The sequence below is a fragment of the Oncorhynchus gorbuscha genome, linkage group LG17 (genome assembly GCF_021184085.1).
Source record: "Oncorhynchus gorbuscha isolate QuinsamMale2020 ecotype Even-year linkage group LG17, OgorEven_v1.0, whole genome shotgun sequence".
NCBI lineage: Eukaryota > Metazoa > Chordata > Actinopteri > Salmoniformes > Salmonidae > Oncorhynchus > Oncorhynchus gorbuscha.
The window spans coordinates 18,380,887-18,525,065 of NC_060189.1; the positions used below are offsets into that span (position 1 = coordinate 18,380,887).

At 44.3% G+C, this 144,179-nt stretch overlaps 3 protein-coding genes across 9 annotated transcripts in view; 1 reads left to right on the plus strand and 2 right to left on the minus strand.

The window, feature by feature from the left end:
- The first annotated feature begins 9,515 nt into the window (after positions 1-9,515).
- LOC124001794 (galectin-8-like) lies at positions 9,516-17,979 on the plus strand. 2 transcript variants are annotated; one of them, XR_006832856.1, is made up of 9 exons: positions 9,516-11,608; positions 11,982-12,070; positions 13,768-13,978; positions 14,179-14,298; positions 14,396-14,422; positions 14,534-14,622; positions 14,971-15,136; positions 15,267-17,510; positions 17,844-17,979. XR_006832856.1 is itself a non-coding variant. In XM_046308875.1 (8 exons), exons 1-8 carry the CDS (start codon positions 11,570-11,572, stop codon positions 15,414-15,416), a joined length of 891 nt encoding a protein of 296 aa, XP_046164831.1. In that variant the 5' UTR covers positions 9,516-11,569; the 3' UTR covers positions 15,417-17,979. The 2 variants fall into 2 exon arrangements, 1 of the variants encoding a protein (XP_046164831.1); XM_046308875.1 differs by having other exon boundaries at positions 15,267-17,979.
- Positions 17,980-18,638: 659 nt separating this feature from the next.
- Positions 18,639-115,613, minus strand: LOC124001792 (palmitoyltransferase ZDHHC14-like). Of its 6 annotated transcripts, XM_046308871.1 has the most exons (11): positions 115,315-115,443; positions 114,968-115,033; positions 113,827-114,130; positions 80,648-80,808; positions 41,326-41,481; positions 36,168-36,305; positions 34,823-34,871; positions 32,543-32,645; positions 31,259-31,368; positions 26,436-26,538; positions 18,639-19,741 (listed from the first exon to the last, which is right to left on the minus strand). In XM_046308871.1, exons 3-11 carry the CDS (start codon positions 114,069-114,071, stop codon positions 19,307-19,309), a joined length of 1,500 nt encoding a protein of 499 aa, XP_046164827.1. In that variant the 5' UTR covers positions 114,072-114,130; positions 114,968-115,033; positions 115,315-115,443; the 3' UTR covers positions 18,639-19,306. The 6 variants fall into 6 exon arrangements, with proteins under 6 accessions (XP_046164827.1, XP_046164829.1, XP_046164830.1 ...); XM_046308873.1 differs by lacking the exons at positions 114,968-115,033; positions 115,315-115,443 and adding an exon at positions 115,462-115,613; XM_046308874.1 differs by having other exon boundaries at positions 18,639-19,696; positions 114,968-115,455.
- Positions 115,614-125,524: 9,911 nt separating this feature from the next.
- Positions 125,525-144,179, minus strand: part of LOC124001207 (AT-rich interactive domain-containing protein 1B-like) — a 350,643-nt gene continuing 331,988 nt past the window's right edge. The window contains 10 exon segments of the mRNA XM_046307830.1: positions 125,525-128,917; positions 129,350-129,469; positions 129,683-129,813; positions 129,947-130,898; positions 131,046-131,121; positions 131,218-131,337; positions 131,415-131,541; positions 132,305-132,483; positions 134,184-134,221; positions 134,223-134,326. Of these exon segments, the coding sequence (XP_046163786.1) occupies positions 127,325-128,917; positions 129,350-129,469; positions 129,683-129,813; positions 129,947-130,898; positions 131,046-131,121; positions 131,218-131,337; positions 131,415-131,541; positions 132,305-132,483; positions 134,184-134,221; positions 134,223-134,326 (3,440 nt within the window). The 3' untranslated portion in view covers positions 125,525-127,324.

Sequence of the window (144,179 nt, forward strand, 5' to 3'; positions counted from 1 at the left end):
CTGTAGGTTTGGTCGAAGCGTTAGGCCTCACATTTGCCAAAGACAAAATAGTCTGGTTTGATACGATATTTGGGTGATGATATCGAAGATCAAAAACACTCTTATGATCTCTCTAACATCCACACGCAACACTAGTATTAGCAACAATGAATCAATGTTGCTGTGAAAACAAGGGCACCACACTCACTGCTACTTTGGTATTTTATTAGGATCCCCATTAGCTGTTGCAAAAGCAGCAGTTACTCTTCCTGGGGTTCACACAGAACATGACACATAATACAGAATGACATAATACAGAACATCAATAGACAAGAACAGCTGAAGGACAGAACTACACATAAAACATTTTTTAAAGGCACACGTAGCTACTCTGTTCTTTAACATTCTTCGGAGAAGTGAGGAGTCATTTCTCGTATGCAGGCCAGGGGAATTTGCCATAGTCCTACCGATAATGAAAATGCTATTATGTTGTCATCTCCCACAAGTATTTGATGAGCCAGCCAGAAAGACTGTGACCGTCATACACAGTATGTAATTCCAGATGCTGTTGAACTGTCTCTCAAGTACTTGACTATTTCAGTAGAATTTCCGATGATGAAGACGTTTGCGCGTATTAGATGATGTATATCTCCTTTGGTGTGTAGCTTGTCCCTTTTTATAATGCATTTAATCATCTCGTCCACACAGCAATTAGTCGGAAGAATATTTTGCATCAACTTCAGCTCAGTGTTCATCTGTTCTGTTAAAATATGCCTAATCCCTTTTACATTTGCAATATTGGAAATGGGTCCAATAGCACTCCATCTCCTTGCGCTTTCTTAGGAATTTGACATTTGTTTGCTTTTAGCAATAATACACCAATTGGGAGTTTTGTTAATACGTTGGATTGATTCAGTGGAATTTATTTGGTGAACAAAATGCTACTACTACTTCTGGTAACAGTATCCTTGAGAGGCTGTTGTAACTGTGATGACTGAGTAGATGTGGACTTATTCGTCTGGTATTTTGCTGGCTGCCGTCAGTGTGTAGTGAAGCTTTTACGGACTGTTGGTTTTGGATGATGAATGCTTGAAAGTACAGTGTTGGTTGAAGGCTTTCTTACTGCTAATTAGCATATTAAATAACAGCTAACAAACTAGCTGTTGGATGATGTATTTGAGTCAAAACTAAGTGCTGCAAATAAAATATTTAGCGTTTGAAAAAAGTTTCAGTATCATTTTCTATAGTGTGTTTTGCAGTATGGATGGAGAGGTCCTTATCACTGACAAATTATTATCCTTATAATAATGAGATTTTCTTGGTACAGAAGCGCCAACTACTGGACAATGATTGTAAGTAACACTGTCACAATGCCCTGTGCTTGTCATTTCTCTCTTGAATGAAAACAGATGAATTGACGAATAATATCAGCCATAACTGAGTTCTGTATTAATACATTATTGTATTTGCTCCCCTTAGTGAAAAGATACATTTCTTCTCTCCTATACAGTGCTGAGGCAGAACGTTGGTGGTGTTGAAGCTACTAAAGCTGGGTGACTTCAGCAGGTCATGCTGTCTCGGCATCATCTCCACTGTACACCTCAGGTCTACTGTCAACAATCTCTGGACTTCGAAACGTAGTCTTAGAGAAGTAATTCACGTATGTGGACACTGTTGGCTCCTCCTATTTGACAATTGATATTGAAATATTATGAGTAAATGTACATTATATCATTAGGACTAGTAGTTTTTCCTGACCATAACCTTTTTCTTGGTTGAGTCACGTGGTCAGGAAAAACTGGCACCATCAATAATGAAACAAAATATGTTGTTAGATAGATTCCTAACCCTCATACGGAAGAACTACAGGTACCAGTGTGCTACCTCAGAGAAAGGAGGCAGGATATGAGAAAGGAGGCAGGATATCTGCCCACTGCATGATTTCCTGTGTGGAGCGGTCAATGGTGACGTTCATGATGCTCTTACATGTCTGTCTAGTTGAGCGCTTGGCCAGGGGGATGAAGGTCAGAACAAAACAGGCTGCCACGTTCAATGCCCCCGCAACCACAAAGCCCAGGTTGTAGCTTCCTGTCATGTCATTCATCCTACCTGACCGGGACAACAACAAATGTATGACTGAGTTTTCAAACAACAAGGGTATGACTGAGACTTCAAACAACAAGGGTATGACTGAGACTTCAAACGACAAGGGTATGACTGAGACTTCAAACAACAAGGGTATGACTGAGACTTCAAACAACAAGGGTATGACTGAGACTTCAAACAACAAGGGTATGACTGAGACTTCAAACAACAAGGGTATGACTGAGACTTCAAACAACAAAGACTGAGACTTCAAACAACAAGGGTATGACTGAGACTTCAAACAACAAGGGTATGACTGAGACTTCAAACAACAAGGGTATGACTGAGACTTCAAACAACAAGGGTATGACAACTGTGACTTCAAACAACAAGGGTATGACTGAGACTTCAAACAACAAGGGTATGACAACTGTGACTTCAAACAACAAGGGTATGACTGAGACTTCAAAAAACAAGGGTATGACTGAGTTTTCAAACAACAAGGGTATGACTGAGACTTTTATCATCACCACATTTTATGATTCTCTTTCATGCAAAGACAGTGATGCAACCTCTCTGTCTGCACGTCTGCCAAAAAGATGGCTTTGACATTTTGATCCAATTCAGTCATTCTTTGGTTGTACTGACATGGCTAATACTCCTCCAACTTAAGAATACCTGTTCTCCCAGGACTGCGTGGCCGCACATGACTCCAATACCATCATTACGTTTGCCGATGATACAACGGTGGTAGGCCTGATCACCGGCGACGATGAGGCAGCCTATGGGGAGGAGGTCAGAGACCTGGCAGTATAGTGCCAGGACAACAACCTCTCCCTCAATGTCAGTAAGACAAAGGAGCTGAACGTGGACTACAGGAAATTAGGTCCGAGAACACCCTCATACACATCGACAGGACTGTAGTGGAGCGGGTCAGGAGCTTAAGGTCCTCGGTGTTCACATCATTAAGTATCTATCATGGTTGAAACACCAACACAGTCGTGAAGAGGGCACGACAACGCCTCTCTCCCCCCCAGGAGGCTGAAAATGTTTCTCATGTGACATCAGATCCTCCAAAGGTTCTACAGCTGCAACATTGAGAGCATCTTGACTGTCTTTTTCACCGCTTGGCATGGCAACTGCTTGGCATTCGACCGCAGAGTGCAACAGTGTTGGTGCGGACGGCCCAGTACATCACTGGGGTCAAGCTCCCTGCCATCCAGGACCTCTATACCAGGCGGTATCAGAAGGTGGCCCTAAAAATGGTCAAACACTCCATTCCTCCGAAACCATAATACTGCTAAATAGTTAGTTAAATAGTTAACCAATAAGCTATCTGCATTGACCCTTTTTGCACAAACTTTTTTGACTCATTACATATGCTGCTGCTACTGTTTAATTATCTGTCACTTTATTCCTAGTTATACAGTGACTTCGGAAAGTATTCAGACCCCTTGACTTTTCCCACATTTTGTTACGTTACAACCTTATTCTAAAATTGATTAAATAATTGTTTTTCTTCAGCAATCTACACACAATACCCCATAATGACAAAGCAAAAAACGGTTTTTAGAAATGTTTGCAAATGTATTAAACATAAAAAAACAACTTAATTTGCAAGTCGCTCTGGATAAGAGCGTCTGCTAAATGACTTAAATGTAAATGTAAATGTTAATTACATAATATTCAGACCCTTCCCTATGAGACTCGAAATTGAGCTCAGGTGCATCCTGTTTCCATTGATCATCCTTGAAATGTTTCAACAACTTGATTGGAGTGCACCAGTGGTAAATTCAATTGATTGGACATGATTTGGAAAGGCACACACCTGTCTATATTAAGTTCCTGTTGATGGAATTTATAGCTTTAAAGGAATGATTAGAATACTCCACTCAGAAACCATATAATTGTAAAAATGGACTAGAATCATAAAGTTATAATTAATGATGTGTGTAGTTTTAGTCAGTAAAACAATATGTATATTATAGTGTCTTGAGCACAGACTGTCTGAGCAATATTCGGTGCCGAATTGACTAGAGATTTGGGAGAGAACGGGACGTCTCAAGGACAAGGTCTCCCTAATCTCTGTCGGCTGGGTAGTGAGACAGTATGTGCGTCGGATACCTTCTGTTTTGTGTGGAAGTATGTTTGTGTAAATGTGTGTGCGTATGTTTGTGTGAAGGTGTGCGTGAGAAGCCAGTATAAAATGAATTGTTTTGTACAACAGACCAGCGCTCTCGTAAATACATTTTCTGACTATTGTAACTGGGCCTCCGTCTGATTCATTTCAACCAGTTTCTTACAAATTCTGGCTTTCAGGCTGAGTAATTATATAAGAGCGTCTGCTAAATGACTTAAATGTAAATGTAATTAATTCAATTGGGTTGATGAACATTGAGAACATAATTCTCGTGACAATTTGGTCCTTCGAGCAGGATTTCAATACCTGCCTCTGTCGTCCCAAGGAACTGCTGAAAACCGTGCACGGGCGGATCCAGGATCCGTAAGACAAAGACCTGACCTCTGAATTGAGGGTTTATTTCAGGCCAGTGGTGAACTGGTCCACGACAGAGTTGGTGACGAGATCCAACCTACATTGCTTTTCCCAGTCTTCAAGACAAGGTCAGTAATCTTTATTCACGAATTTGGGGGAATGATTTAAGATCTCACCAGGCGTCACCTTGTGTACATCGATAGTTAACTAAATGTGCACTACCATGAAATAAAACTAGCTTAATAGATCTGGCCACATTTGTGACGGCCTGCAAGGTTTGTTAAAGCCGGATTTAAATAGGTGTTGTGAGATAGGACAGGGATTTCTGTACAAATAGGATAACTTAAATGGTTAATTAACATGTAATATTAGCCATAGATCAAATTCAAAAGACATACCTAAATAAAGTCCTCATGAAAACTGGTTGATATACGGCGAGGATATAAACTGGGTTTTGTCTTTGTGAAATAGACGGTAATTCTATGCGAACAGGATAACCCAACCAATTCAATAACCAATACTGAAATAGATTCTATAAATTGCAGGGAAGCCTAATATAGCGGAGTGAGTTACGAGATATTAACTTTAAAAGTCATTTGACACAACAGAAAATAGGTTGTGAACTGGGACTTTACGACCCATGGGAAATAGCTTGTAGTTGTACGGGTAAGATTTAATGTCCAATAACTGCACCTCTATAGATAAGGATGCCAGAAAGGAGAAACACACATCAAGATAGCAAAATACCCATAGATTGTGAGCATAAGAGATTAAAGAGACACATACATAGTCAGGCAGCAGAGCAACTATAGTAACTAGGTAACGGTAAACGGCACATACATAGATCTTTGATATCCATACACCTAGAGTGAGAGAATATACTGTAGAACAACTATAGTGATTGGATAACGGTAAAAAGAGCATATACATAGATCATAGAAATATATACACATAGTTTGTGAGAATATCATAGTAACTACAATGTTTTACTAAACATGGGTAGTAAATCCTCAAAGGAGGTCCCGGAATTAACGGGAGGCGAGAAATATATGCAGGGAAAAGATAAGAGGAACACCTATTTTGGCCAGATATGGAGGAGTAAGTACAAATTTTGACGGACGTTTAAATATAGAAAAACTGGAATCAATGATTAAACAAATAAATAGGGTTTGTGGAGACAAGGCAGATAAACAACGGGCAGATGGGTTAGACACCGCGAGGGTATGGTTAGCCGAGACGAGGAAGAGAGTTGAGGGAGAAAAGAAAAAGGACATCAAATGTTTTAATTGTAAGAAATACGGACATTTTGCTAATGAATGTGAGGTCCCATGTAAACATTGCGATAAGAAGGGACATAATCACCGAGATTGCAAACAGGATAAAAAGGGAAAGAGCAGGAAAGATTTTAAACTGAAGGGGGGAAAACAGAGAAACGCGATTACAGATACAGAGAGAAGCGTTTTTTCAATTGCAATGAGACAGGACATTTCGCCCGGGAGGGTAAGGCTCCCTGTAAAACTTGTGACCAGGTAGGACACAACCACCAACATTTGTAATTCAACTAAGGGGAAGGACAGGCGTGACAATCGGGAGAGAAAGAGTGATGCAGAGACGAGGAGAGCGAGATTAATGTGAATCGTCGATGGGGAAACGCTTGGACCTTTAATTTTATTTATTTTTTATTTTAAATTTATTTATTTTTATTTATTTTCTGGGAATGGTCTCGGTAGTGCGTGCCGGAGTTTGCGACTACAGACAAATATAATAATAGGGTTTTCTGCGGGGAGACTCTCCGTCATTCCAATAGTGACGGTGGTTCAGAGGTAAAATTTGTGTCTGCCACTCGGGTTTGTCTCTCAGCCTTGGCACCGATAGACTTCATTCTGATTGTAATTCAAATACTGATATGTTTTGCCGGGAGAGATACGGTTAGTTAGTGTTTGTTTAAGATATAAACTGAACGTTGCAATGCTTGTTTAGGTTACATTGAAAGACCCATCTATTCTAAATAATAGCGGGCCGATTTCGATGGAATACGTTGTCTTGCTTAAATAGTCCGCTGGAATAACGTATTGGGAATGGAGTCGTATTTAAAATGCGGAATCATAGAAGAGACAGTTACCTAAATCTAATGACTTCTAAATGATAACAGAGAGATAATTACGATGGAGTTGTGCCCATCGAAATGTTTTTATTCTTATGGATTGACTGACATACATTATAAACTAAGCGAAGTACATGGTACCTTTACATTTTGGAGTAGAGAAAGTTGGAAAGTTTGGTTTTACTCTTAGGATAGAATTAAAGCAGTACTCAGTTTGAGTAGGGGGTATATGCCTAGAGGCAGGAATAAGAGAGTTGATTGCAGTGTTGCTGTCACGATCGTCGTTGGAATAAGGTGAGGACCAAAGCGCAGCGTGGTAAGTGTTTATCATATATTTATTAAACCGAGAACACTAAGCAAAATAGCAAAGGAGAAACGAAACCAAAAGCAAAACACAACATAGAAAAAAAGAACATAGACAACCCACCTAACTCACACCCTGTCCATACTAAAACAAAGACATAACAAAAAGAACTAAGGTCAGAACGTGACAGTTGCCTACTAATTTTCAAGGTAAATTGCTGGAGGCAGGTTGATTTGTTGCAAAATTATGTTGTGATATCATTGCGTGATAACGTAAAACTGCTTCATTACGTAGAATACACAATAACGTTACTCAAATTGATTTGACAGTTGTTCAGGTACAGACTCACACTCTTTTCTGTACTTCTGGCAGTACAATTTTGATTGAGAGATGTTGATTGATGTTGTAAGTTCTGTTCAAGACTAAACATTCGTGACCAACTATATTCATTGGGTTTGGCTTGTCGAACCCGTACTACTGGGTAGTCTGAAAAGAAGCTTATTAAACTAGCAACAAAATTGCTAGGTGGACATCACTGTTGGTGGCGCTCACTGGGCTATATTTGGCTGTAAGAGAGGTCTGAATAGTTTAATCGTAAAAGTTTTGTGATAGTTTCCGGTTATTGATTCTTGGTTTGATTGTTTAGGTAACACCAGTGAATTTGAACAGAAAGTTAATGTATTCTAAACATTATAATCTGTTTCCATTACTTGGAACCATGCCAGGTCGGTAAATGTAATGTTATGTTTGTTTCTAGCCTTTGGGTTTGAGGAGATTTTCCTAGAGACGATATCTTAAAGGGGTACACACATATGGAATATTAGAAGTTTTATTTTCTGAGTTTTAATTAAACATTATTTTGATAAAGGGAATGTACTGGGAACCTGGGATACCTGGGATACAACATGTAGAAAATGTTTGAGGGGTTTTCTTTAATTTGTCTAATATAGTATGGAACCCGACTGTAAAAGGGTGGCACAAAGCCAAGACAATGCAGGATTGGCTTTGGGACAAGTCTCTGAATGTCCTTGAGTGGCCCAGCCAGAGACCGGACTTGAACCAGATCGAACATCTCTGGAGAGACCTGGAAATAGCTGTTCAGCAATGCTCCTTGTCGTGTCATACCCAAGAACTCAAGGCTGTAATCACTGCCAAAGGTGCTTCAACAAAGTACAGAGTAAAGGGTCTGAATACCTATGTAAATGTGATATTTCAGTTTTTTATTTTGTATAGATTATCTTTTATTTTATTTTAAACGCTGTCATTATGAGATATTGTTTGTAGATTGATGAGGGAAAAAAACAATTGAATATATTTTAGAATAAGGTTGTAATGTAACAAAATGTGAAAAAAGTCAAGGTGTCTGATTAACTCGTACCCCTGCACATCGACTAGGTACTAGTATATAGCCATGTTATAGTTACTTATTGTGTAGATATTATTACTCTCTGCATTGTTGGGAAGGAAAAGTAAGTAAGCATTTCACTGTTAGTCCCCACACTAAGCATGTGGACGAATAACATTTGATTTGGTTTGGTACAATAACATCAGCTGCAGTGAACCTACCAGCGAAGGGCGGCCCCAAGCAGCTGACAGCGTTCACCGTGAGCATGAACCCCCGCGCCATGGGCATTTTCTTGGCTCCATCAGGTCAAAGGTCAGGACAGGGAGTAGGATGTAGTTGCCAGCATCAGCAATCCCCAGGAACAAGCCAAATCAACCAGAGAGCCGTAGGATTTGAGAAGTGGGATCAACATTTACAGCAGACCTGGCACAGCAGGAGGAGACAGGTCTCACGTTGTGTACGGTCTGCAGCATTCACCTTGTACATTTGACTGCAGCACAGTTGTGACAATAAACGCCATAACACACACTCTCTTGTGTCGTATTGCCTTACTAACGGTCACAGTGACTGAGGTATAGGAGTAAGGGCAACCCACCAACACCAAAGACAGAGGCCTGGTTGAAGTACAGCCTGTTGATTCTCTCTGAGTCACAGATCCTGCCAAAGATGATCCGGCTGACCATGCTAGTCAAGCCCAGGAACAGTATGATGTTAGTGGTACTGTGGACTGGGATGCCCAGCTGAACAGCATGCTTCACCTAGAGCAGGACACACAAGCACACACACAAACATGTTTGTTTTACTATCCAAATAATTGATTTCCATTCAAAATCCTATATTGCGTAACCCTAACTTCTAACCCTAACCTTAAACCTACCCCTCTAAATGTCCCTGAATTCTCCTTGTTTTACTATCCTTGTGAGGACTTCTCGTCCCCAGTAAAACCAAAAACACACACATACAGGTATCTATCTATTTACTATATGTATCCTGTACAGGTAGTACTAAGGGTATTTGTTATCAGATTATTACATTTCAATAGCATTTCTTCCCTAAAAGAATAAGTCAAATTACATAATGTTTCCAAACTATAACGTCGTACCGTTGCAGCTGAGCCTTCCGTTGTTTACATCAGTATGTAACTTACCAAGTGGACATATGGAATGAAGAATCCCAATTGACACAGTCCATTGGCTGCAACCCAGATAAGAAAGACTTTGTCTTACCAAGGACCACAAACTTCAAGGGAGAGTTCTTTAAATTATCCACCACACTTCTAGTAACCCCTTGCAAAGACATTTGAAATTGAAATCCCTCATAGCCCATCAGAAACACATACTGTAGCTTTTGAATATATCACATTTCTGCTTGAAAGGGTACACAAGGGTGTCCTCAGTCATGATGGGGTAAATGGTCCCATTACTGTATGCTCAATAAATGAAAACTGTTATGGGTTTGAATACCCTGCAGTACCTTTGGGGTTGAGTGGCAGATAGGTGAAGCCAGTGATGACAGATAATCACGAGGCTTGAGAACACTCGGAGACTCTGCCTCCAGCCCAGGGTGTCATTTAGGTACAGATGGAGCCGGGTCTGGACCAGGGCCCCTGCTGCTCTCCCTGACATCACTATCCCTGTGGCCAGGGAACGCTTGGAGTTGAAGTACTGGCTCACCATGATCATACCTGCTCCACAGGAGGGGGGTGGGAGATGGAGGTGAGATAATGTGTTAGCTGTCGTGGCCTTGAGAATACAACAATGTAGCTTACCCTCTAACAAGATACAATATGAATTAGAAAAGTTATGGATGGAAGTGTCAGTGAATCCATAGTGTAATTAACTGCTAGCTAATTTCCTCCCTCCCCTGTACCAACCTAGGGTGAAGGCAAAGCTGGAGCCCACTCTACTGAGGAAGCCATGTGTGAAGAACAGCGTTCCTAGATTGGGTGCATATGACGAGCATACTATGGAGATCATGATGATGAGGGATCCTAGAATGGAGAACTCTCTGGCCCCGTACCGTCAGCTTCCCAGACAGGGCCACACAGATCATGATGAAGCCGTAGCCGATGGAGCCAACCCATGCTACAGGCCAGCAGAGAGTGGGTCTTAAGGTTAGGTAGCTAGCAGGGTTCCATGTATAACATGTAGGTACAGCAGCAGGTCATTTGTGCAGTTTGGTAACTACTTGTTAATTACAGGTGTATCACCATTTACACATGATCTCACAATCCCTTTTGAAATACAAAATAGTTGTTGTAATGTGAAGTTACAACAGTTGAGTTTACAGTGTAATGTGAAATTGTTTCAGTCTGATGACAAACGTTATGTTATTAACGGTATGCGAGCTTAGTGTTCCGGTTCGAAGAGACCTCAGGGGGCTAAATAAAGGTGGATAGGCCTACATGCCTAGGAACATTTATGTTCTTCGCTGCATGCAAGTTTCACCCAGTTCTGTCTGACATCACAATTGCCATAAAGGTGTTTCCCAGGTAACTGGCGTGCTAAAGGCCACTGGTTCATTCATTCTACATTTCTAATTCTATGCCATTTCTAATTCTATGCCATAGAGATAATTCTATGTTCTTTGCACTGGCCAGTACCCAGTCAACTTTTGTTTGAACTTAATATCCATTGACTAAAATACCAATAGGAAGCACTGTAATACATTTGGATATGATTAGGAAATTATTTCATTTTTTAAAATCAATTGCAAATGTTGTTTTTTTATAAATATTTTCCAGACATAGAAGCTGTTTAGTTTCAATTTTATTTTAGCGATTTGTATTTTATTGTAGTTTTTTTTTTAACGCTTATTGCTGTACAGATGATGATGATCCAAACTGTATCACATTCGGCGGTGATTGGGAGATCCATAGGGCGGCGCACAATTGGCCCAGCGTGGACAAGGTTTGTTCGGGTAGGCCGTCATAGTTAAGAACCTATTCTTATTTACAGACTTACCTAGTTAAATAAAGGTTACATAAAAAAATGTGTGTTCAGGAATGTATTTGTTCTTCAGTCCCTTTAACCTGACGCTATTTTGAATACAGTAGCGGCAGATGTCGTCGCGCATAGGCTGGATCACATGGTACGCAAATGTGTGACGTAGTAGGTTATTGGATAGAAGAGGAAGAGAAGATGTCTACTGCCATCCTAATATAGCAGAAAATAAAAACATCGACCCAATTCATTCTACACTCATCATTTAGCGGTCGAGGCTACAACCACTGCATGGTATTGTTGCATAACGGTCTCAATGGCTGTGGCACATGCGAAACAAACGGTCCTAAATCCGGTAAGAGGCTTTTTACTAGACTACCTCCAGTATACTCATATTTACAGCGAGACTAACGTAATCTCCCTTTCTCTACTAATGTAGGAATAAAAACATAGTATACCGCATGCATGTTGTTGTCTTCAATAGATCTATGTGCAGCTATGGCCTTTAACGTCTGTTGTTTTGCAGTCATTTCATTGTATAATTGTTGGGCCGAAAAGCTGTTGGCATGTTTAACGATTTTATATGATTTGGTGTTTCAACAATGGGATGGAAGATATTGATAAATAATGCTATAGGCCACACACACACACACACACAGCGAATATGATTTGATTATGTTTGCCAAGATGGTTTGTCTTTATTAAGCCCATCTGACCCCTCCATCTAGGTGATTCCATTCACTGGGGCCATACCTGGGGGACTACACCCCGGGGAGATAGTCCTTATCCAGGGCACTGTTCACAATGATGCTGACAGGTATGTAGTAATGTTATTGTTGTTTTTAACCCTAACTTAATGTCCACATCCCAATTTAATCCTAACTCTCAACCAAACCTAACCCTAGCTTAATGTCCACATCTCAGTTCAAACCTAACCCTAGCTTAATGTCCACATCTCAGTTCAAACCTAACCCTAGCTTAATGTCCACATCTCAGTTCAAACCTAGCCTTAGCTTAATGTCCACATCTCAGTTCAAACCTAACCCTAGCTTAATGTCCACATCTCAGTTCAAACCTAACCCTAGCTTAATGTCCACATCTCAGTTCAAACCTAACCCTAGCTTAATGTCCACATCTCAGTTCAAACCTAACCCTAGCTTAATGTCCACATCTCAGTTCAAACCTAACCCTAGCTTAATGTCCACATCTCAGTTCAAACCTAACCCTAGCTTAATGTCCACATCTCAGTTCAAACCTAACCCTAGCTTAATGTCCACATCTCAGTTCAAACCTAACCCTAGCTTAATGTCCACATCCCGGCTCAACCCTAACCTTAGCTTAATGTCCACATCCCGGCTCAACCCTAACCTTAGCTTAATGTCCACATCCCGGCTCAACCCTAACCCTAGCTTAATGTCCACATCCCGGCTCAACCCTAACCCTAGCTTAATGTCCACATCCCGGCTCAACCCAACCCTAGCTTAATGTCCACATCCCGGCTCAACCCTAACCCTAGCTTAATGTCCACATCCCGGCTCAAGCCCTCAACCTAACCCTAGCTTAATGTCCACATCCCGGCTCAACCCTAACCCTAACCCTTAATGTCCACATCCCGGCTCAACCCTAACCCTAGCTTAATGTCCACATCCCGGCTCAACCCTAACCCTAGCTTAATGTCCACATCCCGGCTCAACCCTAACCCTAGCTTAATGTCCACATCCCGGCTCAACCCTAACCCTAGCTTAATGTCCACATCCCGGCTCAACCCTAACCCTAGCTTAATGTCCACATCCCGGCTCAACCCTAACCCTAGCTTAATGTCCATATCCCGGCTCAACCCTAACCCTAGCTTAATGTCCACATCCCGGCTCAACCCTAACCCTAGCTTAATGTCCACATCCCGGCTCAACCCTAACCCTAGCTTAATGTCCACATCCCGGCTCAAGCCTAACCCTAGCTTAATGTCCACATCCCGGCTCAACCCTAACCCTAGCTTAATGTCCACATCCCGGTTCAACCCTAACCCTAGCTTAATGTCCACATCCCGGTTCAACCCTAACCCTAGCTTAATGTCCACATCCCGGTTCAAGCCTAACCCTAGCTTAATGTCCACATCCCGGTTCAAGCCTAACCCTAGCTTAATGTCCACATCCCGGTTCAACCCTAACCCTAGCTTAATGTCCACATCCCGGTTCAAGCCTAACCCTAGCTTAATGTCCACATCCCGGCTCAACCCTAACCCTAGCTTAATGTCCACATCCCGGTTCAAGCCTAACCCTCAACCCTAGCTTCATATAAGAATATGCTTAACTAGAAATAAAACGTTTAGGTAACAAACAAAAAAATACATCAGTTCAACCCACTGAAATAATCATTTTACCCAGCATTGTTTAGCTAACAAAAAATACAAGTTCATCAAAAAACATTTTTAGTGAGTCCCTGACTAAAGTCCCAGCCTCAGCTTTAAGACATTCAGAAACTCTTCTCTAATACGTACCAATGTGGTAACTGCAGGTTCCAGATGGACCTATCCTGTGGCACCAGCACTAAACCTCGTGCGGACATCGCCCTCCACTTCAACCCCCGTTTTAAGGGCTCCCCGTGCGTGGTGTGTAACTCCCTGGTGCAGGAGAGTTGGGGCTGGGAGGAGACCCTTCAGCAGCTGCCCTACAGACAGGGAGCAGCCTTCGAGACGATCATCCTGGTCCACGATGATGTCTTTAAGGCAAGTGGACCAATGTCTGGGACTTTACTTGCGGTTAACAAGGTGTCTTTAATTAGGCTACATACAGGAAAAACTCACTAACCTACATTTGCTTTCACATTCACTACTGTTAAGTCAAAAGAAGCTAGTATAGTCATGCAAATACAGTGGATGGATTTTTGTGATCCCTGTGTGAATGCTGTTCACCTTTGTACCTGCAGGTGGCAGTAAATGGTTCTCATTTGTTAGAATACAAGCACAGAATCTCACTGGACAGGATTGACACATTTTCTATATCTGGGAAAGTCAAGTTGCGCGCCATTGGCTTTATACCAAGCTCAGTAAGTACCCCCTCCAATACTCTTTTTATAGGTCAATAGAATAGATGTTTTCAACTAGCTCTATAATGAATGTCTTCATTATTATTTTCTCCTGTAGGCAATATACTCAATCTCAGGTGACCTGGTGAGTTGTGTGTTATATTTTCCATAAAGTATAGATCTATATTAGGCAACATGACCAATTGCATCAATATGTTAAGTGTACAGACATGGCCTATATCTTCTGCATTTCCAGAGTCTCCCTTACAAAGGCAGTCTACTGAAAGGGGTGAGTCCAGGACAGCACATCACAATCAAGGGACATGTCAGCATGTACCCACACAGGTAAGCAATAGGACACCACTGAGTATTTAAACCATGTTCTAACAAAATAGACAGTGTATCTTTTGCGGGAGTGTATAATGGCAAGATAGGGACTGCCCACTATCCATGAAGGATAGATCACAGGAGGCAGCTGAGGGGAGGACAGCTCATAAATGACTGGAAAGGAGCAAATGGAATCGCATCAAACACATGGAAACCATGTTTGATGTATTTGATACCATTCCACAAATTTGTTCCAGTCATTACCATGAGCCTGTCCTTCCCAATTAAGGTGCAACCAACCTCCTGTGCGTGACAATGTAGGTTATTCTACATCACTGTTTTTCTGATGAACCTCGTGTCTGGCAGCTTCACTGTGAACCTCCGCAACAACGGCAGTGAGAACATCGCTCTGCACCTGAACCCCCGGATGAAGTCGGCCATGTTCATCAGGAACTCCTACCTGAGTGAGTCCTGGGGACCAGAGGAGAGGGAGCTTCCCGTCTTCCCCTTCTCGCCTGGGGAGTACTTTGAGGTATGCTCTCTGACTATCAGTATGAATTATTTTCTTTGTTCACGTGGATGCTGTTTCTAAATGAGCAGTTGTTACTTGTATTATTGGAATTCTTACTAGTCTTTTTCACTATAAGTACTCTCTGCCCCAGATGCTGATCCTCTGCCAGCCCCACCAGTTCAAGCTGGCGGTGAATGGCTCTCACCTGCTGGAATACAGGCACCGGGTGCAGGACCTGAGCACCATCAACCAGCTGGAGATCATGGGAGACCTGGAGCTGATGGACATCAAGCTGTGGTGACCTATGACAGAGGCAAGCTAGGCCACAATGGGCTAAGCCCTATTCTGGACGACAGGCCCGTTCACAACTCCCCCACCCTGGGCAGTGAGCAGTGCTTGAGCCAGCCTGATTATGGGTTCCAATGTCTGAGCCATGAGGTTTACAGCTGAGGTAGCCTTGGATCTGTTTGAGTGGGTCTACAGGATTTGACAGTAATACTTGTATGCACTATCTGGTGCAAGGGAGGCTGGAATAATGTGTAATGACAGGAGTATTATAGAAACAGCCCCATTTACACCTTGCGCTAACCTGTGGGTTTTGTGATCTGATCAAGGTTTGTTGCGTCTCTACATAGTATTAAAATGTATCTTATCCATCCGCATTGACTGGATTTTCTAGTCCCTCCCTTACATTTGAAATAATTATTAATTTATTTAAGACAATTATTAATGCCACCTGTCAATGATTTAGAGGCTGGTATGATGATGATTTAAATGGTTTGACCCTCCAGATCTGTTTACAATGGCTTGTCTACCTCTGGAGGTGGTCAGGAAGATATGACTACAATGTATTTTAATCCACTACACCGGTCTAAAAATATGGTCACAATCAAGACAGAGGTCGCTTGTTAGCACCAGGTATAAACTCATTGGAAGGCCAGAATGTCCATTTACATTGACAGGGACCGTGATTTGGAAGGGCTCGACTAAAATATCTCTTGGAGCTGCACTGTTTCATCATTCTAAAATTAAATACTTAACCCTAATCACTAAAATAATACACTCATTCATCCATCTCAGGTTCTTCAGTGCTGAAACAAATTATAGGATGGTTACAGGTGCTGCTTGACAACTCCGATTATGAAAATCCTGAATATATATAATGTTCTGTACCTGAGGGAACATGTGGCTATTTATTTACCCTCTGTAGGATATGTTCTTTAAATATAATCCAATAGCTGTTTAAGTTCATACATTAAAGGCAACATGGCCTGAAAAGGTTGTCACAAGGTCAAACTCTTTCATGTGAAATGGCCAAATCTAGTTGACTAAGCTCACCGACCAAATGACCTAGGGCTGGGTTCAATCCGTATCGCCTGAAGACCAGCATTATAGCTTGATTGAAATGTAAAGGCAACATGCGGAGACTGCATTGGAAATTACCTTCGCATTTTAACGCGTCTCTTCCGCGATAGGGGTTAAACCCAACCCCTAGTCTAGTGCACTTCAATTCAAGCACAACTACAATACAGGGTCAAACCAATTGCACTGGGTGGTGATGGTCCAATGAAAACAAGGGCTGGATTAAATCCGTATTGCAGAAAGATCTGCGTTAAAATGTAAAGGTAAATTCCGATTGAGCTGACATATGCAGCGTTTACCGTGAATATTGCCTTTAAAATGTCAAATCCAGCTATACCGTGGATCGAATGTATGACTGCATGGCCACTATTTTCATACTTGGCCAAAAGTCCAGCGCTATAGCACGCTCAAAATTTAAAGGTAATTTCCAATTGAGCAGACATGCGTTTACCGTGAATGTAGTCTCCGCAAACGTAGGAACATTGCAAGTTCTTTCAGTCACCCATTTTCAGCCTTATTATTTATTTAATCAATTCTGTTGATGTCATGTTTCCTTCTGCTGTAACATACATAATATGAAGAATCTACTGTATGTAATGTCTTATCATTAGCCTGCTTTTAAATCATTATGATTGGGGTCATTTTTAAATGTTCTAATCCATCCAGCAGGTCCTCAGTTACCTGTGATATCTATGCACATTTATCACCGCTACAGAGGTGCATTTCTCCTCTGTACCTGTGATATCTATGCACATTTCTCCTCTGTACCTGTGATATCTATGCACATTTATCACCGCTACAGAGGTGCATTTCTCCTCTGTACCTGTGATATCTATGCACATTTCTCCTCTGTACCTGTGATATCTATGCACATTTATCACCGCTACAGAGGTGCATTTCTCCTCTGTACCTGTGATATCTATGCACATTTCTCCTCTGTACCTGTGATATCTATGCACATTTATCACTGCTACAGAGGTGCATTTCTCCTCTGTACCTGTGATATCTATGCACATTTATCACCGCTACAGAGGTGCATTTCTCCTCAATTACCTGTGATATCTATGCACATTTATTACCGATACAGAGGTGCATTTCCCCTCTGTACCTGTGATATCTATGCACATTTATCACTGCTACAGAGGTGCATTTCTCCTCTGTACCTGTGATATCTATGCACATTTATCACCGCTACAGAGGTGCATTTCTCCTCAATTACCTGTGATATCTATGCACATTTATCACCGCTACAGAGGTGCATTTCTCCTCAATTACCTGTGATATCTATGCACATTTATCACTGCTACAGAGGTGCATTTCTCCTCTGTACCTGTGATATCTATGCACATTTATCACCGCTACAGAGGTGCATTTCTCCCCAATTACCTGTGATATCTATGCACATTTATCACCGCTACAGAGGTGCATTTCTCCCCAATTACCTGTGATATCTATGCACATTTATTACCGCTACAGAGGTGCATTTCTCCTCTTCAACCAGCCAGATGGGGCTATAAGTTAAGCGGTACAAACAGCGGTCGACTGGCCCATTTTTCTAAATCAAAACATGCAGCGGAAAAGGCCCTACTATAAACAGAGGCCGAAGCAAGAAATATCACTCCTTTCTCATCCAAAAGACGGCACCCTACACAGGAAAATATAATCAAGGTTTGAAATGATTGTTTTTGTTAAATATATCTGTTTAGGCTTCTTAAGGTCAAATTATATTTGTATTATCTTCCGACCATCCAATCAAGGAGAAATTGGTGTAAGATGATGGTTTCCTATGGTTTTTGCTACATTAAAAAATAGAGCATCCATCTGGCTTGAGGAAATGAAATTCCATTTGAAGTAAGCCTAGCCCATACAAGTCTGTTCTTGACTGTCTCCTGGTGACAGAGGGCCCTTGTTTTCCACACTGATGCTGGAGGTCCCGAGGCCTTAGACCCCTGATGAATGGACCATTACAGGAGCCTAGAGCAGGACTTACCCTCAGTACATGATGTAGAATGATTTTAAACTGTTGAATGGTTTGTGTTATTCTCATTTAGCTACACTTATCAAAGGCACTCGTCACAAGGCGACCATTAAATACCTACTGAAGGATGTGTGACGTCACATGACTTTCAACAGGTCACCTTGAGGCTTGGCGTCAACAGAATCTAGTTCCTTAAAAATGTGATTTTATTAATATATCCACAGGAAAAAACTCGAGGAAAAGAAATGACCTTGGTATGGCACAATACAGAATCTTAACATGTAACTTAAACATGTATGAATTAAATGATATACATCATGATGACATCAACTCTTGTTTGGTGATTGACTGTAAACCAGAATCAGATAGAAAGGCAAAGACACTGTCCATCAGATCAACAAGTAGGCCATAGTCCGTTGTACAAAAAAATAAATGGCAGACCTGTGATTCACGACAGAAATAAAGCAGCTTTTCTTTAACATGTTTAGGAATAGCTGACAGACAGCCCTCTTTTGTCTGTCCCCCTCCCAGGACAGTGGACTACGCTTCAGTAGAAGAGAGGAGCACAGGACAAGCACAAGTCCCCTGGGCCCTTCACCAGCAACAACCCCCTGTATGATGCAGAGGTTTGGCAAGTTGTTGGCTTAGGAGGGAAGGTCCTAGTTCAATTCTGCTCTCAGTAGCCAAATAGTATCACAGTCTTTTAGAGAAGTCCTGTGATTTTAGAGGACGTAGATGATATTGGTTACAGGCATTCAGGGTTGGGAAGACCCACTGTTTGGCACAGGTGTGGATGGAGAGCCTGGGGGGAGTGTTTTAGGGGATGGACAGATATTTGAGTGAACCCCCTGTCAGACAGAGCTGAGTTTGACCAGGCCTCTGACAGAGTCCTCATGTAGAGAGTCCTGGCTGGCTGGGTTGTAGAAGCCCTGAATGGTGTGGCTGTGTCCCAGGGGGCTGCCGCAGGGGAGCATGCCCGGTGGCGAGGGAGCTTCCTCAGGCGTGAGGAAGTGGTGGTGGACCCCGTCCGTGTGGTGGTGGTGGTGCGCTTCGCTGTGGTCGTTCCAGGTGGGCAGCATGCCATTGTCACAGCTGAGGTTGGGGGTGGAGGTGGGGGGTGTAGGCTGGCCCCCTAGCGGCAGGGCTCCAGAGCAGGGACCGCCTAATGACATCCTGCCCGGTAGAGAGGCCTCGTCTGTGAGGATGACCGGCTCACTGTGCATCAGGGGCGTGGCGGCAGCCTGCAAAACGAATTTGGTGCTCTGAATGCACTGGTCTTGAACACACTGAGACAGGAGAAATGGAGAAGGGTAGGAAAGGAGAGATAGGGAGAGTAATAAGACATGTTGAGACAGAGGGAAATGTGGGGATAGAAGGAGGAGTGTAGAGAATGAATGAAGATAGATGAGGTTAACATGTGTAGTGAATGAATGAAGAGATGAGAAAAAAGAGAAAAGATTTTGTTAGTAACCTTGTTAGAATGCACAGTAAACCACCAGAGAAAAACAGAAAAACTGTTGGTTGACAGATGTCTTTCGTGGAGCAGTAGTAACAGAACTTTTCAGTCAGAAATGGCTGTAATTATGTTTCAGCTTCAGCAATACGGGTAAACACTGTTGATGTTCTAAGGTGGTCGCTGCAGCAGACAAGAGAGGCAAAGGTTGCTAGTCACACAGGCACTCGTTCTGAGCCCGGCCCGGCACAATCAAATCAACTGCGGTCGGACTCACTCTAGAGTCACTTGTGTCTTGATTATTTCATCAAACAGTGTGCTTAGCTTAAAGCATCAGACAAGCTCAGTACATATAAATGTTTTTATTAAAACACATAGGCCAGGGTTCCCCAACTATATTGTTGAATATAACACCAGTAAATCGTCTTCAAGTATTCCCACGCATAATAGAGAGATCATATACAAGGTCTGAATAATATATAAATATTATATCTGTTTGGGCTTGTGGTAAATTTGCAGTCTAACATGCCCGTCTGTATATGGAAAAATACACGTTAAAACATTTAGACCAATCGATTGGTCGAAGAACAGATGACTCTCGGTCGACCAAGATTTGTTGTTGTTGTCGGGGACAGCCCTAAAATACACAGTATTCAATGTGACTCAAATGCATAGTGAAGTCAATACATGGAGTTGAAACAGCATTAAGCCAGATAATAATTTAGCTCTGTATCTCTGTAACCTAAATAGTGTCCATGTAAATCAAACATCTAAATGGACTGGGAATGAGCCAGCAGTGCACTGTTTTAGCCTTTGAACTAAATGAGTCCTTGTCTAGCCTATTTAATAATAAGCTAAGGACTCCCTCTGCAACTGGATCCAGGACTTCCTGACGGGCCGCCCCCCAGGTGGTAAGGGAAGGCAACAAAACGCATCTCATCAATACTCGGGCCGACTCTCTTCTCTGTATACATCAATGATGTCGCTCTTGCTGCTGTTGATTCTCTGATACACCTCTACGCAGACGACACCATTCTGTATACTTCTGGCCCCTCTTTGGACACTGTGTTAACTAACCTCCAGAGGAGCTTCAATGCCATACAACTCTCCTTCCGTGGCCTCCAACTGCTCTTAAATGCAAGTAAAACAAAAATACATGCTATTCAACCGATCACTGCCCGCACCTGCTCGCCCGTCCAGCATCACTACTCTGGACAGTTCTGACTACAACTAAATACCTAGGTGTCTGGTTAGACTGTAAACTCTCATTAACCATCTCCAATCCAAAATTAAATCTAGAATCGGCTTCCTATATCACAACAAAGCATCCTTCACTCATGCTGCCAAACATACCCTCGTAAAACTGACGATCCTAGACTTCGGTAATGTCATCTATAAAATAGCCTCCAACACTCTACTCAACAAACTCGATGTAGTCTATCACAGTGCCATCCGTTTTGTCACCAAAGCCCCATACACTACCCACCATTGCGACTTATACGCTCTCGTTGGTTGGCCCTCGCTTCATACTCGTTGCCTAACCCACTGGCTACAGGTTATCTACAAGTCTCTGCTAGGTAAAGCCCCGCCTTATCTCAGCTCACTGGTCACCATAGCAGCACCCACTCGTAGCACGCGCTCCAGGAGGTATATCTCACTGGTCACCACCAAAGCCAATTCCTCCTTTGGGCATCTTTCCTTCCAGTTCTCTGCTGCCAATGACTGGAACGAACTGCATAAATCTCTGAAGCTGGAGACTCATATCTCCCTCACTAGCTTTAAGAACCAGCTGTCAGAGCAGCTCACAGATCACTGCACCTGTACATAGTCCATCTGTAAACAGCCAATCCATCTACCTACCTCATCCCCATACTGTATTTATCTTGCTCCTTTGCACCCCAGTATCTCTACATGCACATTCATCTTCTGCACATCTACCATTCCAGTGTTTAATTGCTATGTTGTAATTACTTTGCCACCATGGCCTATTTATTGCCTTAACTCCCTTATTTGACCTTATTTGCACTCACTGTATAGCCATTTTGTTTTCTTTTGTTCTACTGTATTATTGACTATGTATTGTTTATTCCATGTGTAACTCTGTTGTTGTATGTGTCCAATTGCTATGCTTTATCTTGGCCAGGTCGCAGTTGCAAATGAGAACTTGTTCTCAACTAGCCTACATGGTTAAATAAAGGTTAAATCATTTATTTATGCATTTATAAAAATATAAAAAATCTGCCACACTAATCCTCAACACGGGGGACCTCAGGGGTGCGTGTTTAGTCCCCTCCTGTACTCCCTGTTCACCCACGACTGCGTGGCCAGGCAAGACGCCAACATCATCATTAAGTTTGCCAACACAACAGTGGCAGGCTTGATCACCGACAACAAGGAGACAGCCTATAGGTCTTTCATCATGATTAGTTTAGCCCCAATGTCAGCTAGTCAAGATCGAAAGCTTCTCTTTGACAGGTGCGCTCCACAATCCCGTCACATCTCCAAATCTAATAATAAGGGCCAGCTTTGGCAAAGTTGCACTCCTTAGGTTACTTTATAAATGCTTTTCAAATGTTTTAGCTCCATACTGTCCTTTGGAAAAATAGGCATTATTTACTAATGAGCTTTGACTATCTCCTTGGCTGTAATTCCTTTAGAGGCTGGGGAGGGTGAGTTGCTGGTTGGGTCTGGGACTGCTGTCCCCTGTTCTTCCCAGGGGGAGAAGATACAGATATTTTCCAAAGCACTGGCTGTCATTACCCATGTTGGCGTGCTGCTCTGTGCTAGGAGCCTGTGAGGTAGTGAAGTTGAGTTCCGATAAGTTTAGCCCTGGTCATAAACCGGCCATCAGCCCAGCAAACTACAGGAAGAGCAGCTGGCACAGAGCTAGGGAGAGAAGGAATTACAACTAACCGTACCTGGTCTAGCCTAGCCTGAACAAAACCATGTCTGCTCTTGATCGGTCTGCCTGCCCGGCTGACTGCATGACGATCTGCCTGCCCGGCTGACTGCATGACGATCTGACTGCATGCCGATCTGCCTGCCCGGCTGACTGCATGCCGATCTGCCTGCCCGGCTGACTGCATGCCGATCTGCCTGCCCGGCTGACTGCATGCCGATCTGCCTGCCCGGCTGACTGCATGCCGATCTGCCTGCCCGGCTGACTGCATGCCGATCTGCCTGCCCGGCTGACTGCATGCCGATCTGCCTGCCCGGCTGACTGCATGCCGATCTGCCTGCCCGGCTGACTGCATGCCGATCTGCCTGCCCGGCTGACTGCATGCCGATCTGCCTGCCCGGCTGACTGCATGCCGATCTGCCTGCCCGGCTGACTGCATGACGATCTGCCTGCCCGGCTGACTGCATGACGATCTGCCTGCCCGGCTGACTGCATGACGATCTGCCTGCCCGGCTGACTGCATGACGATCTGCCTGCCCGGCTGACTGCATGACGATCTGCCTGCCCGGCTGACTGCATGACGATCTGCCTGCCCGGCTGACTGCATGACGATCTGCCTGCCCGGCTGACTGCATGACGATCTGCCTGCCTGGCTGACTGCCTGCCTGGCTGACTGCATGACGATCCGCCTGCATGACGATCCGCCTGCCTGGCTGACTGCCTGCCTGCCTGACGATCTGCCTGCCTGGCTGACTGACTGCATGATGATCTGATGCACATTCAAATGATGACAGCTGTCTAAACATTGGTTCATTCTAGGGTTGTTCAAGCTAGATTATTAGTTTGACATAGTTGAGAAGCATTCTATTAGTCATTTGTCTAATGAATTAACAAATCACACGTCAGGTAGACACCACAAAGATACTGAGAGTCTAAAATGAGTTGTGTGGCTCATCATCCAGTACTCAAGTTGAAACAGGAGTCCATCAAATTCCGGAGTCTACATGTGTCCCGCTCTGCCATCTAAAAATAGCTGCCAGCTACAACAGAAAATTACAAAAAACAAAAGCTGATTGTGTTTTAACTAGAGGCCATGGCCACTGTTCTAGATGTCACGTCGCCCACACATACTGTCCTTCCACGGTTCTCTCTGTCACTTCCTGACTGGGGCCTAATGTAACGGATGGTGTAATGACATGACGGCGTCCTTGTCATCTGTTGCCATGGTGACACAGCTTCTCTAGATCAGCCTACAATGGCTTTACAAAACAGATGCATGGAAAAAACAGCAATAGTCTACTCCAAACTTGACGATTATTAGTTACCAATTTGCCTTTCGTACATTGATAGACTGCCTTTCACTATTACAAATCAAAGTGTATTGGTCACGTACACAGTTTAGCAGATGTTATAATAGCGGGAGCAGTGTAATGCTTGTGTTACTAGCTCAGTGCAGTAACGAATCCAATTAACACCATCAGTATTCCAAATGAACTCTATGCATATATACACCAAAAAGTTCAAGTGAGAATGATATGTACAGCAGTATATATTACAGTGATTTCTCAAGAATCCAGTATATAAATACGCTGTGTGCAGTGTAACAGTAATGCAATGTAGAGTAGTAGATATATTAGAATGAGCGATGTTGAGAATACAGTATGTGGAAAAACTGTATGAAAGAAACATGAAGTGTCCATTGTTTATTGTCTCTATATACATGGGACAGCAGAGTTGGCTGTGTGTGAATGTATTTGTGAGTACAGGAGTCTTGAGTGTGTATGAGGTGTATGTTTTGTCTCGTACTGCAGGACACTTGTGTGATGGCTGTTCAGCAGTCTGATGGCCCGGAGACAGAAGCTGTTTTTCAGTCTTTCCGTATTTACATGACGACCAGCTATGATTCAACGGTGCTATATTTCAATGGAAATTCTTTCTCTTGTTAAGTCAAACAGATGCCACATTCTCTTAAGTTGGTGACTAAATATATATTTCGTTAGTGGCGACATTTCAAATGGTTCCCTGTGAAAAGTAATAAATGTAGTATGTTACTCCTAACAATAACAACTGGTCCTAACAGACTACATGTGATAAAGCGATGGAATGCCAAACCCGTCTCCCAGCCAGCACAACTGTTCCAGATGGCCATGACCCACTCAATAAGACCAGAGCTGCCATCCAGGACACTGGATTATTCTAACAGCCTATTGGATTCAAGTTCAGAGGAGTATAACAAGTAGTGACCGTTCATTAGAATGTAGGAGAAGGGAAACAACGGCTTGTTCACTAAGGGCCACCAGATGCCGTCCTCTTTCTTTCATTCCCTGCAGGACTGGTGGGGTGAGGTTGACATTTACAGTTCCTCTCCCTTTGTTCTGAAACACTCCAACACCAATTACACTCTCTGCTGACAGTGCCTTGTTAAGTCAGACTCACTCCACCTGGGTACTGTAGGACCTTTCTCTAAAACACCATTTATTCTCATTTCCTCTCCCTATGTCTGTTATTGTCTGTCATCCCTTTCTTGCCATCTATATCTGTTTTTGCCATGCCAAAACCTCCCAGCACAGTTAGATTGTCCAGTCAGTCTGCATGATAAGGTTGTGGGAAGCAGAGGGGGAGAGAGTGTGCACTGCACATGAGCACAACACATGTCCCTCCCTAGGGATGTCAGAGAGGGGGAGAGTGTGATGAGGGGGGGAGCCAAGGAGTCACACAGCACGAGCACTGTCCATAATGACATTGCCTGTCGCTCGCACACACGCACTGACCTATTTCCCAGCCATAATGCCAGATCACTGAGCATCATGGGTAAAATCTGTGTGAATATTAACAGAAACAATCCACTATTTGGAATCCCAGCAGTTGATTTGTTCCAATCTGTTGACCAGATATGGAACTGAGATTGGCAAAATATTTGGCTATTTGGATTTGGCTTTCTAGATTTGGATTGAGAGGAGCTGGAGGGAAAGAGGGAGAGAGGTGAGATCAACAGCCTTGTCAGTTGGCTTGCTAGCGTGGTATGAGGGGAGCAGCGGTATTTATTCATCAATCCTGAGGGAGGGAGGGAGGGACGCTCTAACCCTACTCTGCCCTTGACCCCCATCGCGTGGAAACAGGGCCCTGGTCCAACTCTAAACCAATTACCAATGCTGATGATTGCAATAATACACAATGATGCCGCTGGTCATCATAATTCCCGGGAGATTGATTGGGATAGTTTATCTATCTAGATGGCAAGGCGGACAGTAGAGCCATTGTTTACAGATAAAAAACAAGCAGGATATAAGACAACAGCTGGACAATCAGGCTACTATGAGAGCTGAAGAAGCTGGCACTGCCACGCAATCAGGGCCTGGCACAGCAACAGCTGCCATTCGTTTTCCAGGTTGAGTCAGCCAATGATGGGTCACTGTGCGGCCACCCTCCATTCAAGGCCCGGAATGGCTGAATCAATGATATCACTGTTCACCATGCTTGACCTTTTATAAAGGAACCTATAGCTAACTAATCTTCAAGAGGCCAGTTGACATATGGTAAGCCATATTAAGATGGCAAGGGTGTGGTTTGGTTTGCACTGATGGCCACAAGTAAGTTTGGAAAAGACACAGAGTGGAGAATGGCTCACCATGTGGCTCTGTGATTGGGTGGATCCATACATGGTGATGCCATTGGTTGGCGGGGTGGGCTGTGGCGTGTCTGATTGGACAAAGCCTCTTCTGTCGATGAGACTGAGGAGAGAAAGAGAAATATCTGAGAAAACCATTCAATTATATCATATTTTAGATCCCTTCCTTGACAAGTGAATAAGGCAAGTCCCAAGTCTATTTCAATACCGTACTTTGAGGCAAGGCTGACACTGTACATTTATTTTGCATTTGTGAATGAAATGCTTTACTTTCTTTGAATACTTAATTTCAATCGTTGGCAGATATCCTTACACAATGTAAATCGATGTTAAGAGGATACAGAATGCAGATGAAATGAGATGACTGAGAGTTAACACTGTGAAAGAATAAGAGGGCCAGAAGAAGCACATAGAGAAACCCACTAAAGGAGCGTTGTATTTAATGTTTCATTCCGTATGCAGGCTCTCCTCTTAGTATTCAGTCAATGAGATCATACGACGATCAGTGGAGTGAATCATTATCGCTGTTCTATCATTACCATTGCTGGGCTGACACATGGCTGAGTAGACAGGAACCTACTGAGGTTAAGCAACATGATTGAATTATAGTGTGTGTCTTTGTTTTGTGTGTGTGTGAGTGCTTGCATGTGTGTCTGTATAAAGGGGGTGTGTGAGTATGTGTAAGTGCATAGAGAGACTAAGTCATGGGCTAACCAACATCCATTCACCACCATGGAGGGGCTGTGTGTTGATATGAAACAGTGACACAGGTCAGCTCTAACGGAATGTGTGCGTGCACAGGGTAATCAGTAACAGAGAGACTGTTGACACAGAGCTAGCTAGTCTCTTACAGGAATTCACCAGACAGGCAGGCGGAGGTGGACTTGTGAAAACTGAAGACATATAGAATGTACACACACACACACACACACCCTTCCTTCTTGCCCACCACCTGCCCAGTGAGTCCTGTCCCTTGCTACCCAGTAGAGTTATTACCAGTGAGTAATGATGTGGGCAGTGGAGGCTGGGTTGGGACCGTTACACAGAGTGCAGCCAAACACACTGAAAGGCCCAGAGCTAAAAGCATTTTAAATTTCTCTCCCGTTTATTCACCGGTTCCCCCCTGGCCCTGTACGTGTGTTTTACCTCACTGTTAATAACATGCTACTGTTGCACTGTAGCATGCCTTTATACATGTCCCAAATGGCACCCTATTCGCTATAGAGCCCTGGTCAAAAGTAGTGCACTACAGTACATAGGGAATAGGATGCTATTTGGCACTGAGCTTAGAGTTAAACCACAGAAGAGGTGCTGCGTCTCCAGTTGTCTCGTCAGCGAGGGAAACCTGGGCTGTAAAGACAAGAGAAGATAGAGGCTATCTAGGCTGAGTGAGTGTGAAGAACCAGAGCTTTCACCACAGAGTGTGTGTAGAATGTGAGGGGAGGCACATAGGGTGTTGGGAGAGAGACAGGAGGCCATAGGTCATAACAGTCCTGGAACCGTAAAAGCCCTGGTTTCATGCATGTTAACATTAGAAGCCTCCTCCTTAAATGTGTTTTATTCACTGCTTTAGCACACTCCGCCAACCCTGATGTCCTAACCGTGTCTGAATCCTGGCTTAGGAAGGCCACCAAAAATGTAGAAATTTCCATCCCTAACTACAACATTTTCTGTCAAGATAGAACTGCCAAAGGGGGCGGAGTTGAAATCTACTGCAGAGATAGCCTGCAGTGTTCTCTCATACTATCCAGGTCTGTTCCCAAACAGTTTGAGCTTCTACTTCTAAAAATCCACCTTTCCAGAAATTAGACTCTCACTGTTGCCGCTTGTTATAGACCCCCTCAGCTGTGCCCTGGACACCATATGTGAATTGATTGCCCCCCATCTATCTTCAGAGTTCGTACTGTTAGGTGACTTAAACTGGGATATGCTTAGCACCCCGGCCGTCCTACAATCTAAACTAGATGCCCTCAATCTCACACAAATTATCAAGGAACCTACCAGGTACAACCCTAAATCCGTAAACATGGGTACCCTCAGATATCATCCTGACCAACTTGCCCTCCAAATACACCTCTGCTATCTTCAACCAGAATCTCAGTGATCACTGCCTCATTGCATTCATCCGGAATGGGCCCGCGGTCAAACGACCACCCCTCATCACTGTCAAACGCTCCTTAAAATACTTCAGCAAGCAGGCCTTTCTAATCGACCTGGCACGGGTATCCTGGAAGGTTATTGACCTCATCCCGTCAGTAGAGGATGCCTGGTTGTTCTTTAAAAGTGCTTTCCTCACCATCTTAAATAAGCATGCCCCATTCAAAAAAAATTGAAGTAAGAACAGATATAGCCCTTGGTTACCTCCAGGCTTGACTGCCCTTGACCAGCACAAAAACATCCTGTGGCATACTGCATTAGGATCAAAATGCCCCCATGATATGCAACTTTTCAGGGAAGTCAGGAACCAATATACACAGTCAGTTAGGAAAGCTAAGGCTAGCTTTTTCAAACAGAAATTTGCATCCTGAAGCACTAATTCTAAAAAGTTTTGGGGCACCGTAAAGTCCATGGAGAATAAGAGCAGCTCCTCCCAGCTGCCCACTGCTCTGAGGCTAGGAAACACTGTCACCACAATAAATCTAAGATAATCGAGAATTTCAATAAGCATTTATCTACGGCCGGCCATGCTTTCCACCTGGCTTGCCATACCCCGGCCAACAGCCGGGGTAAAATCTGAGGAGGTGCAAAATCTGGATCCCTACAAATCAGCTGGGCTAGACAATCTGGACCCTCTCTTTCTTATCCCCTATTACTAGCCTGTTCAACCTCTCTTTTGTATCGTCTAAGAACCGTAAAGATCGGAATGCTGCCGCGGCCATCCCACTCTTCAAAAGGGGAGATACTCTAGACCCAAACTGTTACAGACCTATATCCATCCTGCCCTGCCTCTCTAAAGTCTTTGAAAGCCAAGATCACAAACAGATCACAGACCATCTCGAATCCCACCGTACCTCCTCCACTATGCAATCTGGTTTCCGAGCTGGTCATGGGTGCACCTCAGCCACGCTAAAAAACAGTACTGTGCAGCCGTTTTCATCGACCTGGCCAAGGCTTTCGACTCTGTCAATCACTGCATTCGTATCGGCAGACTCAACAGCCTTGGTTTCTCAAATGACTGCCTCGCCTGGTTCTCCAACTACTTCTCAGATAGAGTTCAGTGTGTCAAATCAGAGGGCCTGTTGACAGGACCTCTGGCAGTCTCTATGGGGGTGCCACAGGGTTCAATTTGCTGGCAGACTCTTCTCTGTATACATCAATGATGACGCTCTTGCTGCTGGTGATTCCCTGATCCACCTCTACGCAAACTACACGATTCTGTATACATCTGGCCCTTCCTTGGACACTGTTAACAAACCTCCAAACGAGCTTCAATGCCATACAACACTCCTTCCGTGGCCTCCAACTGCTCTTAAATGCTAGTAAAACTAAATGCATGCTCTTTAACCGATTGCTGCCCGCCCGCCTAGCATCACTACTCTGGACGGTTCAGACTTAGAATATGTGGACAACTACAAATACCTAGGTGTCTGGTTAGACTGTAAACTCTCCTTCCAGAGTCACATTAAGTATCTCCAATCCAAAATGAAATCTAGAATCGGCATACTATTTCACAAAGCCTCCTTCACTCATGCTGCCAAACATACCCTCGTAAAACTGACTATCCTACGATCCTTGACTTCGGCGATGTCATTTACAAAATAGCCTCCAACACTCCACTTAGCAAATTGGATGTAGTCTATCACAGTTCCATCCATTTTGTCACCAAAGCCCCATATATTACTCATCACTGCGACCTGTACGCTCTCGTTGGCTGGCCCTTGCTACATATTCATCGCCAAATCCACTATCTATAAGTCTTTGCTAGGTAAAGCCCCGCCTTATCTTAGCTCACTGGTCACCATAGCAACACCCACCCGTAGCTCCAGCAGGTATATTTCACTGTTCATCCCCATTTCTTTTCTTGCACTCCAGTATCTCTACCTGCACATCATCTTCTGCACATCACTCCAGTGTTAATGCTAAATTGTAATTATTTTGCCTCTATGGCCTATTTATTGCTTTACCTCCCTACTCTTCTACATTTGCACACACTGTACATACATTTTTCTATTGTCTTATTGACTGTACGTTTGTTTATTCCATGTGTAACTCTGCTGTTGTTTTTGTCGCACTGCTTTCCTTTATCTTGTCCAGGTCGCAGTTGTAAATGAGAACTTGTTCTCAACTGGCCTACCTGGTTAAATAAAGGTGAAATAAATAATGGGGTTTCAACTATGAGTTATACACAGTGAGGCAATCCAAATGAAAGGGTTATATTGTTGATGTGTCTGAATGCAAATTCTGTAGAGAAGTGTTGGATAAGACAAGTTAATAAGCAATCAATGGCTATGAGTCTATAGATACAATGACTACTACATCTAGCACTTCTATGTGCATAGTTTGATCTCACTGGGAGGTGCTGGAATCCGTTGTACTATCAGAGGTCTGAATGAGGAATAGCTGCAGGCAGAAGATTTCACAGCAGCAGCTCTCTAGCGAGATCAAGATGAGCTCTGTGTGACGGACCTATTTTAGCTTTCTGACAATGTAGGAAATTACAGTGACAGGAAAAACTGATTTCTCCTAGAATGAGAAGAACTATTGGATTTGAGATTTCTCTAAGACAGAGGATGATAGTGTGCCATATGTTACATTCTGGGTAAATCCAAATATACAGAGCCAGATAGTGTCAGATCCGCACGCAAACACAGAACTGTCCTTACCTGGGTGGCAGGGGTCCACACAGTGCTGCACAGCAGTTGGTGAATATGTTTCCGTGGCTGTAAGGGTTATAATTGTCTTTCCCTCTTTTAGACGACCACGACCCTTTGATCTGAAACAGAAAAAGCCACAATCAGAGCAATAAACCAGGGGTTAAAAACGTAGTTGTATTTTTTTTTTAAAAAGGGAAGATCAATTTCCTCAGACTTTTGCCCGGAACTTTCAGTTCCTCCTGTATGTGTGTGTCTATAATGTCCCAGGCAGCTCTACAGTGGTGAGCGATGAGGCAAACTCAGATCTGGTTGTCTTCCCCCAAAGTCAACCATCCACTAGAGGAAAAAACAAACTGCTGCCTGGGTTTAGTAGTGTCTGTAATCAGGTGGGAGACAGGAGGAGGGAGTTTAGTAGTGTCTGTAATCAGGTAGGAGACAGGAGGAGGGGGTTTAGTAGTGTCTGTAATCAGGTGGGAGACAGGAGGAGGGGGTTTAGTAGTGTCTGTAATCAGGTAGGAGACAGGAGGAGGGGGTTTAGTAGTGTCTGTGAAATCAGGTAGGAGACAGGAGAAGAAAGGGGGTTTAGTAGTGTCTGTGTAATCTGGTAGGAGACAGGAGATGGCTGGGGGTTTAGTAGTGTCTGTGTAATCTGGTAGGAGACAGGAGATGGCTGGGGGTTTAGTAGTGTCTGTGTAATCTGGTAGGAGACAGGAGATGGCTGGGGGTTTAGTAGTGTCTGTGTAATCTGGTAGGAGACAGGAGATGGCTGGGGGTTTAGTAGTGTCTGTGTAAACTGGTAGGAGACAGGAGATGGCTGGGGGTTTAGCAGTGTCTGGGTAATCTGGTAGGAGACAGGAGATGGCTGGGGGTTTAGTAGTGTCTGTGTAATCTGGTAGGAGACAGGAGATGGCTGGGGGTTTAGTAGTGTCTGGGTAATATGGTAGGAGACAGGAGATGGCTGGGGGTTTAGTAGTGTCTGTGTAATCTGGTAGGAGACAGGAGATGGCTGGGGGTTTAGTAGTGTCTGTGTAATCTGGTAGGAGACAGGAGATGGCTGGGGGTTTAGTAGTGTCTGGGTAATCTGGTAGGAGACAGGAGATGGCTGGGGGTTTAGTAGTGTCTGGGTAATCTGGTAGGAGACAGGAGATGGCTGGGGGTATGGATGAACCCTGAAGGTACTGAGGTTTTACACATGAGAAATTCAGCAATTTAAGAGAAATCCAGTTAAACACTTACCAATCCTCTTAACTTGTGAAGCAGAGAGAGAGTGAGTGAGTGTGTACATGTACTCACATCTTCATTTGTGGTCTGGTTGGAGCTGATCAGGTATGTGTGGAATCCAGACAGCCCCACTATGGACCAGACAGAGAAGAAACACACCACCACCTCCAGCACAGTGACCAAAGGGTTAAGGAAAACCTGACACATACTGAGCTGTAGCATAGGACAGTGTAACAGGTGCATGCTCCTGAAACAGGTCTGCTTCAATCCCTCTCCTTGCCCCAACCTGGGCTCAAACTAGGGACCCTCTGAACACAACTGCCTCCCACGAAACATTGTTACCTATCACTAATGCAAGGGAGAAAAAAATACTTCAAGGTCTCAGAGCGAGTGATATCACCGATTGAAAAGCTATTTCATACCAGGTACCCTCTCTTACTCACAGACAGAAACACACATCTGCTCTCTTTCCCTCACATACTTACAAACACACAGAGTTGAGGAAAGGAAAGGGCAGTATTGACCTGCTGCCAATGCGTGTCCTTACTCAAGCTAGCCTGCCTGGCCCTCTGTTCACTTGACTGGAAACAGCATGGTAGTACAGTGGAACAGTGGTCTCAAAGATCAGGAGCAGCAGGATCAGGAGTAGAATCAGGAGCAGCAGAATCAGGAAAAGCAGCAGATCAGAGTTAGAGCGGTATGATGGTATTTGATCATTTCCAGGGCTGCGCAATATGAGCAAAAAAATCTATGCCTTATTTTGATTTATCATTATTTTAATTGCTTTTATTTTTTACCCCCTTTTTCGATCTTGTCTTATCACTGCAACTCAGGAGTCGAAGGTCAAGCCACGCGTCCTCCAAACAGCGCTTCTTAACACCCGCCCGCTTAACCCAGAAGCCAGACGCACCAAAGTGTTGGAGGAAACACTGTTCAACTGACGACATGGGCAGCCTACAGGCGCCCGGCCCGCCACAAGGAGTCGCTAGAGTGCGATGAGCCATGTACATGCATCAATACCAGTATATTGTAAAATACAGTATACTGCCAAACCCTAATCCCAGTGAGAGGAGTTATGTAAAAGTGCTTCCCCTTGGCTGCTACTACTACTGTCATTATGTCCTGACTCCTGTGCCAGCCTTGCATACACACACAGGCACATTTATTTTATTTAACCTTTATTTAACTTGGCAAGTCAGTTAAGAACAAATTCCTATTTACAATGACGGCCTAGGAACAGTGGCCTTGTTCAGGGGCAGAACAACAGATTTTACCTTGCCAGCACAGGGATTTGATCCAGCAACCTTTCGGTTACAAGTCCAATGCTCTAACCACTAGGCTACCTGCCACCCATACATACACTAAAAGAAAAGAGAACACACACGGGCAGGTTAGAGTTAATCCAACTATCATCTCCTCCATGATGACTTTCTGCCTGCTCCTCTCTCAAGGACAAGCAAAGGATGTCATAGTTCACATACAGGAGACTGGTGAGATAGATGTTGTCAGGCCTCATCCTCTGCATGCCTTTTTAAAGCACTGTGCTGCTGTACAACATTGGGCTGCTGTGTTATCAGCTGAGCCTGCCACACGGTTCCTCACCAGAGGGCCTGACGTGCTTCTTATCTCCCTGAGAGAGGAGAGAGCAGCAGCATGCCTACAGACAAATGAAGCCCGACAGACAGAGAGACACACTCACACATCAAGCAGCCCGGCTGGCAGATTATAGATTACCTGAGGGCCGGGCCGCTGAAATGGAGAATACAGTCTATAGTTGTCTGGGAGGTGAGAGGCACAGAGAAGTGACACTAGTAGACAGGGAAATCATAGAACAGTTCCATGCTGAGGACTTGCATTTTTGTTTGGCTTAAAACTGAAAAGCATTACAATAAATAAAATATACATATATTGTAATAACTATTTGATCTGGGCAGAAAAAAATGCCTGGTCCTAAAATCAAAGCAAAACTACTGTTCCTCTACAGTTGTGCAGAGACTATGGGTTGGCTAGCAGCTAGCTTCTAGTAGTATTTTGAACAGTAGTGGCCACAGGGTCATCCTCTCCACCCCAGGCGGCTGTCAACCTCTCGGAAGACACAAGACAAATCCTTTTTTTGGAACGCAACACAGAGATGGAGGGAGGGAGGATGGAGAGGGAGAGAGATACTGTACAGTGAGATCGAGACAATTTAGATGAGAGGGAGGGAGCCACAGAGGCACCAGTTGGGACAGCAGTCATGCACAGCAAAGCTGAAGAACAGGACAGATCACAGCATGGAAGAGGCAGGGACTGGCAGGAGAAGGCAGAAGAGGAGAGAGAAAACATACACAACACCATTGTGAGAAAGGATATCTAGCAGGAGTGTCTTTGAGTGCGTTGAGGAACCCTTGTCGATGGGATCCTGCAGTGAGAGACGTGAGTTTAATAACGGTTAAACATTCGAAAGAATCTAAAACCTCAAATCAAATCAGAAAAAAAAAACTTTACACTGAGTAAGGTGAAAGGTCAGCCGCAGAGCTTGGCTTTGAATGGAGCGAAGCCCGATGTACTGTAGGCTACTAGGGGACAGAGCACAATACCCTCTCAAAGCTGACAACATATAACACCAGTTAGAAGGTCAAAATACCATGCCACCTACAATATATCTGACACTATGTTAGGGAGTGAGAGCACCTCTCAAAAGAGACAATATCATTCGTCTACAGTGAAAAGTTTTGACTAATAGGCTAGGATTATGAGAGCAGCAGAAGACAACCCGTCTGTACTGACACACGAGATACTGATAACCCTTCAGAATATAAAGTGGCGTACAGCGCTCCCTGTGCTGTGTGTACACATAATGATGTAGGGCGGATTGGTTATAATACGCCATAAACACTTAGTAGCTTTAAAAAAAAATTCAGTCAGCAAGTTTATACTGAGGCTGAGCAAGACAGAGCGCACCCACTTTAATTGCCATTACATTTTAACTGCCATCTGGGGTACAGGATAGAGAGGGGAGGAGAAGGAGCACAATCAAATACGGCCATCTAGCCTAATTCGGTCACCAAAGACATATTGATCTCTGTGCTGCTCATCTCATCCATAACAGTGGCAGGTGTTTCTAGCTAGGTGCCCTCCACAGCTACTCTGAGAGGACTACCATAATTATATGGGCTGTACAGGAGAGGGGCTTGGTAACCTTGTTATAGTGACGTGGGCAGAGTCAATATAACACTTTGTAAACAGAGCAGACTTATCTTCAGAAGGAGACTAGCATTTCTATTTTGCTCACAGTCAAAATCAAGAGAAGGATACAAACGAGAGATCAACTGAAGAGAGAATTCTCTGTTGGTTAATTTGTAACTTCCATTCTTTTCTCCAGATGTTTTCTCAGCCGTCATCCTCACCCACTCGCCCTCACCCACACACAGACTCTACTATCTGCTCACTCTGGGGGGGGGGGGTAAGGAGCCAGAATACTGCTGGGCTTCACAACACCCGCCCACTTACAGCCTGCTGGCTCACTGCTCTGACACAACCAGAACCAGGAGGAAGACGTGTGTGTGTGTGTGTGTGTGTGTGTGTGTGTGTGTGTGTGTGTGTGTGTGTGTGTGTGTGTGTGTGTGTGTGTGTGTGTGTGTGTGTGTGTGTGTGTGTGTGTGTGTGTGTGTGTGTGTGTGTGTGTGTGTGTGTACAATCTTTGTCAATTACTTACGTAAGATGACATGTGTGATGACAAAGGCGAAGATGAAGATTGTGAGGAAGGAGAGGGAGAGGATGAACATGTAGAAGAAACGGTAGTTCCTCTTCCCAACACAGTTCCCCACCCAGGGACAGTGGTGGTCAAAACGCTCTGCGGAGAAAGAGAAGAGAGAAACTCACATTAAAGACACATTAAGCAAGTGCAATGATGCTTATGAGCGAGATACACAGTGAGAAAGGGGGAGAGTGCAGAGAGAGCGAATGACCGAGAAAGAGACAGAGACAGAGAGAGAGTAAGGTGCAGATGGAATATTTATATTAAGTGTACTAGAGCTTTGAGACACTGCCTACCTGCCAGCGAGAGGAAGCTGGCTACAGCCAGGTACAAAAGGTAGGTAGAGGTATGCCTCTGAAAAACAGCAGTATATTCAAAGCACCACAGACACACAGTATGTAACCCATATACAGTTCACCATTTCCACCTTGATGGCAAATTAAATGTTGCTATTTACAGTTAAAGTGCCTGTCCCTGGGGCGCACACACACTCACACACCGCAGTGGGCCTTCTTGGCACCTTTACCATACTCTTACCTAAACCTCCCTGGCAGAATGTGAACTGTGATTATAATGGAAATGATCCACATCCCACATTACATCCAAATTACAGGAAGTGAGCCTTCCCTTTGAGCCCTGGCATGATTAGCTACTGTTTCAGACTGCTGCTGCCATTTCAAACAGGAGCTATTACACAGAGAGGAGGGAGGCTGTGTATCCACAGCCCAAATCTGCTGCAGAGTTAAGTGGGTCTGTGAATGAGTGGTACTGTGTGCACATGGATAATAACATCCTGAGAGACCTCCATTAGGGACTTGTCTGACTGTGTGAGGACTTGAAGCTGACAGGAGGCAAAGGACCATTATAGTAGAGTCCAGTGTGCCAGTACTGTTACCATGCAGATTGCTTCAGACACCACTCAGTACTGTTACCAGGCAGATTGCTTCAGACACCACTCAGTACTGTTACCAGGCAGATTGCTTCAGACACCACTCAGTACTGTTACCAGGCAGATTGCTTCAGACACCACTCAGTACTGTTACCAGGCAAATTGCTTCAGACACCACTCAGTACTGTTACCAGGCAGATTGCTTCAGACACCACTCAGTACTGTTACCAGGCAAATTGCTTCAGACACCACTCAGTACTGTTACCAGGCAAATTTGTTTCAGACACCACTCAGTACTGTTACCAGGCAGATTGCTTCAGACACCACTCAGTACTGTTACCAGGCAGATTGCTTCAGACACCACTCAGTACTGTTACCAGGCAAATTGCTTCAGACACCACTCAGTACTGTTACCAGGCAAATTGCTTCAGACACCACTCAGTACTGTTACCAGGCAAATTGCTTCAGACACCACTCAGTACTGTTACCAGGCAGATTGCTTCAGACACCACTCAGTACTGTTACCAGGCAGATTGCTTCAGACACCACTCAGTACTGTTACCAGGCAGATTGCTTCAGACACCACTCAGTACTGTTACCAGGCAGATTGCTTCAGACACCACTCAGTACTGTTACCAGGCAAATTGCTTCAGACACCACTCAGTACTGTTACCAGGCAAATTGCTTCAGACACCACTCAGTACTGTTACCAGGCAAATTGCTTCAGACACCACTCAGTACTGTTACCAGGCAGATTGCTTCAGACACCACTCAGTACTGTTACCAGGCAGATTGCTTCAGACACCACTCAGTACTGTTACCAGGCAAATTGCTTCAGACACCACTCAGTACTGTTACCAGGCAAATTGCTTCAGACACCACTCAGTACTGTTACCAGGCAAATTGCTTCAGACACCACTCAGTACTGTTACCAGGCAGATTGCTTCAGACACCACTCAGTACTGTTACCAGGCAAATTGCTTCAGACACCACTCAGTACTGTTACCAGGCAGATTGCTTCAGACACCACTCAGTACTGTTACCAGGCAGATTGCTTCAGACACCACTCTTTCAATAGAAATAAAAGACCAAGTCTGGTGATGACGCGGTTTGTGTGTGTTTGTACGCACGTCCGTGTGTGTGTGTTATTAATCTCACAAAGCCAGAATCCAGTCTCAGAGAACCACTGTCAGGATTCATTTCTGCCAACGTGCCTCCAAAATATGCCTGGGCATACATGAATACAATAGAATAAAAGGTGCATTTCTACGCTTAGCTTAGACATTTTGTGTAAACGATCTATATTTGGAACACTATCTAAATACACAGCTTTTGGATATTTTCCATTTAAATCTCAATGCTACGAGCTATGTAAAGATAATCAAGAATGTGCATGCTGTGAGGGAGCTGGGAGAGGAGCTTAAGGAAGAGAAAAGTAAACAGAGAATGTGATGAGCAGGGCTGTCACCGTTCTGGAATTTTGGATGATGGTTATTTTTCACCATTGTAATCGTTTGAACAGCAAACAAACTTGCAAATGTTCCTCTCCTCAGCTCTTCTCTGCTCCTGACTACATGTGCTGTTGCAGGGAGGTGTGTTACCTAGGCAACCGAAGGCACCTTGCTGAAACAAGGAGCAACAAAGGTGTATGTTACCCTCCTCTCACGTTTCATGATTAACAACTCATTGTGTGATTGTGGTAAGAACAAGAACTCAAGTCCTTTTGCTCTCCCGATTTGGAATGCATTACCTCCCGAGAAAATGCTCTTTGGTCATTGTCACAGTCATGCATATTCCCCCTCAAGCAGACACCACAACGGCTCTAAAGAAACCACACTGGAAACTGCATATCCCGAGGCTGCATTTAATCTAGCCGGGGACTTTATTAACGCAAATCTGAAGGAAAAACGACCAAAGTTTTATCAACACATTGCCTACGCTACATGTTCATCGAGGACTCTTGACCATTGCTACTCCCCCTTCTGGGACTACAAGGCCCACCCCGCCCTCAACTTCGGCAAATCAGATCATGCCTCCATTCTGCTCATCCCTTCCTATAAGCAGAAACATAAATAGGACGTTCCCGTGGTAAGGAAATCCAATCAATCATTATTGTAATTAGCTCCGGTTGTCCATGACTGACGTCAGAAAGACATTTAAGTGTATTAAACCTAGCAAGGTTGCTGGCCCAGACAGCATCCCTAGCCACGTCCTCAGAGCATGTGCAGACCAGCTGGCTGTAGTGTTTACAGTCATATTCAATCTCCCTATCCCAGTCTGTTGGACCTTACTTTCTTCAAAATGTCCACCAGGTGAAGCTGGTTGAGAGGATGCCAAGAGTGTGCAGAAGCTGTCATCAAGGCAAAGGGTGGCTATTTGACAAATCTCTCAATATATTTAGATTTGTTTAACACTTTTTTGGTTACTATGTGATTTCATAGTTTTGATGTCTTCACTATTATTCTACAATGTAGAAAATAGTAAAAAAATAAAGAAAAACACTTGAATGAATAGGTGTTCTAAAACTTTTGACCGGTAGTGTATGCAAGAATGCTATTCATTAACTGCAGCTCAGCCTTCAACACCATAATGCCTTCTAAGCTCAACACTAGGCTCAGGGCCCTGGATCTGAACCCTGCCCTGTACAACTGGGTCCTGGACTTCCTGACGGGCCGTCCCCATGTAGTGAAGGTAGGCAACTCCACCTCCGCTACACTGATCTTCAACACAGGTGCCCCTCAAGGGTGCGTGCTCAGCCCCATCCAGTACTCCCTGTTCACCCATGACTGCGTGGCGATGGAGTGGTACCAGGAAAATAACCTTTCCCACAACATCAACAGTTTCTTTAAATAGTACCCGCAAAACACCAGTATCAACGTCAACAGTGAAGAGGCGACTTTGGGATGCTGGCCTTCTAGGCAGTTGCAAAAAAAAGCCATATCTCAGACTGGCCAATAAAAATAAAAGATTAAGATGGGCAAAAGAACACAGACACTGGACAGATGAACTCTGCCTAGAAGGCCAGCATCCCGAAGTCACATTTTCACTGTTGACACTGAGACTGGTGTTCTGCGGGTACTATTTAATTAAGCTGCAGTTACAGTTTTAGGCTGTGCTAATATAATTGCAAAAGGGTTTTTAGCCTTTTAAAATGATCAACTTGGATTAGCTAACGTAACGTGCCATTGGAACACAGTAGTGATGGTTGCTGATAAATGTAGATATTCCATTAAAAATCAGCCGTTTCCAGCTACAATAGTCATCTACAACATTAACAATGTCTACACTACATTTCTGATCAATTTGATGTTATTTTCATGGACAAATATTTTGAACAGTAGTGTATATTCCAGACTGGAACTAGGAACAGTTCGCAACACCCGCGATAACATCTGCTAAGTACATTTGCTAAGTATATGTACGTGACCAATACCATTTTATTTGATTCGTTTCGAAGAGGTTGAGAAAAGCCCTAGGTTAGTCACAGAATCTCAGACAAGCCAGTCAGTGAGAAGCCTAGAGAGAGCATGCTCACTGCTTGTGTGGAAGAGAGAAGCAAATCCTCCTGCTTCTTCCTCTACTGCTTCAGGTAGTGGCCTGCTTTTCCACTACAAAAAGATATGGGTGGAGTAAAGGAGATGGAGGAGGATGGGAGAAAGTTGTGCAGTGAAAACAATGTCCCTCTGAGTGTTGTAAAAGCCCCAATCTCCCCACAACAGAACAGGCCTGGGGGAGGTGGGGTGATTCAGAGTGATTTATGAAACGAGGCGGGATACAGATTTCATAATGACAGTTGTGTCATCCATCTTTCTCTGCTCAGTGTTAATGAGCCCATAAATCCCTAGCCAAATGGGGTCTCTGGGAAAAGAACAGGAGAACACCACAAGAGGGAGGCTGTGGCTCTGTGGAGGCTGAGCAGTGATCACTGAGTCTCAGGTGGGCCTGGAGAGAAGGCTCGAAGACCAATGCTTCATCTGTCGAACACCATAGAAGTCGATAGTCTTTTAACATTCCTAAGGAGGAATGTTACTCCCTGTGACATGACATAGCTTTTAGCTACATGTATATACAGAGCACAAACACAAACATGCAGAAAACAAACAAATTGAGACATAGAAAAATATCTGTACACCTAGGGAAACACATTTGCACACACAGGAGTACATACATACACACACCCACTTCACCTTCAGTCCACCCACATGTGTGGCCCACACAGTGACTCACCGACACAGTTGTCACAAAGGCTGCAGTGAGAGGCACGTGGTGGTCTGAAGATCTTACAGGTGAAGCAGTACTTGAGCTTGACCGTCTGCCCATTGATGACCACCTCTTTTGTCCTGGGGGGCGGCCGGTACCCCGAACTGGAGCCGTTGGCTACATCTGTCAGGGAGAATCACACTTAAATCACTGGGAAATTAAATTGCAGTCTGCTACTTTTGGCAAACAATACACTTCAATCCTAGCCTCATTCATTGTCATGCTATTGAAGAGTTGGCTAGTTCCAACACGTCGTGTATGGGAGGAGGGTACTACAATCCTGCACAAAACTGGCACTGTAGAGCAGAACAGGGTCTCTGTCCATACAAGCCTCTACAGGAACCAAAGTGAAGTCAAAATGGAACGGTCACAATAAACTAGACCTATTTGTTAGTAGTGTATTGGTCATGTGAACAGTAGAGTGAAAAGCCTTTTAAAAATGTTGGTTCATTACTAAATGTATATCTGGCTCTGAATGCAGAAAGAGAATCAGCCAGAGAACTGTTCAGCACCTACTGTCCTGACGTCACACGGTGACTGATCTGACCTGCTCAGAACAACATGCCCTTCACTCTGCACTCAGCTCACAATAAACGTCTCAGCTGGAGGAAACAACTTGGCAAGTCAAACAGGTTATTTTCTCAACAGAATTAAATGCTTTAGTAAAATCCCTCAGTCGTAAATGTAGTAAAACGGCTTGGCAGCAGAGAGGATGACCACAATAAGAGAAATTACTGTGTGGATGATTACGTAAAAAATATGATGTAGGGTTATCACCCATAAAATGATTATTTCATTCACATTTAGAGAAATATGTTCATTCAATAGAGAGTTGCGTCAGGAAAACAGTAATCCAAACCCCATGCATCTACACTATATGGTTCACCGTGGCGCTGATCCGTGACAGAACAGCGCTTACTTTGAATGGCAACTGACAAGCTAACTTGTGGCTGCAGGTTTCTGAGTGAAAACATGGGCTTTTACTATTAGGAAATCCGCAGAATTAAAACATGTATATATATTTATTTACAAATTTCAATATCCACCCTCTGAGAAGACAATCTCTTTCTATTTTTCATTGTGTATTTAGAGTCTTTCCCTTTAAATCGCCATAGAAAACAGCCCCTCAACGTGGATTGATCGCCAATATAGCCAATGAAAGCCAAGGATCTGGAGAAGAAAATGACAGATCAATCAAAAATCTATTTGATATCCACAACATGTGTAAAGCTTGTACTGTACCACATTCCAAAGCCAAATATGGAAGAAATACAACCAAGAGAGGCATGGCCTAAACTAGCAATGGTCACAGCAAATTAACCTTGTCATTTCATCAACACAACCACTATATTAAGGTTATAATACTGTAGAGAACAATGTAATGATTCATTGTATGTGATATATAATGACATGGGGCAAAGAAAAATGTTTTGACATTCATTTCGTAGCACCCTCTTGAATTGCCCCGTTTTCTCTACATTCTAGAGTCGTGAGTGAACACCCTGTATGAACATAGGAAAAGCACAAAAGGTATAACTGCCAAGCTCGTTTCTGAAGCCCACTCTCGCGTGGTAGTGTGTGTGGGTGGATCATTGCGTGCCTCTAAAACACAGTAGCCAAGCTGGAGTGGTGTGTGTGCACAACTCAACAGGAGCCCTCTTTTCAGCCCATGTTCAGAGTGATCAATGCACTCCCACCATCCTCTCCTCCTGCATACATAATGAGGGATAGAGTCAACCAGGAGGTAAGAGCTTCCAACAGAGAGTAGAAAGGTCAGGTGATGTTGCTGAACTGAACTGCATGCTATTCAGACTGTATAATGTACTGGGCTCAATAGAGGGACCCCTCATCATCGTTTATTTTTATTGTGTTGACGTCTATGGAAACATGTCCATAAATGCCAATCAAGGACATCAAGCTGCCTCTAAAATGAGAAGCGTCACAGCATAATGACTGTATAAAAATCACATCTAGACTCACATAGATTTAACAGCTCCCTAGCTCTCCATGATGTGCACTTCAAGCCCCTGTCTGTGATGAACAGCGAATGAAATGTTCATGGACTGACGGGCATGGTGCCTAGACTACTGCTGCTTCTTACAAACATAAGTCAACTCATTTCACTCAGCTAGACCACCAGCAGTGATGGGGTAAAAGTCTATACAGTTAAATATCGCAATATTATAGCGATATTTGACTCCAAGTACATATATATATTTTTGCTACTGTAGATAGCGTTAGCTGGCGCGAGTCGGCTGTACCTACGCCAAAATTCTATAGCTTCTTCTCCATTTTCTTTTGAAATAGTGAACCAATATGTTTTCAGCGTTTTCATTTCCCTGATCAAAACTCATTTTCTCAATCCTTGGGCAGTCTGCCTAAGCACTTTATCACGTTGAAACGGCAACATTTTCTATCAGCTGCATGGCAAAATGTGTGTAATTGAAGGAAATTAGCTTTAAAACAGATGGCCGACCACAATTATTGCCATGCCCACCTCCCAAGCCCCGTTTTGAGCCAGAAGAAAACCCTGGTTTGAACACCCAGGCAAATACTGAAGGCTCTAAATAGATGGATCTCAATAGCTATTGAGGTTAAAGGTCATGACCAGGGCCCGTATCCACTAAGTGTCTCAGAGTAGGAGTGCTGATCTATGATCAGTTTTGTCTTTTAAATAGGTCATAATAAATATGATTATGGACAGATCCTAGATCCGCACTCCTACTCTGAAATGCTTTGTGGATACGGGCCCAGGGCACCTGTATCCTCAGGCATCACATACAGCCAGATCTGCTGACAGCAGGTAGGCTAAACAAGTTGAACCACCTTTATAAAGGAAAGAATCACAACTCATTTCTCTCAACTTCTGTGAAAACAAGCCTCTAAATCACCCAATGATATGCTCCTTCTCCACTCTCAGTCACAACTATGAGTTTATGTTCACACTTCAGACACCTCTAAGAGGAAAGCTTTTTCTGCTGACTGGTGGGTTTGTATAATGGTGTGATCCTAGCCAGAACATTCCATATTTCACAGAATGGATCTAGGCCTACCAGTAGTTTTTCTGACTGAGACAGAGAGGATGGAGTTGGAACGAAGAGAGTACTGATAAAGGGGTTGATTAGGGAGGGCAGTGGTACCGCTTAACCAGCACACAGAGGCAGAGCAGAGACTGAAGGCCAAAGCATCCAGCCAGCCCCATCTCGACGGGGTAGAAAGAACATGTCATTGCTATCCTGCAGGGATAGGGAGGGGATGGGGAAAGGATAGGGAGAGGATGGGGAAAGGATGGGGATAGGATGGGGAAAGGATAGGGGAAAGGATGGGGAGAGGATGGGGAGAGGATGGGGAAAGGATGGGGAGAGGATGGGGAAAGGATGGGGAGAGGATGGGGAGAGGATGGGGAGAGGATAGGGAGAGGATAGGGAGAGGATGGGGAGAGGATGGGGAAAGGATAAGGAGAAGATGAGAACAGGGCATTAGCAGATGGACCTTCACTCACAGACAACAACAAAAAACTGACCGCAGATTTAATAAGACCATGACCTGAGACATTGGCTGAGCCAATACTCTTGAGAGAGACACTGGACTTAAAACTATGAACAAAGAGAAGGGTAGCCTGTACAGACGATTGCTTACTTCTGAAAGTCAAGTCGACATCACAACCTAGTAATGGGATAATAATAGGTGATATTTGTGATCTCGATTTTCCCGCATTACTTTCACACCACTGGGGAGCAAAATATGAATAACCAGCAAAACATTCCAGGCCCTATCTTATCTTGACAAGCCATCCTCCATCTTTCAGACTGTGTGTGTGTCAGCCACACACAGGTCAGACTGTTCTCTCTTCAGGGGGATCCAGGACTCCATGGCAACTGTCTCGCCCCCATAAGACTGTCAGTCTTGATGAGTGTGTTAGTTTGGAGTTGTGTGCCCTTAGCAGTTGGCATCGACTTAAATCCTCACAATAGAGACTACTTTAAAGGAGACTCTGCATGAATGCACCATTTATATCACTGCAGATATGGGAAAGGGGACAAGGTGAAGAAGCCCTGTAATTTATGACTAGGAGCATCCATTCTCTGTACAGGACTTCCCAGGCAGATGCTGTTGGTTCCTGTACGTCTGCATGATGAGAGGTAATGAGGCCCATTAGTCCCACAGGGAGACTAGGAGAGCACATCCAGAGACACTATCCCCGAGTAAAGTACTCACTCTGCCTCTCAGATACAGGCGTACTGTACAGTGGTCTGTGAGTGTGTGTCCCCAGTACGCAGAGGCATACAGTAGACAGGGGCCGTCGATAACAGCAGAGGCCTACCCAGGCCACTAATTGCTCAACAACTTATGGCTTCCGCTCTCTCTTTGTCTGGTACCATTTGGTAAATTCAACTGGCTGCAATTACTATCCCAGCAGCAGCATCTCTATTCATGGGCCATGAGGCCCCCTCCAAAAAGGCCTCATCGGAGCCCTTTTATCACCCATTGATCATAATCCTCAAGACAGGCCAACAAAAAAAATGAGAAAGACCAGAGAGACAGGAAACCATCTTCCAGAGGAAGCCTTTGCTGGCTGAACATTAAAATGCAGAAATAGGAATTCAAAAGAGAGAAAAATATTATGTAAGATGGGTTTTATTAAAATGTGTGTGTGGTATGTTTTCTGGTTGCATAACATAACTCCTGTCCTGGATATCAAGGCTTTGGCAGTTATTTAAACTGTTAGTTGAAGGAAACTCTCCTCTTCAGTGGGTAACAAAGAGCAGGTTTCCTTATGATAACACTGAGCATTTACTATGACATCACAAACACACTTCCTATTGCCGCAGGCACACACCCTTGCTTCCTCTCGTACCTCTGGGCCACAGAATGCCGTGTGTGCGCGTGCGTGTCAACCACTGTAATAGCCAACCGCCATTGTAAAATTAAAAGGATAAGATGTGCTTTTTTCCCCCCACATGACGGGATTACAAGGTGAAAAGGAATACAATTAAACAAGATGAACTTTACTGAAGTGGAAATACAGTTCTGTAAAGTAGGCTTTGTTTCTGGACTGTTTTAAAATCATTACTCAGCCCTAAGATGACAGCGTGCCCTAAAGGGTTCAGAGAGCTTTCTGCTCCCGGCTGACTATGATGAAAACATCCTGAGATTCCATTCCACCCTGTTTTGCTTAGTTTTACCAATTTTTTATTTTTTTATTTCACCTTTATTTAACCAGGTAGGACAATGAAAAAACGAGGGCTGTTTCAGTTCATTTCTGAAGAACTGGTTTCTATTTGTTCCCAGAGAAGAGCATCATGTTTAAGGATGTGACGAGGGGTAAGGGAGTGTCTAGCCCACAGAGACCATCAATCTAGACTTTAGCCAGAAGAACACCTCGCTTCTCTTCCAACAGAGGACATAACTTTTAGGCCTATATTCCTACTCCTTCCCTTTCTCAACATTATAGGCCTGCAAGCCTAACTGATATCAAGTTACAGGATTGGAGAAAGTAAATTGGTGGAGACCTATCCAAGTCTGTCAGATGAAATAACTCCTTAAACAGCGTTTAGGGAAATTATGTGAACCCTTTAGAATAACCTGGATTTCCGCATAAATTGGTCATAATTGTGTCATCACCTAAGTCACAACAATAGACAAACAGTCTGCTTAAACTAATAACACACAATTATAATTGTTCATGTCTTTATTGAACACATTGTGTAAACATTCACAGTGCAGGTTGGAATAAGTATGTAAACCCTTGGATTTAATAACATGTTGACCCTCCTTTGGCAGCAATAACCTCAACCAAACGTTTTCTGTGGTTGCGGATCAAACCTGCACAATGGTCAGGAGGAATTTTGGTCCATTCCTCTTTAAAAGACTGTTTCAGTTCCACAATATTCTTGGGATGTCTGGTGTGAACCACTCGAGATCATGCCACAGCATCTCAAAATCGGGTTGAGGACAGGACTGACTGGGCCACTTCAGAAGGTGGATTTTCTTCTGCCATTCTGTTGATTTACTTCTGTCTTTTGGGTTGTTGTCCTGTTGCATAACCTAACTTCTGTTGAGGTTCAATTGGACATATAGTCTTACATTTGCCTGCAGAATGTCTTGATAAACTTGGGAATTCCTTTTTCTGTCCATGACAGCAAGCTGTCCAGGTCTTGAGGCAGCAAAACAGCACCAAACCATGATGCTCCCTCCACCATACATTACAGTTGGGATGAGGTTTTGATGTTGGTGTGCTGTGCCTTTTTATCTCCACAAATAGTGTTGTGTTCATTCCAAACAACACAACTTTAGTTTCATCTGTCCACAGAATATTTTGCCAGTATCGCTGTGGAACATCCAGGTGCTCTTTTACGAACTTCAGACGTGCAGCAATGTTTTTTGGGGCAGCAGTGGCTTCTTCCATGGTGTCCTCCCATGAACACCATTCTTGTTTAGTGTTTAACGTATTGTAGACCCTTCAACAGAGATGTTAGCATGTTCCAGAGATGTCTGTAAGTCTTTAGCAGACACTCTAGGATTTTTCTTAACCTCATTGAGCATTCTGCACTGTGCTCTTACAGTCATCTTTGAAGGACGGCCACTCCTAGGGAGAGTAACAACAATGCTGAAATTTCTCCATTTATAGACAATTTGTCTTATCGTGGACTGACTTTTAGAGATACTTTTGTAGCCCTTTCCAGCTTCATGCAAGGAAACAATTGTTAATCTTAGGTATTCTGAGATCTTTTGTTCGCGGCATGGTTCACATCATACAATGCTTCTTGTAAATAGCAAACTCAAATTTTGTGATGTTATTTTAAATGGGGCAGGGTAGCTCTAACCAAAATCTCCAATCTCATCTTATTGATTCAACTCCAGGTTAGTCGATTCCTGACTCGCTTTTGGAGAAGTGATTAGCCTTGGGGTTCACATACTTTTTCCAACCTACAAATAAATGAAATGTAAAACTTTTTCGTTCTTCTATTTTTTTATTATTTAAATTGGCCGATTAATCGGTATGGGCTTTTTTTGGTACTCCAATAATCGGTATTGGCGTTGAAAATTAATTTGTTCGACCTGTACTCCCAAGGATCCCAAATTGCAGAGACCAATCTGTCTTGTAAGCGTGGAACTCATCTAAAAAAATGAATATTAATAATAATAATAATAATAATTGCGTATTCTCCTAACACTTCTGAAAATCACTCCACTCTCGGTAGCTATGACGCATTGGCTGCTATGGCAAGCCATGCTGGATCACTTGAGAAAACTTGCTCCAACCAACATTCTATTGCAAGCTTGTTTGAATGGCCATATGGTAGCTAGTTTGCCAGGTTGTTGATGAAGTTGTATGGCACCAAAGTTATGAGACGGTTCTCAGAGATCAGCATGTATCTGACGGACAGATTTCATTAAAACTAATTTGTGCATAAGCTAGAACTTCACTACAATAGCTAGCTAGCTAGAGGGAGTATTCTGTATGGCATGTGTGAACTGACAATGTTAGCATTCCTGCCTTACATTTCATATGGATTGATTTGAGACGGGTTCAGCCAGCATGCAGACATTTCCGTGCACATTTTGAATTGAATAAATACCGATTCTACCATCACAAAACACCTTAGCTAGATGTAGAATTAGGCAGTGAAGACTTGCCCATGAAAAAAAATATCAATATAAGCAAAAGGTTTATGGTTTTTGGTAAGATTAACTCTGACTGGAGGATGAAAGGGGGTTCTCAGTGGTTTGTCACCTTGGTAACAGTTTTGAATGTTAAGAAAGCATATTGTTTCCCAACTTCTTTTTAGCTATCTCATGACTGTTTGCGAGTTAGACAGATCAGTGCAGTTGGCCGTCGCTTTCTGATGTGAGACAAATGGTGGAATTGTGGATGTTTAATTATAGACCACATGAACACTGGAAGAATAGACCTGTAGGTCCATTGAAATTGTGCATGGGATTTCATTACATCCCAGAGATGCTTTGTGAAACCAGAACATTACTTCCCATCTAAACAGTCAAACTTCTACTTCCAAGGACATCATGAACATACTGTTTGATGTTAGCACATATAGAGATGTACAGACAACGTATGAAGACGTCAAGTGTGAAGCCACACGATGCACAGAACACATGGTAACCCCTGGCAACGGAACCTTGGAGAATCCGGTTCCCGGTTGGAGCGAGTGGTCGCATCTGCACGTCGCTCCAACGGGTAGTATAACTTTTTCATTATATTTCATTATATCACAACGGTTTGATTTGTCTTATCTTAGCAATTTCTTCTCAGCTAGCTACATAGCCGTCTTTGTATCAAAGATAATTGCGTAATTATCGTATTTCGCCGTCCTAACGTAGTCTTCACTAGCCAGCTAGCTAACGTCCACTGATTAGCTGCACTGAGAAACTATTACTATTACACTCAACTGAACGACTTGATTAGTTTAGTGTTAGCTACCTACATAGCTGTCTTTGCTGTCTTCGTATCATCGTATCATCGTATCCAAGATAATTGTGTTGTTTAGGTTTAGAGTGTGTAGTCTTAGAGTGATTATCTTAATTTACCGAGGTTAGCTAGCCAGCTATTTGTCGTCCTTAACGTAGGTGACTCTGCTAGCTAGCCAACTCTGCTAGCTAGCCAACAGCTAGCCAACGCTAGCCAACGCCAACGTCTTCTGTATAGAACTCAACTACCCGGTCGCATTCACAGGTTGTATCACTTTTTCACTTCATTTCATTACAGTACAACGGTTTGATTTGTTTGATCGTAGCTAGCTACTTAGCTAGCTACATAGCCGTCTTTGTATCAAAGATAATTGGGTAGTCTAGAGCGATTTTCTAGGTTCGCTAGCCATCTATTGTCGTTCTTTTAACGCAACGTAACGTAAACAACACTGCTAGCTAAGCCCCCGAATAGCAACACTGCAGAAACTATTACACTCAACGGAACGACTTGATTAGTGTAGTGTCAACAACGCACTCACTGCCAGCTGGCCTACTTCAGCAGTACTGTATCATTTTAATCATTTTAGTCAATAAGATTCTTGCTACGTAGCTTAACTTTCTGAACATTCGAGACGTGTAGTCCACTTGTCATTCCAATCTCCTTTGCATTAGCGTAGCCTCTTCTGTAGCCTGTCAACTATGTGTCTGTTTATCCCTGTTCTCTCCTCTCTGCACAGACCATACAAACGCTCCACACCGCGTGGCCGCGGCCACCCTACTCTGGTGGTCCCAGCGCGCACGACCCACGTGGAGTTCCAGGTCTCCGGTAGCCTCTGGAACTGCCAATCTGCGGTCAACAAGGCAGAGTTCATCTCAGCCTATGCCTCCCTCCAGTCCCTCGACTTCTTGGCACTGACGGAAACATGGATCACCACAGACAACACTGCTACTCCTACTGCTCTCTCTTCGTCCGCCCACGTGTTCTCGCACACCCCGAGAGCGTCTGGTCAGCGGGGTGGTGGCACCGGGATCCTCATCTCTCCCAAGTGGTCATTCTCTCTTTCTCCCCTTACCCATCTGTCTATCGCCTCCTTTGAATTCCATGCTGTCACAGTTACTAGCCCTTTCAAGCTTAACATCCTTATCATTTATCGCCCTCCAGGTTCCTCGGAGAGTTCATCAATGAGCTTGATGCCTTGATAAGCTCCTTTCCTGAGGACGGCTCACCTCTCACAGTTCTGGGCGACTTTAACCTCCCCACGTCTACCTTTGACTCTTTCCTCTCTGCCTCCTTCTTTCCACTCCTCTCCTCTTTTGACCTCACCCTCTCACCTTCCCCCTACTCACAAGGCAGGCAATACGCTCGACCTCATCTTTACTAGATGCTGTTCTTCCACTAACCTCACTGCAACTCCCCTCCAAGTCTCCGACCACTGCCTTGTATCCTTTTCCCTCTCGCTCTCATCCAACACCTCCCACACTGCCCCTACTCGGATGGTATCGCGCCGTCCCAACCTTCGCTCTCTCTCCCCCGCTACTCTCTCCTCTTCCATCCTATCATCTCTTCCCTCCGCTCAAACCTTCTCCCACCTATCTCCTGATTCTGCCTCCTCAACCCTCCTCTCCTCCCTCTCTGCATCCCTTGACTCTCTATGTCCCCTATCCTCCAGGCCGGCTCGGTCCTCCCCTCCCGCTCCGTGGCTCGATGACTCATTGCGAGCTCACAGAACAGGGCTCCGGGCAGCCGAGCGGAAATGGAGGAAAACTCGCCTCCCTGCGGACCTGGCATCCTTTCACTCCCTCCTCTCTACATTTTCCTCCTCTGTCTCTGCTGCTAAAGCCACTTTCTACCACGCTAAATTCCAAGCATCTGCCTCTAACCCTAGGAAGCTCTTTGCCACCTTCTCCTCCCTCCTGAATCCTCCCCCCCCCCTCCTCCCTCTCTGCAGATGACTTCGTCAACCATTTTGAAAAGAAGGTCGACGACATCCGATCCTCGTTTGCTAAGTCAAACGACACCGCTGGTTCTGCTCACACTGCCCTACCCTGTGCTCTGACCTCTTTCTCCCTCTCTCTCCAGATGAAATCTCGCGTCTTGTGACGGCCGGCCGCCCAACAACCTGCCCGCTTGACCCTATCCCCTCCTCTCTTCTCCAGACCATTTCCGGAGACCTTCTCCCTTACCTCACCTCGCTCATCAATTCATCCCTGACCGTTGGCAACGTCCCTTCCGTCTTCAAGAGAGCGAGAGTTGCACCCCTTCTGAAAAAACCTACTCGATCCCTCCGATGTCAATAATTACAGACCAGTATCCCTTCTTTCTTTTCTCTCCAAAACTCTTGAACGTGCCGTCCTTGGCCAGCTCTCCCCTATCTCTCTCTGAATGACCTTCTTGATCCAAATCAGTCAGGTTTCAAGACTAGTCATTCAACTGAGACTGCTCTCCTCTGTATCACGGAGGCGCTCCGCACTGCTAAAGCTAACTCTCTCTCCTCTGCTCTCATCCTTCTAGATCTATCGGCTGCCTTCGATACTGTGAACCATCAGATCCTCCTCTCCACCCTCTCCGAGTTGGGCATCTCCGGCGCGGCCCACGCTTGGATTGCGTCCTACCTGACAGGTCGCTCCTACCAGGTGGCGTGGCGAGAATCTGTCTCCTCACCAGCGCTCTCACCACTGGTGTCCCCAGGGCTCTGTTCTTGGCCCTCTCCTATTCTCGCTATACACCAAGTCACTTGGCTCTGTCATAACCTCACATGGTCTCTCTTATCATTGCTATGCAGACGACACACAATTAATCTTCTCCTTTCCCCTTCTGATGACCAGGTGGCATCGCATCTCTGCATGTCTGGCAGACATATCAGTGTGGATGACGGATCACCACCTCAAGCTGAACCTCGGCAAGACGGAGCTGCTCTTCCTCCCGGGAAGGACTGCCCGTTCCATGATCTCGCCATCACGGTCGACAACTCCATTGTGTCCTCCTCCCAGAGCGCCAAGAACCTTGGCGTGATCCTGGACAACACCCTGTCGTTCTCAACTAACATCAAGGCGGTGGCCCGTTCCTGTAGGTTCATGCTCTACAACATCCGCAGAGTACGACCCTGCCTCACACAGGAAGCGGCGCAGGTCCTAATCCAGGCACTTGTCATCTCCCGTCTGGATTACTGCAACTCGCTGTTGGCTGGGCTCCCTGCCTGTGCCATTAAACCCCTTCAACTCATCCAGAACGCCGCAGCCCGTCTGGTGTTCAACCTTCCCAAGTTCTCTCACGTCACCCCGCTCCTCCGTTCTCTCCACTGGCTTCCAGTTGAAGCTCGATCCGCTACAAGACCATGGTGCTTGCCTACGGAAGGGGAACGGCACCTCAGTACCTCCAGGCTCTGATCAGGCCCTACACCCAAACAAGGGCACTGCGTTCATCCACCTCTGGCCTGCTCGCCTCCCTACCACTGAGGAAGCAGCTCCCGCTCAGCCCAGTCAAAACTGTTCGCTGCCCTGGCCCCCAATGGTGGAGCAGGACAGCGGAGTCAATCACCACCTTCCGGAGACACCTGAAACCCCACCTCTTTAAGGAATACCTAGGATAGGTTAAGTAATCCCTCTCACCCCACCCCCCCTAAGTTTTAGATGCACTATTGTTAAGTGACTGTCCCACTGGATGTCATAAGGTGAATGCACCAATTTGTAAGTCGCTCTGGATAAGAGCGTCTGCTAAATGACTTAAATGTAATGTAAATGTAATTCTGACAGTGAATTAAGAAGAAATCCTGGTTGAATTCTGAATCCACATTTCACCATGGGGGAAGTCAGTCGGTGGATATTGTGACACACTGCTATATCCTACCCCTGCACTGACGCTGAGAGAAAAGAGACTGCTGTGGATGACAGAGAGCTCCTACCACACACACACACACACACTTATCAGCACCTCTCACTCTCTCCATCTCTCTTCCCTGTTCTCCCAGAGCATCTCTCCCCTCACTCTCTCCCTGTCAGTTAATAACCACCTCCGAGTGCTTTAGAGAGGAGCTACAATGGATTAATGGAGGGTGGCTGTAAAGAACTCCACAAGCCCACTTACACAGATCAGATCAAGTGGAGGCCTTTAGAACCTCTTTTATTCTCCAACCGGCCATTGTTCAGGTTCAAACAATGGGGCCAATGTAGCAATTAGTGTTGCGGGGGGGGAAGAGTTACATACAGTGCTATTATTTTGGATGATATAATATCAATACTTTGACTCCAAGTATCGGTAGCGTAACTTAGCCAACATGTTTTCAGCCATTTTATTTCCATGACTGATCAAAACTCTTTATCATGCTCTCTCGTCCCTCCACAGCAGACATATAGTGAGCAATGTTTAGAACATAAAATCGCAATAAAATCCCAGTATTGAATAGCAATATCTACCTATATCTATATATAAAATCTTGAGATACGCAATTATTTTTTATTTTATTTCACCTTTATTTAATCTGGTATGCTAGTTGAGAACAGGTTCTCATTTGCAACTGCGACCTGGCCAATAAAAGCATAGCAGTGTGAACAGACAACACAGAGTTACACATGGAGTAAACAATTAACAAGTCAATAACACAGTAGAGAAAAAAAGGGGAGTCTATATACAATGTGTGCAAAAGGCATGAGGAGGTAGGCGAATAATTACAATATTGCAGATTAACACTGGAGTGATAAATGATCAGATGATCATGTACAGGTAGAGATATTGGTGTGCAAAAGAGCAGAAAAGTAAATAAATAAAAACTGTGGGGATGAGGTAGGTGAAAATGGGTGGGCTATTTACCAATAGATTATGTACAGCTGCAGCGATCGGTTGGCTGCTCAGATTGCTGATGTTTGAAGTTGGTGAGGGAGATAAAAGTCTCCAACTTCAGCGATTTTTGCAATTCGTTCCAGTCACAGGCAGCAGAGTACTGGAACGAAAGGCGGCCAAATGAGGTGTTGACTTTAGGGATGATCAATGAGATACACCTGCTGGAGCGCGTGCTACGGATGGGTGTTGCCATCGTGACCAGTGAGCTGTGATAAGGCGGAGCTTTGCCTAGCATGGCCTTGTAGATGACCTGGAGCCAGTGGGTCTGGCGACGAATATGTAGCGAAGGCCAGCCGACTAGAGCATACAAGTCGCAGTTGTGGGTAGTATAAGGTGCTTTAGTGACAAAACGGATGGCACTGTGATAAACTGCATCCAGTTTGCTGATTAGAGTGTTGGAAGCAGTTTTGTAGATGACATCGCCGAAGTCGAGGATCGGTAGGATAGTCAGTTTTACTAGGGTAAGCTTGGCAGCGTCAGTGAAGGAGGCTTTGTTGCGGAATAGAAAGCCGACTCTTGATTTCATTTCCGATTGGAGATGTTTGATATGGGTCTGGAAGGAGAGTTTGCAGTCTAGCCAGACACCTAGGTACTTCTAGGTGTCCACATATTCAAGGTCGGAACCATCCAGTGTGGTGATGCTAGTCGGGCATGCAGGTGCAGGCAGCGATCGGTTGAAAAACATGCATTTGGTTTTACTAGCGTTTAAGAGCAGTTGGAGGCCACGGAAGGAGTGTTGTATGGCATTGAAGCTCGATTGGAGGTTAGATAGCACAGTGTCCAATGACGGGCCGAAAGTGTATAGAATGATACATATCGGCAGCATCAATGTGACAGTAGTGTAGCAGAACACAGTAACGTAGGCTGTGTTTTAAAGCCTTACTGATCAGATGTTTTAAGTGAGATTACCACTCATTTGGTAAGGACTTGAGGTCGGCTCTGTTGAGAAAGTTTGTATCGAGTCCGTGTGTGTGGCAAGCAGTTCCTCGCTCTGGTTCAGCGAGACCGGTTCCACGTCCTCACTCTGGTTCAGCGAGACCGGTTCCACGTCCTCACTCTGGTTCAGCGAGACCGGTTCCACGTCCTCACTCTGGTTCAGCGAGACCGGTTCCACGTCCTCACTCTGGTTCAGCGAGACCGGTTCCACGTCCTCACTCTGGTTCAGCGAGACCGGTTCCACGTCCTCACTCTGGTTCAGCGAGACCGGTTCCACGTCCTCACTCTGGTTGTTCCACGTCCTCACTCTCAGCGAGACCGGTTCCACGTCCTCACTCTGGTTCAGCGAGACCGGTTCCACGTCCTCACTCTGGTTCAGCGGTTCCACGTCCTCACTCTGGTTCAGCGAGACCGGTTCCACGTCCTCACTCTGGTTCAGCGAGACCGGTTCCACGTCCTCACTCTGGTTCAGCGAGACCGGTTCCACGTCCTCACTCTGGTTCAGCGAGACCGGTTCCACGTCCTCACTCTGGTTCAGCGAGACCTGTTCCACGTCCTCACTCTGGTTCAGCGAGACCGGTTCCACGTCCTCACTCTGGTTCAGCGAGACCGGTTCACGTCCTCTCTGGTTCAGCGAGACCGGTTCCACGTCAGCGAGACCGGTTCCACTCTGGTTCGAGACCGGTTCCACGCTCTGGTTCAGCGAGACCGGTTCCACGTCCTCACTCTGGTTCAGCGAGACCGGTTCCACGTCCTCACTCTGGTTCAGCGAGACCGGTTCCACGTCCTCACTCTGGTTCAGCGAGACCGGTTCCACGTCCTCACTCTGGTTCAGCGAGACCGGTTCCACGTCCTCACTCTGGTTCAGCGAGACCGGTTCCACTCTCTGGTTCAGCGAGACCGGTTCCACGTCCTCACTCTGGTTCAGCGAGACCGGTTCCACGTCCTCACTCTGGTTCAGCGAGACCGGTTCCACGTCCTCACTCTGGTTCAGCGAGACCGGTTCCACGTCCTCACTCTGGTTCAGCGAGACCGGTTCCACGTCCTCACTCTGGTTCAGCGGTTCCACGACTCTGGTTCAGCGAGACCGGTTCCACGTCCTCACTCTGGTTCAGCGAGACCGGTTCCACGTCCTCACTCTGGTTCAGCGAGACCGGTTCCACGTCCTCACTCTGGTTCGAGACCGGTTCCACGCTGGTTCAGACCGGTTCCACGTCCTCACTCTGGTTCAGCGAGACCGGTTCCACGTCCTCACTCTGGTTCAGCGAGACCGGTTCCACGTCCTCACTCTGGTTCAGCGAGACCGGTTCCACGTCCTCACTCTGGTTCAGCGAGACCGGTTCCACGTCCTCACTCCGAGACTGGTTCAGCGAGACCGGTTCACTCCACTCTGGTTCAGCGAGACCGGTTCCACGTCCTCACTCTGGTTCAGCGAGACCGGTTCCACGTCCTCACTCTAACTGAGGCAGTCACTCAACCCTCTCCTCCTCTACCAGAGCAGCTATCAGTCAGTCAGACTCTAGAACCAGATCTAGCCACAAAATACTAACTCAAAATGTTGCCAATATTATGCAGGAGCAAAGAGACAAGGTTCATCATTGTGAGTTTTATCTTGATAGAAAACTTTCAGTCAATCTACTTTGTGATGTTCTGTGTAAGACAGTGATGCATGCCCAGTCATACCATGTGACTGAGGAGGAAACAGTTTGGAGCACATCCTCTGAGGGCAAAAGACATTTCTGACAGGCAGACAAGAGTACTGTGGTGAGACTATAACCCCGGTTCCACTACTGTGCCTCTCCTCTGCTCCGCCTGCCAGTGTGGGCAGGAGGAGAATAGAGGGATAGAAGGGTGGGAGGATGGAGAACGATGGAGAGGAGAGCTGTGAACTATAAGTAGAGCCCTCCTGATTGAATGCATTTGTCGACAACACAAAGCATGCACTCATACATACAAACACACAAACATGGATTGTTTGATTTCTCAGCAGCGTTGACGGAAAAGCTCAAAATAATCATATAGGGTCCAGTTGCAGCCAATAAAAACCTTAAATGTCAGTGGATCCTCATTATATTCCTCTCCATCATACACACACTGGGATATGAGCAGGAGTTTAGCATGGCCAGTGGCTTTAGAAACATCCTCTGACATTTACTGGCTAGCCTATCGTTAGGTCTCTGGCACGCACAGCAGAAGAGACATATCCTGCCTGGTTCCGGTAATGAAACCGGTTCCTGGAGGATGCCAGTCTCTCAGTCTCTGCAGCAATGCCACGTCTGACCAGGGCCTGCACTGCTAAATATGGCAGACAGACAGACAGACATGATGCATGGAAAGACGAGCTGTAGTAACAACAGTGGTGATCGATATACTATTCCTCAGAGCAGGGACAGGTGCTCATTGACTTACACAGCAGGCTTTATCCACTGAGCCCTTTCCCCAAGAGAAAGTTGAGGACAGGACCAAGCAGGACTGAAAACAACACTTCCTATAATTGGACAAACACTGCATCCCAGACATAGGGAAACATTGAAGAGGCACCTTGTCCTGTCCCATTCAATATGTAGTTTCACAACAGATCAATACCAGAGGTGAACTTGAGCCCTGTACCACTTTGAATAGAAGACAACAGCATTACTTATTAATGAGGGTGCTGGGAATAAAGGAAACAGCAGTTCAGTTGCGGTCAAACATTACTTCACCATGTGAAGAGCTCACAGCACACGCTCTGATAACATAAGCTGAACAATGTAAGACAAGCACTTGATCACTTGGCTACGTCGCTGATGCCTGCTGGACTGTCCATTAATACGGGAAGCCATTCTGTTTGTTTATGTTTTATCTGTCGGCCCCAGCCGCAAACTCAGGCTCTGTGTGTAGTTAATCCGACCCTCTCTGCCTAGTCATCGCCATTTTACCTGCTGTTGTTGTGCTAGCTGATTAGCTGTTGTTGTCTCACCTGTTGTTTTAGCAAGCTCTCCCAATCAAGACCTGCGATTACTTTATGCCTCGCTGTATGTCTCAAATATCAATATGCCTTGTATACTGTTGTTCAGGTTAGTTATCATTGTTTTAGTTTACAATGGAGCCCCTAGTTTCACTCTTCATACCTCTGATAATTCCTTTGTACCACCTCCCCACATGTGGTGACCTCACCCATTTACAACCAACATGTCCAGAGATACAACCTCTCTTATCATCACCCAGTGCCTGGGCTTACTTCCGCTGTGCCCACACCCCACCATACCCCTGTCTGCACATTATGCCCTGAATATATTCAACCATGCCCAGAAATCTGCTCCTTTTATTCTTTGTCCCCAACGCTCTAGGCGACCAGTTTTGAGTGCCTTTAGCCGCACCCTCATTCTACTCCTCCTTTGTTCCGGGGTGATTGGAGGTAAACCCAGGCCCTGCATGTCCCCAGGCACCCTCATTTGTTGACTTCTGTGATCGAAAAAGCCTTGGTTTCATGCATGTCAACATCAGAAGCCTCCTCCCTAAGTTTGTTTTACTCACTGCTTTAGCACACTCTGCCAACCCTGATGTCCTTGCCGTGTCTGAATCCTGGCTTTGGAAGGCCACCAAAAATTCTGAGATTCCCATACCAAACTATAACATTTTCCGTCAAGATAGAACTGCCAAAGGGGGCGGAGTTGCAGTCTACTGCAGAGATAGCCTGCAAAGTAATCTTATACTTTCCAGGTCCATACCCAAACAGTTCGAACTACTAATTTTAAAAATTACTCTCTCCAGAAATAAGTCTCTCACTGTTGCCACCTGCTACCGACCCCCCTCAGCTCCCAGCTGTGCCCTGGACACCATTTGTGAATTGATCGCCCCCATCTAGCTTCAGAGTTTGTTCTGTTAGGTGACCTAAACTGGGATGTGCTTAACACCCCGGCAGTCCTACAATCTACCGTAATTTCCAGACTATAAGCCGCTACTTTATTCCCACACTTTGAACCTCGCGGTTTTTACAATGATGCGGCTAATTTATGTTTTTTTCCCGCTTTCACAAGATTCATGCCGCCAAAAAACTGAGCACCGTCACATAATGTGATGTAAATCGAGCGCGCTCAAACTTCCCATCATTCTGATTGCGGTAGTAATTTTGTCACCCTCATCATGGCAAATACACGGAGAAATGCATATGATGCAGCTTTCAAGTTGAAGGTGATCGATCTGGCTGTTGGAAAAGGAAATAGAGCTGCTGCATGGGAGCTTGGCCTTAATGAGTCGATTATAAGACTTTGAAACAGCAGCGTGAGGAACTGACTCAGTGCAAAAAGACAACAAACCTTTCAGAGGGAAGAAAAGCAAATGGCCCAAAGTATTTGCAGCCACTTGACATCAGTGTAAATCGTGCATTTAAGGTGGCGCTCCGTGTTCAGTGGGAGGCTTGGATGACACGTGGGGAGAAATCCTTCACTAAAACGGGCCGCATGCGAAGAGCAACTTATGGTCAAGTCTGCCAGTGGGTCCTGACAGCGTGGAACATTGTCAAAAAATCCACTATCATCAACGGGTTTCGAAAGGCTGGACTGCTGCGTGTTGAAGGGGCAGCATGAGCTCAGCGGGGTATTTGCCTCCGGATGAAAGTGACGAGAGCGACAATGAAAACGATCCAACATCGGATGAAGCAATTCTGAGGCTATTCAACTCCGACACCGAAGGAGATGACTTCAGTGGTTTCAGTGCACAGGAGGAGGAAGATAGTGACCAATTACTTTACTGGTAGGCTACTGTTTAATTTTTGTTACAAGCCGTGTTCTGTTAAAGCCTATTTATTTTTGTTACAAGCCGTGTTTCGTTAAAGCCTATTTATTTTTGTTACAAGCCGTGTTTCGTTAAAGCCTATTTATTTTTGTTACAAGCCATGTTTCGTTAAAGCCTATTTATTTTTGTTACAAGCCGTGTTTTGTTTAAAGGCTGTGTAAAGTTCATTTGTTTCAATGTACCGGTAGGCACCTGCGGCTTATAGACATGTGCAGCTTATTTATTTACAAAATACATATTTTTTAATAATTCAGTGGGTGTGGTTTATAGTCGGGTGCGCTTAATAGTCCAGCAATTACGGTAAGCTAGATGCCCTCAATCTCTCACAAATCATCAAGCAACCCACCAGGTACAACCCTAAATCTGTAAACAAGGGCACCCTCAGACGTTATCCTGACCAACTGGCCCTCCAAATACACCTCCGCTGTCTTCAATCAGGATCTCAGCGATCACTGCCTCATTGCCTGTATCCGCTACGGGTCCGCAGTCAAACGACCACCCCTCATCACTGTCAAACGCTCGCTAAAACACTTCTGTGAGCAGGCCTTTCTAATTGACCTGGCCCGGGTATCCTGGAAGGATATTGACCTCATCCCGTCAGTTGAGGATGCCTGGTCATTCTTTAAAAGTAACATCCTCACCATCTTAGATAAGCATGCTCCGTTCAAAAAAATGCAGAACTATAGCCCTTGGTTCACTCCAGACCTGACTGCCCTCGACCAGCACAAAAACATCCTGTTGCGAACTGCAATAGCATCAAATAGTCCCCGCGATATGCAACTGTTCAGGGAAGTCAGGAACCAATACACGCAGTCAGTCAGGAAAGCAAAGGCCAGCTTTTTCAAGGAGAAATTTGCATCCCGTAGCTCTAACTCCAAAAAGTTCTGGGACACTGAAGTCCATGGAGAACAAGAGCACGTCCTCCCAGCTGCCCACTGCACTGAGGCTAGGTAACAAGGTCACCACTGATAAATCCAAGATAATCGGAAACTTCAACAAGCATTTCTCAACGGCTGGCCATGCCTTCCACCTGGCTACTCCAACCTCGGCCAACAGTTCCAACAGCTTTCTCTCAAATGTTGTGCACAAATCTCTTCACATTCCTGATAGTCAGCATTTCTCCTTTGCCAAGATAGACCATCCACCTGACAGGTGTGGCATATCAAGAAGCTGATTAAACAGCATGGTCATTACACAGGTGCACCGTGTGTTGGGAACAATAAAAGGCCACAAAAATGTACAGTTTTGTCACAACATGCCATTGATGTCTCAAGATGAGGGAGTGTGCAATTGGCATGCTGACTTCAGAAATGTCTGCAGTCAGCGCTATTCACAGAGAATTCAATGTTAATTTTTCAACCATAACCTGCCTCCGTCGCTTTAGAGAATTTGGCAGCTTGTCCAACATGCCACGCAACCGCATACCACGTGTAACCACGCCAGCCCAGGACCTCTTATCCTGCGGGATCATGAAAGACCAGCCACCCAGACAGCTGATGAAACTGTGGGTTTGCACAACCAAACATCATCTAGGAAGCTCATCTGTGTGTTCATCGTCCTCACCAGGGTCTTGTCGTAACCAAATGCAGTGGGAAAATGTTCACCTTCGATGGCCACTGGCATGCGGGAGAAGTAAGTTCTTCACGGATGAATCCCAGTTTCAGCTGTACCGGGCATTAAGCAGACATTGTGTGGACGAGTGGTTTGCTGATGACAACAATGCGAACAGAGTGCCCCATGGTGGAGGTGAGGTTATGGTATGGGCAGGCAATAGCTACGGACAATGAACACAATTGCATTTTATTGATGGCAATCTGAATGCACAGAGATAACCTGACGAGATCCTGAGGCCCATTGTCGTGCCATGACCAACATCACCACCCTGGATGGTTCCGACCTTGCATATGTGGACATCTATAAGTACCTAGGTGTCTGGCTAGACTGTAAACTCTCCTTCCAGACTCATATCAAACATCTCCAATCGAAAATCAAATCAAGAGTCGGCTTTCTATTCCGCAACAAATCCTCCTTCACTCACGCCGCCAAACTTACCCTAGTAAAACTGACTATCCTACCGATCCTCGACTTCGGCGATGTCATCTACAAAATTGCTTCCAACACTACTCAGCAAACTGGATGCAGTTTATCACAGTGCCATCCGTTTTGTCACTAAAGCACCTTATACCACCCACCACTGCGACTTGTATGCTCTAGTCGGCTGGCCCTCGCTACATATTCGTCGCCAGACCCACTGGCTCAAGGTCATCTACAAGTCCATGCTAGGTAAAGCACCGCCTTATCGCAGTTCACTGGTCACGATGGCAACACCCATACGTAGCACGCGCTCCAGCAGGTGTATCTCACTGATCATCCCTAAAGCCAACACCTCATTTGGCCGCCTTTCGTTCCAGTTCTCTGCTGCCTGTGACTGGAACGAATTGCAAAAATCTCTGAAGTTGGAGACTTATCTTCCTCACCAACTTCAAACATCTGCAATCTGAGCAGCTAACCGATCGCTGCAGCTGTACATAGTCTATCAGCAAATAGCCCACCCATTTTTACCTACCTCATCCCCATACTGTTTTTATTTATTTACTTTTCTGCTCTTTTGCACACCAATATCTCTACCTGTACATTACCATCTGATCATTTATCACTCCAGTGTTAATCTGCAAAATTGTAATTATTCGCCTACCTCCTCATGCCTTTTGCACACAATGTATATAGACTCCCCTTTTTTTTCTCTACTGTGTTATTGACTTGTTAATTGTTTACTCCATGTGTAACTCTGTGTTGTCTGTTCACACTGCTATGCTTTATCTTGGCCAGGTCGTGGTTGCAAATGAGAACTTGTTCTCAACTAGCCTACCTGGTTAAATAAAGGTGAAATAAAAAATAAATTAAAAAATGCCTCCACGTCCATCACCTCATGTTTCAGCATGATAATGCACTGCCCCATGTCGTAAGGATCTGTACACAATTTCTGGAAGCTGACCATGTCCCAGTTCTTCCATGGCCTGCATACTCACCCGGCAGGTCACCCATTGAGCATGTGTGGGATGCTCTGGGTCGACGTGTATGATAGCGTGTTCTAGTTCCCACCAATGTCCAGCAATTTCGCACAGCCATTGAAGAGTGGAACAACATCCCACAGGCCACAATCAACAGCCTGATCAACTCTATGCGAAGGAGATGTGCCGTGATGCATGAGGTAGTTACACCACTGGTTTTCTGATCCAAGCCCCTACCTTGTTTTTTTTTTTTTTTAAGGTGACCAAGAGATGCATATTTTTCTGTGACTAACAGATGCATATCTGTCATGGGCAATCCATAGATTAGAGCTAAATAATCTATTTAAATCAACTGATTTCCATATATGAACTGTAACTCAGTAAAATGTTTGAATGTTGCATTTATAGTTTTGTTTAGTGTATTTATCATGCTTGTTTCCTCGTTTCTTTATATTGCTATTGAGGACTGATTCTTAACTTACTGGCATGGTTAAATAAATTAAATACATGGATGTTTATGATTATGATTTTTAACGCCGGACCAAAGAAAGGCTGATACCTATTAAAATCGGACAATTTTTATTTATATATATTTGTAATGACAATTACAACAATACTGAATGAACAATGAACACTTATTTTAACTTAATATAATACATCAATAAAATCAATTTAGTCTCAAATAAATTAAGAAAATGTTCAATTTGGTTTAAATAATGCAAAAACAGTGTTGGAGAAGAAAGTAAAAGTGCAATATGGTCCATGTAAGAAAGCTAAAGTTGAAGTTCCTTGCTCAGAACATGAGAACATATGAAAGCTGGTGGTTCCTTTTAACATGAGTCTTCAATATCCCCAGGTAAGAAGTGTTAGGTTGTAGTTATTATTGGACTATTTCTCTCTATACCATTTGTATTTCATATACCTTTCACTATTGGATGTTCTAATAGGTACTTTAGTATTGCCAGCCTAATCTCAGGAGTTGATAGGCTTGAAGTCATAAACAGCGCAATGCTTGAAGCACAGCGAAGAGCTGCTGGCATAACGCACTAAAGTGCTGTTTGATTGAATGCTTACAAGCCTGCTGCTGCCTACCACCGCTCAGTCAGACTGCTCTTTCAAATCATAGACTTCAATCTAATATAATAACACACAAAAATACGAGCCTTCGATCATTAATATGGACAGATCCAGAAACTATAATTTCGAAAACAAAACGCTTATTCTTTCAGTGAAATTCAGAACCGTCCTACATTTTATCTAACAGGTGGCATCTATAAGCCTAAATATTGCTGTTACATTGCACAACCTTCAATGTAATGTCATAATGAACGCAAGAGAAGTGACACAATTTGCCTAGTTAATATCGCCTGCTAACAATTGCTTTTAACTAAATATGCAGGTTTAAAAATATATACTTCTGTGTATTGATTTTAAGAAAGGCATTGATGTTTATGGTTAGGTACATTCGTGCAACAATTGTGCTTTTTTCGCAAATGAGCTTTTGTTAAATCATCCCCCGTTTGGTGAAGTTGGCTGTCTTTGTTAGGAAGAAATGGTCTTCACACAGTTCGCAATGAGCCAGGTGGCCCAAACTGCTGCATATACCATGACTCTGTTGCACAGAGCGCAAGTGACACAATTTCCCTAGTTAAGAAATTCATTTTAGCAGGCAATATTAACTAAATATGCAGGTTTAAAAATATATACTTGTGTATTGATTTTAAGAAAGGAGTTGATGTTTATGGTTAGGTACACATTGGTGCAACCACAGTGCTTCTTTCACGAATGCGCTTGTTAAATCACCCGTTTGGCGAAGTAGGCTGTGATTCAATGATAAATTAACAGGCACCTCATTGATTAAATGCAACACAAGACAAGCTAGATAATCACTAGTTAACTACATTACTAGTTTATGTTAAGATAAGATAAGTTTAATGCTACCTAGCACCTTGCCTTGGCTCCTTGTTGCACTCGCATAACAGGTACTCAGCCTGCCACGCAGTCTCCTCGTGGAGTGCAATGTAATCGGCCATAATCGGTGTCCAAAAATGACAATTACCGATTGTTATGAAAACTTGAAATTGGCCCTAATTAAATTGGCCGTTCCGATTAGTCGGTCGCCCTCTAGTTTCTATCACATTACCTTGAACAGGTTAAACTGATCACATTTAGTTTTCCTCTTATTCTATTTCAACTTTTTAATTTTGCTTTCACCCCCGGCTCAAATTCAATAGCCCAGTGGATACACACAGTGTGTGTGTGTGTGTGTGTGTGTGTGTGTGTGTGTGTGTGTGTGTGTGTGTGTGTGTGTGTGTGTGTGTGTGTGTGTGTGTGTGTGTGTGTGTGTGTGTGTGTGTGTGTGTGTGTGTGTGTGTGTGTGTGTGTGTGTGTGTGTGTGTGTGTGTGTGTGTGTGTGTGTGTGTGTGTGTGAGAGTGTGTGTGAGTGAGTGAGCGAGTGAGCGAGAGAGAATGAGTGAGAGACTGCAGACAGCCTGTCTCCCAGCATTGCTGTTCCCCTGTGGAGGGTGTGTATGGTTCTTGACAGAGCAGAGTGTAATGTGTGATAGATCGCACTTCAGGGACCTGATAATCACATCACCCTCTATCGCCTATCAGCTCGCCACCGCAGGACACCCTTCACACGGACACAGGGAGCCCTCACACTCCCCTCCTGTCCCTCCACTCTCTCCCTCTTTCCAAGCACCCACTATCTGTCCTTCTTTCTTTCTTTCTTTGTTGTGTTTTTGTCTGCAAATTGCGACTGACCACAGAGCTGTAGCATAAACAAAGTGGAACACAGCATGCAGAAACTATAAGCTAAATTCCTTCCTCCTCTCACACCATGAAGGGTGCTTGCTTTGTGGGCTTTGTGGTGGCATCACTTCCTCTAGGAGGTTGTACAATTGAACTGCTCTTTTCTGGATTGTTGATAACTAGTGGGCATGGTCCTAATTCTGCTCTGTATGCATTGTTTGAGATTTTGCGTTGTACGCTAAGTATATTTCTGCATGCAGAGTCTCAATTGGATGTTTATTCCATTTTGTGAATTCTTGGTTAGTGAGTGGACCCCAGAACTCACAACCATAGAGGGTTCTGACTGAATTATATTTAGCCAGATCCTAATTGTGATGTTGAGTTTTATGTTCCCTTTTGATGGCATAGAAGGCCCTTCTTGCCTTGTCTCAGATGATTCACAGCCTTGTGGAAGTTACCTGTGTTTTTCCACCGTGCTTCTACATCTGCATTGCTTGCTGTTTAGTGTTTTAGGCTGGGATTCTGTATATAACTTTGTAACATCTGCTGATGTAAAAAGGGCTTTATAAATACATTTGATTGATTTATGTTAGGCCAAGGTACGTACAGTTTTCAAGTGCTCTAGGACAATGGTGTCTAGATGGAATTTGTAATTCTGGTCCTGGTGACTGGACCTTTTTTGGACCTTTATTTTTGTCTTACTGAGATTCACTGTCAAGGCCAGGTCTGACAGAATCTGTGCAGAAGATCTAAGTGCTAAGCACCAGATGTTCTGCAAACAGTAGACATTTGATTTCTGAGTCCAGTAGGGTGAGGGCGGGTGCTGCACACTGTTCTAGTGCCCCGCGCCAATTCATTGATACGTGACCCACAACCTGGACTCGCTCCTATGTAGCAAAATTTGAAAAGCTTTTATTTTTATTTTACATTGGACAAAAGTAGAGACTCCGAGCTAGAAAGTGGCATATCATACACTACACTTGAGGAACAATGGGAAAGTAATTCAGCTTTGAAAGTTGATCAACTTGTAACCCCACTTTTGACAAAATGGCCCTTGAATATTTTGGTACGCCTACTGGAGAGCTTCTCTTTGTCTACACCAATTCAGTATCGTTCACACCCTCTTAAGTCTTAGCCCCACCCATCTCTTTAAGGATTCACGGAGGCCATGTGCTAAACAGAGAAAGTAGTGCTGTAAAGAACCAAAGACTTCAAGACTAAAAGTGATAAATGTAGTAGCCTAAAATAAGGAAAAACTCTAAATAAAAAATCTAGTCTGTGGCCTATATCCTAATCTGACATTGGTGAAAGTCATGTTCTTCACATTACCCTCTCTGGTAAAGACAGTGTATTTGTCACATGCACAGGATACAAAAATATGTAAACGGTATAGTGAAATGGTGTCTTTTGTTTAGACATGTAGCTAAACAATGAACCGGCATAATCCCAACTCATTCTACCACCAATTCAAATGGTGATTGTGGCCTGTGGAATGGTGTCCCACTCCTCTTCAATGGCTGTGCAAAGTTGTTGGATATTGGCGGAAACTGGAACATGCTATTGTCTACGTCGATCCAGAGCTTCTCAAAACATGCTCAATGACTGATATGTCTGAGTATGCAGGCCATGGAAGAACATACATTTTTCAGCTTCCAGGAATTGTGTACAGATCCTTGTGACCGTGCATTATCATGCTAAAACATGAGGTGATGGCGGTGGAGGAATGGCACAACAATGGGCCTCAGGGTCTCATCATGTTCTCTGTGCATTCAAACTGCCATCGATAAAATGCAATTGTGTTCATTCTCCATAGCTATTGCCTGCCCATACCATAACTCCATCACCATGGGGCACTGTGACATCAGTAATCCACTCGCCCACGTCTGCCATATGCCCGGTACAGTTGAAACCGGGATTCATCCGTGAAGAGCACACTTCTGCCGCATGCCAGTGGCCATCGAAGGTGAACATTTTCCCATTGAAGTTGGTCAGGACACCAAACTGCTGTCAGGTCAAGACCCTGGTGAGGATGATGAACACGCAGATGAGCTTCCCATGATCTTTGGTCGTGCAAACACAGTTTCATCAGCTGTCCAGATGGCTGGTCTTTCATGATCCAGCAGGTGAAGAAGCCGGATGTGGAGGTCCGCCCACACAAAGCCATACACATGGTCTGCGGTAGTGAGGCCGGTTGGACGTACTGAAAATGTTTCTAAAACAACGTTGAAGGCGGCTTATGGTAGAGAAATAATCACTAAATTCTCAGTCAACAGTTCTGGTGGACATTGCTGAGGTCAGCTTGCCAACGCTCCCTCAACTTGAGATAACAGTGAAGAGGCGACTCCAGGATGCTGGCCTTCTAGGCAGAGTTGCAAAGAAAAAGCCATATTGACTGGCCAATAAAAATAAAATATTAAGATGGGCAAAAGAACACAGACACTGGACAGAGGAACTCTGCTTAGAAGGATAGCATCCCAAAGTCACCTCTTCCCTGTTGATGTTGAGACTGGTGTTTTGCGTAACATTTAATGAAGCTGCCAGTTGAGGACTTGTCAGGTGTCTGTTTCTCTAACTAGACACTCTAATGTACGTGTCCTCTTGCTCAGTTGTGCACCGGGGCCTTCCACTCCTCTTTCTATTCTGGTTAGGGCCGATTTGCGCTTTTCGGTGGAGTCCACAGTGTTGTATGAGATCTTCAGTTTCTTGGCAATTTCTCACATGGAATAGCCTTCATTTCTCAGAACAAGAATAGACTGACGAGTTACAGAAGAAAGTACTTTGATTCTGGACATTTTGAGCCTGTAATCAAACCCACAAATGCTGATGGTCCAGATACTCAACTAGTCTAAAGGCGGACAGTTTTATTGCTTTTTTAAAATCAGAAAAACAGTTTTCAGCTGTGCTAGCATAACTGCAAAATGGTTTTCTAATGATCAATTAGCCTTTTAACTTCTCTACGGTAGTGTAGATTTTGCTGTGATCTGATAGGGGTGTCAGTGGGCTGACTGAACACTCAGACTGGGTTTCGGTCAGTAATAAAGTAGTCTACAGTAAGGCCTACTACTGCCAAGGGATGATCTATAGGTGTACCTATAGTAGGAGTCCCCTCAAAGCCTACCATGGACTATGTACATACCCAGCATGTTTTTTATTTAAATTTTATTTCACCTTTATTTAACCAGGTAGGCAAGTTGAGAACAAGTTCTCATTTACAATTGCGACCTGGCCAAGATAAAGCAAAGCAGTTTGACACATACAACGACAGAGTTACACATGGAGTAAAACAAACATAGTCAATAATACAGTATAAACAAGTCTATATACGATGTGAGCAAATGAGGTGAGATAAGGGAAGTAATGGAAAAAAAAGGCCATGGTGGCAAAGTAAATACAATATAGCAAGTAAAACACTGGAATGGTAGATTTGCAGTGGAAGAATGTGCAAAGTAGAAATAAAAATAATGGGGTGCAAAGGAGCAAAATAAATAAAGTAGGGAAAGAGGTAGTTGTTTGGGCTAAATTATAGGTGGGCTATGTACAGGTGCAGTAATCTGTGAGAATTGCAGGAGATGTGACCCATTTTTGTTGGTTATGTTCTCGTAGTGGTGTCTAGGGGGCTATATCTCTCTCCCTCTGTGACCCAGTCCCTCCACTATTCCAGAAGAATCAATGTGCTTATATTTCGTCATTCACTCACCAAACATCAGACCTGGTCCTGTGAACCCACGGCTCGTTACCTTCAACACTGTCTTTCAAATGGAATCAAACTAATTAAAAACAACCAAGAAACAGAAGCAAAATACAGTTAACAATAAATACTTTTGGATGAGATACTATGTTCTCTCATCTCTCATAGGCCCAGGAGTCTGTTTCAAACATAAACACTGCTAGACAATGTGGGCTTGTAAAAATAAAAACACAGACATTTGAGTTGAAGTGGTGGCTCTATCAGCCCATTTACAGACGGGCTGCCAGACACTGGTATTTTCCCACAACATATTAACCCAGGCAGGCAGGGAGATGATGACAGGAAGCCGAGTTGCCAGTGAGTTTCTAGTCTGTGTCGGCACAGTTACAACTCTGTTAACACTGACAGTTAAAACCCATCATCAGCTTCATGACACCATACGCTGTAAAGGAAGCAACTATTTCATACCAGCAGCAGAGTGGGCTGTGGAATGCTAATCAATCCAGCGAAGAAGATCAGTCAACAAACCATGTTATGTCAACACTGCATACTCACACATTCTCCTAATGCTGTGAAGCACACAGAGCACCACTAATAAGAGAAAACAAGGCTTACTCCTCTGCAGACAAGGCCAGTCTTCTCCTTAGAGACTTGCTGTTAGTGTGTGTGTGTGTGTGTGTGTGTGTGTGTGTGTGTGTGTGTGTGTGTGTGTGTGTGTGTGTGTGTGTGTGTGTGTGTGTGTGTGTGTGTGTGTGTGTGTGTGTGTGTGTGTGTGTGTGTGTGTGTGTGTGTGTGTGTGTGTGTGTGTGTGTGTGTGTGTGTGTGTGTGTGTGTGTGTGTGTAGTTATATAAGGATGCTGCACTACTAGAGGAGAGCATGGCTGTCTGGGCTGTTCTGAGGAGGAATGGGATCAGTACAACAGTCAGCCTGAGAAATACAGTCTGGAAATGTGAGGAATGAGCCCTGACGTACGTGTGTGTTTGATGGAAAGGGAGATGGAAAAGTTGGTGACCGAGAGCGGGCCAGAGAGATTAATGCAATATAATGAAAGAATGAGAAAGAGGGGAAAGATGGATCCAGGAATGTGAAGATGGAGTGAAGACAGAGATAAAACAAAGAAACAGTGAGTGAGTGTCCAGAGCAGAGGATGCCAACACCTTGTAGGAGCTGGATCAGGGTAAGTGCTAACAGATTTGCTCTAATGCATATCATCCAGCCACACCATGAATAGAGCATTACAGTGGGCAATGGTTGGGGGGGGGGCAGAGAATCAGCATTTAAAAGGGTCAATCAGCAGTTGCTACATCCCTTTCTGGACTTGTAAATTCATTATATTTACTCAATAATATAAACTTATAAATGCTTCATGATCTTAGTTGAACTGTCCTACCCCATCAAAACCCAAAACATAAGATTGTTTTACTCCAATATTCGTAAACAAAGTAAATGTTAAAAACTGAAAAGCCTCAAAACATGATTAAAGCTATCATTTTGATATCATTGATGGTCAGTCCTTGCATCCATAGCAGCTTATGAATTTGAGAATGATTACATTTCTCCAGGCCCATTCTTCAGGTCTTTACCAAAACACTGGCAGTGAGTGTGCTTTGTTTAAATAGCTGATTGGACCTTTAACATGGCTTTTTCCTCTCTCCTCACTATCAGAACAACCAGGGATCTTTTTCTGTCCAGTGGGTTGAACCTGGGATTCCTGAAAAAAGAGCTATAGCCTGAGGTGGTTGTATGGGTAGCATTAGTCAGGACTGCAGCTTTTACAAACTGGAGGAATGCTCTGTACTTGGCCTGGATGTGTGCCCCAACATGCTCCTAAAATCATCATTGTGCAATAGCTGGATCCAGAGGTTTCTATTAAGAAGAGGTAAATATACAGTTCTGGCTGGATCTAGGTAGCAGCAAATCAATGCTTGGTACACCACTACAGATATACCATTGGACCTGGGCAAGAGGCAATTTGTTTGGACGCTGACAATGACAAACATGGGCATGGTAGTGGTAGGTGCTCCTGGGATGGACTACAGAGCTACTGCACTGTAAGAACATGAGAGATGTAGTTTTGAAGAGGTGTAATGGGCTCAAGTTCCCACAGCAGATGCAGGGCAGAGTTCATTCAGAGTGCATTCTCTGATGCCACACACGTTGACATTAACCGAGGGGGGGGCAGAGCGAGTGCTACCATGCCTCCGCTCCCTCCCAAAGCTTCGAGTCCTTTCTGTGCTACCATGCCCCCGCTCCCTCCCAAAGCTTAGAGTTCTTTCTGTGCTACCATGCCTCCACTCCCTCTCGAAGCTTTGAGTCCTTTCTGTGCTACCATGCCTCCACTCCCTCCCAAAGCTTTGAGTCCTTTCTGTGCTACCATGCTACCGCTCCCTCCCAAAGCTTCGAGTCCTTTCTGTGCTACCATGCCTCCACTCCCTCCCAAAGCTTTGAGTCCTTTCTGTGCTACCATGCTACCGCTCCCTCCCAAAGCTTCGAGTCCTTTCTGTGCTACCATGCCTCTGCTCCCTCCCAAAGCTTTGAGTCCTTTCTGTGCTACCATGCCTCTGCTCCCTCCCAAAGCTTCGAGTTCTTTCTATGCTACCATGCCTCCGCTCCCTCCCAAAGCTTAAGTCTACAAACAAGATGAATGAAAACACCACTCTGCTGTTTGTTTAATGAGGGCCTGAAGAACAACTCCTGATTCAGACTCCTGACACAGATAAGAGCATAATACAGTGTGTGTACAAAACATTAACAACACCTTCCTAATCTTGAGTGGCACACCCTTTCTCCCTCAGAACAGCCTCAATTCATTGGGGCATGGACTCTACAAGGTGTTGAAAGCATTGCACAGGGATGCTGGCATATGTTGACTCCAATGCTTCCTATAGTTGTGTCAAGTTGGATGGATGTCCTTTGGATGTCCATCCTTGATAGACACAGCAAACAGTTTTCAACTGTTCTTAAAAACCCACAGACATTGCAGTTCTTGACACAAACCGGTGCGCCTGGCACCTACTACCATAACCAATTCGAAAGACACTTAAATATTTTGTCACATTCTGAATGGCACACATACACAATCCATGTCACAATTGTTTCAAGGTTTCAAAATCCTACTTTAACCGGTGTCCTCCCCTTCATCTACACTGACTGAAGTAGATAGATGAAGTGTATTTAACAAGTGACATCAATAAGGGATCATAGATTTCACCTTGTCAGTCTAATGGAAAGAGCAGCTGATCTTAATGTTTTGTACACTCAGTATCTCGAAGGAGTTAATGTATATAGATTATCATATAAGAGATTCAGTGGGAAAGTACAGTAGCTAGGTTTCACCAAAAGCTGCTTAACATGAGTGAGAGAAAAGTGAGAGAAACGATATAGGCCTATACTTCCAAATGTATTTATTGGTCTTAAAGTTGATCACGTCTCATATCAAACGTGAGGTCTCAATGAAAGAGGAGAGAAACGGATTGCCCGCCAGACAGAGAGACACTTGAACAAACACCAACCTACAATAACATTTCTATATTTCATCATCAGCATCATCCAGGGAAGCGCCAGACTTGGCAGCTTCTATAGCTAAGCAAAGCTTCATTCCACAGAGGAGCTCAGAACGGCTCTTCTGGTTTAGGCTCTTCTCGAGAGGCTTACAGGAGACCGAGGAGAGCAAAGCTAGGTTTGACAGTGTTTGCTCTCAGTTCTCTCTCTCACACAGTTGTGACTCTGGAGATGTCAGAGGAGTAGGAGAGTTCTTCCTGGCTCCGCCCACAGCAGCAGAAAAGAATGTCAGAAGTTTGCTCCATAATGAGACTAGATGACCTTTGACCTGCCAGGGGACAACTGGCACACCACCGCCCGAGGGGGAGAGGCATCAATCAAAGCTAACAATATGACCACTGGTCTAGGCATAGCAGGTGGAGGTCAGGGAGAGAGGGAAGGGGAGAGAGACAGGGAAAGATATGGTGAGGACATGAGATGGAGGGAGACAGGGAAAGATATGGTGAGGACATGAGATGGAGGGAGACAGGGAAAGATATGGTGAGGACATGAGATGGAGGGAGACAGGGAAAGATATGGTGAGGACATGAGATGGAGGGAGACAGGGAAAGATATGGTGAGGACATGAGATGGAGGGAGACAGGGAAAGATATGGTGAGGACATGAGATGGAGGGAGACAGGGAAAGATATGGTGAGGACATGAGATGGAGGGAGACAGGGAAAGATATGGTGAGGACATGAGATGGAGGGAGACAGGGAAAGATATGGTGAGGACATGAGATGGAGGGAGACAGGGAAAGATATGGTGAGGACATGAGATGGAGGGAGACAGGGAAAGATATGGTGAGGACATGAGATGGAGGGAGACAGGGAAAGATATGGTGAGGACATGAGATGGAGGGAGACAGGGAAAGATATGGTGAGGACATGAGATGGAGGGAGACAGGGAAAGGAGGAGCGGAAAAGAGGGATGTGTGTGAGACAGGTGTGGGATTGAGTAGGGACATGACGAATAGAAAACAAATTGGTTCTGTTAAAACATTCAGAAAATTCCACATTTGCGTCTCAAGGTGAGTCCATTTCCGATGGTTAATAATCATTGCACCTGTACTACCATTACTGTACCTTAATTTACTGTACCTCGCAATGTTTGCATTTCCTGTTTTACTTCTAAAAGTATTGCCATACAGGACTTTGCTGCTGTCGCTTGCCTTTCTCTGCCATTTTTTCAACTGCTAATGACGATGATGTAGTAGTGTAGGGTTGACTCCAAAATAACGGATTCCTCAACTCCTTGCACATCGACTCACGATGTCGACTCCCATTTCTGAGTGTCAAAATTGGATTCCCCTAAGAATCGACTCCTGAGATTCAGTATTTTTAGGATGGAGGAGACCGATTAGTTTGCCACACTTCCGGCAACACAAACACTCGCATCTTTCAAAGCGAGGAACGGAGAGAGAGGAGAGGGGCACATTATAGGCAGGTAGGTCCTAATGGCATACAGAATCAGAACTGTGCACTCGGCCCATCCATCTTCAATCAACAGCAATGGATGCAAAATCACTCAACAATGCCCATCAGTGATTAGGCTTTAAAGATGAGCGAGATGCAACAGTTTGCTCTCACATTACCTGCGAACGTGCATGAGTGTGTTTACAGTGTGGTAGCCAGGGCATTAAAACAGAGGAGAAGTTAGTCTCACGCTTCAACGCTCTTAGCTGTTGCTGAAATTGACCCACTATGCCAGGGCTATTCAACTCTTACCCTACGAGGTCCAGAGCCTGCTGGTTTTCTGTTCAACCTGATAACAATGAATTGCAAGCACCTGGTGTCCCAGGTCTAAATCAGTCCCTGATTAGAGGGGGGAAATTATCAAATGCAGTGGAACTGGCTTCGAGGTCCAGAGTTGCATTTGAGGGCACTATGCTGTTTACTTTCTGAAGCAACAAAAAAAGGTAAGGGATTTTTCTTAATGTAAGGGAATACCCCCCTGTATTGGACAAAAATGAATGGGAAGTCATTGGCATCGGACAAACCATATACACATTGTCCAATACCACCCAATTCAGCGTTGATTCATGCAAAGTGTATTGCAAATGCCATATGGCAATTGCCAGTTGTAACACTTTAAAAATTCAACAGGTGGCGAATCCGCTCCACCATGGTTTTTCATATTGGAAATGTAACCCAAGTCAACCTCCAAAAGCAAAATTTGAAAAAATTATTTTTTTTTTGTCAAAAACTTATCACCCCTTAAGTGCTTTCTGGACCGTTTTTCAAAATTATTTCGAATTTTTGTCAATTACACGTGTAAGAACTGTATGAATATACTTTTGTCCAATTTCATTATCATATATTTATTATTTTTTTACATGCGCATAAGTAATATGTTTTGTCCATTTTCAATATGATTTCATAGGAAGTCAAAAGTCAAAAATGTCAACTTTGTAAAAAACTTCACACACCCTTAAAAAAGTGCTTTCTGGACCGTTTTTCGAAATTCTTTCAAATTGTGTGTCAATTACACACGTATAAGAACTGTATCAACATACTTTAGTTGTTTTTATTATCATTATTTTTTTTACTTGTGCATAAGGAATATGATTTGTCCGTTTACAATATGATTTCATAGGAAGTCAAAAGTCACTTTTTTTGGGGGCCAAATGCCATAAGAAATTTGACATGCTCAAAAATCCTGCAGAAATGCAAAATTGACTGGCCTGATGAACACAGGATGGCCTGGAAGTGATAGTTGCTCCCTTCCAACGCTCGTTGTGTTGACTTCATCATGTCCATTTTGTGATGTTTTTTCACTGTTGAATCATATTGCAAGTGCATTTGCAATATGGTTCAATGGGCATTTACCATATGAAATTTGACATGCTCAAAAATGCAAAATTGACTGGCCTGATGAACACGGGATGGCCGAGCAGTGATAGTTGTACCTTTCCATCACTCGTTGTGTTGATTTCATCATGTCCATTTGTTTATGTTTTCTCACTTTTGCAAAGTCACTGTGCATTTGCAATATGGTTCAATGGTCATGTAACATCACGATTTTGTCATGCTATAAAAATCCTGCAGGAATGCAAAATTGACTGGCCTGATGAACACAGGATGGCCTGGCAGTGATAGTTGTTCCTTTCCATCACTCGTTGTGTTGATTTCATCATGTCCATTTGGTGATGTTTTTTCACTATAGAATCATATTGCAAATGCACGTGCATTGTTGTGCAACTGGTAACCCAAAAATAAAAATATGGTTGTAAATGCATTTACCAGGACTCCTATTGTCCATGCCCGCTATGGGAGTACCCTACTACGGCCCTCTATCTATGGGGGCCGTCCTGAGTGCTTTATGGACTGTTTAAAATATGCTGATGGATACGCATTGTTGTGCAACTGGTGATTGAAAATAGGCACCTGGTAAACCAAAAATAAAAATATGGTTGTAAATGCATTTACCGGTCATTCTGATATTAATGCCCGCTATGAGAACACAGGATGGCCGGGCAGTGATAGTTGTTCCTTTCCATCACTCGTTGTGTTGATTTCATCATGTCCATTTGGTGATGTTTTTTCACTATACAATCATATTGCAAGTGCACGTGCATTTGCAATATGGTTCAATGGGCATTTACCATATGAAATTTGACATGCTCAAAAATGCAAAATTGACTGGCCTGATGAACACAAGATGGCCGAGCAGTGATAGTTGTACCTTTCCATCACTCGTTGTGTTGATTTCATCATGTCCATTTTTTTATGTTTTCTCACTTTTGCAAAGTCACTGTGCATTTGCAATATGGTTCAATGGGCAGGTACCATCACGAATTTGTCATGCTATAAAAATCCTGCAGGAATGTGAAATTGACTGGCCCGATGAACTCGGGATGGCTGGGCAGTGATTCTGGTTCATCTCATTGGCTCGTTAGGGTTGATTTCAGAATGTCACTTTGGTGATGGTACTTCACTGTTTAAACATATTGCAAATGGACAAGAGTCACCAGCAAGTCACTGTCCATCAGTCAATTAGATATCATTCTGACACCAAACTGATACAATCTGACATTAAACCCACTTTTTCCAACTCGTTTAGTAGCCAACTATCACATACTTCAGAGCTAGCTGAGGCGACCCCGAATCCCAAGTTTCGGCTCGATCGGTCATTTGGTGTCCGAGCAAAACCCTAATTGGTGCTGAAAATCCACTTTTTTCCATGACTTGCTACGGGGTCCTTGAATGAGCTATCGGACAGAAACGTTGGGGTCTGTCTATATGGGCCGAGACGGTCGCAATGCACCTAGTCTTGCGACTCTGGGACATTTCTAAATGTCGCCATTTTCGTGATGCAAAAATGAATTGAAGTCATTGCAAATGTACGAAGCTGTTTCGCGGTCCGAGAACCATCTAGAGCCACGTAACTCACCACGCACTATCGACCTGAGGTCTAGAACAGGATTCTAAAGTTTCGGAACTCTAGGTCTGACGGTTCTTTAAAAGTTCCAACAAGGTTAACTAATGCAGGCAGTGTATGTCTCTACGCACCCCAATGGGTCCCTACTTCCAAGCTGTGTGTGTGTAATTTAGTTTTCCTTTGAAATTTTATGGGAAAAATGACTGATTTACAGTTCATGGGGGTTGCCTAATCACATATATGAAGTTTTGGAAAGATCTGACTTTTTTAACCCCTCGAAACAGCCCAAGAGACACCAATTATGGCACTTCCGGTTGGCACAGGAAGATATAAGTCAACACACATCCTCACTGGGGTATGCTTTTACAGAATCCTGAGTTTTAAGTCCTTACGTTAAGAATTGACTGATTTACACAGGGTTGAATGCACTGTGTCTATCAAACTGCAGGCAGGGTATGGATAAACACTTTTAGGGTGATTTTAACCACTTCCGGTTGATCCAGGAAGCTTAGAATCGACACAGGTAGACCTCATAGTGGTCTGATGGACTGTCATAGAAGACAGGTTCATTAGGCATTCATAACCCACATAGGCTTCAGGTTGAATTTAGAGGGGCAGGCAATGTATTCCTATGGGGAGAGAGGTCAATGCAAACTGTTTGATGTAAACACCTTTTAACTGTTAAGGGTTAATACCACATGGTCAAGGTTAGGCTTGCACGGATCGGGAGGACCTTAGGAACGTATCTGCGGTCGAATTGTGCTTCTCACCCTAACAGTTCTCTCACTGTCACCCAAAAGCAAATGACGTTGTGGGGCAGGCTTCATTTTGGGCCTACTTTTCTAATGGTCGCTGCGCTTAGACCGAGAGAGCTACGGTCAAGTGGGATATCTCGTTGGAACTCGGCACGGCCTAGAGATTATGTTTATGCCATTGCCTGCTCTCTGTGTCTTTGAGCACTGCACTTTTTCACTCCATCCTTGCTGTGTGTGTGTGTGTGTGTGAGCTTTTCTTTGACATATGCTGGGAGAAATGACTGATTTACAGTTCATGAGGGTTATCTAGTCACACATATGAAGTTTTAAAAATATGTGCCTTTTTTAACCCTTCAAAACAGACAGTGTGACCCAATTAAAGGCACTTCCGGTTGGCACAGGAAGATATAAGTAAACACGTCTTGATTGACATAGCCACCTACAGAATCCTGAGTTTTAAGTCTTTAAGTTAAGAATTGACTGATCTACACAGGGTTGAATACACTATGTCTATCAAACTGCAGGCAGTGTATGGGTCAACACTGATAAGGTGATTTCAACCACTTCCGGTTGCTTCAGGAAGCTTAGAATCGACACAGGTAGACCTCATAGTGGTCTGATGGACTGTCATAGAAGACAGGTTCATTAGGCATTCATAACCCACATAGGCTTCAGGTTGAATTTAGAGGTGCAGGCAATGTATTCCTATGTGGAGAGAGGTCAATGCAAACTGATGTAAACACCTTATTTTAACTGTTAAGGGTTAATGCCACATGGTCAAGGTTAGGCTTGCACGGATCGGGAGGACCTTAGGAACGTACCTGCGGTCGAATTGTGCTTCTCACCCTAACAGTTCTCTCACTGTCACCCAAAAGCAAATGACATTGAGGGCCAGCCTTCATTTTGGGCCTACTTTTCTAATGGTCGCTGTGCTTAGACCGAGCGAGCTACGGTCAAGCGGGGCATCTTGTTGAACTCGGCACGGCCTAGAGAATATGGAAATGCCATTGTAGGCTTTGTGTGTCTTTAAGCACCGCACTTTGTCACTCCATCCTTGCTGTGTGTGTGTTTATGTGTGTGTGTGTGTGAGAGAGAGAGCTTTTCTTTGACATCTGTTGGGAGAAATGACTGACTTACAGTTTATGGGGGTTGCCTAATCACACATACGAAGTTTTGAAAAGATCTGACCTTTTTAACCCTGGGAAACTGCCACTGTGACACCATTTAAGGCACTTCCGGTTGGCACAGGAAGCTATAAATAAACTCATATCGTGATTGGGATTTGCCTTTACAGAATCCTGAGTTTTAAGTCTTTACGTTAAGAACTGAGTTATTTACGGAGGGTTTAGTGAGTGTGTTTTATTTCAGAAAATCATAGAAAATCACAGAAATCTCGCAGAGCTCCGCAGCACACTTTAAAAAGATTCGTAAGAACACCCTGCAACTGGATCTGTAACCGTTGAAAAAAAAACACCTATCCGTGAACATCACCAATCTGTCGTTGTACGATTTCCCTTAAATGACGATAGATAAATGGCTGGTTCTTTTTTTATTGACACCGGAGGCTCCTTTACTTTGACGTGAAGTGGAAAAATAATTTCTCTATTTTCATTTTGGACCTTTAATCCCAGATAAATGGCCATAACTCAAAAACCGTTGAGGCCTAGACGCCATCTTGTTCAGGGCCAACTGCCCATTATGCCAAACCTACGCTCACCGAGTTTCGGCTTCAAAATATTTTCAGTTTTCGAGATAAGGCCCCGTCGTGAATCGTGATTTTTTATCCAATAGCAATATGATTGCTTATGCCCTCTTGTGGGAATTTCCGGAACAGCGGAAAAATGACCAAAATCGTATTATTTTTGTAAAACGGAAACCGAATGTCCGACAAAGTTCATTTGATGACTTCCCGGTAGGTCCGGCCCTGCCGCTCGGCCCGACAATGTCCGCGAATTTTACAAACGATTTCGGACGTCTAGTAAGGGACCGTACATTTGCAATATGGACTTTCTCACTAACCATACAGCAACTGCCGAAATCTTCCCTTAAGGTATGTTAAAGACCCCAATTTGGTTTAAACGTTTTCATGTTCACACCCCTAGGAGAGAGTGTTTGTGGACAGGGATGATTGAGAAGGAGGGATAAATACAGTACATAGAACTAATAGAAGTCTTCTTACCGATCTGTCTCTCCAGGTCTGCAGCCTCATCAGGTGTAGCTCGGGGCAGGACCCCCGGGTCACTGAAGCTCGTCCTGAAGAGAGTCCCCAGCACAAAGACAAATAGCACCCCCCCTATCACTGGGATGGCTGGGGTGAGCTGCACCGACAGGAAGGGACAGCTAAGGGAAAGAAAGATGAGAGAGGCAGAGTTAGACTCACAGATCCTCAGTGTATGCAAGTCCTGAAGTATTCAAAGTAGGCTGCGCTAAGTCAAACATACGACGATGATGAGAATCGTCGGCACGTGTTTGCTGGCCAAGAAAGTGTCGTTTCGGGAAGTGGATATAATTATCCTCCACACCCAGCCCCATTTCAAAGCAGAGCGTAGATATTAGATATGGAGAATCATGACCTCCGTTTACAGACAATTATCCGGACGCCTGTCTCTATCCCACCCCCTCAGCACCCTCCTCCCCCTGGGCCAGGGCTTCCCCAGTGTCTGCCCTGTAATCTGATCTAATGACATATCATTGAGTTTTATCCCGTTAGTTTGGTCTGATCTTGTAGGTACTTATTACTGTAATCGCTTTATCATTAGAGCTGATATGGCCAGGCCATGCACTGTCACTTCCGATTTCATTACTGACGAGGAGCCGGGTGGGGGGCAGGTGTGAGGCATTCCTTGAGGGGGATATTAATGAATGTGTGATGTGGAGTCGTTATGGTTTATCAAACAAACAAAATGTCATTCTGTTACTTTAAGTCGGACATTTACTACGAAAAACTGTACTACAGAGTTGAGCCTTGCTCAAAAAGTCCTGTACCACACTAGCCCATCTGAATGATGTGACCACTGTAGGCCAGGAATAGAAGGACGAGGAACAGCACCTGATCGGACTGGAAAAACCGTTCATTTCACTCACACGTCAAAAAATGTCATTATCAAAAACGCTCATCATTGAACTGTCCCCAAATTCACAACATAGAAGGAGAGGTGATCCTAAACATGCTTTAGTCTCTCAGAGAGGATGGATTGTTATGAGGCAAGATGACATGGAACAGGGCACAGAGAGGTGAGGGAGGGATTATTATTATTATTCCATTAGTATGATGTTCAACAGCAGGAGGACAGTTCAGAGTTCTTACGCTGCCAAGCAAAATCACATTTGATCATAAAGGCCAAGCTAGGGACTCTAAAAGGAAGTGATAGGTTGCTGTGTAGACAGAGGCGAGAGGGGAAATTATCTATAGTCATGTTTACATCAGTGTTAGTTGGCATTATGTGAGAACCTGAAAACATGGCATGCTAGGAAATACTAGGTAATAGCGGTGTGCCGAGTAATCGGACAAAACGGGTATCGTAACGGATATGGGCAATTTTCTGGATACAATTATGATCAGAGTATTTTTTGTAATTAGCTGTGATCGAAGAAAAAGAAACTCAGGTGCCAGCATACACCTTTCTCGTGTCAGTCATGTGCGAGGTTCTACGTGGTCTAAAGAACTCATCTGGTTACTTTGCCTGTCTGTAAAGAACAGGGCGGGCTCTACATTCATCCTGCTTACCCATATCCGTTACGATACTCGGAAAGGCACTGGAGCAATGAACCGCCCTTGCTGTCTCTGCCTGGCAGGTTCCCCTCTCTCCACTGGGATTCTCTGCCTCTAACCCTATTACAGTCACTGGTGCTCTTCCATGCCGTCCCTAGGAGGGGTGTGTCACTGACGTGATCTTCCTGTCCGGGTTGGCGCCCCCCCTTGGGTTGTGGCGTGGCGGAAATCTTTGTGGGCTATACTCAGCCTTGTCTCAGGATGGTGATTAAAGATATCCCTCTAGTGGTGTGGGGGCTGTGCTTTGGAAAATTGGGTGGGGTTATATCCTGCCTGTTTGACCCTGTCCGTGGGTATCATCGGAAGGGGCCACAGTGTCTCCCGACCCCTCCCGTCTCAGCCTCCAGTATTTATGCGGCAGTAGTTTGTGTCGGGGGGCTAGAATCAGTCTGTTATATCTGGAGTATCTCTCCTGTCTTATCTGGTGTCCTTTGTGAATTTAAGTATGCCCTCTCTCCCTTTCTTACTCTTGGAGGACCTGAGCCCTAGGACCATGCCTCAGGACTACCTGGCCTGATGACTCCTTGCTGTCCCCAGTCCACCTGGCCGTGCTGCTGCTCCAGTTTCAACTGTTCTGCCTGCGGCTATGGAACCCTGACCTGTTCACCGGACGTGCTACTTGTCCCAGACCTGCTTTTTTCAACTCTCTAGAGACAGCAGGAGCAGTATATACACTCTGAATGATCTGCTATGAAAAACCAACTGACATTTACTCCTGAGGTGCTGACCTGTTGCACCCTCGACAACCACTGATTATTATTATTTGACCCGGCTGGTCAGCTATGAACATTTGAACATCTTAGCCATGTTCTGTTATAATCTCCACCCGGCACAGCCAGAGGAGGACTGGCCACCCCTCATAGCCTGGTTCCTCTCTAGGTTTCTTCCTAGGTTCATTGTTTGGAGTTTTAGTCTGGGTTTCTGTACAGCACTTTGACATCAGCTGATGTAAGAAGGGCTTTATAAATAAATTTGCTTGATTGCCCTGATTGGAGAGTGAAGTTGAATTCCTCCATAATTTCACCCGATCACTTTTCCTCCATTTTTTTGGTCTGATAATATAGATTGCTGCTGCCTGCAACTTTGATAAAATCACACAGCAAGGACGTTTGCTATCAAGCTATAAATGTGTAAAATATCTTACAAGCATGGGCAAGTAAAAAATAAAAAACGAAGTAAAAATAATGAAAACGCTGAGTGACAGAACTTTTCTGCCTACTGCAAGTTGAGGGACAGACACACACACCTAATTTGCAGTGAGAACGTGCAGGGAGGTATTTTGCCCACATCTACTTAGGCATATTAAAAAAACATTTTTTTCCCCCCGATCACCAATATCATCTGATCCGACTATAAACTGTACATTTACAGATACGATTATGAGTATGGCCAAACCCTACTAGGTATGCAAAGATATTGTGAATCAGGGAGCATTTGTGGTTGACTATCCAGCAGAGTTATGGCAGAGGCCTGTTCCATCACCATTCTCCAGATGGCAACACCTTGGGAGCCTGGCCATATCCACAGTGCTACAGAACCAGGGTCGCAGCCAGGGTCAGAAGGTGGGAGCCAGCACTCCCACCAACCTGGCCACACTATTATAAGCCTACCATTCTTTGGTGCTTGAGTGGAGGATGGGAGTCCAAAGCTGAAGCTAAGGAACCAACCATGTTCAAACACTGGCTGGTAATAAAGTAACCATCTCAACTTTCAGATGATCTCACGTCGACTAGCATAAATTCATGCAGCCAAAACTTCAAGAATTTTGGCCAAGATGTGAGAGGTGGGTATTGATGGCCAGATTGTGTGTGTGACTGACAGAGTCTTCCAATCCACTGGCTGTCTTTTCTGGGTGGCTGCATCAGGTGGCTGCATGTGCCTGGCTTGCTGGCCTGCCCCCAGGGCACACCCTGGTCAATGCCCATCCCTCAGTAAGGCTGCTGCCAGGAAAGCTGGAGGACACTACATCCTGTAAGCCTTATTAATACCACGACTGGGCAGCAGCTGCTGTCACCAGCTGGCTAACACACCAAATCTGGACCTGCTATAAAAAGTGATCAAGTAACAGTGAAACAGCAAAAGTAGCTCCTGTTTCACCAAGTTCCCAGAGCAGCAGAGAAAATGAGTTCCCACAGAAAGTGAGGGTAAAAGTAGAGCCGTGTGGATGAAACATGGTGGTAGTGTCCTCTGTCCTGTTGTCTGGGACATCAGCTAGGGTCTACTCTGCACAATGATGGGATAATAGCAGTGCTGGCTGGACTAATATCCACGTTTCCCGTTCTGCCAGAGATGGACTTAATGTGATCTGCTGTGTGCCTGGAAATTGTCTGTGTGTGTGTGTGCCTGAGCACTGACTCTTCCACAGTCACATGCTGGTAGAGTAGAGGGTATAGCAGACTTACAGACCAGAGGCAGGTCATAGTGAGCCTCTTTCTACAGCTCAACCAAGGGTGAGCATACATACCAACTCACTGACATCATCACCCACTCTGACATAGTCTGGGAGAGAGGGACAGGGAGACACACGATTAAGTGCACAGGAGATGGTGTAGCAACGGAGTTGCAAAGACTGACTACGAATGCATACAACCCACTCCATGGTGAAGCGCTCATTCCCATGAGGTAGTACAGACCCAGTGGATCCCCCTCCACCTCTGCCTGTTGAGAAATCATGTCGTTCTGAGCACAGCTGTCCATTTGAGGAGAGATTACAGTGAGGAAGATGTACTCCAGAGGCCTGCTCCTGCCCTGCCTGACGATGTAATCCATTACCAGGCCAAATCCTCAGAGCCAAGTTGAGCCCTGCTAGAGCTGGAGCTTGATATATATAGCCCATCACCACCATGACCCTGCAGTATAGAAGGCCAGAGTGGAGCTAAGAATCATTCACTCTGACCATAGCAGTCCAATAGTGTGTCCATCAATCCAGAGCCATTGTCTGCTTTTAATGATGGAAACCGCTAAGCAAGATGGAAAAAAACTACAGTTTGAATGTCTTTCTGCTGTCATCATATGGATGGTATAGATACCTGTGGACGCTAACCTGCCACCTCTGTGGGAGGGTTAACCCAGGCGAGGATGAGCAGAGTGATTGTTCCTTTCTGCTCTTGATGCATCCTGGGCTTGTTGGGTAGGGGGCAGTATTTTGATGTTTGGATGACAAACGTTCCCAAAGTAAACCTGTTACAAAGTAAACCTGTTACAAAGTAAACCTGTTACAAAGTAAACCTGTTACAAAGTAAACCTGTTACAAAGTAAACCTGTTACTCAGGCCCAGAAGCTAGGATATACATATGCGTGGTAATATTGGATAGAAAACACTCTAAAGTTTCCAACACTTAAAATAATGTCTGAGTATAACAGAACTAATAAAACCGGAGGAAAATCCATCCAGGAAGTGAGAGTTTTTGATGTGGGTAGTTTTCAATTGAATGCCTAGAGATGATATAAATGGTTAGGACACAGGTTGCAGTTCCTATGGCTTCCACTAGATGTCAACAGTATTTAGACATCGTTTCAGGCTTGTTTTCTGAAAAATTAAGAAGAATGAGACCATTTTGTAAGTGGACTGTAGAATCAAGCAGAGCACACCCCTCCAAAAAAAAAACAGACAACCAGAGGCCACACTAAGCTTACACTGTTGTTGTTTTGGGATAGGCTATTATCACTACTGATGTAGGATTTTAATTTGATCACTCTTTTGCTGCTGATACATTTTCTGCACAGCAGGAAATGCAGATGAGCTTCATGATTTACACAATTCACCGAAAACACTCACTAACACAAGGTCTTAAATTATTTTTTACCTTTATTTAACTAGGCAAGTCAGTTAAGAACAAATTCTTATTTTCAATGATGGCCTAGGAACAGTGGGTTAACTGCCTTGTTCAGGGGCAGAACGACAGATTTTTACCTTGTCAGCTCGGGGATACGATCTTGCAACATTTCGTTTACTAAGCCTAGTGGTTAGAGCGTTGGACATCTGCCGCCCAGGTTATTAATAACAGTACTGCACTTTTCATGTTGCCAAATTTTGGCCAGCTAATAGTCTAACCACCAATCCAGCAACATTATGGACTAAACATTAAAATCCTGTTGCTGCACAATTATTTTGCTGCGACAATATTGGTCACATTTTGATTCTACATCTGTAGTAGTACACCACAGTGGGCAGATGAATAAATCTGACAGATGACCTGAATCTCTGGTCCCTACCGCTCGCATTTCTCCTTGCTCTGGAGAGCTCACACAGTAATGGAGGGTGATTTTGAGCATTCTGAGCCCTAAGCACTCATGTGTTTATCCCTGTCAATGCAGGCCAGATGCAAGGCTTGCTGATCGATGGAATTTACAACACACAGCAGGCTGGAGAGGCCTAATCCCTGCCTATTTTGCTCCAGCTAAAGTGAAGGGAAACCCACAGGACCTACTGTGACATGAAATCCATTCAAGGTGAGCTGGTCTCATCTGTAGGGAATGGACAAGGTTTAACAGTTCAATGCCTTAGAAAGAGATAGGTGCCTGAAAATGTAAGACATGAAGAGCAAAGCGTATCACGACGAGGACTAAAAACAAGGTAGACCTAATTGTTTGAAAAGCACTAGGCTACACTACTGGCCGAAGCGGTTTGACACAAGAAAGAGATCTAAATGCAATGACAAGTGGAAAGGTTTCAGGGGCAGTCTCTCAAGCTTTTACAGACTGTAGGCTATGTTGGCCAGGGAAACCACCGCATACAACCCTTGGACAGTTTGTTAGCTTTTGAGGACTTACATTAAATTCCAAACCTGTCATGTTACAGTGCCTTGCAAAAGTATTCGCCCCCTTGGAATTTTCTTTATTTTGTTGCATTACAACCTGTAATTAAATTGATTTTTTATTTGTATTGCATGTAATGGACATACAAAGTAGTCCAAATTGTTGAAGTGAAATGAAAAAAATAACTTGTTTCAAAACATTATAAAAATATTTAAACGGAAAAGTGTTGTGTGCATATGTATTCACCCCCTTTACTATGAAGCCCCTAAATAAGATCTGGTGCAACCAATTACCTTCAGAAGTCACATAATTAGTTAAATAAAGGAAACATGTGCGCAATCTAAGTGTCACATGATCTCAGTATATATACACACGCACACACACACACACACACACACACACACACACACACACACACACACACACACACACACACACACACACACACACACACACACACACACACACACACACACACACACACACACACACACACACACACACACACACACACACACACACACACACCTGTTCTGAAAGAGTCTGCAACACCACTAAGCAAGGGGTACCACCTAGCAAGCGGCACCATGAAGACCAAGGAGCTCTCAAAACAGGTCAGGGACAAAGTTGTGGAGAAGTACAGATCAGGATTGAGTAATAAAAAAATATCAAACTTTGAACATCCCACAGAGCACAATTAAATACATTATTAAAAAAATGGAAATAATATGGCACCACAACAAACCTGCCAAGAGAGGGCCATCCACCAAAACTCATGGACCAGGCAAGGAGGGCATTAATCAGAGAAAACAATCAGACCAAAGATAACCCTGAAGGAGCTGCAAAGCTCCACAGCGGAGATTGGAGTATCTGTCCATAGGACCACTTTAAGCCGTACACTCCACAGAGCTGGGCTTTACGAAAGAGTGGCCAGAAAAAAAGCCATTGCTTGAAGAAAAAGATAAGCAATCACGTTTGGTTTTCGCCAAAAGGCATGTGAGAGACTCCCCAAACATCTGGAAGAAGGTACTCTGGCTAGATGACAGTAAAATTGAGATTTTTGGCCATCAAGGAAAACACTATGTCTGGTGCAAACCCAACACCTCATCACCCCGAGAATATCATCCCCACAGTGAAGCATGGTGGTGGCAGCATCATGCGGTGGGGATGTTTTTCCATCGGCAAAGACTGGGAAACTGGTCAGAATTGAAGGAATGATGGCACTAAATACAGGGAAATTCTTGAGAGAAACCTGTTTCAGTCTTCCAGAGATTTGAGACTGGGACAGAGGTTCACCTTCCTTCAGGACCATGAATAGTTATGCATGCTCAGCTTTAGTTTATTTTGTCTTATTTCTTGTTTGTTTCACAATAAAATATATTTTGCATATCTTCAAAGTGGTAGGCATGTTGTGTAAATCAAATGATACAAACCCCCCAAATATCCATGTTAATTCCAGGTTGTATGGCAACAAAATAGGAAAAATGCCAAGGAGGGCAAATACTTTCGCAAGCCCCTGTATCCTAAAATATAACTCATTAACATCACAGCATGGTTGAGGGAGGGAGGCAAGCCTTCTTTGGCTTGACTGTTGTCGAGTTAACAATTCATTCCAAATACTTGAAAATAATTGTATCTTCTTTGCCTAAGCCTATAGGCTGGCTAGGTGTTGTAATTACTTGTTGATGGAGTGATCAAACATTGACTTTGTATTTTAAGTTGTCAAGCTTTCATGAAAGTCCACTGAAGAAAAATGTAAAACTCAACATGAAATAATTTCAAAGATTTTAATGGAGTTATGAACTAAGGTAATCATTCAATTGAAATAAATGAAATAGGCCCTAATCTATGGATTTCACATGACTGGGAATACAGACATGCATCTGTTGTCACAGATACCATAAAAAAAAGGTAGAGACGTGGATCAGAAAACCAGTTAGTATCTGGCGTGACCACCATTTGCCTCATGCAGCGCAATACATCTCCTTCGCATAGAGTTGATCAGGCTGTTGATTGTGGCCTGTGGAATGTTGTCCCACTCCTCTTCAATGGCTGTGTGAAGTTTCTGGATATTGGCGGGAACCTGAACATGCTGTCATACACGTTTGGGATGCTCTGGATCAACATTACTTTCTCTCCACAGAACACGTTATCTGGTTGCTAAGCAACAGTTTGTCTAGACGAAACCAGTCTCATGCTAGCTCATTTTAATTGTTCAAACTAAATACATACTGCAATATCAACCACAAAACCCATTTTCTTATATTTTAAGGCTCAAAATACAACTTGCCTTTTTTTGCATTTCTGGTACCAACATTTATGCCGGTATGGTACAGAAAACAATATGACAGTCTGGATACCGTCCAACCCTAGCACAAAATACATAATCCAATATCTCAACCCATGAACGGCCTCCTGACTGTGTAGACTAAATGCAAAGTTTACTGACACTAAAGGAGCGTGCTTCCCAAATGTGCCGATAACTACTGCCTCTGTCATCAGCTCTGGCGCTGGGAGACAAGCCACATGTAATGGAGGAAGAGTCAGGTAACAGTGTGTTAACCTCTCTACGCTAGCGTCCCACCTGGCCAACATCCAGTGAGATTGCAGAGCGCCAAATTCAAATACAGAAATACTCATCATAAAAATTCAGAAAAGATACAACTATTTTACATTGGTTTAAAGATTAACTTCTTGTGAATCCAACCACAGTGTCAGATTTAAAAAATGCTTTAAGGCGAAAGCATACCTTACAATTATTTGAGAACACAGCCCAGCAGACAAATCATTACAAACAGTAACCAGCCAAGTAGAAGAGTTACACAAGTCAGAAAGAGATAAAATTGACCTTTGATGATCTTCATATCTCTGCACTCAGAAGACATTCATTTATTCAATAAATGTTCCTTTTGTTCGATAAAGTCTCTTTATATCCGAAAATCCAAATTGTATCCATAAAGTTCATAGAAACATGTCAAACAATGTTTATATTCAATCCTCAGGTTGTTTTTAGCCTAAATAATCTATAATATTTCAACCGGACAATAACATTGTCAATATAATAGGTGAACAAGAAAGGCACTCTCTCTGGTCGTGCGCATGAAAAAGCTCTGTGACACGGCAGGGTCCACTCATTCAGACTGCTCTTACTCCCTCATTTTTCAGAATACAAGCCTGAAACAATTTCTAAAGACTGTTGACATCTAGTGGAAGGCATAGGAACTGCAATTTGAGTCCTAAGTCAATAGATACTGTAATGGCATTGAATAGAAAACTACAACAAAACAATCCTACTTCCTGAATGGATTTTTCTCAGGTTTTCACCTGCCAAATCAGTTCTGTTATACTCACAGACATTATTTTAACAGTTTTTTGGAAACTTTTGAGTGTTTTCTATCCAGATCTACTAATTATATGCATATCCTGTCTTCTGGGCATGAGTAAAAGGCAGTTTAATTTGGGCATGCTTTTTATCCAAAATTCCAAATGCTGCCCCCTACCCTAGAGAAGTTAAGGGGTGACAGGGTGATGGATATGGACAAATTCCAAGCTGAGGCCATTAAGGAGGGCAGACCCTGCTACATCAGGCCTTTATTTTCCCCACAGACATGGATCTACTGCACAAATTTCAAGACTCAAGACTTTCAATCCATTCCTTATATTTCAGTTCGGTGCCAAACTCTGAAAATAAACCAGAGCTTTGAAAGAGTTAGCCTATAGTTGTCATGGAGATGGACATTCATTGTCAGTCATGGGGAAAGTGGTTACTGTGGAAACAACCACAAGTGAACCGAGTAAACTGACAGCAACAAAGACGAGAAAGACGGGTAAAAAGGAGGTATGATGGAGAGTGTAAATCCTTTTCATTCCAACAAACCATCAACTTATAGAGGAGTCTGAATTCAGCTTTTGCTTTGATATAGAAATTGTGGCAGCAAACAAGATGGAAGTCATTACAGCGTAGGGAGACAATTTGACTTGTTATGTGAGTTGGGGGGGGGGGTGTCTTTTATAACTTCTGTTGTCTCTTGGCATAACTTTCCTCTTCTCAGTTTAAGACATGTTTTTTTCTGTGGTTTAGCACAAAGGGAATTTAGTTACTTTTCCCCTGCCACATGTCATTACACAGTACACAGAAATCTGATAAACATTACTGCAGTCTGACCATCGACTGAGTTGTTTTGTGTATTTGTGCATGAGTTAATGTATGATGTAGCCTAAGGGTAATATGCCAGAACCCCACACATGCTTATGTTCCTTAAAGTCAGGTCCTCAGAGCAGGCTGAATTAGCCCATGTTGAAAGGTTTAGACTGAAATCTAAACTTGTCTCTATAACTCTCTCACTGTGCTGCTTCTAATATCATTCTAGGTCTACACTGGTCCAGGACATTTCAAACAAGAACAATGATCGTGATAAAGATCCACTGTCTCACGCAAACTACGCCTACTTAATTTGGATTCTCATACCAAGAATAAAGAGCATACTATTCAAAGTTATTGGATATATCCAAAGTTCCTGTATTTCTCTACATGAGCACTGTGGGAATATAAATTTTAAAAATCCAACCGTGGGATAATGTTCTGACTTGCATGAAGTTATGACTGACAAATCAAAACAGAGAATACAGAAGCAGTTGGTCCATTTTGACCAAAGCAGCAAAACTAGCTCTTCTAGGGCTTGTGTTCACATCACATTCCAGGCGTGTAACATCTCCAAAAGGAGATGTAGAGTCCGGAATCAAGTTGGTTCCCTGTGGTTGCTCCCCCCCCCCCAAAAAAAAATGTAACAAATCAAATCAGCTGGCGGGTGGAATGAATAACAATTTCGGTTCAGAACAATTATTTTGCGGGTTGTTTTAAAATCTAAATATTTGTTTGACAAACCCAGAAGCTAGTAGTGTTGAATTGTGTTGCGAATTTCATTAGGCTGTGAGCAGTGAGGCTTCCAGCCACGCAGCTTGGAACAGTTCCCTGTTACTTGTTCTTGCTGCGTGGCTGGGAGCCTAGGCTGTGTCCATTGGTAGGTCTATTTGTGTGGAGCTGAAACGTTTAAATTTGTCCATTTGCAGGGAAAAATTATGTTCGCCACGTGACAATGTGTTGCCAAGTTTATTTTCCTTGACACCTAGCTTTCTAACAGAAGAAAGAAAAAGGTTATGACGGTGAAACACACCATTGTGGAAACCAGTTTACCAGAAATCAGTAATCCAGTTTAGAAGGATTTGAGTCATCGTGGACAAGGAGGACAACAACCTGGTAGATGGATACACAGCCTGGAGAAGTGCAAGCAGGTATTAGTTTACTGAATTATCAGTTATTACATTAATTCGGCTTTCATTCATTTAGACTATACAGCGGTCATATAAAGTTTAAACCCATGCGGCTGGTAAACCTTTGAGTTATTAGCCTACTAAACAAACGTAAGCTATTTTTGCAGCATGTAGACTATTCGATTTTGAAAATGTATTTAAGTTTCAATTAAATATTTGACCATCTAAAAACATTGAATGTCAAATCAAATCAAAGTTTGTCACGTGCAACAAATACAACAGGTGTAGACCTTACAGTGAAATGCTTACTTACAGGCTCTAACCAATAGTACAAAAAAGGTATAAAGTGAACAATAGGTAAGTAAACAAATAAACAGTGAAAAGATAGTGAAAAATAACAGTAGCGATTCTATATAGACACCGGTTAGTCAGGCTGGTTGAGGTAGTATGTACATGTAGATATGGTTAAAGTGACTATGCATATATGATGAACAGAGAGTAGCAGAAGCGTAAAACAGGGGTTGGCAGGTGGTGGGACACAATGCAGATAGCCCGGTAAGCCAATGTGCGGGAGCACTGGTTGATTGCAAACTCAATCAAGGACATGTTGAAAATGTCAGTGAAGACACCTGCCAGTTAGTCAGCATATGCCCAGAGCACACGTCCTGGTAATCTGTCTGGCCCCGCAGCCTTGTGTATTTTTTGTTCAACCTTCCCAAGTTCTCTCACGTCACCCCGCTCCTCCGCTCTCTCCACTGGCTTCCAGTTGAAGCTCGCATCCGCTACAAGACCATGGTGCTTGCCTACGGAGCTGTGAGGGGAACGGCACCTCAGTACCTCCAGGCTCTGATCAGGCCCTACACCCAAATAAGGGCACTGCGTTCATCCACCTCTGGCCTGCTCGTCTCCCTACCACTGAGGAAGTACAGTTCCCGCTCAGCCCAGTCAAAACTGTTCGCTGCTCTGGCTCCCCAATGGTGGAACAAACTCCCTCACGACGCCAGGACAGTGGAGTCAATCACCACCTTCCGGAGACACCTGAAACCCCACCTCTTTAAGGAATACTTAGGATAGGATAAAGTAATCCTTCTCACCCCCCCTCCCCCCCTTAAAATATTTAGATGCACTATTGTAAAGTGGCTGTTCCACTGGATGTCATAAGGTGAATGCACCAATTTGTAAGTCCGCTCTGGATAAGAGCGTCTGCTAAATGACTTCAATGTAAATGTAAAATGTATTTTGACCTGTTTAAAAGTCTTACTCACATTGACTACGGAGAGTGTGATCACACAGTCGTCCGGAACAGCTGATGCTTTCATGAATGCCTCAGTGTTGCTTGCCTCGAAGCGAGCACAGAAGTGATTTAGCTCGTCTGGTAGGCTCATGTAATGGTATTGTTTTGTTTTGTCGGCTATAGGCTTTCATTATGTTACAAGGCTTTTTTTCCAAAGCAATTTGAGTTTTCAATGTGTCGAATCATGAAAATAAGACTGGCCTATCGTTCTTCATTCATGGCATGGTTTCCTCTCATCCAAATGTTGAATAGACATGCAGACAAATTAATTAATGCATCATGTCAGTGATTCTCTCGTTAACACAGGTGTGAGTGTTGACGAGGACAAGGCTGGAGATCACTCTGTCATGCTGATTAAGGAAACACGTGCCCTCATCATTGCTTTGCACAAAAAGGGCTTCACAGGCAAGGATACTGCTGCCAGTAAGATTGCACCTAAAGCAGCCATTTATCGGATCATCAAGAACTTCAAGGAGAGCGGTTCAATTGTTGCGAAGAAGGCTTCAGGGCGTCCAAGAAAGTTCAGCAAGCGCCTGGACCGTCTCCTAAAGTTGATTCAGCTGCCGGATCGGGGCACCACCAGTACAGAGCTTGCTCAGGAATGGCAGCAGGCAGGTGTGACTGCATCTGTACACACGGTGAGGCAAAGACTTTTGGAGGATAGCCTGATGCCAAGAAGGGCAGCAAAAAGCCACTTCTCTCCAGGAAAAAACATCAGGGACAGACTGATATTCTGCAAATGGTACAGGGATTGGACTGCTGAGGACTGGGGTAATGTCATTTTCTCTGATGAATCCCCTTTCCGATTGTTTGGGGCATCCGGATAAAGCTTGTCCAGAGAAGACAAGGTGAGCGCTACCATCAGTCCTGTGTCATGCCAACAGTAAAGCATCCTGAGACCATTCATGTGTGGGGTTGCTTCTCAGCCAAGGGAGTGGGCTCACTCACAATTTTGAACACATCCAAAGAACACAGCCATGAATAAAGAATGGTACCAACACATCCCCCGAGAGCAACTTCTCCCAACCATCCAGGAACAGTTTGGTGATGAACAATGCCTTTTCCAAGCATGATAGTTATCACTTTTGCCTTATGGCAAGGTGCTCCAAGTGGCTCGGCGAACAAAACATTGATATTTTGGGTCCATGGCCAGGAAACTCCCCAGACCTTAATCCCATTGAGAACCTGTGGTCAATCCTCAAGAGGCTGGTGGACAAACAGAACCCCATGAATTCTGACAAACTCCAAGCATTGATTATGCAAGAATGGGCTGCCATCAGTCAAGATGTGGCCCAGAAGTTAATTGACAACATGCCAGGATTGCAGAAGTCTTGAAAAAGGTCAACTTTTAGCCACGACTGTACTACTCTGGAGTCATAAAACAATTGATAGAGGTTGGCCGATTAATTAGGGCCAATTTCAAGTTTTCATAACAATCGCAAATCTGTATTTTTGGGCGCCAATTTTATTTTTTATTTTTTACACCTTTATTGAATCTTTATTTAACTAGGCAAGTCATTTAAGAACACCTTATTTTCAATGACAGCCTAGGAACGAGGCAGAACAACAGATGTGTACCTTGTCAGCTCGGGGGATTCAATCTTGCAACCTTACAGTTAACTAGTCCAACACTCTAACCACCTGCCTCACAAGGAGCCTGCCTGTTAAGTTTAATGCTAGCTAGCAACTTACCTATCTTATAAAAAAGAATCAACCAACGACTGTCGTTGCTCCAATCTGTACTTAAACATCAATGCCTTTTTTTAAATCAATACACAAGTATATATTTTTAAACCTGCATATTTAGCTAAAAGAAATCCAGCTTAGCAGGCAATATTAACCAGGTGAAATTGTGTCACTTCTCTTGCGTTCATTGCACGCAGAGTCAGGGTATATGCAACAGTTTGGGCCGCCTGGCTCTTTGCGAACTAATTAGCCAGAATTTTACGTAATTATGACATAACATTGAAGGTTGTGCAATGTAACAGGAATATTAAGACTTAGGGATGCCACCCGTTAGATAAAATACGGAACGGAATAAACATTTTGTTTTCGAGGTGATAAGTTTCCGGATTTGACCCAAGGCTCGTATTTCTGTGTGTTTATTATAGTTAAGTCTATGATTTGATATTTGATAGAGCAAAAAAGCCCATTACTGATTGTTATGAAATCTAATTAAATTGCCCATGCTGATTAAAAATCGGTCGACCTCTAATCTATATGCCCTCGAAGCGTATGCATAAACTCAAATATGTATATGGATTTCAAACAAATCTCCACAACAACCATGTTTTACACTCAGTTTCAACCTGCTGTTGAACTTCTCTCTTCAAATTGATCATGACAGTGAGGTGAGTTTTAAAAGCATGATACTGTTTTGATAAGTGTTTGATGTGATTTTCGATTTCATTTGCATTGATGTTAGAGTGGTTAGAGGGACAATAGAACCCTGAGTACCAGGCCATTAGGACCTGATGGTGAGACAATATAACCCTGAGTACCAGGCCATTAGGACCTGATGGAGGGACAATAGAACCCTGAGTACCAGGCCATTAGGACCTGATGGTAGTTAGCGAGTTGGGTACTACCAATGCATGTCCAGACTACATAACAGGAGATTACCGTGACTCAACGGTCATGTGGAATTTTGCTGCAGTCATGACTGCCGGTGTGGCGGTAATACAGTCACTGCAACAGCCCTATCCGGGACTGCAATTACAGCATAGCTAGGCCAACTCGTCACCCAAAATAACAAAGAGTTCGGTCTAAACCTGCAATCTCATTGCCCAGCGTAGCTCCAGGCAGTGTCACTAAATCCTTTGTCGTCCCCCCCCCCTCCCTCCCTCCCTCCCTCCCTCCCAAGTTCTTAACCTTTTTGGGATAGGGGGCAGAATTTTCACTTTTGGATGAATAGCGTACCCAGAGTGAACTGCCTACTACTCTGTCCCAGATGCTAATATATGTATATTATTATTAGTATTGGATAGAAAACACAGAAGTTTCTAAAACTGTTGATGTCTGAATGATGTTGGAGTATAACAGAACTCATATGGCAGGCGAAAACCTGAGACAAATCCAACCAGGAAGTGGGACATCTGAGGTTTATCGTTTTTTAAAGCTTGGCCTACCAAATACACATTGAGATATGGATAAAGCTGCACTTCCTACGGCTTCCACTAGATGTCAACTGTCTTTAGAAACTTGGAGGATTCTACTATAAAGGAGGGGCTCATGAGACCTCTGAGTCAGTGGTCTGGCAGAGTGCCTTGGTCTCATGACGCGCGCTCCCGACAGAGTTACCTCTCGTTCCAGTGCTTTTCTTAAGACAAAAGGAATTATCCGGTTGGAATATTATTGATGTTTTATGTTAAAAACATCATAAAGATTGATTCCATACATTGTTTGACATATTTCTAAAGGACTGTAACGGAACTTTTGAGTTTGTCTGGACGAAGTGCCTGTGCCTCATGAAGACGGATTACTGGGCTGAACATGCTAACAACAAGTGGCTATTTGGACATAAATTATGGACTTTATGGAAAAAAGCGGTAATTTATTGTCGAACTGGGATTCCTGGGAGTGCCTTCTGATGACGATCATCAAAAGTAAGTGAATATTTATGGTGTAATTTCTAACTTCTGTTGACTCCAAAATGGCAGATATTCCTCTGGCTGTTTTGGGTTCTGAGCTCCGTTCTCAGATTATGCTTTTTCCGTCAAGTAAAAAAAAAATCTGACAGAGGTTGCATTAAGGAGAAGTCTATCTTTAATTCTGTGAATAACAGTTCTAATATCAATGTTTATTATGAGTATTTCTGCAAAATCTCCAGATGTTTTGGAATCAAAACATTACTGCACGTAACGCGCCAATGTACACTGAGATTTTTGGATATAAATATGCACATTATCAAACAAAACATACATATATTGTGTAACATGATGTCCTATGAGTGTCATCTGGTGAAGATCATCAAAGGTTAGTGATTCATTTTATCTATATTTCTATTTTTGGTTGGGAAAATGGCTGTGTGTTTTTTGGGCTATGATCTAACATAATCATATGTTGTGCTTTCGCTGTAAAGCATTTTTTAAATCTGACACGATGGGTAGATTAACAAGATTTGCTGTATTGGACTTGTTAATGTGTGAAAGTTACATATTTCCCCAAAATATTTTTTAATTTTGCACGCTGCCTTTTCAGAGGAATGTTGTCGAGGGGTTCCGCTAGCGGAATGCCGGCGCTAGAAAGGGTAAGGGACCTCACAAAAGCAAATCAAAGTGATTTCAGGCATCATTAAATCGGGTTTCATGAGATCTGATGGCAAACTGCAGCGGGGTCAGACCCGGTCTTCTGACATTCTTTGGATGGGTTGTTAACGGAGTCAGATTCCGGGGTACGATGTCCCACATCTCCCTCCAAGCATGGTGTACCAAGCCTCAGCTATGTCTCATCAATTTCCCCTGCCCTGCCACAGCAGCTCTTTTTCCTTGTTTTATAACTGGTTTTCCACCTCTCTCGGCTTAAGGGTCAAACTGCCGTCTTCCCCCCCTCCCCTCAGAGTTGATCCATTGGATATTATAGCACTGACCTACATTATCAGGAGGGAAATATTCCATCCCTGAAACGATTCGTCTCAAATGAACAGCGTGCTTGCCTACGGAGCTGTGAGGGGAACGGCACCTCAGTACCTCCAGGCTCTGATCAGGCCCTACACCCAAACAAGGGCACTGCGTTCATCCACCTCTGGCCTGCTCGCCTCCCTACCACTGAGGAAGTACAGCTCCTGCTCAGCCCAGTCAAAACTGTTCGCTGCTCTGGCCCCCCAATGGTGGAACAAACTCCCTCACGACGCCAGGACAGCGGAGTCAATCACCACCTTCCGGAGACACCTGAAACCCCACCTCTTTAAGGAATACCTAGGATAGGATAAGTAATCCCTCTCACCCCCCCCTTTAAGATTTAGATGCACTATTGTAAAGTGACTGTTCCACTGGATGTCATAAGGTGAATGCACCAATTTGTAAGTCGCTCTGGATAAGAGCGTCTGCTAAATGACTCAAATGTAAATGTAAATGTACCACCGGAAAAATTACACCCACAGAGCCCTCTCAGCTTGCACGTTCTCCAGCTCTTTCTCTGATCGCGCCGCTCTCCTCCCTCAGAACCCACTGCGAGTGCTGGTAGCTGGTGATGCGAACCAATGCTTAATCTGGAAGTTTGGCCTCTCTCTTTTCTCTTTTAAATGCATGAGGATGACAACCAAAAAAAGGCTATCCAGAATTAACTAGATAGGGCAGATGATATGGGCTTGTCAATTCACTACAACTGTGGTTTGAATTATAGCTGTGGGCTGTGAAATTAGTGAAAGGGGGTAGAGGGTTTTAACGACAACAGTGTGGGAACACATTGGCTTTTGAGAAATAACATTTAAATCACGAACCAACTGAGGGGTCCCGAAAACTGACATCACCTAACCTTACCATGGCACAGAGGCAATTGGCTGCTTTTAATAGCAAAGACAGTCAATTAAAAGTTTGTGACAGTTCACTGTAGGAATGCAGGAAGGGAGTACATCATGAGACTAACTTCCTAACATGATAGATGACAACAACAAAAAATGTGCCTGTATGCAACTCCATTATCTGACCATAAACAATAAAAAATATAATGTTTAAATGTTTGGACCAAGTTCACAGGTAACTTATTAGATACTTTGTAGTCATGTTGGGCGGGTTTTAACCGGTGTATTTTTTTAATCAAACACACCAAATAAATGTACATTTTGGGGATATAAAGAAGGAATTTATCGAACAAAAGGACCATTTGTGATGTTTCTTGGACATTTGAGTGCCAACAGAAGATCTTCAAAAGGTAAGGCATGAAATATATTGTTATTTCTGACTGGTTGAAAAATGATTCATGTGTTGGTATGCGGGGCACGGTCCTCAGATAATGGTCTGCTTTTGCCGTAAAGCCTTTTTGAAATCTGACACTACGGCTGGATTAACAAGAAGTTCAACTTTATTTTGATGTATTACACATGCATATTTTGTCCATTTTTATTATGAGTATTTATGTTTTTGAATTTGGCGCGCTGCAATTTCACTGGATGCGGTCAAATCAATCCAGTTACCAGGATTCGAGCGGGAAGGGATCACTAAGAAGTTAAAGCAGACTGTACAAATCCATGGAGGATGATGTGGGTTAGGATTATGCACTGCTGCGTACCATATGGGGAGTTTATTTGGGTTTCGGAGATCACCATCACTTTCAATTTTAAAAAGTTTAAATTGCATCTCAGACATAAACATGCATTTACATTCCATGTGTGACATCTTGACTCCATTGTATGTTTACCACAAGCAGACCGTTTCCTGCATTTCACTAGAGGAACCTCCACATGTGGTGCCTTTATGTTGAAGCACTGAAGTTCTACAGAAGTGACATCAGCCCATCAGTCAAAAACACCAACACTGCTTCAGATCAGCCTATGGCCTAGATGGACAGTTCAACACTCCTTGTCTAGGCAAATGGTATGCCTAACACTAAATCGCCAATATTCCAGTTAACTCACTATCATCACCACATAAAACACAGATGAGACTATAGGAACACACCACCCCTCTGCAACTTAAACAAATAGTTTGGTAATGAATCAAAGGACAAACATTTATGAACTTTCTCCTCATTACTAAAACGAAGAATTTGAACACAGTGATTTGAGCTTCGCGTTTTGAGCCAAGAGGTCAAAGGCCAACAAAACACTAGAGATGCTTGAATCTGAGCCAAGCCCAATTCCCCTCCTACAACCTACACCACAGTCTAGAGACATTTAAAATTAATCTGTGCTGTTTTCAATAAGAAGCAATACCGTTCTGAAACAGGAAGAGGAAGCAAATTAACAGTCAATCAGGATTCTGTTTGAGCAGTCTCTTGGAAATACTCTGAACATGAGTCAGAAGTGTCAGATCCTTGTCCTGTTGAGCCGGGTTCAAAAGCAATAGACTCAAGAGAGTAAGTTGATCATCACCGGTGGCATCTCGCACAATATTCTTTTTTACCTCAGTGAGGTGCCTGAAGGTCTTCCCACTAATTTTGTCTCCAGCAGAGAAGATTAATCGCAACAATAACCAGACACGGGTTATAGTTATCACATCCCCTATACATTATTTACCACTTCTCACAGATCTTAATGGAAGGCCCCCATTTTACCAGAGTACCTAGATTGTCCAGCAAGCTAATGACAATTATCACCTACGCTCACAGGACTGCATGTCCACCAAATGCGTCAAACTCTTCGCGGTCCAGCGGAAGTCATTCATTGTCAATGGGGCAGTCTGCAACGCTGCGTTGGGGATGCCACACTAGACTTCGCTGTGTTCTGTGTACTGCATGCATTCAATATTTTCAACTCATGCGTTGCTTTACCGTGCGGTGGTACAAGCAGAAGTTCATAAACAGTCAAGCTAACTACAAAGCTAACCACTTTGCTGTATAGCTTATCCCCCCAAAAAAATGAACAGCACCTAGCTCCCACTTTCCAGCTAATTATTTCCCATTCAACTGACCAGGTAATCCAATCGTATTGGCAATGTGTCTCCCTGCAGCATTTTTAGCATGGAGGCACCGGTAGCAAAATGACCTTCTCCATGCTGTAAACCATTCTGCAGGCTTGCGAAGCACATGTGCGTCATGTATGGAAAATGCAGACTAGAAATCTGGCAAAAACAACATTCGGCAAAGCTCATGCGCATCTGGTGGACATACGGCGTAAGGTAAATAGGTAAAAAAATAAAAAATTGTGTTCCAGTACTCTGTCCCCCTCTACTTGGAATGAGCCTCAAAAAAGGACATAAAGTACAGGAAATAGTCTTCTTAAATTATTTTTGTTAGATTTTACCCTATGGTGAAAAATGATTTAGGGGGTTGTCAATCTTTTGACCCCTACCTTAGTAACTGAAAGGTTGCTGGTTTGAATACTTGAGCAGACAAGTTGAAACATCTGTTGATGTGCTCGAGCAAGACACTTAACCCTAATATGCTCCAGGTGAGCTGTACTACGGCATACCCTGTAAAACAACCCATTTCACTTGATGGAACAATACATACAGGTGTTGAACCACTCCCCCATAAACTAATACGCCTGTTCAATGTGTGTAAACAGAGGTTTTAAAACTAGAGTGCTTTGTGTTTTATGTTGTAAATGTTTGAAACTTTGTGTGCAACTATTTTGGCCTGGTCTCACTTGCTAAATAGATTATAATAATCTTCCCAGCAGCTTGTTGTGAGATGTGGCAACACTCTCACAGTTGCCTAGTGCCTACGTTTCAAGTCATTAGAACCCCCAGAACTAGAGTACTAGGCTGTAAAAAGGCTTTAGAGACTATCAATACCCTCTGATCTACTACAAACAGCCTGGGGGGACAAAATGTGCATAAGTGGGAAGCTATGTATAACTGTTTGCATGAGAAGTTGATGGGTTTGTTTTGTGAGAGCTGAAGGCAGACGATGTAGTGCAAGAGAAGAAGCTGCTATGTGAAAGATAAGTGCTTTATCTAATGCTGCAGTTGCAGGACAGAATGAAAATGATTAAGCAGGCTAGTTAGCCATTAAGCACGTTGATAAAAAAACATTGCTGAAAGGTCCATTAATTTCTCTGAGCGTAGACCATTAAAACAGCAGCTTTAGTGGCCTTTAGCAAAGAGTATTCATAATTTTTTAATCTATAGCCTATGGATTCAGAGCTTTGTAAGCATTATGTTTAATTGCATTCTCATTGCACTTAATTGCATCTACACAAGGGCAGGGCATGAACCTAACCTGGAAGAAATGATTTGTCTGTCAAGGACAGTGAAAGCTGTTATGAATTAGTTGTCATGTCCTCTGGTAGCATGATGTGCTACCAGCAGAGCAACAATCAAAGCTTTGCAGAGCAGAAGTGTGTGTGTGTGTGTGTGTGTGTGTGTGAAAATCCTTCCAAATGTGTTAGTATAAGCCGCCAACATATGCAATGCCCTCAATTACCCCCACCCAAGTGAACGGACATGGGTAGAATGAGAAGGCTGTGTGGCATATATTGGGGACCAGAAGTCAGTGGCAGCCTGGGGGAGTTGGGATGAGAAGGAACACAACTTGATTTCTGCCTGGTTGGACTAAGTCTAGCTGACAGAGTTAGCCTCTCGCCATCCACAGGAAAGAGACGGAAACCGGAAAGGAAAGTGCGTGACAAGGTGACCTGCGAGAAGCCATGTCATGTCCAAAAAAGGGAAATGTTTGGTAAACACACAGATGTGACTGGACAATCTTTAACATATTTTATGTTAGTATTCTACCTTTCATTGTGATTCAATGACCAGTTATGCAATGTACAGTAATGAAAAGCAAATTGAACTCTTCTGTGGTTGGGGATTTAGTGAAAGGCAGGTTATTTTAGATGCACTATTGTAAAGTGGCTGTTCCACTGGATGTCATAAGGTGAATCCACCAATTTGTAAGTCGCTCTGGATAAGAGCGTCTGCTAAATGACTTAAATGTAAATGTAAATGTCATTAAAAAAATGGCAGGTGTGGTTTCTTGCTGACTCCATGTAGGCCTAGAACAAACCCCCTTCTTCAGGAAAGCTTTCAACAAGGTCTTAGTCTCAGAAAAGCGTGTGCTTTATCCTCAGGGAAGCGTGTGTGTAATGCAGGTGTGGCTGTTCTGCTCCAAGCTGCTGCCTTCAGAGGTTCAGCCGAATGTTTTCCACAATTCATCATCATTAAGCTGCCCCCGATGACTGACTTAACGGTTACAGGAGTTCTGCCTTTGCATAGTCCTCCAAAGCAGATGACCTTCTCTCTGAGCACTGGGCAGAACTAATAAAGATACATAAAGAGGATGTATCCTATGTAATACTGTAATAAAAATGGTAAAACAGTCCAACATTCTTTCCTGGGGGAATTCTGACCTGCTGTATTCTTTGGAGGCGGCAGTTACACTAATTTGCTACTAATGCTTTGCCTGGGGTGTTCAATTAGGTATAGCCAATCTGCAAACAGTCTCTGAAAAGGAGAAGTTCACAGTTTTAGCTTTGAACAAAGAGCTATATCACAGAAATGCAGAAAACATTAATAATAATAATGACAATAATTGAATGGCTATATCAAATGAAAGTCGAATCCCATTCCATAGCCCACTGAGTTACCATGCCATCCCATCATAGCTACATGACTGCTACCTGCTCAGTCATAGGCAGGCCATGCAAATGAGAGAGTATGATGACTCACCACAGGGTTACATAGCTGCAACAGCTGCTCTACGGGATCATATTCATAATGACAGAGCACTTCAGCATGATGAGAAAACAAATGAGCATGCCCTGGCATTAATGTGGATGTGGGGGTGGAGAGTAGTTTTGATCAGCAGCTCCACTGGTGGTGTGATCATGTGTGATCATTATTTGCGTTGGTTTCTAATGCCCTGCCATGCTGGGGACTGAAAACGTATCTAGACCCACGTGTTATGTGAGCTCACACTGTAATGGAAGTGGTAAAGGTGGTACAAGCAGATAAGGCCCTTATTTGTGGATGGCAACTTAAAACCACATTTGTAGTGGCACTGCCTGACATGGAAAAAGTCTCGTCAAGAGGGAGCTATGATGAAGAGCATTTAGTTGTCCTTAACTCCCCTTTCCTCAAGGCAATGTTTCTGTTCCACTCTCCTCTATCAGGAGACTCAAAAGAACTTAGTGCTGATGGCAAAATCTCTTTCTCGTTGCCTCCCCTGCTTAATAGCAAAGCTTACTCACTATTCAAAAACTGCTGAGCTTTTAGTCAATCCTAATCGCATGCTTTAAAGAGGTTTATGAAGGCTAGTCAACGAGGCAGGCACTGAGGCACACCCTCTGCGTATGTTCCCCCCTCCCCTATGTGGATTCAGTCCTCAGACACAGCCAGCAGAGAGCTGCAGAGACGGATTAGACTATGGAAAGGAGAGCTCGGGGGTGTGTGAATGGACAAGATCCTGCTTTCCAACACCCACATAAAAACCACGCTGCACACCCTCACCATAACACACCTGGTTAAACATCTCCCTTACATTTATACTGAACAAAAATATAAAAACGCAACATGCAACAATTACAATGATTTTACTGAGTTACAGTTCGTAGAAGGAAATCTCAAGACGATCCCACAGCTGAAGAAGCCTGATGTGGAAGTCCTGGTTGCAATCTTGCAACCTTACAGTTAACTAGTCCAACGGAATAACGACCTGCCTCTGGCAAAAGGAGAAATGCTCAACAGGGATGTAAACAAATTTGTGCACAAAATTAGAGAAATAAGCTTTGTGTGTATGGAACATTTCTGGGATCTTTTATTTCAGCTCATGAAACATGGAACCAACACTTTACATGTTGTGTTTATATTTTAGTTCAGTATCATTTTTATTGTCAATAACTGATAAGCAGTAATGGGCAATCACTAGGGCTGGACAGTATAAGGTGGCAGATGTCCAACGCTCTAACCACTAGGCTTAGTAACCGAAAGGTTGCAAGATCAAATCCGAGCTGACAAGGTACAAATTTGTCGTTCTGCCCCTGAACAAGGCACTGTTCCTAGGCCATCATTGAAAATAAGAATTTGTTCTTAACCGACTTGCCTAGTTAAATAAAAGTTCAAATAAAATACCGTATTTTACTATATGGACCGGTTTAGGTTTTTACTTTACCCTCTATAAACAGGGGTCTCTCTCTCCCCCTCTTCATTTGTACTTACTCAACCACGAGACACTTGTGTTTAGTCTGCATGGACAATACAGCACATGTTGATGATGCGGTTTTCACTTTGCTTCTTAATATAAATCCACTAGTGTTCTATAAGTAACTAAGATAAGTGTGTTTCCTAGGAAACACACTTATCAACACTTTAGTTCCTACCCTGTCACAATAACTCCTCCCTGGCATTTTCATTCGTTGTCAAACACTGTATTCAAAGTGCACATTATTATATTCTAACTATACAATTAGAATAATAATTATATTTCCTTGACTCCAACAGTTGACCCAAGTGTTTTACTAAAATCGCATTTGGTTAAAAATATGGCACCGTGGAAATAATCTCAAATGAGTGCACGAAATACAGAAATGATTAATGCTGAAAATTATTTTTGATTTAAGTTTAGTTGAACAATATAAAAACAGTCAATGTAGAAAGACCCATTTAAAAATCACAAAAATAGACAAAACATGAAACAATTGTAAAAGATTTTACTGAGTTACAGTACATATAAGGAAAGCAGTCAATTTAAATAAATTCATAAGGCCCTAAATCTATGGATTTCATATGACTGTGCAGGGGTGCAGCCATGGGTGGGCATAGGCCCACCCACTTGGCAGTCAGGTTCACCCAATCAAAATGTGTTTTTCCCACAAAAGGGCTTTAGTACAGACAGAAATAAACCCTCAGACGATCCCGCAGGTGAAGAAGCCAGATGTGGAGGTCCTGGGTTGGTGTGTTACACGTGGTCAGCGGTTGGGAGGCCGGTTGGACAGGGATGTAAAGAGATTTGTGCACACAATTTTATTGGTGCATATGGAAAATTTGAGAATTTTTATTTCATCTCATGAAATATGGGACCAACACTTAACATGTTGCGTTTATATTTTTGATCAGTGTATGTGTTGCCACCCCAGGGTTACGACTACTCAAAGTCAATTTAGAACTGTTATTATTGAAAAACATAAAACACTGTCAGAAATTTTTACTGTGAATATGATATTTTGGCCATATCTCCCCAGCCCTAGCAGTCACTACAATCATGGGCCTTTAATTATTTTATTCTGTGTTACAGCATTCAACCAAAATAATTGAAAACAATTATTTTTTTATCAATTGAACAGACCTCAAAAAGCACTAATCGCTCCGCTACCACCCCACTAACCCTAAATGAGTCAACGTACAAAGATCCCCATTAAATTAAACATTCATCCATACACACAGGGACTTGCACGCCAAATGTGGTAGATCATATGTTAGACCAAGATGTCGATTTTATTCTGGAGAACACTGTGGAAAACAAACAACGGGGGAACTGCATCACTGTGTCTTGCACAATTCACAGAGAGAAACAATGCATCCTTTCTAATAGCAACCATACCTGTCTGAGCAGCATAAACTACACATATACTACGCAATGTTCCTCATGTTCTCCAGTCACTGAATATCTATCGCCTGCCGTCTCTGCTGATTTGCTACACCTCCTGACACAATCTGCATCGAAACTTGCAGCGCCTTTTTCTTTTGTCCACATTTCTTAGCTCAAAAGACAGCTTAACATAGCAAGCTTCGAGCCACCATCCATCAACACGGGCACACAGCTCCAACTCATTTGTGCAGTGCTACGGCCTTGCTGCCCTTTAATAACTAAGCCTAAATTTCAGTGTAGAATAGACAAATAGCATAGAAAAAGACCTGAGTTCAGACCATCTCCTTGCACAACAGAAGATGCTGTGGAACTAGGGCTATAGTACTTTAAAGAACATGAACTAGAGTTGCTCAAAAGTACTACTGAAAACCTTTTTCTAGATAAAACTATAGCAAAACAAGAGGAAAAGGTTGACATGTACAAGTTGCAACAACAGGACATATGGGCGTCTGGGAGAGAGCAACACAACAGAATAATAAACAGCTCAGTCTGGCATTCACTAAGAGGGTTCACCATATATACACACATAGCTGAGCATCTCTCTGAGATGGGGACATTAAAGAGGGATGAGGAAGATATCGGCTTTTCCTGCTGCCCTGTATCTGTCCCGCTCCCAGGCTTTACTGCTTCATAAGTACCTATGCTTTCTCTCCCCAGCTCTCCACATGAGACCAACTGAAAGAAAGTCTGGAGAAAGCAGAGGAACAATGGCGGATCTCACCAGGACCTCTCATCAGAGTTCAAGGCCAATGACTGACAGTCAAGTCCCTGTTGTTAGGCAAGAAGAGGAATTCCTGGTTATTACACTTCTGTCCAGCTCTGATCATTGAAGAAGTCCTGTGAGGGACAACACACCATCTTGATACAGTGTTTATGAAGGAGACGTTGACAGCCAGGCAGGCATCAATAGGGATTAGGCTAGACGTTTACGATAATGCCTTGGGCTCAGCTGAGACTGGCAGAGGGTAAAAGGTAGGAAGTGCAGTGCAAATCTAGAAACGCTTTAGAGAACAGCAGTTGAGGACTGGACTGACTAGCACCCTGTCTGATAGATAGCTGGTTCCTCTCAGCTGAACAGAGGACAGTCAGGAGGACTCCGATGGCCTGAGGGGCTGGAGACAACAGTACGGAGCTCTCTGTATGAGCTCTGTTATCCTCCAGAGTTCCTGTGAACTGAAACCTGCAGTCATAACAAACAGAGGCAGCAGGCGACACAGAGGGGCATGTGGTTCCACTGGGAACACGGGCAGGCAGGAAAGGACAAATTGAGGGGTGTCGATCACCAAGAAGCAGCTGGTATCCTCCAGGTGTGTGGATGGTGGTCCTTGTGTGGGGACCAGGCTCTGCCGCTTGCATCTACAGTATACTGAACAAAAATATAAACGCAACATGTAAAGTGTTGGTCCAATGTTTCATGAGCTGAAATAAAAGATCAGAAATTTTCCATGTGCACAAAAAGCTTATTTCTCTCAAATGTTGTGCACAAATTTGTTTACATCCCTCTTGGTGAGCATTTTTCCTTCACGAAGATAATCCATCCACCTCACAGGTGTAACATATCAAGGAGATGTTGAAGCAGCATGATCATTACACAGGTGCACCTTGTGCAGGGGCCAATAAAAGCCACTAAAATGTGCAGTTGTGTCACACAACATTATGCCACAGATGTCTCAAGTTGAAGGAGCATGCAAGTGGCATGGTGGCTTCAGGAATGTCCACCAGAGCTGTTGCCAGAGAATGGAATGTTAATTTCTCTACCATAATCCGCCACTGTTGTTTCAAAGAATTTAGCAGAACGTCCAACCAGCCTCCCAACCGCAGACCACATGTATGGTGTGGGCGAGCGGTTTGCTGATGTCAATATTGTGATCAGAGGACCTCCCGGGTGGCTTAGAGACTCAGGGTTCACGCCCAGGCTCTGTCGCAGCCGGCCGCGACCGGGTGGTCCGTGGGGCGACGCACAATTGGCCTAGCGTAGTCCAGGTTTGGGAGGGTTTGGCCGGTAGGGATATCCTTGTCTCATCGCGCACTAGCGACTCCTGAGGCGAGCCGGGCACAGTGCACGCTAGCCAGGTCGCCAGGTGCACAGTGTTTCCTCCGACACATTGGTGCGGCTGGCTTCCGGGTTGGATGCGCGCTGTGTTAAGAAGCAGTGCGACTTGGTTGGGTTGTGTTTCGGAGGACGCATGGCTTTCGACCTCCGTCTCTCCCGAGCCCGTAAGGGAGTTGTAGCGATGAGACAAGATAGTAACTACTAACAATTGGATACAACAAAATTGTTTAGAAAAGGGGGTGAATTTAATATATATATATATAATAATAATAATAATAATAAATGCCATTTAGCAGACGCTTTTATCCAAAGCGTATATAGTGAACATAGTGCCCCATGGTGGCGGTGGAGATATGTATTGCCAGGCGTAAGCTCAGACAATTGCATTTTATCGATAGCAATTTCAATGTACAGAGATACCGCAACAAGATCCTGAGGCCCATTTGTTATATATATTTTTGAATGCATGTGTGCAGATGCATATCTGTATTCCCAGTCATGTGAAATCCAGAGATTACGGCCTAATGAATTTATTTAAATTGACCGATTTCCATATAAGAACCATATGACAGTAAAATCTTTAAAATGGTTGCGTTTATATTTGTGTTCAGTACACACAGGTCACACATTTGGACACCTACTCTTCCAAGGGTTTTTCCTTTCTTTTTACTTATCTCACTAGCGACTCCTGTGGCGAGCCGGGTGCAGTGCACGCTAGCCAGGTCGCCAGGTGCACGGTCCCCTTTTTTTCTACTGTGTTATTGACTTGTTAATTGTTTACTCCATGTGTAACTCTGTGTTGTCTGTTCACACTGCTATGCTTTATCTTGGCCAGGTCGCAGTTGCAAATGAGAACTTGTTCTCAACTAGCCTACCTGGTTAAATAAAGGTGAAATAAAAATATTTAAAAAACTACATTGTAGAATAATAGTGAAGACATCAAAACTATGAAATAACACATGGAATCCTGTAGTAACCAAAAAAAGTGTCAAAATATATTATATTTGAGATTCTTCAAAGTAGACACCCTTTGCCTTGATGACAGCTTTGCACACTCTTGGCATTCTCTCAACCAGCTTCATTAAGTAGTCACCTGGAATTAATATAAATTAACTAGTGTGCCTTGTTAATTTGTGAAATGTATTTCCTTCTTAATGCATTTGAGCCAATCAGTTGTGTTGTGACAAGGCAGGGGTGGTATACAGAAGATAGCCCTATTTGGTAAAATACCAAGTCCATATTATGGTAACAGCAGCTCAAATAAGCAAAGAGAAACAACAGTCCATCATTACTTTAAGAGATGTTGGTCAGTCAATCCAGAAACATTTCAAGAAGTTTGAACGTTTCTTCAAGTGCAGTCACAGAAACCATCAAGAGCTACAATGAAACTGGCTCTCATGAGGACTGCCACAGGAAAGGAAGACCCAGAGTTACCTCTGCTGCAGAGGATATGTTTATTAGAGTTGTAAGCCTCAGAAATCACAGCCCAAATAAATGCTTCACAGAGTTCAAGTAAAAAAGGAAAAGGAGAGCCACACACTCTAGGAGCTCTGATGCAATAATTTAATAACCAACGTTTCGACAGACAAGCTGTCTTCATCAGGGTATAATGACAAACACTGCTGGTAACTAGTTTATAAAGTGTCAAAGGACACAAGCAGGTGTCTGTAATCATGGCCGGATGTGGCCTGATATCATTGGTTAATTCTTAGAGGAGAGTGCATGAATCAGGCCTTCATGGTCGAATTACTGCAAAGAAACCACCACTAAAAGGACACCAATAAGAAGGAAATTTGCTTGGGCAAAGAAACACAAGCAATGGACATTAGTCCTTTGCTCTAATGAGATTTTTGGTTCCAACTGCTGCGTCTTTGTGAGAAGCAAAGTAGGTGAACAGATTATCTCTGCATATGTGGTTCCCACCGTGAAGCATGGAGGAGGTGGTGTTATGGTGCTTTGCTGTTGACAATGTCAGTGATTTATTTAGAATTCAAGGCATACTTAACCAGCATGGCTAACACAGCATTCTGCAGCGATACGCCATTCCATCTGGTTTGCACTTAGTGGGACTATCATTTGTTTTTCCCCAATCTACACACAATACCCCATACTGATGACAAAGCAAAAACAGGTTTGGACATTTTTGCAAATTTATAAAAAATAAAACAGAGATACCTTATTTATATTAGTATTCAGACACATTGCTATGGGAGCTCAGGTGCATCATGTTCACATTAATCATCCTTGAGATGTTTCTACAACCTGTGGTAAAAATCAATTGACTGGACATAATTTGGAAAGACACACACCTGTCTATGTAAGGTCCCACAGTTGACAGTGCATATCAGAGCAAAAACCAAGCCATGAAGTTGAAGGAATTATCCGTAGAGCTCCGAGACCAGATTGTGTCGAGGCACAGATCTGGGGAAGGGTAACAAAAAATGTCTGCAGGATTGAAGGTCCCCAAGAACACAGTGGCCTCCATCTTAAATGGAAGAAGTTTGGAACCGTCCAAGACTCTTCCTAGAGCTGGTCGCCCAGCTAAACTGAGCTATCAGGGAAGAAAAGCCTTGGTCAGGGAGGTGACCAAGACTCTGATGGTCACTCTGACAGAGTTCCAGAGTTCCTCTGTGGAGATGGGAGAAACTTCCAGAAGGACAACCATCTCTGGTTGCACTCCACCAATCAGGCCTTCATGGTAGAGGGGCCAGACAGAAGCCACTCCACAGTAAAAGGCATATGACAGCCTGCTTGGAGTTTGCCAAAAGGCAGCTGAAAGACTCTCAGACCATGAGAAACAAGATTCTCTGGTCTGATGAAACCATGATTGAACGCTTTGGCCTGAATGCCAAGCGTCACATCTGCAGGAAACCTGGCACCATCCCTACGGTGAAGCATGATGGTGGCAGCATCATGCTGTGGGGATGTTTTTCAGCAGCAGAGACAGAGACTAGGATTGAGGGAAAGGTGAACAGGGCAAAGAACAGAGAGATCCTTGATGAAAACCTGCTCCAGAGCACACAGGACCTCAGACTGGGGCGAAGGTTCACCTTCCAACAGGACACCGGCCCTAAGCAACACAGCGCAGGAGTGGCTTCGGGACAATTCTCTGGATGTCTTTGAGTGGCCCAGCCAGAGCCCGGACTTGAACCCAATCAAACATCTCTGGAGAGACCTGAAAATAACTGTGCAGCAACACTCCCCATCCAACCTGACAAAGCTTGAGATGATCTGCAGAGAAGAATGGGAGAAACGCCCCAAATACAGGTGTGCCATGCCTGATACCCAAGAAGACTCTAGGCTGTAATAACTGAAAGGTTCTTCAACAAAGTACTGAGTAAAGGGTCTGAATACTTATGTAAATATGAAATGTGCAAACATTCATAAAAACCTGTTTTTTGCTTTGTCGTTATGGGACATTATGTATAGATTGATGAGGACAAAAAAATAATTAATTCATGTAGAATAAGGCTGTAATGTAACAAAATGTGGATAAGGTCAAAGGGTCTGAACACTTTACGAATGCACTGTACAGAATACACCCAGGGCTTGATCATGCATACGGAACACAGTGAGAAAAGCTGCCGGTCTAATTGAGCAACAACATCCATGGTAGGAGTTAGAAACAGACTTATCTTCCTTAGCACCACAGGAGGCTGAGTGGCACCTTAATTGTGGTGGACGGGCTCATATTAATGACTGGAACGGAATACATGAATGGTATTGAACTCATCAAACATGGTTTGCATGTGTCTGATACCATTCCAGTTACTCCATTCCAGCCATTACTATGAGCTGTCCTCCCCTCATCAGCCTCTTGTGCTAAGCACTGTCTGGCTCCTGGACCACAATGAGTGATTAGTCAGGACAAGCAGGGAAAGGAAAAGAGTGACTGACTGGTCCAGTGCTGTGGAGACATCCCTCATGCTAATAGCACTCAGTGTCTAAATATATGCTCTCCCCTTTGTACTCCATGGGACCTGGAAGTCACTGAGGGCCAATTTACAACCTCCTGAAAATGGATAAGAGGAACACAGGTTGTCGTGCTGCTGAGATCAACCAGGCAGAAGGAACGTTATTAAACCAGGGACAGACAGTGGGAGAGGAGAAGTGGTGTCTGTGGGTATAACAGCCTGCTGCTCAGGTTTTACAGGCTCCACATTTCACCACATTAAATATAGTAATAAACAACATGTCACAAAGAGCTCGTCTGAGAACTGGAGACATTTTAGAAGAAGAGGGTAAACCAGTCTAGGCATGGGGAAATCTAGAACAAGAGAGGAAGCAATGAAGAAAGGGCGAGAGAGAGAGAGAGAGAGAAAAAAGAGAGCAAATGGTCGAGACAGAAAGATGCACGCCTACATCAGAAACCTCAGTTGTTAAGCATCTCTTAGCTGGTAAGTGTGATCAGTAACAATGAGAGAGAGGTTGTCTATACCAAATACTTTAACTAAACTAAAATGTATTTATTTGGAAGGATGACCTCAGGTTTATTCAATCTACATGAATGGACATGTATCGTATGATAGATTCATTCAAACACAGATCCTGTGATGACAGAAACTAGAACAGCCACACCTTTTCAAAGGAAACCAGACAGGTGTTACCATGATGAGTAACTCAGGAGACAAAGGACATCAAGTGGGCTGTCCCTGTCAGTAAGAATGATGCATGAGAGTTAAGACAAGTCTTCTATGCTATCTACACCATATTGATTGCTGAGACTTCCAGAAAAAGGTCTGAGACTAAACATTAAAGCTGAGCTAACAGTATTACAAGGCTTTATACAACTCTGCCAACTCATAGACAAGATGCTGCTCAATGTGACAGCTCAAGGTGAAAGAGCACCTTGAGGAAGAGTGAGAGGGAGCCTGTCTCATACACATACAGGCTACCACTGGCTTATCAACAGTGACAGGTTGGGCCATAAACCCTGGCTCTTTGTTAGCTACAGCCCCAATACCCTGTTCATAGGCAATGTGGGCCAAAGGAAGGCAAAATCATAGGGAAAAACCTTTAGCTACTTACTCAAAAGTGAAGAAGAGTCCGCTTGTGATGAGAATGAGGACGAGGGTGAGGTAGAAGACCCCTGTCTGTCTGGCCATCATGATCCTCCCATTGCAGTAAAATTTATTCCGCCCAGGGAAGGCTTGCCACTTCCTCTTTTTGGGAGTCCTCTTCTTGTATGGAGTTTCCATTGGGGTTGAGCTGCGAGTGCTGATCTGGCTGTATTCGCACTCTCGCATAGGCTCAGCCACCCCGAGTTGCAGCATCAATGGTCACTCAGTGAGATCCCCTCCACAGTTGAAGCAGTCCAGGGCCAGGAGCACCGCTGAAATGAAAGCAACAGAACTGTGATGTTAATCTACTGGAAATATAGTTGTCTGATTATAGCCTGGTGCCAGATCTGTGTGTGGAGTATACAGTCAACTACTATGTTGTCATGCCAGACAGACAATGAATAGTTGTTGGCGAAACAATATAAACAGATCAGGGATCAGTCTGATTATAGGATCACATTCAATGTTTTCCACATTATGTTGAAAGGAGCTAGTATAAGGTTTAGCTTGCTACCATTTTAGAGTTCATGTTTTATCAGCTAGCTATGGTTTTATTCGTTTATGGGCTATGGTTTCCAGCATGACATCCAGACCTACTTGGCTATCCATCTTACTAGGTTACATAACTAACTAACTTAGTAACGTTAGTTAGATACTAGTGACAGCTTCCCACATGCTTAAAACTTTTCACTAGCTAGCAACTAGCACGCTTGCAACTAATGGTTTAATCAAATATACTTAGATAATTAGTCTTGGCCCTAGCTAGCTTACTAAACTAACTAACTACCTACCTACCTACCATGACCAAATAAACAAACGTTAACTATCTTACGCTAGTTAGGTAATGTTACCTGAATCACCCAGCAACATGACTTTACTATTGACTAGATATAGACAACTAACGTCAGCTAGCTAGCAAAAAGAAACATGCAGCCAAGTAACTAGATCTAGTTAGCTAGGGTAACGTTAACTCGTGGGCAAACTTCTGAGTGTTCTGTCGTTTCCTGTGAGCCAACACCCGTTTTCATTCACCAAGCATTACGGGCACATCCCGGACCGCATACCATCACAGAAACCCTCCAGTTTTGACAGCCCTCTGGACAGCTCACCAAAGAAAGTCGAGACTGCTGGTACGCCACTTTTTTTCTGGTCTCCTTATCCGTGTTTGTTGCAAACTGCAGTCGAAAACAATATCATAATTTCTCTCGGAATTACAATAATTACAAAAGGCTTACGACTGATTTGAAAATATCAAACACTTCAAACATGGAAAAATCTGAGGATAGTCTGGGTAGGTCCCACGCCACACCATTTCAAACTCAACCACAGTGGAAAGACGCGCGAGGGATTCTCAGACAAGTTTGCGTGTGATACGAAAAACCAGAACGCGCTTGCAGGTCCAATTTCCATCTACAGTTGTTAAATTTGGGGATATTCACATAATTATGTCACGTACTCGTTCGCTTGCGTAGTGAAAAGTTGCACCATTCCCAGCAAGGCTGCTGAAACATCGGGATATCCCACTGTGTTTGTTCGGAAAGCATTCACACTGTTATCTCCATCACGTTGCACTGCTCATCGCAACTAACAAACAACAACATACCGAGCACACATCCCGCCCTCCTCGAAACACATTCTTCTTCGTGTAAATTTCTGGCAGACCAGACGCTGTGTTGTGAGTATTGCTGCCTTTCAGAGGTCGGAGTGCATATTGCACATTTATCACAAAAAAAGGAAAGGGGAACATTATAAATTGCACAACCATCTAACCCTGCAACGGTCTGTCCCCAAAACCCACCACCCATCCCACTACTTTGGCCCTAAACGATGTTACACCAGGCCATCAGCCTTGGATGGAACCCCTTCTCTCAAAACTCCCTGTAGATCTCCTGCACTACAATCACTCAGACCCAAACATTTCTCTGCTGCTGCAACTGCCACGCCCATCTTCTGTGATGTCTACTCCATCCATGCAGTTCAGTTAATCACCATGGCTATAATAAAGCACTGCTCTGTTTTCTTGACATAGCTATCAACAAAACAAGTCATACAGGCTCTAGTTGTGTTGCACCGGGACAACTGCCAGTCACATGATCAAGTGCCACAAAGAGGGACATAATGTACCAGTCAAAAGTTTGGACACACATACTCATTATTTTTTTACTATTTTCTACATTGTAGAATAATAGTGAAGATATCAACTATGAAGTAACACACATGGGATCTTGTAGTAACCAAAAAGTGTTAAACAAATCAAAGTATATTTTAGATTCTTCAAAGTAACCAACCTTTGACTTGATGACAGCTTTGCACACTCTTAGCATTCTCTCAACCAGCATCATGATGAATGCTTTTTCAACAGTCTTGAAGGAGTTCCCATATATGCCGAGCACTTTTTGGCAGTTTTTCCTTCATTCTGCGGTCCAACTCATCCCAAACCATCTCAATTGGGTTGAGATTGGTGATTGTGGAGGCCTGGTCATCAGATGCAGCACTCCATCACACTCCTTTTTGATCAAATAACCCTTACACAGCTTGGAGATGTGTTTTGGGTCATTGTCCTGTTGAAAAACAAATTATAGTCCCACTAAGCACAAACCAGATGGAATGGCGTATCGCTGTGGTAGCCATGCTGGTTAAGTGTGTCTTGGATTCTAAATAAATCCCAGACAGGGGTATAAAAAAAAAATGGTATCAATTTTAGAATAAGGCTGTAACGTATCAAAAGGTGGAAAAGGGGAAGGGATCAGAATACTTTCCGAATGCACTGTATGGGCTGGATAGATCCACTTTTCCATCTCTCCTAGGATTCTCAGGGCAAACATTAGATAGACCTTCATCCTGGTCAGGTTCATTTTCAAAGGACTCATTACTGCCGACTGACTCTATCTCATGATCCTCAGACCAATGGGATCCAACATCCTCAAGATACTCAAGCGATAATGTGGATTTCATTTTACTTGTCTTTTATTCAGGGAAAGAAGGTTTGTACTTAGCACCATGGTTTTTTAATTTTTAGCACCATGGTTTTTTAATCACACTTCTCTCCTGCTGTGACACATCCCCTCTGAGCTCTTCATCTTGGTCAGTGGGTAGCAAATACATGAATTGGTGGATAGCTGTGCAACAGGAATTATGGGGAATGTAGTAGCCCATTGATCTCATTGATTGCACATCTGGAAAGAAAATAAACACAAATGTCCAATGCCTGAATAATACAAAAAAGAACATTCATATATTATCTACAGCTTCATTAATAGAACAAATATAATCAATTTATCATGAAAATGATGCCCTTTTAGATCATGAATTCTAGTCTACCATGTTTACATCAACAGGGGAGTCATTGTCACGTGTGCTCCCTCTTCGGCCTCTAGGTCACCAGGCTGCTTGTTATGGCGCACACCTGTCACCATCGTTATGCGCATCAGCGCATAATGACACTCACCTGGACTCCATCATCTCCTTGATTGCCTGCCCTATATATGTCACTCCCTTTGGTTCCTTCCTCCAGGCCTCATTGTTTCTGTTTCATGTCGGTTGTGTTGTACTATGATTCGTACTATGATTCGTACTATGATTCGTACTATGATTCGTACTATGATTCGTACTATGATTCGTACTATGATTCGTACTATGATTCGTACTATGATTCGTACTATGATTCGTACTATGATTCGTACTATGATTCATTCATGCATTCATTCATGCATTCATTCATGCATTAATTAAATTATTCACTCACTCACTCCCTGAACTTGCTTCCTGACTCCCAGTGCACATGTTACTGTCATATGTGTAACCATAAGGTAGTCCAAACCAGCTGTCATATATTTGTAAGTCGCTCTGGATAAGAGCGTCTGCTAAATGACTTAAATGTAAATGTAAATATAGACATCCCCTCTAATGCCAGCCTCGTCATGTGATGCTGCAAGTTCCTGAGGTCCTGGTCATTTTTCTGGGTTCTTCACTCTCCCATACCACCTGCACACCACAGAAATCCTTAACATCTCCTAGTCTGAACAATGCCTCTGGCTTCCAGCTTGATTCACTCGATCACTCCCACAGCCCTCCTACACATCTCCTAGTCTGAACAATGCCTCTGGCTTCCAGCTTGATTCACTCAATCACTCCCACTGTCCTACAAACATGTCCTTGTTCAGTCAATGCTCCTCTTTCACAGGCAGGCTTAGAGAACTCTGTCTGAGTCATTGGGCATACATACGTATTACCAACAGGTCTCTCAGAGGTGAGAAATAGACTCAGAGAGAGCACAGGAAGTTGTTTTTCCTGTACTGTATGAGAACCTGAGTGGGCTTAGATCACTGCTTTGCACTATTGAGTAGAAATGAGAAGGGAAAAGGAGCTCAATATGCTCATTAGTCTCTCAGAGTAGTGGTACACATAGCCTATACATCATTCTTCATGACATCTCCACAGGTTTTTCTCATATACAATACATTGGAAATACAATTTTATGTTCATAGTAAAATGTGGATATAGAGCCTTCAGAAAGTATTCATACCTCTTCACTTATTTCACATTTTGTTGTGTTACAGTCTGAATTCAACATGGATTAAATAGTTTTTTCTCACCTGTCTACACATAATAACAAAGTGAAAGCATGTTTTTAGAAATGTTAGCTAATTTATTATCTACAATGTTGTTGATCCATCCTCAGTTTTCTCCTATCACAGCCATTACATTTTGTAACTGTTTCACTATTGGCCTCAAAGACAAATCCCTGAGCGGTTTCCTTCCTCTCCAGCAACTGAGTTAGGAAGAACACCAGTATCTTTGTAGTGACTGGGTGTATTGATACACCATCCAAAATGTAATTAATAACTTCACCATGTTCAAAGGGATATTCAATGTCTGCTTTTTTAAAATCTACTAATAGGTGCCCTTCTTTGCGAGGCATTGGAAAACCTCCCTGGTCTTTGTGGTTGAATCTGTGTTTGAAATTCACTGCTCAACTGATAATTGTATGTGTGGGGTACAGCGATGAAGTAGTCATTCAAAAGTCACGTTAAACACTATTATTGCAACTTATTATGTGAGTTGTTAAGCACATTTTTATTCCTGAACTTATTTATTTAGGCTTGACCATTTAACCTTGAAATGTGGTATTGTGGTTAGGCCAATACTATTTTAACACAACAAAATTGAAATGTCTCGGGATGTGAATAGACATTTCATTTTTCAGCATTTCCACCAGGAGGTATTGAAACACATTTCCAATCAAACAGTGGGTTATAATCCAAAACACTTTCATACTGTGATTACATGTAACAAAATGTAATCTATTTAAAAAGCATGTTTTGTAGAAATCCACCACAACAAAATGTGGGAAATGTCTCGGGATGTGAATAGTATCTGAAGGTGGTTGTAACATTTACTGTACATGTAGATTGATCAGCAGTCTCAGGAGGTATTGGCATGAAACACATTTCCAATCAAACAGCATTTGGATGTTATAATCCAAAACACTTTCATACTAGTGGATTACATCATATGAAACGTATATACAGTATCATGAGGCTGACATAGTGGATACAGCTGTTGTATTCATTCTCAAAAATCTGTGACAAGCCATGGATGTTTTCAATGCTTTTCACTGACCCTTAATCCACAGGGTCAGACTTTAAATCCTGGACTGGCAGTATGTTTGACCAAAGTGCTGACATATGATTAAGCTTTATTTGCCTACGAAAATGACTGGATATGATATCCCTTTCCTCCAATTTAAGAACCACAAGGGGTTGATTCAGAATCTATCTGGGCCTTTGTCCAGGGATATATTCTAATACATAATGGAAAGGGGAAGGATGGTCAGTGCTGTGACCAAGTCCATTCAGTATCAGAGTTGTCAAATATAATCAATACCCACTGGGCACACATTGGTTAAATCAACGTTACATTGAATTACATTGAACCAATGTGGATTAGATGTTGAATTGACGTCCGTGCCCATTGGCTAGTCTTTGCATGGGGATGTGATGATAGAATTACCATTTACATGAAATGGGTTGAATACACACATTCGTTCAACTAAATACACCACCGTTTTCCAAATTCGGTCCTTGGAACCCCACGTTTTGGTTTTTGCCCTAACGCTACACAGCTAATTCAAATTATCAAAGTTTGATGATTAATTGATTATTTGAATCAGCTGTGTAGTACTAGGGCAAAAAAACAAAATGTGCACCCCTTGGGGTCCGAAGACCGAGTTTGGGAAAACCTGAAATATACAAAGAATCCCCATTTTTACAGACTGATTTCCCCCAAAAGATATTCAAATACTACACACATGCAAACACTCTCTCACACACGCTCTCACACGCTCTGGCACAACTTCCAGGCAGCGCTGTGTGGGAGGCCTACTCCTGTGGTGGTGGGCCCTGAGTGAAAATCAGCCACCAAAGCTTAAATCCAATACATTTACAGTACAACTACCCACGGTCTGACACAATCTGTGCCATGTTCTACAATCTGAACTAAGGTATCTTAAGTGGTGCTCTGAATCATAGTATTTCATTCGAACATGACAATCTGCTTACAAACAACCAACACAGACTGCCAAAGGACAGGTACAGTAGTTTGAGAATTGTAAGGAAGGACGTTTTAGGTATAAGAAGTAACTCACAGGCACTATTATAGAAAAATATATACTGTACTGTGGGTTCTTATCTGCCTCCCCAGTTTGGCTCTGCAAAAGAAGCCTTATAATCGTCCCTTTAAAATCAAACCTGAAATGAGATGATGACATGTAATGAGACCATCCATGTCAGTAACTGGAATGGTGTTCTTAAGGCAGTTCAAGATAAGATAAAACATAAGTGCTTTATTTGAGCAATAAATAACCACAGTTTTTTCTCTGTCCGATTGAAGCTCTATCAGACTGATCAACTCCAAAGTACAGACAGTTTTGCTTACCTGACCCCCACACTTATCAGTGATGTTGTGGACAAGGAATGATTGAGGTGAAGTCAAGTGTCTTGTCCTCATTCACTCTAGGTAAATGGGCCATGCTGCACATACAGAGAACGTGGCCTAATCACATAGAGCAGTCAGCACCACGTCATTTCATCCAATTTCATCATGCTTGTGATTGTGGTTGGTGAGTGTTCAGGTCAGGAAAATGCAACCTGGTCTCAGTGCATTTCACATTATACTGTATGTAAATCAGAGACACTCCATTTAGTATGATATGTTACATTTCGTATAGTATGCATTAATTAGTGGATGTCCATCACCCCTAGGCTAGGGGTTAGGGTTAAGTTTAAGAGTTAGGCTAAAGGGGTTAAGGCTAGGTTTAGGGTTAGCTAACATGCTAAGTTGTTGAAAAGTAGCTAAAAAGTAGTAACTAGTTGAAAAGTTTCTAATTAGCTCAAATGCTAAAGTTGTCCATGATGCATATGCACACTCTTGGATTGCATCCTACCTGGAAGGCCGCTCCTACTAGGTGACGTGGAGAGGATCTGTGTCTGCAGCACTTACTGTCACTACTGTTGTCCCCCAGGGCTCGGTTCTAGGCCCTCTCCTCTTCTCTCTATACACCGAGTCACTCGGCTCCATCATAATCTCACATGGTCTCTCCTGTCATTGCTATGCGGATTACACTCAACTACTTTTCTCCTTCCCCCCTTCTGACACCCAGGTGGCGACAGGCATCTCTGCGTGCCAGGATGATATCTCAGCTTGGATGTCGGCCCACTATCTCAAGCTCAACTCCTGGCTAGCGTTTCCATTCACTTAGCTTGAAGCTAGCCCGGCCAGAGCTCCTGTGCTACCACCGAAGCATACTCCTGGGCTACAATATCCGGACCCACGACCGGTCTATCGATGTCACCTCATGAAAAGGCATAAACAGACTTAACCCCATCACGACGTCCCCCAAAGGCTAACTTTCTAGCCCTTTGCCATCTGCTTGCTTGCTAATTCGGCCTGCTAACTGCTAGCTTGTTTAGCCCCGGTCTGCTAACTGCTAGCTTGTTTAGCCCCGGCCTACTAACTGTTAGCTTGTTAGCACAGGCCTGCTAACTGTCTGAATCGCCGCGTCCCCAGCCAGCCCAACCACTCACTGGACCCATATTTACTTTCATATTTCATATATTTCATATTTCATATTTATTTTCCTTCCGGTAACCTGTCTCACCCAATGTGATACGGAATCACTATTATTTTATTTTTATTTTTATAACACATTCAAGAACCTCCAGAAGCTAACCAGCTAACTAGCTACAAGCTATTTAGTCATTGTTAGCCACTGCTAGCGGCTTTTACCTTCTGCACAGCCAGCCAGTTTTTATTTTATTTTTACATTTTTAGCCTGGATAAGACTCGCCAGTCTAGCTTCCCTGTCCCATCCACCGCTGCCCCCTGGACACTGTGATCACTTGGCTACATAGCTGATGCCTGCTGGACTGTCCATTAATCACGGTACTCCATTTTGTTTGTTTATGTTTTATCTGTCGGCCGCACTCAGGCTCTGTATGTAGTTAATCCGACCCTCTCTGCCTAGTCATCGCCATTTTACCTGCTGTTGTTGTGCTAGCTGATTAGCTGTTGTTGTCTCACCTGTTGTTTTAGCAAGCTCCCCCATTCAACACCTGTGATTACTGTATGCCTCGCTGTATGTCTCTCTCAAATGTCAATATGCCTTGTATACTGTTGTTCAGGTTAGTTATCATTGTTTTAGTTTACAATGGAGCCCCTAGTTCCACTCTTCATACCCCTGATACCTCCTTTGTCCCACCTCCCACACATGCGGTGACCTCACCCATTATAACCAGCATGTCCAGAGATGCAACCTCTCTTATCATCACCCAGTGCCTGGGCTTACCTCCGCTGTACCCGCACCCCACCATACCCCTGTCTGCGCATTATGCCCTGAATATATTCTACCACGCCCAGAAATCTGCTCCTTTTATTCTTTGTCCCCAACGCTCTAGGCGACCAGTTTTGATAGCCTTTAGCTGCACCCTCATACTACTCCTCCTCTGTTCCGCGGGTTATGTGGAGGTAAACCCAGGCCCTGCATGTCCCCAGGCACCCTCATTTGTTGACTTCTGTGATCGAAAAAGCCTTGGTTTCATGCATGTCAACATCAGAAGCCGCATACGTTTGTTTTACTCACTGCTTTAGCACACTCTGCTAACATTGATGTCCTTGCCGTGTCTGAATCCTGGCTCAGGAAGGCCACCAAAAATTCTGAGATTTCCATACCCAACTATAACATTTTCCATCAAGATAGATCTGCCAAAGGGGGAGGAGTTGCAGTCTACTGCAGAGATAGCCTGCAAAGTAATGTCATACTTTCCAGGTCCATACCCAAACAGTTCGAACTACTAATTTTAAAAATTACTCTCTCCAGAAATAAGTCTCTCACTGTTGCCGCCTGCTACCAACCCCCCTCAGCTCCCAGCTGTGCCCTGGACACCATTTGTGAATTGATCGCCCCCCATCTAGCTTCAGAGTTTGTTCTGTTAGGTGACCTAAACTGGGATATGGTTAACACCCGGGCAGTCCTACAATCTAAGCTAGATGCCCTGAATCTCACACAAATCATCAAGGAACCCACCAGGTACAACCCTAAATCTGTAAACAAGGGCACCCTCATAGACGTCATCCTGACCAACTGGCCCTCCAAATACACCTCCGCTGTCTTCAACCAGGATCTCAGCGATCACTGCCTCATTGCCTGTATCCGCTATAGATCCGCAGTCAAACGACCACCCCTCATCACTGTCAAACCCTCCCTAAAACACTTCTGTGAGCAGGCCTTTCCAATCGACCTGGCCCAGGTATCCTGGAAGGATATTGACCTCATCCCGTCAGTTGAGGATGCCTGTTCATTCTTTAAAAGTAACTTCCTCACCATTTTAGATAAGCATGCTCCGTTCAAAAAATGCAGAACTAAGAACAGATATAGCCCTTGGTTCACTCCAGACCTGACTGCCCTCGACCAGCACAAAAACATCCTGTGGCGGACTGCAATAGCATCGAATAGTCCCCGTGATATGCAACTGTGCAGGGAAGTCAGGAACCAATACATGCAGTCAGTCAGGAAAGCAAAGGCCAGCTTCTTCAGGCAGAAATTTGCATCCTGTAGCTCTAACTCCAAAAAGTTCTGGGACACTGTGAAGTCCATGGAGAACAAGAGCACCTCCTCCCAGCTGCCCACTGCAGTGAGGCTAGGTAATACGGTCACCACTGATAAATCCAAGAAAATCGAAAACTTCAACAAGCATTTCTCAACGGCTGGCAATGCCTTCCTCCTGGCTACTCCAACCTCGGCCAACAGCTCCCCCCGCAGCTACTCGCCCAAGCCTCTCCAGGTTCTCCTTTACCCAAATCCAGATAGCAGATGTTGTGAAAGAGCTGCAAAACCCGCACGCCTGACTAGCATCACCACCCTGGATGGTTCCGACCTAGAATATGCGGACATCTATAAGTACCTAGGTGTCTGGCTCGACTGTAAACTCTCCTTCCAGACTCATATCAAACATCTCCAATCTAAAATCAAATCTTGAATCGGCTCTACAAGTCCATGCTAGGTAAAGCTCTGCCTTATCTCAGTTCACTGGTCACGATAGCAACACCCACCCGTAGCACGCGCTCCAGCAGGTGTATCTCACTGATCATCCCTAAAGCCAACACCTCATTTGGCCGCCTTTCGTTCCAGTTCTCTGCTGCCTGTGACTGGAACGAATTGCAAAAATCTCTGAAGTTGGAGACTTTTATCTCCCTCACCAACTTCAAACATCTGCTATCTGAGCAGCTAACTGATCGCTGCAGCTGGACATAGTCTATCGGTAAATAGCACACCCAATTTTACCTACCTCATCCCCATACTGTTTATATTTATTTACTTTTCTGCTCTTTTGCACACCAATATCTCTACCTGTACATGACCATCTGATCATTTATCACTCCAGTGTTAATCTGCAAAATTGTATTTATTCGCCTACCTCCTCATGCCTTTTGCACACAATGTATATAGACTCTCTTTTTTTTTGTTATTGACTTGTTCATTGTTTACTCCATGTGTAACTCTGTGTTGTCTGTTCACACTGCTATGCTTTATCTTGGCCAGGTCGCAGTTGCAAATGAGAACTTGTTCTCAACTAGCCTACCTGGTTAAATAAAGGTGAAATATATATATATTTTTTAAACTGGACAAGACAGAACTGCTCTTCCACCCGGGGAAGGCCTGCCCGCTCAAAGACCTCTACATCATGGTTGACAACTCCACAGTGTCACCCTCCCAGTGCAAAGAACCTTGGTGCGACCCTGGACAACACCCAGTCGTTCTCTGCAAATATAAAAAAAGTGACCCGCTCCTGCAGGTTCATGCTGTACAACATCCATAGAGTACGACCCTGCCTTACACAGGAAGCGGTGCAGGTCCTAATTCAGGCACTTGTCCTGTCCTGCCTGGACTACTGCAACTCGCTGTTAGCTGGGCTCCCCACTTGTGCCATCAAACCCCTGCAACTTATCCAGAAAGTTGCGGCCCGCCGGGTTTTCAAACATGTCACCCCTCTCCTCCGCACATTCCACTTAATGCCCTTTAAGTGTAAGAACTGTTTGAAAAGACTGCCTGAAATGTCAGACTGTTTTGGTGGGATGGAGTTTTGGCCTGCCTGGTGAAATCACCAATAAGAGAGATAGTTCCAAACCTCTCTGCCAATTACAGGTAGTTTTCAGTTTTCCTCTCCACACTCAAACCACCTCCAGACAGTCCTAGCAGAATTCTTGCTTGAGAAATTGCTCTTTGCTAAGAAGCTATTTTTGTTTATTTTTGACCATTTTAATTGAAAACAATCACATTAAGGTACTTAATTGTTACCCAGAAATGATTTGATATTGAGATAAAAAAAATGGCTGCATTGGGCCTTTAACAATATGAGAGCTTGGGACTATAAAGTTCTATCTCCAATTGGATCAACATATTGTTCTGTTCAATGTTCTCTATCTATACAGGGTGCGTTTGTAAATTCACTCTGGCTATCTACTCTGATTTCAGAGTGTGCCAGGGTACAGAATAACTGATGAATTTACCAACACCTGTTGAATAGGGCCGTTGTCACTAAACGTTGGCAAAAAAAACGTAATTCAATTGTTGCTAGCAGCACAGTTACAGTCACCAGTGTGCGCTCTTTTTGCAGATAGAACGTTACAGTCCCAAGCTCTCAAATAGTCAATGTACATTTTATTCATAACATGCTGGAACACAGAGTATAAATATGTATATCAAGTCAAAGACAGTCAATGAGTCAGAAGGAAAAAGGCAGATTTTACAATGAGTTGTCATGTTTTGTGTGTGTTGTGGGTTCTTTTCTGAGGTTTATTTTTGAACTACATTGTCTTGGCTCAAAAATATACCCATTTACATGAATGGAGGACATACAATAAAATAAATATATTCACAAGTTCTGTAACCTCAGCGACTTATCCCTGACCCTGGCACTTTCACGTTTGATGACCAAATATTGTTTTGATCAGCTTGAAGCTATAGTACAATGCGTAGAGGAACGTTATACATACAGAGACCTACACAACCTCCAGGTTCAAATATCTGACCCCAATAACAAAATATGTATAATAACAATAACAAATCTCACCAATAATAAAAAGTAGTTGTAATAATCTGACACTTTTTTTGATAGTGAATGTAAAGTGAAAGTGGTTCCAATGTACAAGTCTATATACAGTACATAGTGCCAACTTCAGATAAAAAGGAAATAAAACAAATGCAACACAGGTGCTTAAGATACTGTTCTTTTGAAAAAGTTGACTCCCGGATGTAGTAGCAATGAGTGACAACAATGAACCAAGTCAGACATTTGACACGGTTAAAAAATAATTCTAATTGGCTGATGCAACACTGCCTACCCATGGTCAAAATGACATATTGCAAGTGCCATGAACAGACAACTCGCACTTGGTCTATTGCACATTTTTCTCCAGCAATTGAAACATTTACATGTTTGTTTAAAATCAGTGTTCACTTTTTCTGAAAGTTTGGCAAGTTAAGTTTTATCTACAATATTTTTCACCATTTAAATAAATATGATCTTTGTAAACAAAACAAACCACATATGGTCAATACAGATATGAACATTTATACAATTCCAAAACATTTCAAAGGAGAAAAATGAAATGAAAGAATCCTCTCCAAAATCTGGCACCAGCTTTGGTTAAACAAAAGAAAACAAAGAAATAATAAGTATTCAAACAATATACACTTAAACAACAGCAGGTATTAAATATCTGTATTAAAATCATCTTTCAAATCCCAAAACCAAAGCGTTAATGGGGGCAGAGGAGCTATATATATATTTATATCTAAAAAAAAAGTTCTTCCATTTCATTTAAATAAAAATATAAAACCACAGAATAACGTGTTCCTCTCATCGTCTCTCTGTCTGTCTCTTGGCTCAGGTCCGTCTATCCTGCTGTCACAATTTTTTTACAAACTGAAAAAGTACTTCACATATGATGCTGGTCACCCCCTGGTTGAGCACAGAGGAGATGGAGATGTCCAGGATTCGTCCCTCATACAGGACAAACTCTGGCCTGTTCTCTTCCACCTTGGCCATAGCCAGCAGAGCTTTGGCAGCCCGACACATCATGTTAATGCTGGGGGGCTCCATGGGGGGGTGGTGGGCCATGTGCAGCATGCTGTGGGGGTTCTGCTGGTACTGGGCCATGCTCACTCCATCCTCCAGGAAGCCCATCAGGTTACCCACACTATTCTTCTGTATGGCGATGGCGCGTGCTGCCGTAGAGTCTCCTTGAGCCAGGTTGGATAGGGTGGCCACGGCCATCTCGCGGTACACCTGGTTCTTACGCTGGCCCACATAACGCACCAGGGTAGCATACAGCTTCTCCTGGCGGCTGAAGGGCGGCGTGGCCAGCAGCAGGTCCACGTTGTTGTCCTGAATGCTCAGCTTGCAAAGGCACTCCAGCACCAGTCTCTGGGGGGTGAGGGGCGAGTGGGGGGTGCCTGAGGGGAATGGGTCCTGGGCCTCGGCAGAGGGACACACCATCCAGTGGAGCAGGCCGTTCAGGATGGGCAGGCAGATGGTCTCTGGGTAGAGGGACAGGTCCAGCTGGCCAGAGATGTTAGCCAGAGTGACCAAGGTGTTCTCCCTGAGTGTAGCGAGACAGTTCCACCACCACTCATCCTTACTGCAGGCCAGGCCCCGCTCCTGCACATCCTCTCTCTGGTAGCTAGGGGGCTTCCTCTTCCTCTCTGGGTGCTGGTGGTGGAGCAGCAGCAGTCTGCCCAGGATCAGCACCAGGCCTGGGTGACGGGACATGTCTGAGTCGTTCCCAGGGATGAAGGAGAGGCTGCGGATGATGTTGGACACACAGAGGCAGCGTTTGGCCAGGGAGTCCTGCCAGGGGGAGGATGTGGAGATGGGAGCCTCGTCCAGACAGCGGGGCTCGTCCTCTAGCAGGGTGATGTGCTGGTGGCCCCCTCCCTGGTGCAGCCTGAAGGGGTAGGTAGGGGCAGAGTGGGTAGGGTGGCCCTCTGACAAAGCCCCTAACCGGGCACACAGTATATCATCGATGGTGGCAGTGATCCCCATCTCTGTCTGCTTTCCCCCCTCTGTGTCCTTTTCTTTATTGAGACTGGCACATTCCTCTCTCTCTCCGTCCATCCTGTCAGGGTGCTCTCCCCTCCGCTCAAAGTGGGCCTGAATGTGGGAGGTGGAATCACCCCCACCTGCCTGCCAGTGGAGCAGTCCGCTAGTGAACTCTGTCACGTGACCCAGCTGCTCTGTCATGTCCTCAATCAGGTCCTCTTTGTGCAGGATCTTGACGGGGAATTTGTCGTACTTGCTGGCCTGTTGTGGCCTTGGCTCGTGCTCTGAAGGAGCCTGATAAGGAGAGTCTTCCTTACTTTCAGCTGAGGCTTCCTTACTCTCGGTTGGCTTTTCACTCTCCTCATTCTCTTTCCCCTTTTCTTTCTCCCCCTCCTTTTCTTTCTCCCCCTCCTCTTCTTTCTCCCCCTCCTCTTCTTTCTCCCCCTCTTTTTTTCTCCCCTCCTTTTCTTTCTCCCCCTCCTTTTCTTTCTCCCCCTCCTCTTCTTTCTCCCCCTCCTTTTCTTTCTCCCCCTCCTCTTCTTTCTCCCCTCCTTTTCTTTCTCCCCCTCCTCTTCTTTCTCCCCCTCTTTTTTTCTCCCCCTCCTCTTCTTTCTCCCCCTCCTTTTCTTTCTCCCCCTCTTCCTTCTTTACCTTCATCTTGGCTTCAGATTCCTCCTTCGTTCCCTCAGCGGCTGGTTCCGTTGCACTGAGGGGTGACATCCCTTCCGCTGTAATTTTCTCTGTGATGTCAACAGGTTTATCTTCCCCCTTTTCTACTTCCCCCTTCTCCGTCTCCCCCCTCTCCACCTCCTGCTCCTGCTCAGGCTCTGGTGGGCTGGCCTCACAGTCCATCTCAGGTTCAGAGGTCAGCTCCTCCCCCTGGTCACAGGCTTCAGCCCCAAGGAGGGTATTCTGGCCGATGGTCCCTATCTCATACTCCTCCAGGATGCCAAAGATCTCCATCACACAGCGTCTGAAGTACTCCACTATCAGCTCCAGGAAGCCAGGCAACTGCAGACACAACAAAATAACAAATGGCATTAGGGCACTTTAGCGTCCCTTATTATCTACAGCGTATTCTGATAAAGATGTGTTGCTTTGTGTTGGGGTGGAGAACTGTCAAGCATGACTAAATGTAAATAATTTCAGAGTGACGTCAAGACTCAATCCCGGTATGGTTAAGAACGATAGTAAGAGAAGAGTGTGTAGAGTGTCTCCAGTTACCTGTGTGAGGGTGAAGGAGGCCACAGATCTGTCATCATACAGCAGAATGTTGATGGTGTCCAGGGCCCACGTACTCTCACCCAGCAGACCTGACTTCAGAGACATCATCACTCGCCACGCCTCTGGGGTTCCTGTGGAGAACACAGGGGTTAGAGGAGGAAGGTTTGTAAGTAATACCTGTCACAGATATCAAGATGATCACCATAATCCCAGTGCTAGTTTGACTTTACAGGACGTTAGAAAGACATTAGAAAGATCTCTTACCAGTGTCTTTTGAGGTAATTTTGCGACGTGGCTTGAAAACGGGCATGGTGGCCTCTACAGATCCTAGAGGGTAGTTGAGATCTCTCAGCTGGTTAGGTGCGACTTGGCCTGGGTGCCCATTACCCTGCCCTGGCATGGGCATCCCTGGTTTGCCTGGCATCTTCATGGAGCCCATAAAGACTGCTTTGTTGGGGGACATGCGTGCCTCCATGGAGCGCTGGAAGGAGCCGGGGCTGGGGGCTCGGGGCAGGTGGTTGGCCATGGAGGGGGAGGTCTGGTATGCAGAGGGGGGCTGGCGGGAGGACATGGGGGTCATACCACCTGACATGTAGGAGGACTGGCGATGGCTTCCGTGCCCAAGCCACTGACCATCCTGGATGGGTCGGCCCTCCAAATCATCTCCTCTCCCCATAGGACCGTATGGCGGTACCTGGGAGGGTGCCCCCTGTCTGTTGGGGTAGGGATAACCCATGTCTGTCCTGGAGGGCCACATGTTGGGCCCCTGGGGTCCTTCTACTCCGTTGTTAGAGGGTGGCCCCCCAGACATCATCTGGGGGCCCATGGGGTGCTGCCCCTGGCCAGAGGCCTGCATGCGCTCTCGGCTATAGGGGGAAGGGTAGGGGAACTGGCCCTGCATGGGCCTCCTCTCAGGTCCAGAGTAACCAGTGGTGTAGTGGTTGTACATGTCAGGCTGCTGGCCCCTATACTGCATGGCATACATCTCCCCCTCATGTCTCTTTGCTGGTGGGCCGTACATCTCCCCCTCATGTCTCTTTACTGGAGGGCCGTACATCTCCCCCTCATGTCTCTTTGCTGGGGGGCCGTACATCTCCCCCTCATGTCTCTTTGCTGGGGGGCCGTACATCTCCCCCTCATGTCTCTTTGCTGGGGGGCCATACATCTCCCCCTCATGTCTCTTGCCTGGGGACCCGTACATGCTCTCCATGGTGCGCTTGTAGCCATGTGGACAAGCAAAAGATTCCAAGGTGATTATTTTATTACAATAACATTCAATACTAAACCAATCATTAAAGTAATCTCTGCTGTGCCTGCATCACGAGGCCTGCTCAATGAGCTCCTTCGTGTGTCTGTCTCTCACCTGTTGTTGAGGGTACATCCCTGAGGGGTGCATTCCATATGACATGCCAGGGTACTGCTGCGTGTAGCCTTCGTGTCTGCAGAGGAGGAAATCAATTAGTCGCCGAGGAACAGAAAGGAAGTTTCTAGACATCAACACAAACACTATTATGGTGGATGGTGGTGCTCCTCACCTCTGCTGGGAGGGGTATCTGTTGGGAGAGTAAATGCTGCCCTCGCTGTTGGAAGGTCCCATGTTGCTCTGGTTCCCGGGGGGGCCCATGCTCCCCTCCATCCCCATCAGATGGTCTGGTCTGAAAGACAGACAGTCAAGCCTTCAGATTGCATGAATATATGTTAACAAGGCAGAATTGGTTTCTAAACTGCTTACCTCCTTTCGTAGCCTGGTCCATATGGGTAGGGGGAGCGCTGGCCCATGCCTGATGTAGACCTGCCATACATATCCTGTATGCCACCACTGGTCATCTGGCCTGGCATGTAGGGCTCCCCTCCTGCCACTGTGGAGAGTGACCAGAGGAACACAGTATGAATGGACAATATGCTGGAAACACAGTGTATATATCTAGTGTTGTTGATGTAATGGTTTATTCTCTAGGTGGCACTAGTCTCCTACTAATAATCATCTCTTTCAGCATGATCAGGAGATCCTCCTGACAACCCAGCTATGTTATTCACTCAGAGACAACATTTCTCAGAACCCTGCATCCAAACTCCAATCATCCTCTGCCCTCAGAGGTGAACCAGTCCAAATGAACAGTCAGTCAAATCAGGTGTTGCCCAAAAGACAGGGGGAAAAACAGCATAAGGTAAAAAAGGGAAAGTGGAAAGATGAAGTTAGGACGACAATGACATCAGAGTGACTAATACATGCAAAGTGCCTTTGACAAACAGCGTTGACGTTCCAGTCATAACAGTAAAACACAGGTATCTGTCCCGTTCTGTACACCACCAGCCAGCCTGCCCGGCACGGACATGTGCTCAGACAGGCAACTAACAACCCTAGTAGAGGACACAAAGTGCCCTTCACACTGCTGGACCTCTAGTTGTAAGTTCCTGTAAAACATTACAAGAATGTTTAAAAAATATATATATATTGTTGTCACAAGCAATTTAGTCTGGCGTCATGTTCTTAAAAAGTTCTGAGAAAGTCGCAGTAGGACTACGCCCTGCATTTGTCATGTTTGTACAACTGATCAGCTTATTGCTGTGTACTGTATGGTGGTACATCTGTGCCAGTGCCTGGGTCCATGTTTTACTCACCCTTTCTCATGCCAACGAAGGGGTCCTTCTCGTACTGCATCCTCATCATCATGTTAGGGGGCATGTTGACCCCCTGCTGGTACACACCCCCAGAGCCCACCAGGGGGAGAGAGTTACGTTTCTGGAAGGCTGGGTCGCTCACCTCAGAGAACGGGTCCTGCACACTCACAACACTGCTCCTAGAGATTGAGGGAGAGGGGTAAAAAGGTGAGGATCTAGACCAGGGCTGTCATTTTCCCCCGGGGGGCACATTCGGTCTTCAACGAGGGGGCCACATTGAAAAGGTGCTATATTTCCTTGTTGTCAAAATGAGCTAAAAATAGTCCATTGTTCTTGGAATTTATTTAGGGTGATTATTGAGCTGGACACGGTCAAGAAACTGTATGAATAAAGGTCCTTTATTATTTCTACACACTTTTCATTAGGTTTTAGTCCATTTAAAGAATATTGAGTTTGTTTCCCCCACAAATCACATTTGATATATTATTTTTTTTTTACTCAAGCCACCCGCGGGCCGGATTGGACCCCCTCGTTACCCAGATCCCACCCGCGGGCCGGATTGGACCCCCTCGTTGCCCAGATCCCACCCGTGGGCCATATGTTTGACACACCTGATCTAAACACTTTAATATACCGTGCTTCGGAAAGTATTCAGACCCATTGACTTTTCCCACATTGTTACGTTACAGCTTTATTCTACACACAATACCCCATAATGACAAAGCAAAAACAGTTTATTTTTTATTTTTATGTTTGAACATTTATTAAACATAAAAAAACAGAAATAGTATTCAGACCCTTTGTTATGAGACTCGAAATTGAGCTCAGGTGCATCCTGTTCACATTGATCATCCTTGGATTGTTTCTAAAACTTGATTGGAGTCCACCTGTGGTAAAATCAGTTGCTTGGACATGATTTGGAAAGGCACACAACTGTCTAAATATGGTCCCACAGTTGCCAGTGCATGTCAGAGCAATAACCAAGCCATTAGGTCAAAGGAATTGTTCGCAGCACTCTGAGACCGGATTGTGCCGAGGCACAGATCTGGGAAGGGTACCAAAACATTTCTGCAGCATTGAAGTTCCCCAAGAACACATTCTTAAATGGAAGAAGTTTGGAACCACCAAACCTCTTCCTAGAGCTGGCCGCCCGGCCAAACTGAGCAACCGGTGGAGGGCCTTGGTCAGAGAGGTACTCAAGAACCCGATGGTAACTCTGACAGAGCTCTAGAGTTCCTCTGTGGATATGGGAGAACCTTCCAAAACGGACAACCATCTCTGCAGCACTCTGCAGTCTCTGAATGTCCTTGAGTGGCCCAGCCAGAGCCTGGACTTGAACCCGATCTAACATCTCTGGGAAGACCTGAAAATAGCTGTGCAGTTACCCTTCCCAACCAAAATGACAGAGCTTGAGAAGATCTGCAGAGAAGAATGGGAGAAACTCCCCAAATACAGGTGTTCCAAGCTTATAGCGTCATACCCAAGAAGACTTTAATCGCTGCCAAAGGTGCTTCAAAAAAAGTACTGAGTAAAGGGTCTGAATACTTATGTAAATATGATATTTTCCCGTCTTCTTTTTATAAATTAGCAAAACTCTTGAAAAACCTCTTTTTGCTTTGTCATTATGGGGTATTGTGTGTAGATTGATGCGGGGGTGGGGGGTGGGGGGTGGGGGGGGCGACAATTGAATACATTTCAGAATAAGGCTGTAACCTAACAAAATATGGAAAAATTCAAGGGGTCTGAATACTTTCTGCAGGCAGTGATACAGTGATACTAACTGAGGTAAAGAAGATATATATGGTATGTATACATACAAACACAGTCACATACACTCTCAGCAGTGAGAGTGCTTGAATGAGAGGGGATCATGGTATACCTGCTGGCTGGGATGGGGGTGACCTGTCCCTGGGGGGGGGGGGGTGGCTGGGGTGGGAGGCTTCAGGTCACCGGACATCTCTGGCATGGAGCTGCTGCCTGATGACTGCGGGGTCTGGGGGCCCTGAACGGACCCTGAGTTAGCTGTTAGAAAGCACGAAAGATAAAGGGAGAGAAAGAGAGAGATAGAGGGGGAACATTTTTAAATCACCTTTATTGGGTCAAAACCCTACAGTACATAAACATTCAACCCTCAGTTGTCATACGCCACCGTGCTCATGTGCAGCAGCCTGTAATAAAAAGTTGAGAGAGAGAGAGAAATTGAGAGAGAGAAATTAAGAGAGGAGAGAGAGATACAAGGAAAGAGAGAAAATTTGAGAGAGAGATAGAACACACAGTTGGTTACAAATTAATAGGAAATGTCCAATTTAGTGTATAGAGACCAGGCAGATTTAGCGTGGGGGGAGCTGAGGAGCGGGGGTTAGGGGGTTGAGAGGGGTTTCCCAGGCCAAAACCTCTTAGTCATTTCATGTGACCCTGAAATTCCCTGTTTGCAGCATTTCCCTTATGTAAATGTAACAACCATGCCACCACCATGGCCAAGGACAGGGGTGACATACAGTGTTATGCAGGTGAATGAGGACCCAAAAGCGACTTGGCGAAAACAGAGTTTTTAATCCAGTAAAGATACTTTACAAAACAAAAGGCATAATACTAACTGCAGGTTGCCTCGGGAAGGCACTTGAACCTAGCAGACTCAGACACCTGCTCACCACGCAGCATCTGAGGGAAACACGACACGACAGGGCAATACATAGACACAGCACGGTGAATTATAGACAAGGATCCGACAGGGCAGGAACGGAAAACAAGGAGAGAAATAGGGACTCTAATCAGGGAAAAGGATCGGGAACAGGTGTGGGAAGACTAAATGATTGATTAGGGGAATAGGAACAGCTGGGAGCAGGAACGGAACGATAGAGAGAAGAGAGAGCGAGAGAGTGAGAGAGGGAGGGGGAGAGAGAGGGATAGAAAGAGGGAAAGAACCTAATAAGACCAGCAGAGGGAAACGAATAGAAGGGGAAGCACAGGGACAAGACATGATAATCAATGACAAAACATGACAGTACCCCCACTCACCGAGCGCCTCCTGGCGCACTCGAGGAGGAACCCTGGCGGCAACGGAGGAAATCATCAATAAGCGAACGGTCCAGCACGTCCCGAGACGGAACCCAACTCCTCTCCTCAGGACCGTAACCCTCCCAATCCACTAAGTATTGGTGACCCCGTCCCCGAGAACGCATGTCCATGATCTTACGTACCTTGTAAATAGGTGCGCTCTCGACAAGGACGGGAGGGGGAGGGAAGACGAACGGGGTGCGAAGAAAGGGCTTGACACAGGAGACATGGAAGACAGGATGGACGCGACGAAGATGTCGCGGAAGAAGCAGTCGCACAGCGACAGGATTGACGACCTGGGAGACACGGAACGGACCAATGAACCGCGGAGTCAACTTACGAGAAGCTGTCGTAAGAGGAAGGTTGCGAGTGGAAAGCCACACTCTCTGGCCGCAACAATACCTTGGACTCTTAATCCTGCGCTTATTGGCGGCTCTCACAGTCTGTGCCCTGTAACGGCAAAGTGCAGACCTCACCCTCCTCCAGGTGCGCTCACAACGTTGGACAAACGCTTGAGCGGAGGGAACGCTGGACTCGGCAAGCTGGGATGAGAACAGAGGAGGCTGGTAACCCAGACTACTCTGAAACGGAGATAACCCGGTAGCAGACGAAGGAAGCGAGTTGTGAGCGTATTCTGCCCAGGGGAGCTGTTCTGCCCAAGACGCAGGGTTTCTGAAAGAAAGGCTGCGTAGTATGCGACCAATCGTCTGATTGGCCCTCTCTGCTTGACCGTTAGACTGGGGATGAAACCCGGAAGAGAGACTGACGGACGCACCAATCAAACGACAGAACTCCCTCCAAAACTGTGACGTGAATTGCGGGCCTCTGTCTGAAACGGCGTCTAACGGGAGGCCATGAATTCTGAACACATTCTCGATGATGATTTGTGCCGTCTCCTTAGCGGAAGGAAGTTTAGCGAGGGGAATGAAATGTGCCGCCTTAGAGAACCTATCGACAACCGTAAGAATCACAGTCTTCCCCGCAGACAAAGGCAGACCGGTAATGAAGTCTAGGGCGATGTGAGACCATGGTCGAGAAGGAATGGGGAGCGGTCTGAGACGACCGGCAGGAGGAGAGTTACCCGACTTAGTCTGCGCGCAGTCCGAACAAGCAGCCACGAAACGGCGCGTGTCACGCTCCTGAGTCGGCCACCAAAAGCGCTGGCGAATAGACGCAAGAGTGCCTCGAACACCGGGATGACCAGCTAACTTGGCAGAGTGAGCCCACTGAAGAACAGCCAGACGAGTGGAAACAGGAACGAAAAGGAGGTTACTAGGACAAGCGCGCGGCGACGCAGTGTGTGCGTGAGTGCTTGCTTAACCTGTCTTTCAATTCCCCAGACTGTTAACCCGACAACACGCCCATAAGGAAGAATCCCTCGGGATCAGTAGAAGCCACAGAAGAACTAAACAGACGGGATAAGGCATCAGGCTTGGTGTTTTTGCTACCCGGACGGTAAGAAATCACAAACTCGAAACGAGCGAAAAACAACGCCCAACGAGCTTGACGGGCATTAAGTCGTTTGGCAGAACGGATGTACTCAAGGTTCTTATGGTCTGTCCAAACGACAAAAGGAACGGTCGCCCCCTCCAACCACTGTCGCCATTCGCCTAGGGCTAAGCGGATGGCGAGCAGTTCACGGTTACCCACATCATAGTTGCGCTCAGATGGCGACAGGCGATGAGAAAAATAAGCGCAAGGATGAACCTTATCGTCAGACTGGAAGCGCTGGGATAGAATGGCTCCCACGCCTACCTCTGAAGCGTCAACCTCGACAATGAATTGTCTAGTGACGTCAGGAGTAACGAGGATAGGAGCGGACGTAAAACGTTCTTTTAGAAGATCAAAAGCTCCCTGGGCGGAACCGGACCACTTAAAACACGTCTTGACAGAAGTAAGAGCTGTGAGAGGGGCAGCAACTTGACCGAAATTACGAATGAAACGCCGATAGAAATTAGCGAAACCTAAAAAGCGCTGCAACTCGACACGTGACCTTGGAACGGGCCAATCACTGACAGCTTGGACCTTAGCGGAATCCATCTGAATGCCTTCAGCGGAAATAACGGAACCGAGAAAAGTAACGGAGGAGACATGAAAAGAGCACTTCTCAGCCTTTACGTAGAGACAATTCTCTAAAAGGCGCTGTAGAACACGTCGAACGTGCTGAACATGAATCTCGAGTGACGGTGAAAAAATCAGGATATCGTCAAGATAGACAAAAACAAAGATGTTCAGCATGTCTCTCAGAACATCATTAACTAATGCCTGAAAAACAGCTGGCGCATTGGCGAGACCAAACGGCAGAACCCGGTACTCAAAATGCCCTAACGGAGTGTTAAACGCCGTTTTCCACTCGATCCCCCTCTCTGATGCGCACGAGATGGTAAGCGTTACGAAGGTCCAACTTAGTAAAGCACCTGGCTCCCTGCAGAATCTCGAAGGCTGATGACATAAGGGAAGCGGATAACGATTCTTAACCGTTATGTCATTCAGCCCTCGATAATCCACGCAGGGCGCAGAGTACCGTCCTTCTTCTTGACAAAAAAGAACCCCGCCCCGGCCGGAGAGGAAGAAGGCACTATGGTACCGGCGTCAAGAGACACAGATAAATAATCCTCGAGAGCCTTACGTTCGGGAGCCGACAGAGAGTATAGTCTACCCCGAGGAGGAGTGGTCCCCGGAAGGAGATCAATACTACAATCATACGACCAGTGAGGAGGAAGGGAGTTGGCTCGGGACCGACTGAAGACCGTGCGCAGATCATGATATTCCTCCGGCACTCCTGTCAAATCGCCAGGTTCCTCCTGAGAAGTGGGGACAGAAGAAATGGAAGGGATGGCAGACATTAAACACTTCACATGACAAGAAACGTTCCAGGATAGGATAGAATTACTAGACCAATTAATAGAAGGATTATGACATACTAGCCAGGGATGACCCAAAACAACAGGTGTAAAAGGTGAACGAAAAATCAAAAAAGAAATAGTCTCACTGTGGTTACCAGATACTGTGAGAGTTAAAGGTAGTGTCTCAAATCTGATACTGGGAAGATGACTACCATCTAAGGCAAACATGGGCGTAGGCTTGTCTAACTGTCTGAAAGGAATGTCATGTTTCCGAGCCCATGCTTCGTCCATGAAACAACCCTCAGCCCCAGAGTCAATCAAGGCACTGCATGTAGCACCCGAACCGGTCCAGCGTAGATGGACCGACATAGTAGTACAGGATCTAGATGAAGAGACCTGAGTAGTAGCGCTCACCAGTAGCCCTCCGCTTACTGATGAGCTCTGGCCTTTTACTGGACATGAATTGACAAAATGTCCATCAAATCCGCAATAGAGGCACAGGCGGTTGGTGATCCTCCGTTCCCTCTCCTTGGTCGAGATGCGAATACCTCCCAGCTGCATGGGCTCAGTCTCTGAGCCAGAGGAGGGAGATGGTTGCGATGCGGAGCAGGGAAACACCGTTGACGCGAGCTCTCTTCCACGAGCCTGGTGACGAAGATCTACCCGTCGTTCTATGCGGATGGCGAGAGCAATCAAAGAGTCCACACTGGAAGGAACCTCCCGAGAGAGAATCTCATCTTTGACCACTGCGTGGAGTCCCTCCAGAAAACGAGCGAGCAGCGCCGGCTCGTTCCAGTCACTAGAGGCAGCAAGAGTGCGAAACTCTATAGAGTAATCCGTTATGGATCGATCACCTTGGCATAGGGAAGCCAGGGCCCTAGAAGCCTCCCCACCAAAAACTGAACGGTCAAAAACCCGAATCATCTCCTCTTTAAAGTTCTGGTAATTGTTAGAACAATCAGCCCTTGCCTCCCAGATAGCTGTGCCCCACTCTCGAGCCCGGCCAGTAAGGAGTGAAATGACGTAAGCAACCCGAGCTCTCTCGCTAGAGTATGTGTTGGGTTGGAGAGAGAACACAATATCACACTGGGTGAGAAAGGAGCGGCACTCCGTGGGCTGCCCGGAGTAGCAAGGTGGGTTATTAACCCTAGGTTCCGGAGGCTCGGCAGGCCAGGAAGTAACAGGTGGCACGAGACGAAGACTCTGGAACTGTCCAGAGAGGTCGGAAACCTGAGCGGCCAGGTTCTCCACGGCATGGCGAGCAGCAGACAATTCCTGCTCGTGTCTGCCGAGCATGGCTCCTTGGATCTCGACGGCAGTGTTACGAGCATCTGTAGTCGCTGGGTCCATTCCTTGTTCGGATCCTTCTGTTATGCAGGTGAATGAGGACCCAAAAGCGACTTGGCGAAAACAGAGTTTTTAATCCAGTAAAGATACTTTACAAAACAAAAGGCATAATACTAACTGCAGGTTGCCTCGGGAAGGCACTTGAACCTAGCAGACTCAGACACCTGCTCACCACGCAGCATCTGAGGGAAACACGACACGACAGGGCAATACATAGACACAGCACGGTGAATTATAGACAAGGATCCGACAGGGCAGGAACGGAAAACAAGGAGAGAAATAGGGACTCTAATCAGGGAAAAGGATCGGGAACAGGTGTGGGAAGACTAAATGATTGATTAGGGGAATAGGAACAGCTGGGAGCAGGAACGGAATGATAGAGAGAAGAGAGAGCGAGAGAGTGAGAGAGGGAGGGGGAGAGAGAGGGATAGAAAGAGGGAAAGAACCTAATAAGACCAGCAGAGGGAAACGAATAGAAGGGGAAGCACAGGGACAAGACATGATAATCAATGACAAAACATGACATACAGTGCCTTCGGAAAGTATTCAGACCCCTTGACATTTTCCACATTTTGTTACGCCTTATTCTAAAATGTATTCAATTGTCCCCCCCCGCATCTACACACAATAGCCCATAATGACAAAGCAAAAACAGGTTTTTATAAATGTTTGCTAATTTATCAAAAATACAAAATAGAAATATTGCATTTTACATAAGTATTCAGACCCTTTACTCGGTACTTTGTTGAAGCACATTTGGCAGCAATTACAGTCTCGAGTCTTCTTGGCTATGACGCTACAAGCTTGGCACACCTATATTTGGGGAGTTTCTCTCATACTTCTGTGCAGATCCTCTCAAGCTCTGTTAGGTTGGATGGGGAGTATTGCTGCACAGCTATTTTCAGGCCTCTCCAGAGATGTTCAAATCCGGGCTCTAGCTGGGGCAGTCAAGGACATTCAAAAACTTGTCCCGAAGCCACTCCTGGCTTGTCCCGAAGCCACTCCTGGCTTGTCCCGAAGCCACTCCGGATCTCTCTGTACTTTGCTGTGTTCATCTTTCCCTCGATCCTGAGTAGTCTCCCAGTCCCTGCTACTGAAAAACACCCCCACAGCATTATGCTGCCACCAACATGCTGTAGGGATGGTGCCAGGTTTCCTCCAAAAGTGACACTTGGCATTCATCAGACCAGAGAATCTTGTTTTCCTGGTCTGAGAATCTTTAGGTGCCTTTTGGCAAACTCCAAGCGGGCTGTCATGTGCTTTTTACTGAGGAGTGTCTTCTGTCTGGCCACTCTACCATAAAGGCCTGACTAGTGGAGTGCTGCAGAGATGGTTATCCTTCAGGAAGGTTCTCCCATCTCCACAGAGGAACTCTAGAGCTCTGTCATAGTGACCATTGGGTTCTTGGTCACCTCCCTGACCAAGGCCCTTCTCCCTCGATAGCTCAAATTGGCCGGGCGGCCAGCTCTAGGAAGAATATTGGTGGTTCCAAACTTCTTCCATTTAAGAATGAGGGAGGCCACTGTGTTCTTGGGGACCTTCAATGCTTTTTGATACCTTTCCCCAGATCTGTGCCTCAACACAAACCTTTGACCTCATGGCTTGGTTTTTCCTTTGACATGCACTGTCAACTGTGGGACCTTATATAGACCGGTGTGTTCCTTTCCAAATCATGTCCAATCAATATAATTTACCACAGCTGGACCTCAAGTTGTAGAAACATCTCAAGGATGATCAATGGAGGTACAGCGGTATAAGGCACTGCTTCGCAGTGCTTGAGGCGTCACTACAGACCCGGGTTCAATCACAGGCTGTGTCACAGCCGGCCGTGACCGGGAGACCTATGCGGCGCACAATTGTCCCAGTGTTTGGCCAGCCAGGATTTCACTGTCCCATCGCGCTTTAGCAACTCCTTGTAGCGGGCTGGTCTCCTGCGACATCGGTTGCCAGCTGGACGGTGTTTCCTCTAAGACATTGGTGAGGCTGGGTTCAGTGAGCAGTGTGCCAAGAAGCAGTGTGGTTTGGCAGGGCCGTGTTTCGGAGGATGCACGGCGTCTCGACCTTCACCTCTCGCGAGTCCATAGGGGAGTTGCAGTGATGGGACAAAACTGTAAATATCAATTTGTTACAAAAAAAAGGATTATCAACGGAAACAGGATACACTGGAGCTCAATTTCGAGTCTCATAGCAAAGGGTCTGAATACTTATGTAAATAAGGTTTTTCTGTTTTTAATTTTTAATACATTTGCTAAAAATTATTTTAAAATTGTTTTTGCTTTGTCATTATGTAGTGTTGTGTGTAGATTCCTGAGGATGGTTTTTATTTAATCCATCTTAAAACAAGGCTGTAAAATAACAAAATGTGGAAAAAGTCAGGCGGACTGAATACTTTCCGAAGGCACTGTATGTGAGGCCCCAAATCCTTTTAGCCTATCAGAGGGCCCGCTGGGGCCTATCTCACTAACAGGGTTGGGTAGGTTACTTTCTAAATGTATTCCGCTACAGTTACAAGTTACCTGTCCAAAACTGTAATCAGTAATGTAACTTTTGGATTACCCAAACTCAGTAACATAATTATATTACATGCAGTTACTTTTAGATTACTTTCCCCTTAAGAGGCATTAGAAGAAGACAAAAATGTATGTTACCAATTGAACGACATCTATTGCAGGATAAATACATGTTAAAGTTTACTGTACATAGCTGGCCATATATGGATATTAAATTTGACTTTATGGTTAGGTTGTGTATGCTTATTCTAACCCATCGCTTTCTACTGCATATAATACTATGATAAAATTATATCTTTACATTAATATCTATCATTTATACGTCCAAAAGTATATGTATCAACTACAGATTGCCCCTTTAAGTCTATCAAAAGTGTGCTAGTTTGAGCTTGTGTCCGTCCATTAGGTCTGTGGATTATTATTATTTTACAGCATGAATTAGTCCCACTTTTATTCCATAGGCTGGGATCGGCATTATGCAGCTGTTGCAAGAGTGCATTTGTCGCTGGCTGTCCATTGGTTTAAAAAACAATGATTGATAGGCAGCTTAAACTTCTTGAATTCAACCATTATTGGGTTCAAATACACATTTAGATTTGTGAACAGCCGTCCACAACAACCACGATCTATAAGGCGCAAATAGCTAAATGAGAGAGCAGCAGTGTGATTCACATCAATGCGGTATGTAGATATTAATAATCAGTGATATCTGTATTGTCGTAAACTACCCCACTGCTGGCATCCTTACCTCCAAGAGTTTATTCAAGTTGGATAATCTGTGGATAATCTGCCGACAGCAATCGCACCATTGGAAGACATAGCTTGGACTGTAGCCTACAAAAGCCTATTCCTGCTCTTTTCCCGCGATCCATCAAACGCGTTTGTTGTGCCATCATAGTGGTCTCTGAGTTGTGGTCAGAAATGCCTAGGTGGTACAAATTTACACTTGCGCCTTTTTTCAATACTGATTTGAATGTTATTAAGAAAACAGAAAAGTGTCAAACATTTTTTTTCGCAAACATCCTTTCCAAATGTAAAAGTAATCCTTGAAGAAATCATCTAGTTTTTCAAAAGTGTCTGTCATCTGATTACAATATTTTTGCTGGTAATGTGACAGATTACAGTTACCATTTTTTGTAATCCCTTACATGTAATTTATCACATGTAATCCAATACTCCCCAACCCTGCTCACTAACCACCACTCATTAACACGAGCCTCAGCACCTGCCTGCCGAGAGTAGAGGGGGAATGCAGGGACTGCTAAGAAGGAGCAGGAGAAGAGGAGGAAGAGAAGAAGAAGGGGGAGGGGGAGGAAGAGAGGGAAACAGGAGGAAGAGAAGGCCTCTCTGTGGGAATAGCTCATTGGAGAGCGCCAAACTTGCCGCAGTCGCTGTGGATAGTTTTGTTTTGCAGCTTTTTGAAGATCGTTTTCCATTTTTGTCAGGGTGAACTCAGTGAGGGGTTCATGTGGAGGTTATGCTTGAGGGCTCAACTGTAGTTAAAACCCACATGCAGGCTGTACTATACTGTATTCTGCACTCCCTACAGTATATCAGAGAGAGTAACAGACTACTGTACCAGAGACCCGGCCATGCTACACTTCACTCAGGGGTAAGGTAGCTAGAATGATATGAAGCAAGTATCAGACCATATGATGCATAAATTGTATGATGCCATGGCTATGAATTTTTCAGCGCATAGGAATATTCAATTATTGAAGGTCTGTAACAACACAGGAAATGATGTAATGCCACGCCGCATTACACATGAAGACCCTACAAAGCGAAAGAGGAAAAAGGCATGTATGAAGTAGGAATGAAGGAAAACATGATGGCTAGTTTTAGGAGATAAGAGATGCTGGATATGTGAATGAGCATTTAGTGTAGCAGCTCCTCTCTGCACCGCATGCCTCTAACAGGAATAAAGAATGGCTTAAAAAATTCATACTACTTCTGAATTATTCAACAATACCCCCTGCCGCCACAACAGTTAGAGGGTTGGTGGGAGGGAGGGAGGGAGGGAGGGAGGGAGGGAGGGAGGGAGGGAGGGAGCGAGGGAGGAAGGAAGGAAGGAAGGAAGGAAGGAAGGAAGGAAGGAAGGAAGGAAGGAAGGAA

Bases quoted from the DNA above. Each gene is read 5' to 3' on its own strand.
- LOC124001794 (XM_046308875.1), top strand. From the start codon at position 11,570: ATGGCTGTGGCACATGCGAAACAAACGGTCCTAAATCCG. The intron at 12,071-13,767 runs GTATGTAGTAAT...TGGTAACTGCAG, and splicing joins GTTCACAATGATGCTGACAG to GTTCCAGATGGACCTATCCT. The intron at 13,979-14,178 runs GCAAGTGGACCA...TTGTACCTGCAG, and splicing joins TCCACGATGATGTCTTTAAG to GTGGCAGTAAATGGTTCTCA.
- LOC124001792 (XM_046308873.1), bottom strand. From the start codon at position 114,071: ATGCTGCAACTCGGGGTGGCTGAGCCTATGCGAGAGTGCGAATACAGC. The intron at 41,482-80,647 runs GTAAGAAGACTT...TCTCCCTGACAG, and splicing joins AGACCTGGAGAGACAGATCG to ATGTAGCCAACGGCTCCAGT. The intron at 36,306-41,325 runs GTGAGTCACTGT...CTTTCTCCGCAG, and splicing joins CCTTTGTGACAACTGTGTCG to AGCGTTTTGACCACCACTGT.